General features: G+C 39.4%; 2 protein-coding genes and 1 long non-coding RNA gene across 7 annotated transcripts; 2 read left to right on the forward strand and 1 right to left on the reverse strand.

The window, feature by feature from the left end:
- Positions 1–6,122: 6,122 nt before the first annotated feature.
- Positions 6,123–38,209, reverse strand: znf330 (zinc finger protein 330). Of its 5 annotated transcripts, none has more exons than NM_001006859.1 (10): positions 25,439–25,563; positions 22,722–22,850; positions 20,424–20,443; positions 20,248–20,318; positions 18,538–18,617; positions 12,365–12,491; positions 10,105–10,209; positions 8,165–8,211; positions 7,826–7,943; positions 6,123–6,754 (listed from the first exon to the last, which is right to left on the reverse strand). In NM_001006859.1, the coding sequence occupies exons 2-10, from the start codon at positions 22,839–22,841 to the stop codon at positions 6,489–6,491; spliced, it is 954 nt and encodes a 317-aa protein (NP_001006860.1). In that variant the 5' UTR covers positions 22,842–22,850; positions 25,439–25,563; the 3' UTR covers positions 6,123–6,488. The 5 variants fall into 5 exon arrangements, with proteins under 5 accessions (NP_001006860.1, XP_012815545.1, XP_012815549.1 ...); XM_012960091.3 differs by lacking the exon at positions 25,439–25,563 and adding an exon at positions 25,564–25,692 and having other exon boundaries at positions 6,124–6,754; XM_012960095.3 differs by lacking the exon at positions 25,439–25,563 and adding an exon at positions 37,268–37,428 and having other exon boundaries at positions 6,408–6,754.
- A 302-nt stretch (positions 38,210–38,511) lies between these two features.
- Positions 38,512–118,035, forward strand: rnf150 (ring finger protein 150). The gene is given in 7 exon segments (NM_001142081.1): positions 38,512–38,982; positions 72,311–72,561; positions 89,728–89,799; positions 91,646–91,728; positions 100,664–100,760; positions 103,957–104,164; positions 112,313–118,035. Coding segments are annotated over 7 exon segments (1,284 nt in total). The 5' UTR covers positions 38,512–38,528; the 3' UTR covers positions 112,432–118,035.
- A 10,911-nt stretch (positions 118,036–128,946) lies between these two features.
- Positions 128,947–131,640, forward strand: LOC116408302. The gene is made up of 3 exons (XR_004220859.1): positions 128,947–129,233; positions 130,625–130,681; positions 130,845–131,640. It is a non-coding gene; the product is annotated as an uncharacterized LOC116408302 (long non-coding RNA).
- Positions 131,641–144,179: the final 12,539 nt, after the last annotated feature.

The following is a 144,179-nucleotide window of genomic DNA, read 5'->3' on the forward strand; positions in this document are numbered from 1 at the left end:
AGCGTCACAGCACCCCAAAGACCAACCAACACTCACAAACTCATACACAACTTGCTGCCACCACTCTCATACTTCTTACACTGGCGATGAGAGATGCCAAGCACACTGGTAGGGAAAGGGTTAATGTAAGGAACTGACACACCCACTCTCCTTACCAGCAGTCAAAAGGTTAATCAGCATACAGCATGCAGAGGGCTAAGGCACACAACACAGTTAAACACTCGGAGGTTAGGTACGTTTTAGAGCATCAAGGACAAACTTCCGCAGCGCTGTACAATAAGTGGGTTACATACATTGGACATACAGAGTAACATATAAAGCAATCAATAACCGATACAAGAGGGGAAGAGGGCCCTACCCAAAAGAGCTTACAATCTACAAGGAGAAGGTTTGAGACACAAGGTGTGGGAATGGGCATGACCAGAGTTGTGAGAGGTGTGGCACAGGGTGTTGCTAAACTAGATTAGGGTAAGCTTCTCTAAATAAATGTGTTTTTAGAGATCTCTTTAAGGCAGAGAGATTGGGAGAAAGTCTGACAGTTTGTGGGAGCGAATTCCAGAGAAGGGGGGCAGCCCTTGCAAAGTCTTGAATGCGAGCGTGTGAGGAGGGAATGAGAGAGGAGTTGAGGAGCAGGTCAGTAGAGGAGCGTAACAAGCGGGTTGGATGGTACCTAGAGATGAGTTCAGAGATGTAGGGTGGGGAAGAGTTATGGACTGCTTTAAATGTGAGGGTCATTAGTTTGAATTTTATCCTGGATGGTAGGGGAAGCCAGTGCAGGGATTGGCAGAGTGGCATGGCAGAGGAGGAGCGGTTGGAGAGGTGTATGAGCCTGGCAGCAGTATTCATTATGGACTGGAGAGGGGACAGTCTTTGGAGGGGAAGGCCAATTAATACTCAGGTTTTGGTACCTCTAGTATAAATGGTATGGGTTCTGGGACAATAAATGTTTGTGAGTTTGGGTTATGGTGTGACCTCTACTATCACCTATGATGGGTCCCAATGTGAACTCTAAGTCACCCCCACGTGGGCTTTCACTCCCCCACATGGCATGGCTCTTATCAGCCAGGGATTAGAGCTGGGCATTCCAGGTTGTGAGGCCTTTACACATGGCTGGTTCCAGACCCTAGTGACCAGAGGCCTGTTGTATATCTGTTTCTGGCACATTAGGGAAGATTTTGGGATACCTTGGCCTGCTTGATTAACCCTTACAGGCCTATATCATGACACTAAGAAAGACCTACTGGGGTTTGGGAGAATGTCTTGTGGACACATGAGATGAAGCCTTCAAAGAACATCATGCCTACAGTCCAATGATGCTTTGCTTCCTCTGGGACTGGGTGCCTTGAATTTGAGCATAGCTTTATGAAATCAGTTGATTTTGGAGCACAGTATTGAACTCATTGTCAGAAAGCTGGGTCTCCATCACAGATCATTGGTCTTCAAGCAGGACAATGACAGGATGCACACTTTAAAAAGCATGAGGGACAGTTCCAAATACCAAAAAAACAAAATACCAAATCTGCAGTTGGGAAAAAATATGTCTTCAATATGGGAGAGCTGGGGCAATTTGCAAAGGAGAGTTGCCCAATCTGTCAAATATGCATTTTGTTTTAAAGGTCCTGTAATCTGTAAAACAAGGAACTGTGCAAACCTGGTTTGTCACCTTCAAATGTATTTTGTAGTAAATCAATTTATTTGAGGTAATTTGTTATTTGCAAAGGTACCGATATTTTTGGCTACTAGTTTTAATGCCATCATTAGAGAAAAGTAAAAACGTAGTATTTAGTGAGGTTTGCTGATGGAATATTATTTTAATGTAGAAATAAAATGGTAGGATACACATATTTATTTGCTGACTACACTGTTGGCAAAGACCATTCATGCTTGAAGGTACCAGGAATCAATATTTCTTATTGCTTCCTGAATTAGGTTGGCTTTATTAACACACCTGTCGATATTAATTTATAAAACCTTAATTTTCTTTGCAGAATCTATACATTTTTATTCATTTTTATTGCATTATTGATTTTAAATTGTACAACTATAAAAGTACATATTGTTCGAAGAACTTTTGTTAAATTATGCAGTTTACCTCTACAGGCAACTGTCAAGCCTTGCAAAACTACAACTCTGTGATACCTTCCCCCAGCATGCCTCTAACCCACCCCATGGAAGCCATAGCTCACCTTAAAGGAGACATATCCTATAAAAATTAAGAATGTATCAGTGAATTATACTCCTCTAGATATAGAAGGAATGTGCTTAAAAAAGTTGTATTTCTGACTGATTTATTGAGAAATTCCACCAAAACTCCACTAGTCCCGCCCATCTGTTCCACTTCCTGCTGGCTGAATTCTCTGGATGAGCTGGGGAGCCAGCGGCCCTCCGTACACTGCACTGTAGGATAGGAACCAATCAGCAGCTAGGCTGACCTGATAGGGAACTGAAGCCTGTCTGTGCTTGTGTGAGTGCAGGGCTGTGATTGGCTCTCCCCCTCCTACTGTGCTTCTGGCAGGGACCGTTAGGACACGCCCACCCCTCATTTCAAACTCAGACAGAGAAGCGATAGGATCTATAGGGAGCTCCAATAAAGGGGCCATTGTTACAGACAGGATTAATGTTTAGCCCAAAGGGAAACCAGCACCGTATATTATTCATAATTGCCTACAAAATTAGGGTTTTCCCATTTATCCTATATGTCCCCTTTAAGGGAAATGACACACAGGGTCTCTTGCTTAGTAAATTACAGCAACTTCGAAATTGTCCCTCCGTTAACTTAAATGTAAGTGCCTGGATCCTGATGGTACACTTGAGGATGATTACTATTTGGAAATGTAACATTGTTAGTGATAATCTCCCAACCCATAGGTGCACTGTGCAGGATTTGGGATTACTAATTAAATGCGATCAATGCACCAGAGGTCACCCCTTTAGTTCAGAGGAACAGAACTTCCATTTGAAGCAGCGTAGGTGGTTTTTCACGGTGAGGGCAGTGAGGTTGGGGAATGCCCTTCCTAGTGATGTTGTAATGGCAGATTCTGTTAATGCCTTTAAAGGAGACATATCCTATAAAAATTAAGAATGTACCAGTGAATTATACTCCTCTAAATATAGAAGGATTGTGCTTGTGTTTCGGACTGATTTATTGAGAAATACCACCAAAACCCTTCTAGGCTCGCACATCTGTTCCACTTCCTGCTGGCTGGATTCTCAGGATGTGCAGGGGAGCCAGCGGCTCTCAGTACACTGCTCTGTAGGATAGGAACCAATCAGCAGCTAGGCTGACCTGATAGGGAACTGAAGTCTGTATTTCCTGTGTGACTACGGGGCTGTAATTGGCTATCCCTCTGCTGCTGTGCTTCTGGCAGGGACCGTTAGGACACACCCACCCTTCATTTGAAACAGGCCCAGCCTTCCAGACTTCATGCATCAAACCCCCCAGCAATAGAGCCGCACTCTCAGCCAATGTCCAATTGAAAAATATATTTAGGGGGGAGCACGAGACAAAATGCAAAATTTCTGCAAAAAAAAAGTGCTTTTATTTTTATGCCATACATGTATCCGGCCCCTTGATAAAGGGCACGAAAGGGGCCCGAAACATGTCGTGTATGGCATAAAAATAAAAGCACATTTTTTGCAGAAATTTTGCATTTTGTCTCGTGCTCCCCCCTATATATATTTTTTGATTAAACAGGGACAGAAAACTAATTGGATGTATAGGGAGCCTACAAAAGTAGGGTTTTTTTCATTTATCCAGTATGTCTCCTTTAATAGGGGCTTGGATGATATCTTGAACAAGTATAATATCCAAGACTATAGTGTTACTAAAATCTACTAAATATATATTTCTATAAGAAATCAGATTTGTCTTACTCTAAAAATTTGTACTGCTAGGGCTGCTTTTGTAAGTAATTGTTACTTGGAGTTCCTAAACCTGACTGCTTTTCCAACCTGCCTTTCCCTTCTCAGCCTGTCAGTTATAGCTTCTAATACTAACGGCCTACTGCTGCACAAATATGGCAGCCCCCTCATAGAGGAACATGGGGGATCAGATAGGTGATGGAAAAGCATCTGGCAAATACTTTTATGGCAAAATTATAAATAGCATGCAAAGACAATGTTTTGATAGAAGGAAAAAATGTTTCATTTCTGGTGTCAGTATCTCTTTAGGCAATATAAAAGATGTAAAAAATACAGATTTGATATTAATGTGTAGAAAGATAAAAACTCTATGTCATTGAAAAAGAGGTTTTAACTTGAACACCACCACTTTTCACATCACATTCTTTGCTTTCTCAATATGTTCCATTGACTTCAATGTCTTATGCCAGGCCTAGAACGGTGTTAAAACAGGCTTATTATAAATTATTAGTCTTGCATAAAATATACACACCTTTACAAACATGCCAGCTAGTGCTTTGTAATGGGTTATTTGATGCATTTGGAAGGACAATAGGGCTTCACGAACGCACAATTTCTTTTACACAAACTGTTATACCATTTTTCAGTGTAAAATATGTTACACCTATTAGAACTATATGCCCCTAGGTGTGACATTGCTTTTCTAGATCTTTGATAGAGCAGCTGTCTCAGCGCAACATGGAGACTCACATATCACTCTGCAGGACCCTGACATACAAATAAGACATCAGTCAGTTCTTGTGGAGTTGTTTGTGTTCTCTATTTTTCCAAATGCTGATTACGCTTCCCAAGAGATTCATTGTATAAATAGATAGAGGAAGATGAATTTCCAAACTTTCCCGCGATGACATTAGTAGTGGAGAAGCTTGTTACTGCATTAAGGTATTCCAGCAGAGCTACCTTCAGACAGATGGTTTATACCTTAATACAAGTCGCCTTCACCAACATGGGCTTTTATCAGTGGAAACATTTGTATTCGGTTGTATGTTTGACTTGGCTAGGAACTGTGCAGTTGCTCCCTTAAGACTTAATCCAGCACCATAAATATTGCTCATTCTGGGCTCAGCAGGTGTCTGATATACATGGTGGAAAGGCTTTATATCCATTTGTCTCATAACAACAGATGGCCACAGTCTGAAAGGACTTTGCTATATACAGCTGCAATTCAACTTAAGTGGAGACTCTCATTTAGCAGCTGGGGGCTTATTCTTTCCCTGAAAAATGTATGTAAGGAGAGCGCATGCAAAACACATTTACGTTAAATCTTTCAATTCATTATGGGATTGAGGAGTCAGAATAAATAAAATACAATATGTAGCACGGGTTAACCTGTGTCATATCAGTTACAGAACAAGAACATTAAAAACAGCAGGGAAAGGATAAGACATAAGATATACATCCTTATTTTATTTTGGCCTAGAAGTTCAGCCTTTCTTATGTCCTGATTGGTTAGATTTTACTTTACACCTAGTTGAGACTAGAGGAGTCATGTATTGATAATGGGGCAGGGTATCAAGTGAAAAACACAGGCCCAAACTGCATTATTCCACTTTGCACCCTGCCACAGTGCATGGGGTCCCTCTTCTGCTGGCATAACAGCATCCTTGTATTTATGAGGGGCAGTAGAAGGAAGCACATAGACATCTGAACTTTTATCTACCTATGCTTGGGGTAAGATCTACAAAGGATTACTTATGCAATGCATTGCATTGGAATTTCAGCTGAAGAAAAAGTGCCCAAAAACCACCCTCTTACACCCCCTTTTCTCTGTTAATTTTCAGGCCAAAAATGATCTAGTGTGCAGTTTCCAACTGTACACATGGGAGACATGAATGCTAAATGCACAAATAAATAAGCAGTGGTCATTTTTTTTCTGCTGCTAGCATTGGTGTCTGCACGTTTGAAAACAAAGCAGAATTAGATAAATTAATAGCCACCCTGCAACTCACAGCTCTATGTAACTGGATTCCTTCAGCTGCCACAGAATGGAGGACTGAGGCAGGATAACAACAGGCTCTATTGTGCATCAGCATTCTCTAAAGAATTTAACATTTTTTTTTCTAACCTTGTCTTCAGCCATAATCTGTAGCTGCTCCAAGCCCTTCTGACCTCTTTTTGGGCATATGTGTTAACATAATGTTAAACCACCCCTTTAATGACATTTTGCTGGCGTTAACGTTAAATTCAGAAATATGCCGTGAAACTGGTGAAATTGCTTTAATCCATGTTTTTGACAAAAAAAAAAAAAGTTGGGGCAGGGTGGTGAACATATTTGGCTTTTAAAAAGATTTGAATTTGGTGTTAACATCAGAAAATCATAAACCACCAATTTAATGCCGAATGCATATGAACATGCTCAGTTTCCCCCAAATGATATTGTTGGGTTTAATCTTCTGTCCTTCAAATAAACGACAGTTGTACGGTTAACCAAAGCATTAGAGGCAAATAAGGTGCAGTACCCCCAGTGCTTAGGGATTAGTCATGACTAAATAAAAGCATTTTAATAAAGTATCAGTTAGCTTTAAATTAGCAATGCTTTATTTTTTAACAAATATTCATATAGAGTATCAGTCTTCAGACTCCTCGTAATGGGCATAGCCACTGGCATATGTTCTGCCTAAATGCAAATGGCTGAATGGCTCTGAAACTTCAGTATCGGAGTCTTTTTCAACATCATCTTCACACTCTTCCTCTTCTACTTCTTCATCATCCTCTTCTTCATCGTAATCATCATTGTTTCCACCAGATGCAAGATTTTTCCAGTAGTTCTCATAGCCGGATGCCCCATCATCTTCCTCAGTGCCAGTCTGCCTGCCAAACTTGAGGGAACGTGCTGCAAAGGAAAGGCAAATAAGACTGGAATGATACCTAACACATGGAAAGTTTCTATAACTTGAAATGAAATATGGATATTTGTAGCAGGCATTCAAAGTAGGAGCCACATTCTACTTTGTTTTAGAAAAGATGAGGATTCAAAAGTGGTCTAATAGTAGCAGGTAAATATACAGGTATGGAAAAAAACATTTACATCCTTCTACAGAAATCATAACAAAAAAAAATACAGTTTTTAGGGCAATACATTTCTAAGCAGATTTTATTTTCAATGTCTTAAAGGACAAAGTTAGAATTTTTTATTATTTTTATAGCCTTCCACCTCTGTATTTAAAATAGAAAATACACATGACTCCATATTACTTGTCTCATTGAAGACATTATTTAAAAGTTACAGCTTTGTAGTTTTGTCTACTCTTACTTATAAACAGGACATAGCATCCCTTTTAGCCTGATAATATAGAAATGTGTATATAAAGGCTAACAAAATGCTTTGAAACTATAGTTTCATCTGTTAATACTTATATATTAAGGCCAGAGCAACAAGGTCACCAAGTGTGGGTCTATCATGTTGTGTTAAAAAACGGCAAGAAAATTCTCCACACATCGGCGTTCGGATGGGGATCTTCTCTGCTTATTCTACACAGCTTTTTACACTGTTTTTTCAGCAAATTTTGTGCCCCATAATGTTCCAGTAATGATTAGGACCTAACTACATTAACTCTATCAGGAATACCAAGTTCAGAGTTAAGATGGCATTTTTATGATTTTATGGACTAAAGGGAACTAAATGAAACTTTGAGAAGTATATAAAACTAGAAGTCTACTGCAGTACTGGCCAAAAAAAAGAGCAAAATAAATGTATATCATGAGAAGAGAAGATAGATCTCAGGTATCTGAGTAATGATACTCTAACTTACAGTAATAAACAAACTAGGATGACCAGAACGGATTCTCAAGTACCAAAATCCCTACACTTTAAAAAACATCATCTCTAAAATTGTATAGCACGTCATTTTCTGTTCCATAAGCTATACTGTATATACTGCATGACAATGAAACAAGTGCTTACTTGACATGCTAAGATTCTTGGTCTGCTGAGTCTCATGGCCACATTTAGGGCAGGGCGGCTCTTTTCCTTTTTCAGTCTTAAAAACTTTGCTTCGCGCATGATCATCACAAAAGCATGCCTGTTAAATATTATATAATGTGAGAACTTCCACAGCAAAGGGAATAAAAAGAGTCACACAGGCCTGCAGAAAGCCAGATTGATTAACTCTGCTTTCTTTCAAATGACAGAATAGCAACAACATTCAGGACTTGGGAAAGAAAACAGGAGGCAATGAAGTCTGAATGGAGAAAAAGGCAGTGACAATGGAGCAAAAGGCAGCGAAAAGAAATCACACTTTACCTTGCAACGAAGGCATGAATGCTGTCCTAGGCGATTGCAAGAAGCACCTGGAGCAAAGAGGAGATGGCATAAAATTCAGATAATTCAAAACTAACAATGCATCTACTAGAAAAGCAATCCCAATTCTCATACCGAATCACACATAGCTCTATATGGAAACGAATGCATTCTAAGTTTCTACTCTTAAAACTACATGGGAATGGAACTTTTTCTCTATGGGCAGATATTTACTACTCCAGTTCTCTCTCCATCTCACGACATATTAGCATACAGAATGCATATAATGTCAAGGTTAATTATATATATATATATATATATATATATATATACATACACACAGTGGATATTAAAAGTCTACACACCCCTGGTTCCTGTGCTGTACAAAAATGAGACAAAGATAAATCATTTCAGAACTTTTCCACCTTTAATGTGACCTATAAACTGTACCACTCAATTGAAAAACAAACTGAAATCTTTTAGGTGGAGGGAAGGCTTACTTATCTATTTTTCAAATTTGTGAATTTTAATGTTTTTTTTTAATTAAAAAAACTCAATTTCACTAAACTTGAATGTTTCCATATTTATTAAAAAATTTAGACTATATAAAACTTGATCGAATTATATTGTGAAAAATCTCAAATGCATCAAATTTGCATTCTATCTAATCTACAAACTCTCAAAAAATTCAAATAAGTTCAATGAAAAAAACCACATAGATTTTGCCTAGGGCAACTCCCATTGACATGAACTCGCAAGCTTTTAAATGCCAAAGTTTAATTCTTGAGTTTTTAGAATTTTTTGGCCTTAATATATATCGAACACTCAAGTTTTTGAAACAATAATTCAAATTCATAAGTTTTAGCACAAAACAATTTGAATTGTGACAAAAATTCACACCCAAAAAAATCCACACCCAAAGGGGCTGATTTACTAAGACACAAATTCGAATTGGAAAAATTCCGATTGGAAAATGAACATTTTGCGACTTTTTCGTATTTTTTGCGATTTTTTCGGCACCTTTACGACTTTTCGGAAATTGTCACGACTTTTTCGTTACCAATACGATTTTCGCGAAAAAACGCGAGTTTTTCGTAGCCATTACGATTCGCTCGTATCTTGACGCGACTTTTTCGTATTGAGCGCTCGTAAGCGGCGGGCGAAACTTTCAGACTTAGCATGATTTTGGAAGCCTCCCATAGGGCTCAATGGCACCCTGCAGCTCCAACCCGGCCCAAGGAAAGTCTCCCATAGGGCTCAATGGCACTCTGCAGCTCCAACCCGGCCCAAGGAAAGTCTCCCATAGGGCTCAATGGCACTCTGCAGCTCCAACCCGGCCCAAGGAAAGTCTCCCATAGGGCTCAATGGCACTCTGCAGCTCCAACCCGGCCCAAGGAAAGTCTCCCATAGGGCTCAATGGCACTCTGCAGCTCCAACCCGGCCCAAGGAAAGTCTCCCATAGGGCTCAATGGCACTCTGCAGCTCCAACCTGGCCCAAGGAAAGTCTCCCATAGAGCTCAATGGCACCCTGCAGCTCCAACCTGGCCCAGAAAAATTAACCATACTGAAGCTTGAATGAATCCGAACGCTACGAAAAAATCGCAACATTTTGCGCAACTTTCGGAATGGCTACGAAAAAGTCGCAACTTTTCGTGCAAGTTTTAACGCTACGAAAAAATCGCCAGATTTTGCGCAACATTCGGAATGGCAACGAAAAAGTCGCAATAATTTTCCGAAAAATCGCCAAATGCCGATCATTATGAAAAAAACGCAATCGGACGCATTCGGCCCGTTCGTAGGTAAGTAAATGTGCCCCTTAGTGTAAAAGCATAGCTAGGTAGATAGTCCTTCACTATATAGGTATATGTCCACTTTAATGAATGTGCGCCTTTTAATCAGAATGTCTTGTAAGGGTAGAACATAAATACTGAAAAAATGCTTACATTTAAAAGTTTCTGCCTCCAGGACTTGGCAACTGGCTTGGTGCTCAAACTGGTCATCTTCACAAAGGAAGTTATAACAAAAAGAGCAGCTGAAAATTCGGCCACCTGTAGGAAGTAAAGCATTAAATACTGAGAAGGTTTTTCCCAAAATTACATACATGCTCTAAGATACTAAGGTCTAGACTTAAAAAATGTAAAAAATAAAACATTAAGAAAAAAATGACTGTAGAACTGTGTTAATTAAATACTTAATATCAATAACACTTAAAGAGCAACTTGAGCAATATTTCATTCATTTTTTTAAGGTTTATATAAACTAACTATTCTTTATTTGTTTAGTGAGTGCTAATCATTGAATACAAACTTGCATTAATATAAACAGTATAGGTTGCAACATGAAATAACGATAAATACAAAAAGAATACTTCAGTAATTATATATTTAATTAAGCTATCTGCTAGGGGATGAGTAACTGATGTTGTTACGTACTGTACCATAAGTACGGTTACACATAGCTGATTTAGTGAACTGGGTGCTAGATATACTTTATATTGGTTTTTAGGTCTAAGAGACCATTCGTCTATGAAATAACTGTATTAAGGTGAGCTTTACAATTCAAACTGAGAAGTGGATATGAGACTGTGTCCTGTTAAAAAGGACAATGTTTGACTGTATTCTTGCAATATAAAGTCACAAACAAATCCTATTATTAAATGCACCAATTCTCTTTGGGTCAACCTTGTTGTTGTGGTCTCATCTGTAGCAGCTATGTACAGTAACCCTGAATTTAAAAATTGCATATGTGGTCTTGCTGAAAAAAAAAACCTTGGATTGTTTGCTATACCATCAAAAAAATCAAACCTGCAGCATTTTTGTGTGCTAAAACTTACAGCTTTCTGTGGAATATAGAGTATACAGTATAAAGCCAAACCAAAAACACAAACTGTCATTATATAAAAGACACTAATATTTAGACTAACTGTACTGAGATTTTCTTGGAGCTTATCAGATTGAAATGTTAACAGATTGTCAGAATACTCCTGTCAAGGCTTGGAAATTTAAATATGTGACTACTAATACTACTAATGAGAATTTCTGTATTTAGGTTTCATGGTCATTAAGCAACTCCACAGCAGTGGGGGTCAACACTGTATGGGTAATGAGCTTGGGTGCATTTCCTGTAGCCAATCAAATAATTCTTCCTATAGAATCAAATCAGTAATCAGTATATTTTCTAGTCATCTCCCACAACTGTGAAGATTACACTTAATACTTTACAACCAAATACTACTGACACAGCTCAATGATGTGTACACATTTTAAGTTAATTTTTAGTTCGTAACTGATAAAACCTCTGACTATCCTGCCCCACCTAAAGCATTTGGGATGCCAACGGCCAAATAAACCACTCACATATTTATAGGACTGCTTTATTTTGTATTCATTGTTAAAAGCCTGTATTTTTCCCCATTGTTACAAGGCTGCTTTTCCCTATTCCCAAAACTGTATTTTCCCTCTGGTATTACAAACCTATATGTTACTGCTCCCTGTTTTAGTGTGTGAAAAAAATAAGGCTTGGGATTCATAAATAAAAGATGGTAATAATAGAAATCCACAGTTTTCAAACCCCAGTCAGTGAAAGCTGCCTCTGCTTTTATCTACAAATCTTTTCTTTGAAACATCAGAAAGCTCTGAGCACATACGGCATCCTGTTTTACTCTGACCAGGTATGGATATGTATAGAAATTTCTGTCACTTGTCTCCACAATTTCACTTTCTGAAGTAAAAGTGAAACCGTACATTCCACAGACCAAACAGGAATGAAAGGGAAAAAGCTCATTATTTTGCTATTGTATATGGACAATATGTCAGTGTGCTGTGCTGCCCCCAAGTGTGATATAATGGCAGAGGAGATGAATTCCATGAGAGGTAAACTGCAGCTGTCTGACAAGGGTCACTATTCACAGTGAGGCAGACAGCTCTCGCAGGTAGGAGGTGTCACAAAGGGCATTTTCCTAGGGGCATCTTGGCGTCCAATTTGCAATTATCACAAGAGGACTGTTTTCTACGGTGTTGAAATTTAGAATAAATACCCTTTGTGTTTTGGGGGGGTTTTTTTGCAAGTTGTTTTAGCTACACAGAATTACATCAAGAATTCCTGTAGGGGGAGTCTAAATTATGTGCTTTTTTAAATCAGCAATGCACCCAGAGTTCAGTTCACGTTGCATTGATAGTGCTGTTAATCACTTTATTTACATACCATGGTCCCACACCGCACGTTCACACTCAATACAATCTGCAGAAGTAAGGGGACAGATGCAGGCGTGACTGCTCAGACATTTCTTTCCATGGCACACCCAAGCTTCACAGAAATCACAGATGGCACCCTGCAAAAGGGCAATGCGAGAGAGAGAATTAGCACCAATAAACATTCATCAGCAAAAAGAGCAGGAAATTAAGATTCCTGTACATGGTATATACTGCAGGGAGTACCCTGTTTAGCACAGAACATTTAACTTCATTGTATTGCATATTTGAGTAAGATGAACATTGCATATTTTTTGGGAAATTTTCAGAAACATTAATTTATATACTTTTCTTGTTAGATGCAAAGTAAAATGTATAGGAGCCAGACCATTCTGAATAAATATATTAGCATACCCCTTTATACCTCCTCAGCAAAAATCTAATCTTATGGTTTTGCAAGACAAATTAATAACAAAAACGTTACCTGAGATTTACACATCACCTCTTTAAGTTCAAGGAATACGCTTTTTAAATTTGCTTTCAAAACATGTGAAATGGGCTGCTTATTTATCAACACAGCCCAAGGACATTTAGAACAATGGCACACTGCCATTGCCCTTAGGGTAGTTTTCAAATAAACACTAAAGAAAACAGTGTTTTGCACATGATAAACACATTTACCTCACTTTCTACATTTTATTTTTAGTCCAACTGAAATCTAATGTATCAAGAGCGCCCTCTCCTGGGGAATATGTGCCACACAACAGAGAATGAACACTAAAAACAAATCCAATATTCGAAGTCTACATTAAAATTATTGACATCATTTACTGCACTAATCTGATGTTTTTGCTACCTGACTCCCACTTAAGAAGAGATCAGTATTGATAAGTTACTGACATGTCTGAAGCAAGTGCTTTGTACATACTAATGTAAAAATAAAAATGTAGAAAACTAAATAAGTTGTAGGTTTAGCAATGACAATTGGGTGCCGTCAGTGCTTCCCATAAACGCCCAAAACTACCAACATTTTAAGGGTATCTAGTACATGGGAAACGTTTGTCCTAGTCCATTAATCTATAGCAACTGGTCAGAAGTTTGCTTTTACTGGTCAAGAGCCAAGGATAATGAAAACAATATGCTGTTAGGGGTAGTGGACATCTTGCAGCAATGACACCCACTATACACATACCCAACTACTCTGTAGCAGCGCAGAATGTGCCATTCCATTATCCAGTTTGGCATTTGGTCCTTGCGTGGTACCTAGATCAGCAGTATAAACACCCCCCCTCCCTTTGCCTCTGCAGTGACTGTTGAAGTGAATGTAGCTGCCCATTATACATTATTTGTACACTGGTGTAGGTTTCCTCCTGGTACTCCAGTTCCCTCCCACACTCCAAAATTATACATAGTATAAAAGGGAGCAATGAACTACACAAACTAGCTAACATTTTAGTCTGACTGATCCCTAAAATGTATAAACTAATCACTGACCTGTCTGCTGCCTTCCCATATGGCATACATATAAAAAACAGAGGGACAAAGATGTCTCAACCCCTATTACTACCTAGACATTAGAATACATTTAAACCAATGCTAAAAAGATGGCAATATGTGCTAGACAAGATGTAGTATCTATAAAATCTTTTGTTATCATTCCCAGACAGGCTCATCACCAATCCACCTGCTAGAGGTTGTTTTGGAATTGAGGCACCTTACCCCACTTATTCTAAGGGGCACATTTACTAACCCACGAACGGGTCGAAATGAGTCCGATTGCGTTTTTTTCATAATGATCGGTATTTTGCGATTTTTTTCGTATTTTTTGCGATTTTTTCGGCGTCTTTACGAATTTTTCGTTACCAATACGATTTTTGCGTAAAAACGCGAGTTTTTCGTAGCCATTACGAAAGTTGCGTAAAAATCGCCCGATTTTTCCGTAGCGTTAAAACTTATGCGAAAAGTTGCGCCTTTTTCGTAGCGTTAAAACTTAAAAGGTGCGAAGTTTCGCGTAAGTTTTAACGCTACGAAAAAAGCGCAACTTTTTGCGCAAGTTTTAACGCTACGGAAAAATCGCCAGATTTTTACGCAACTTTCGTAATGGCTACGAAAAACTCGCGTTTTTACGCAAAAATCGTATTGGTAACGAAAAATTCGTAAAGACGCGGAAAAATCGCAAAAAATACGAAAAAGTCGCAAAATGTTCGTTTTCAAGTCGGAACTTTTCCAATTCGGGTTGGATTCGTGGGTTAGTAAATCAGCCCCTAAGTCTCAGCATCCAAACCCTTTAGGACAAAGTATCAAAACTCCCAAGTCAGCTTTTTGCTCGACTAGACATCCTTCCTGCTAGGCAAGGCCCTTTTCTAAACCGATAATCACCAGTCAACCAAGTCCTTACAGCTAAGAGATTGCCCATTGCAAACCAACATATGACAACAAAGGGCCCTGCTCTTTCATAAAACAAGGGCACAACAGTAAAATATTTTATCACTATAAATCACTCTTAGGAGAAAATACTCAGCGAAAAACTGTCTTTCTTGTCCTGCAGGCCTCCTTATTGTTTAACACTGGAGGTAATTTTGTTTCTAACATTGGGGGGGAGGTCCACCTTTATCTCCTCCTAAAGGGGCATGCTGCTGATGGATATGGGGTTGAAAAAGCACCCTCTTGAAAGGGACACACAAAACCCACATACTTGAATGTCTAATCAGCAATTAAAGGAGAAGGAAAGTCATTTTGGCATTTTACTGCTAATAAATTTGCCACATTAGTGCCACCTAGAACACTATATTTATTCTGCAGAAACACATTCCTAAGGGAGTGAGTTTTATGAATTCTTATGGGAGGGGGAGCAGGAGAAGGGAGAGATGAGAAAACTGCTCAGAATCTGACCCCAGGAATGAAGGATTTTTCAGAAGAAGTCAGATACCCTAAGAACATTTTTACAAAAAAGGAAACAAGAAATCCTGTGTTTCTTTTGATAGAGGACTGTAGAGCATTACTGTAGGTGCTTATGGCTGTATTTACATAGACCTTTCTGATAAAGCTTACTTAGTTATCACCTTTCCTTCTCCTTTAAATTAGAGGTTCTCAAACTCGCAGGTTAAATTGAAAGCCAGTAAGGCTAAAAAAAAGATATTAATGGGTCTACAGAGGCTTTTATGACCATAATTTTGAGCCATTTTTGAATTAAGAGGTACTTGACCAAAGGGTTAAGTTGCAATAGTTAGTCTGAAAAATGATCTAGATAAGAGTTGGGCTTGTAGCCCAGAAACCAAAGCATTCAGCAGTGTGCATCTCAATGATTGTGGTGTTGGAAGGTGCAAGGTCACAACTTGAACAGAAGTGCTGCAGTTTTGTGTAACTTAAAATCCCTCTAAAATATTGAACTGTTGGTGCGTCCCCTCGTTCATTCCTTAAAGCAGAACCCGTGGTAAACCTCTCAACACTTAGATTTATAATTTATGATGTTAATATTGGACATACAAATAATACAAATGAAACCCTATTTAATTCCTATATGCATAAAGCAGTAGATTTGTAACGAAGGTCAGTTGCAGACAGTAGGAAACAAATAAATCACTCTCCCAAAAACACAAATCAATTGCTATGTGCATATATTATTTGCCAGTGCATTTTAAATCAATAACAGAGAAGCCTAGAAAGTCATTTCCAGGAGAGGTACTCTATTTGTGTAGCAAGCCAATGATTACATCATTCTAGCATGTTCTCAGCGCCTTTCCTAAAATGTTCTGGATCAATAACTACATAATAGTATAAATTATTTCACTCGGAGAAAGCTACATTTCCTCTAACTGCAATTTTAGATCTTCACTCTGGTTTTTGTTTGTTTTTATTGAAGTTCTATTAATGTTGAATAAAAATAAAAATATAAAAACTGAGTTTGTTTTGCTGCAAGATTGTTAATAAGACACAAACAAAAAGACTTTAAAGGTTTAGAGGGATTTTATCGTAGGCTGAAAATCAGACTGTGATGCTGGTCGTCAATCGACACTTTCCTTAGCTTTATGGGATAATGGAACTATGGGAAATGTTAAAGGAGCGCTGTTATCATCCAAACTTTGTATGTTTAACCTATAATATATGACAGGTATAGGATCTATTATCTGGAATTCTGTTGAGGCCTGGGGTTTTCCAGATAAGGGATCTTTCTGTAATTTGGTCCAAAAACATTTAAACATTAAAAAAAACCAATAGGATTGTTTTGCCACCAATATGGATTAATGCAGCCTAGTTAGACTCATTATCATAGAGAAGTGGGAAATAATTTTTAAAAATTTCAATTTAATATATTTAAAAAGGAAAATGAAAAATACAGCTATAGTCGCAATTTATTAATATGGGTATGGGGCCCCTTATCCAGAAACCAGTTATACAGAAAGCTTTAAATCAGGGGAAGGCTATTTCCTACAGGCTTCATTTAAATAAATAACTATTTTTTAAAAACAATTTCCTTTTTCTCTGAAAAAATAAAACAGTACCTTGTTCTTGATCCTTTCTAAGCTGCATACATCAATAATGGTAACAAAACAACACTATTGGTTTTATTGCATTTGTAAATTATTATTTTTTTTTTTATTTAAAGGTTTATTTTTCTTTATTTGTAACAGTAAAATAAAATAAAAATATAACACTTAATAAAACAGGTTACATAAGTAAAATGGGTGTTTGGTACATTTTGTTTTCACAATTTCAGGTTGGTTGCGCGGTACTATGGTGCTGGACATGACCCTGGTTCGTTAGTGTTAATTTGGGCATGGGCCCCATTTTAGCTGGTTGGAGGCCCGCTTGACTCGCACCACATTCCCCACATTTTTTTTAAATTTCCCTTGTGCCCCTCTAGTCTCATAACTGAGTTTTATGAGGGGTAGGGCAGCGTTAATGAGCTGTTGCCAGAATGCGAGTGTGGGAACACTGTTGCGCATCCACCTCATTATGACTGCTTTTTTTGCATAGAATGTGAGGGATCTGAATCTTACCCTGACTGCATTGGTGGGGAGTATGTCCTCCACCGTGCCTAGGAGACAAGTTGTTGGATTGATCACATTGGATAGCACTAGTTCTGTTGCTATGGTGTTCATCACTGTTGTCCAGAACTGCGCAATGGGGGGACAGCTCCATATTAGGTGGAGAAAGTCCGCTTGGGGGGATTTGCACCTCGGGCAGCAGTCGTTTGGTGCTTTGCTAAATTTATGGAGTTTAGTGGGTGTGATGTACAATTGTTGCAGGACCTTATACTGGATCAGCCTGAACTCATAGCAGCTTTCTGTGGCTTCCTACCATTGTTCTGGCGTTAGGCTAGGGATTTTGTAAATTATTTTTAGCAGACTTAAATGGTGATCCAAGTTACAGAAAGATCCCTTACTTGTAAAATCTCAGGTCCTAAGCATTCCGGATAATAGATTGTACACCTGTACTATATACAGTACTATTAATGAATTAAAAAAAAAACAAACTTTAAGAAAAAAACATTCATAGCATTTTTGCTAGGAAAAATATATTGTAAATACATTCCATTTGATACAGCTTGAGGTTTTCCAATTGTGGAAGCATCACTTAATCATTAATGCATTTCAGACATAAATGCTTACAGGTGGTTACACTGTACTACTGATGTATACTGATCCTAAAGAGACTGTAGGGGTCTTAAAAAGAGAACCCAGAGGAAAGTGCAAGAAATGCACCTCATGAAGAGCTGGCAGGTGCAAGTCAGGCAGTTTCCCCAGCACTGAAAAATAAATGCAGGGAAGTTAACTGGCTACTGATTGAACCTGACCCTAGTGCAAATTTGTTGTACAAACGTGATAGGGAAAATTCACTGTACACTCCATTGGGGCAGGGGTTGATGAATAATCTTTGTATAACTGCAAGTTGTCCCTATATAAAGCATAATTATAGCAATACTCACAACTACATATGTCCATATGTTAGCTAGGAAACTGAATAGAAAGAAAAGCAATATAAAAACTAGAAGAAATAAAGCCTAAACTAACCAAAAGAAAGCATTTTTAGATGCAGAGCAGAAAAAAGGACAGTTTATAATTGAAAAACAAAAAGAAGACCAGCTGAAAATTGCTTAGAGTACCAAAACTTTATTCAAAACTTCTCCTTTGTGACAAGGTGCCATACTAAGCTATGAACTATAGTCCACAAGTAAACACTTACCACCATTGCCATACCCGTGCTGTACACTCCAGGGTGTTTAATTACACAGTCAGAAGACTTCATCATACATTTTGTTTTTCCTGATGAAATAAATTAAAGAAATACAAATTAAAATAGCAATCTACTAAAAATCTTAAAGCATAAAAAAAAAATCCTACTAAATTTCATATGAAGTGATGATTTTATAGATTATGTGCTTACTTATATGATATACAAATATGTTCCAGTTATGTGTAAAACTGCAGTCACATTTTTAAAATTCATTAGTGCTGTAAATGCAGTTTGCATTTTAATCTTGCTTTTATACATTATTATACATTATACTTTTATATATTGATTTGCAAATCCCCCCCTAATCTTAGCTTCTCAACAGCTGCCCAGGGCACACTGAGAATGTGGGCAACAAACCCAAGATAGTAAACTCCTGTTACAACCCTGTACTATTACTGGTGTACAGACCATAAACCTTTAGGTTCAGCATAAAAAAATATAAGATTTCTTGCCATAATAGTTTTTAGTTCTTTAAAAAGCCATATGAAGGTAATCCTCATCTTCTAGTACTATATGCCCTCTTCAAAAAAAATGGTTTAAATTATATTTTAACTTTGAGAAACGTCTGTATATACTATATTATTGCACTTAGAGAAAGCAGATGAAATATAAGCTATACTTAACAGACACCTATCATTAACAAACAGAGGTGGGGGTTAATAGACCATGTGCTTAATAAGAGAGTCCCCCAGCTCACTCATTATGCTTGTGAACATGGCGTATTATCATGGAGAAGAGTTGTCTGATCCTATGTAAAACACATGTGCATAATAAGTGTGCTCAGGCCCTCACTAATTATTAGGGATACAACAAACCCACTTTTTAGGATTCTGCCTAACCCCCGAACCAACCCTGATGGATTCTGCCAAATCCCGAACCGAACCCTAATTAGCATATGCTAATTAGGATCGTGGGGGGTAAACCCCCCCCCTAAATTTTAACCCTTTCTGAATGCTAATTAGCATATGCTAATCAGGATTCGGATTCGGCTCGGCCTGGACCGTGGATTCGGCCAAAACCGAGTCCATCAAAAAAAGGCTGGATTCGTCCCGAACCGAATCCGGGTTTCGGTGCACCCCTACTGATTATGCACAAGTGTGCCCTTACATGGTTGCCTGCGTCAGGAGAAACCTTCTAGTGGGGGATAGCAAAAATGTAGTATTGTTTCTCACAACAGGAGTATGAGCTATTAGCCTGTACCTCCAGTGATGAAAACAATTTTTCTATGATGAGGTGCCCTTTAAGTTATGCTTTCCAATTAAAGAATGAAACTCAAGTTAACTGGAGGTACCAATTTGTATTATTTTGTAATATTGTATTATTTCCTTAAGACAAGATAAATTCAAAAAAATACTTATATAACCAAACCAATATTGAAACTCCAAACTTTCATTTCAAAGTAATGTGTATACAAAATCTGAACTGGTTCGCTTTCTTTTATAAATAAAAAAACAAAAATTTCCCAAAACTAAACTAACCTACACTCTAACAGTTTAGTTGGTGTTATGTTATGCCTTCTGTATGTAATTCATATAGTAGCCCTATAAGTACAAAGGTACAGTAGCCATATGACATTTCATGAGAGGTACAATTATGAGACTTAATTGCCCTTTCAGTTCTTACAAAATGGGGACCTGGGGTATTATTGTTTGTACTCACCGCAATGAGCACACATTGGAAGCTTTTGCACAGAACTGCAAAAATAGCAAAAGGCTCTGTTCTTCTGCCGCCTTTGTTGAAAAAAAAAAAGTAATAATTTTAGACAAATAACAGCTGTAACAATAATTAACATGCCTGGAGAAATGCAATTGCATAATAATAGTCTTAATACTTACCGCTGACATTTGTCACATTCCTATAAAAATAAAAAGAAAGAATGAATATTTACATGACAAATTCTTGGCATTATTTATTTAAACCATGCATTATATGTTGCAGAAATGATTGCCACTGAGTAAATATAATTTTGCTTTGTGTATGTGTACTTATTAAACTATATTCTTCCTGTCAGTCAGACAATATAAAAGTTCAGTGGGCTACTGCTAAATTAATCCCGGTAGAGCAGCCTTGGCTGACTTATGACTTTTCATACCTGGTTATAACGAGGACTCTAAGGACACATAAGACATAATAGCAGCCAGGGGAGAACTAGGTTTAAAGATTGCATAGCTTTGGTATTTCTGTTTTTGAAACAAGGATTAAAAATAAATAAATAAATTAGGAGTCAATCAAATAAAATCAGATATGTACCTGCACACATACTGGATGCTCTCTATATACTTTAACTTAAATGCAAGGATGTATTGGTGCCATAATACTACATAGTAACATTGTAAGTTAGGTTGAAAAAAGACACACAGTCCTCAAGTTCAACCTTTTATGCCAATATATAACGTGCCTAACTGCTAGATGATTCATTGTAAGGCAAAAAACCCCCCATCTGAAGCCTCTCCAATTTGGCACAGAGGGGGGGGGGGGGGAAATTCCTTCCTGACTCCAAGATGGCAATAGGACCAGTCCCTGGACCAACTTGTACTATGTATCTATGTATGTAAGTATGTATGTATGTATGTATATCTTTATTTATAAAGCGCTACTTATGTACGCAGCGCTGTACTATGAACTATCTATACTATATCACCCATATACTGTTATAATCTGTTTGCTTACTTTGTTGTTGGAAGCTGCAATCCCCTTTTCTGGGTTTGTTTAATGTTATAATGGCCCCGTAAAGGAAACTAAATTTCTCTAAAAACAACAGTGAATATGTCCCATGATTGCAGATAGCTTGTCTTTGCTCAAAAACATTTGTTATCAATAACCTTTATTTCTCTGTGGACTTACATTTCTATAAAGCAAAGTACTAAAAGTAACCTACATGAGGTGGTAAAAGCTGTATTAAGCATATTATAGGTCTGTTTAATTGTGGAAACACAACTTACACTGTGAAACAATTATTAACTCAAACACCGTTAAACTTTTGCTCTGCAATATGAAATCTTTTTCCAGGTTTCTACATGAAAAACATTTCCCTCCTGTATGCAAAGTAGAAGGAATCCTAGGAAAAACACATTTGCACCTAGAATTTCCCTTTTTGCAGAATAATTCACAGGCTAAAGCTTACCCATTGTTTTTTAAAGCATGGAACTTTCAACATCCAAAATGAGATGACAATGCAAGCTCAAGCAGCTGAACCCCTTGGAAGGCTCTATTTAAACCAAAAATATATCTCTACAAAATATGGTCCTGGTGATGAAATTAGCTGGATGTTAGGATGCCTTTAGGGCTTTGACAGACGGGGAGATTAATCGACCCGCAACAAATCTCCATTGGTGTAGGCGACTAATCTCCCGAAGTTTCCTCTCAAAGCAACTTCGGCGATTTTGGCAAATCGCCATGCAGCTTATGCCATCCCACCGGCAATATACATTTTAGCTGGTGGGATGGCATTTCGGGGAGATTAGTTGCCTGCGACAAGGGAGATTTGTCATGCGGCGACTAATCTCCCCTTCTGTCACAGCCCTTAAGGTTTATTATACTTTAAAATGGTTGTTGCTTATTTGTACTTCTAACAGAGCAATGACGCTGACGCAGTTTTATGGCATCTAGAAATATTTGCTACATACAGTACATATTAAAGGAATTCTCTAAGAGCTGTTATACCTGGTGTTTTTCATTGGTAGTGGTTGGTACTGGCATTGCTAATTTTAAAAAATGTGTTCCCAACAACACCGCCACCCCCATCATATGGCTGAATGTCCATGGCCTGACAGCATGTGCTAGCTTCCAGACTGTTGATCCTTGGATAGGTTTAAATGCAACACAAGCATTACACAAATATATACTGTGGCCTGCCAGAGGTATTTGCCATATAGGCACCCCAGGACATGTGCCAGATAGTTGCTTCAAAATTCAGCAGCAGAGCTGAGGGAGTACCTGCAACTGTGGCCATAGCGAATGCACAGGACAGCAGGACAGTCTGTACATGCACTGATCCCAAGAAAAAGCCTTTGAACACTAAATGGAAAATTAGCATCTCTTTACCACCTTCTAGAAAAAGATCTTCAACACCAATATTTCACACATTCAGTTGACTTTTCCAGCTGGTATAAACGGAACATAAAATACATTACCATGGATGCATTACAAGGATGTTTAGCCAGGTCCACATTACCCCGAGCTGCTCTCAATTGCTTTTCTCTTTCCTTTCGATTTTCTGCCTTCTTGCGTGCACCAGTCTTCTTTTTAGGCATTTTTAGGCACTATCAAAAGGAGACAAGAATTAAGTAACTAAACACTGCCCTTAGTTGGTTGCCCTTCTTCTCGGCTCACATTAGAATGATGGGAGCTACAAGAAGCTGACCACTGCTTTTTTTTCTAAAGCAAAAGGGAAAGTTGTGCTCTCAACAAAATATTTTGTCATTATAAAGAGGGTGTGCAACAAAGGTGTGATCAAACACTGGAAAAAACACCTCTGTACCCACCTATATTAAAGCATATTACCCTGTTTTTCTCAAAGAGAGTGTAATTCTAAGATAGTTTACAATGTACACGTATCTATTATCTGGAATCCTTGGGACATGGGGTTATCTGCATAATGTGTCTTTCTGCAATTTGGATCACCATACCTTAAGTCTGCTTAAAAATCATTTAAAAGGAGAAGGAAAGGCTAAGTCACTTGGTGGTGCCAAAATGTTAGGCCCCTCCAAGTGACTTTAATTGCTTACCTTGTACCCCGGGCTGGTGTCCCTGTTAGGAGAGAACAGCACCAGCCCGGGGTACCTGCAGCAAGCGCTTCCTTCTTCCTGCTTCACGCTTGCGCAGTAGAGTGAAAAGCCAACCTTTAACAACAAAGTCGGCTGTTCACTCTACAGCACATGCGCCCAGGGATTTCACTGCAGAAGAGACCCAGGACTATTAATCAGATGACTTTTGCTATATTGTTTCAAAAGTCAGGGACAGACGTTCCATGAATATAAACAACCAAAGAGACACTACTTTTAATAGCACTTACAAAAAACTTTAAAACCACCAAAATGATAATATATACTTAAAAGCTAATAGTAAACTGTTATTGGGTTTACAACTCCTTTTGTGCAAAAAAAAAAAATCCTCTGAATAATCAACATAAAAAAAAAAACCACACACGCTTTTTTTTTTTTTTAAAGCTGGCCAACTGCATGAAAAAAGCCCCTTATTTGAGGTCTATATATTAAAATATCTCCTGTTGCCTTGGATGGGAATTGTGAAAATGCAAACACACAACAGTCATCAGGAAACACATGCATGTGCATGTTAGGAAAAGAATCTTTGGGTAAACACTGACACCAGTGGTTTCCTATAACACCAAACAAGCCAATCTTTCCCTGACATGCCTACCCTGAGTGGGCGATATCAGGCTAATTCAATTGTTTGGGCCAAACGATCAAATTACTTGGTCCAACTGGCAAAGGAGCCATCGGACCAAGGACCGCATCATCCCCAATCCGATGGGAAAATCAAACCTGCCCGATTAACACCTGTCTGATTTTCAGCCATATATATCGATCCAGGAGGCCCATTGGTCTAAAGGATTTGAATCGGCAGCTTGAATCTGCCCATGTATGGCCCCCTTAACTGCTTTAAGCAGTGCTGTATTTATGTGAGACACATAAAGACACATAGGCACTTTTATGCCCCTAAATGCTTTTGCACTTTTGTCTGGGGTATTTGTAAATAACCCCAATAGTGTAAAATGACTACTGGAAGGAAGGGTGGCCCTTAGAAAAATGTCATATTACAAGGAAGAAACTGTATGTTTTGTTGCTGTGTTCATTTCCATACTCAGCAGGGCAGCACAACTTTCCACTTAGGTCCATACAGATACAACAGCCCCTACTCTGCACTCATAGGGGCTAATTTATCAACAATGGGCAGTTCTGCACCTGGGTAGTAACCCATGGCAACCAATCAAATGTTTGTTTTTACTGTAGCTTGCTAAAAAAAGTTTCCATAAGTTATTGTGTGTGTTAATAAATGAGCCTCTAGCTGTAGAGGTGGGCCAAGCCGGCCACCTTGCCCCCACCGCTGCTTCCCTGCGCCATTAAGGTCCCCTCTCAGCACTAAAGCGCGCAGAGGGGGGAGCGACCAGGAAATCAGCAGTGGGGGTAAGAGATCCCGGACTAGGGGTTGACAATAGAGAAAAGAGACTGTTGCGCCCTTTTCTGCCCACCTCTAATTACAGCCCTGGTTTGCTGAATCTGAACTCAAGAAAAACCAATTGGGCATGATACTGTATTAACCCAACATTTCAGGGGTAACCCCATAACAGTCCTGCTTCTTGTGGGACACTCCGGATTTTCCTGACGCAGCCCCGGATTGCTACCTATATGTCCCACAAAGCTCTTAATTGCAGGCACCTCCTGTTTTACACAAAATCCTGATGCAACAAATCTCCCCATGAGAGACTGTGGCACTGAGATTACATATTAGCGCAGAAGCTGCCCTGTAGCTGTGACCAGCAGAAAAGGCTGAAGAGCCCTGCTTAATAATGCAGTGACATTTCTACTGTACAGCGCTATGGAACATGTCAGTGCTTTAATACCTGTTAATAAGAATAAGGGCATCTAATATATATGTGTGTGCTGCCTATTTATTGCAGCAGAGTGTCCCAATGAATTCCTGCGCTCACAATGTCTCTCTGTTATGGGACAGACCTTCCATTCCTTGTATGACTGACAGCTGTCAATCTGCTCTGCCCCCTCCCCCCATAGGTGCAAATAGAAATACTCACAGGAGAACGCCCTCTTCACCACAAATAAATGTCAAATACAACTCGACCTATAAATATGGCATCTTTAGCTATACGTACGCACACACACTGATTCAATTGCAACGATTATTCCATTAGATGAACAGGAACAAATGCACGTCCGCTTTTCTTGGGACACTTTTAAATTTTCTTAACACAGCCCGCAGCGCCGGATCGCTACTTACATGTCCCCTAAAACTGTTCGCTAGCTTCTTTCCTCCTCTCTTACAGAAAATCCCGACGCCACAAGTCTCCTCACGCGTGATTGTGGCGTCATGACTACACGTAAGCGCAGTGACGTGAATGAAGCCGCCTAGTGGGCGTAGCGACGGCGGCACTCAGTGGGGTGGGCGTACAGTCCGGTTATCCTGTGCTTACGCTTGCTAGTCATGCTAAAAGAGTAGATAGAAGGCTTAATTCGTGTTGACCTCCGCCGTAGTTTCTAATATTTTCTTAAAAGTAATTTATATTTTCTGCGTCTAGCCGCGACTTGTGTCAAGTAACTAAAACAAAAGAAATGTTTTCTTGCAGTCAGACTGTCTACTCCCAGGGTGATGCAGTGACGGTGAAAATGACAAAAAAAACATGCTTTTTACAAAAAAAAAAAAAAAAAATCTAGTGGTTGCAAGTAGTGAAGATTTTGCAAAATGGAGAAATTTTGTGAAATGCATAGTGGGGTTTTTTTCCATGGCGGCTTTTTCCTTTTTGGGTTTTCAGTGTATTATATACTGGAGTCAATGGGTGTTTTTCTGAGCTAAACATTTCTACTTGAATGATACAGTGGTCAGTCAATCATGAACTCCTAGGGGCACATTTACTAACCCACGAATTCGAATTGGAAAAATTCTGATTGGAAAACGAACATTTTGGGACTTTTTCGTATTTTTGCGATTTTTTTTTGGCGCCTTTACGACTTTTCGGAAATTGTCGCGACTTTTTCGTTACCAATACAATTTGCGAGAAAAAACGTGAGTTTTTCGTAGCCATTACAATGCGCTCGTATCTTGTCGCGACTTTTTTGTATTGAGCGCTCGTAAGCGGCGGGCGAAACTTTCAGACTTAGCATGATTTTGGAAGCCTCCCATAGGACTCAATGGCACCCTGCAGCTCAAACCTGGCCCAAGGAAAGTCTCCCATAGGGCTCAATGGCACTCTGCAGCTCCAACCTGGCCCAAGGAAAGTCTCCCATAGGGCTCAATGGCACTCTGCAGCTCCAACCCGGCCCAAGGAAAGTCTCCCATAGGACTCAATGGCACTCTGCAGCTCCAACCTGGCCCAAGGAAAGTCTCCCATAGGGCTCAATGGCACTCTGCAGCTCCAACCCGGCCCAAGGAAAGTCTCCCATAGGACTCAATGGCACTCTGCAGCTCCAACCTGGCCCAAGGAAAGTCTCCCATAGGGCTCAATGGCACTCTGCAGCTCCAACCCGGCCCAAGGAAAGTCTCCCATAGGGCTCAATGGCACTCTGCAGCTCCAACCTGGCCCAAGGAAAGTCACCATACTGAAGCTTGAATGAATCCGAATCTTTCGTACTCGGCGCGAAGGCCACGAAAAAGTCGCGACTTTTCGCGCAAGTAGTAACGCTACGAAAAAATCACCAGATTTTGCGCAACATTCAGAATGGCAACAAAAAAGTCGCGTCAATTTTCCGAAAAATCGCCAAATACCGATCATTACGAAAAAAACGCAATCGGACACATTCGGCCTGTTCGTGGGTTAGTAAATGTGCCCCCTAATGTCATGAGTCCGCCTGCAATACGTACTCTAAAAAAAGACAATGGGGCACATTCATCAAAGTATGATTGTTTCCAAATACAAAAAAAATTGTATTTTTTCTAAGTTTTCATACTGTGCGTATTTTTGGCGACATTTTCGTACTATGTGCCAATTTGTGTGACAAAATCGTATTTGTCACGAGTACAAAAGTTCCGGATTCATTAAAGCTTTGGTATCGTGACTTTCCTTGGGCCGGGTTGGAGCTGCAGAGTGCCATTGAGCCCTATGGGAGACTTTCAAAAAGTCAGAAAGGTTTTCCTGCCGTTTACAATCGTATGGATACGAAAATTTTGTGGCTTTAGTAACACCATTACAATATTATCGTGACTATTACAATTTATTCATAATTATTTTTGTGACGTTTCCGATAATCAGAAATTATATTTAATCCAAATTTTTCCCATTTTGGGATTCAAACTCGTACTTTGATGAATCTGCCCCAAAGAGTGCAGTGGACCAAAATAAGTTTTAGGATTATTTATTACTTTGGCCTCATGGTCTCAGTGTTTTAGGTGAAAACTAGGTCCAGATTTTTTACAAATTAGGGAGCAAACTGGCTAATATAGGAGAAGACAATGGAATGGAATTCGCTAAAAGCAATCTTGTGTTTTTAGGCTCTTATTTTATTCTGGCATAAGAGTATCTCAGTGTTTTGTGCAACAAGGGCTAAGTTAAAAGACAGTGGGTAAAACTGACCAGCCCACTGTTTTCGGCGAAAACAAGGTTCCGAATTTTCACAAATTAGAGACAAAAAAAGGAATGCATGCAAATATCTGTTTTCAAATTATGCAGGACATGTGCACAAAGGTTGGGCAATGGGTTCCAAAAGACACATCAGAGCTTGTAGAGAATAATCAGATATGGCAGTTCAGGCCTCTAAGAACTTGTTTGATCAATCATGGCATGAAAAATCAAAATAGTACTCCTAAAATAAAAGTAAACTTAGAGGTCCAGCTTACTAGTGTGTAGTCTGTTTGGTGTACCTCAATGATTTTGTAGTTGTATATCATGAGATTTTGTTGGATCAGAAAAAGAAGATCCTCAATCTACTGGCAAATCTGATAAAACTGGAATTTAGACCCTTGTAAGTAAATTCTGTTGCTAGGCTACACATAGTCACTCTGACGTTACGAATCCACCAGAGAAATTCCAAAAAATGGTAAAGCCAATGTATTGAGACATCTCGATAAGGATGTTAATGGCTATCATAGAGCGATTAGTAGCTTTATCTCCAAGTTCCACTATACTGCAGACATCTACAGTTTGTGCTAGACTTTCACAAAGATGGACATTAGGCAGATTTTATAAATCTAAATTCAGATGCTAAATTCAGATTCAGAATTTGGCTAACCATTTCAAATGCCAGACCAACACTCTTACGACAACAGATCTCATTATAACAAATGCCACCTTAATGGGTTAAGAAAGTTCTTCCAAACCAAAGAGTTAAAGGGGCCATGGACCCTAGATGAAAAGCCCACCACATAAATGCTCAGAGCTATTTCTTTTGCCCTACAATATATCCTAGTTACACCCTTTTCTGCCACAGCACAATTACAAATTGTCAAGACGGCAGTATCATACATTAACAGGATGAATAAATTGTAAATGTGGGCCTAGTTTCCAGATAAACACTAGGCTGGAACTCAACATTACCTTTGGTCAAAAAGGAACACCAAGAGCCCCAATAGTGTAATATGTTTTTACAAGGAGTAATGGTAGAATAAACAAATTAATACAAGCCAGTGTTACCAATAGGCAACCACTGTATAGGCAGGTGGGGAGATTATCCTGACCCCACTCAGGAATAAGAAGTCGCTCTGTAGAAGGAAGAAAAATGGGGATAACACCCCTCCACTCGGGGTGGACTCGGTATAGTGATAAGACAAAACAGAGGCGCCAAAAGGATAAAATTAGCTAAAAATACTTAAAAACCCAATGGGTAATTCAGAGGAGGTAGTAGTGAACTTACCTCCTCCAGGCAGACACCAACAAAAGTGGTAATTTTCAGTAATAGTTTATTCACAATATTGCCACTTTTGTTGGTGTCTGCCTGGAGGAGGTAAGTTCACTACTACCTCCTCTGAATTACCCATTGGGTTTTTAAGTGTTTTTAGCTAATTTTATCCTTTTGGCACCTCTGTTTTGTCTTATCACTATTACCTTTGGTCAGTTGCGCCATGGTCTTATGCCAAATAAGTCCTTTTTTGTATGCAGCATTATTCATTAGGAATACATAGGAAAACTGTAACTCAAAGGCTAACCCTTTAAGAAAGCACCCTTTTTGTACAGTCAGCAGTTTGCAATATTGTAAGAAATTTATGTTAAAATTCTCTTTAATAATAATAATTGTGACAAGCTAAAAATATTGAGATTCCTAGTTGAAAGTCATAGGACATGTTTGCATAGAAAACAATCCTGTAGAAACATTGGGGGGAAAAATTGTTTTTTAACCCATAAAAAATTCTAAATAATTACATTTACCTACTACCAATAAGATGTATATTTCTGTTTCACCGATGCACATTTTTTAAAAAACTTTGCATACATTTTTGCAAGACTTGCGGTTTGTTGTTCACCCTAAAGGTGGCGCCAAATTCTCAACTTTGCAAAGTATACTTACACTTTCTGTATCAGATTGCACATTCCAGAGGATCTGGCAGAATTGTACTATAGAACAATACTAAGTTTTCAGCATTAAAAAATTTTCTATGCATATTTGTTGTATGCCTTGAAATTACTGCGTTTTACAGTAACCTAAGCATCTGGCTTTATTATAACTGATCTATTTCATTTTGTATGAATGACAGTGCTTAAGGCAATTTGCACCTACATATTTGTTGGGAAAGCCTGTTGGAGGGTCCCATACACGGACAGAAAAGCTGCTGACTTGGTCTGAATGGGACTGATCGACAGCTTCCCATGCATGGTCACCTTTGCTCTCCTGGGCTAAAGATCTGCAGTCTCATGTTAATACTTTAGATTGTAAAGCATTGACTGTTTAATATAATACACTCAGTATACTTTTTTTTAATGGTTTCCTAGTTTTAAACAGAAAACTTAAAAAGACGGCGATTCCTGTAGTTCATCTTCAGATTCCAAGATCAGCCTTAAAGGTTGTGCAAAACAATTATGCAAGTGTAGTTGTGGAAGGATATACTAAGTAACCCTCTGTGACAATCCTATTCAGGGCTCAGTTCAGTTTATTTTTCCCTTTGACAGGTTTATCCCAATCACGTCACCCCTCTATTACCTTCAGGCCCACACACAAGACTAATTATCTTAGAAGGGCATGGCTTGTACCAGATGGAGCGACATAATGCACCCACGAGTCCCATATTTTTTTAAAATTGTAGTTGCCTGTCATTCAAAATTCCAGTAAGTTTCTCAACTAGAATCCAATTAATTTTGTGTTTTGTGTAACAGTAATTTTCTAGACCTAGCAAAAGTTAATTTGGCTGCAGTATAAATTTGGGTAATAAAGATCCTTGCATATTTATTTATCAGGATTTTACTTTCTATCAGGAGACATTCTGGTGACTTAGGCAAGTCTATTCCGGTTAATGAATATATTTTATAGACCCTGGTTCAAAATCCTTAAACCATAGGATATTGCCACCAAATATGAAAAGCCATGCCTTCTCCTCGACAACCTATAATGCATAATGGGCTATAAAAGTTATTTATTTTAAATCTATTCCATGTGGTGTGGCAATGCCCTTTAATCCAGAATTTTTGGAATCAAATAGTAGAAGAAATAAGTCAAACCTTGCCCCTCATCATTCCCCTTGATCCATTAATACTATTACTATCAAATAGGGGATAAGGCACCCTCTACTGCAGAAAATTTTTACTTAACCTTCTTGTTTATATAGGCCAAACGCTTAATAGCCATGAAATGGAAATCTAGTGTATTTTGTGAGTATTTTGTGCTTGATCCCAGCTAAGATATAATTAATCCTTATTGGAGGTAAAACAATCCCATTGAGTTTAATTAATGTTTAAATGATTTTTAGCATTGTGACGCAAATTACAGAAAGACACTTATACAGAAAACCCCAGGTCCTGAGCATTCTGGATAACAGGTTCCATACCTGCATATATAATTGTCATAAACTTGCTTTGCCAGTGTGTGTTGCTCCTATAGTCGCTAATGTTTAAGCCAGCTGAATCTCCTGTAAAAGATGTTATTAAGGCCATACACTCTGTCCACATAGATGCTGTTGCAACTTGATCTTAAAGAACTCAATTATATAATTAAAGAAGTAGGCTAGAAATGTTGTATATTATGTTTTGTGCTGCAGTATCAGCCCAAGGCAACCATAGCCCTTTAGCAGGGAAGATCTGTGCCTCGAAAGATGCCCCAGTAGCTCCCCATCTTCTCTTTTGCTGATCAGTGCACATGCTCTGTGCTGCTGTTAGTTACTGAGCTTAGGGAATGACTCACAATATAAGGCTGATTAGTAAATTATTTAATTTCACATTATATGACAGCTCTGAAAACATGGCCTCATGCCTTGTAGCATCAGCTTATAAAACAGTTAAACCTTAAAATTCTGCCAGATAATTTGTAATGACCCCTAAGCTTAGCTTCTCAACAGCTGCCAAAAGTGCGCTGAGCATGTGTCGTAGACACTTCTAATAGAATCCAAGATGGGGAGCTCCTGTCACAACTGACCTGGGTCATTATTACTATAGAAATGCTGAAACTTTAGTAGCCATATTCATTTTTTGTGTTTAGTTCTCCTTTCATTTATGAAAAGGTGGCAACTTCTGCTCCAAACACAAGATGTGGTACATGCAAATTTTGCAGTGGCCATAATTATTCTGGAATCCTAAAAATGAACTTTGTTTGCAGGAAAAATAAACCTATTTAGTGTGAGTAAACAACAACTATTTGCAATGGATTTCAGGGCTGTTGTGCTGTAAGAATCATTTATAACAGGTAAGGTGCAAAATTGCATATATTCAATTCACAAATGTACCTGTGTCTCTATATTTCCTGTGCTTGCAACTTGCTAAAGTTCAAGGTGAACATTAATGTATGCAGGGATGCCAGGGTGAGCCCTGGAATTTACACATGCCTTGCATAGCTGGCGCTTTTAGAGCTACCTTTGTGTGTTTAATACCACCAGCATTGCCACCTTAATTTGGATCTGTGTACAATATGAAAAAACACTTCATCTCTCTGCACATACCCTGGAATTCAGTGAAATAGCACTGGCACTGAGGGTAAAAGAAACCTGGCAGATTAGGTGAAAATTCTGCACTTTACACTAGCTTTGTGAATATACCCTTGTGTTTTAGTTTCTTAATGTAGGGGCATAATCAACACATATGATTTTTTGTACTTCAACTACTGCTGTAGAGTCATAAATAAAGTTGTTTTTTTGGCTCTTGGGACAGTTTCTGCAGCCAAACACATTTTTGGGATACCAGTGTAAGTGACCTATGTTTGAGTAACATAGCACAAAACACAGCAGCCTGCATTCCAGTATAAGTTTATAAAACATGTGTAAGGGAGTTATATTGTACCTAAAGTGGAGTTAGACTGCATGTGTTTATATCCATAGAAAAAAACCTTTGAGAGTAAAAATATATATATATTTATAAATATAGCACCAATTGTGCTGCATTGTAAGGACAGGGGAGACTGTGTTTGTTTAGTTTTGTAATATCCTGTTATTCTCTCAATAATCTGATTGTAGTGGCTCATAGCCTGTAATTGCTCATAATGCTAGCTTGCAACCATCAAATAAGTGAAAATGACCTCTTTTTGCGCAGCTCATTTTAATTTCTGTCAGTGGTGTTAACATTTAAGGGAATGTTTATATTTATAAAAAGAAGACACTTTGTAGTTCAACCTGCATTATTTTTATTATGTTTGTTTAGGAGATTTCAGTTCAGGCACTGCCGCCTTGGAGTGCCAGGTCCTAGATTTCATACCAACCAAAGCACTTTCTGCAAACTTTGTATATTATTATAATTATGCTTTACTTATATAGCACCAACATATTTTGCAGTGCTTTATAGGTTATAGATTATTCATATCCAGAAGACAATCTATGGTCTTCCTGTGCTTGAATGAATTTATATACATAGTAACAAGCTGAAAAAAGGCATACATATCCTGCATGTTCAACCTTTCATGTCTAAATGAAACCTAACTGCTAGTTGACCCTTCAATTTTTAGACCCCAGATCACTTTTACAAAAAACTATTTTCAGTAACCTTGTATTTTTGCATTTGCTAAAAAGCCATCCAACTCCTTCATGAAGCTACCTCATGTATCTGCTAGTACAACCAATTCACAGCTCTTAATATTCAAAAAGATTTTTTCTTACAGTAAATCAGAACCTCCTTTCTTCCTCTCTTTCTTTGTAACTGAGACTTTCCATACCCCTTACAAGCTTAGTTGCCCTTCTTTGGACTCTAATTCAATAATATTCTGGAGCACTGGAGACCAAAACTGTACTGCATATTCTAGCTGGTGCCTTACCAGCACTTTGTGGAATAATCACCCTCTCCTCCCATGAATCTATGGCCTTTTTAATACAGCTCCTGTAGCTGCATTGCTTACAGGCAAATGTATTATCTACAAGGACTCCAAGGTCCTTCTCCATTATGGATTTGCCTAACATTGTCCCATTAAGTGGTTTGCATATTTTTACTTCCCAAGTGCATGACCTTACTTTTAGCAAATTTAAATCTTATCTGCCACTTTGCTGGCCAGATTGCCAGTTTTTTAGGATTCTGCTGTAAGGATGCCATATCCTGGATGGAATTGATTGGGCTGCATCATTTAGTGTCAGATGTGCACACTGATACATTACATACAATACCTCCCCTAACTTGTTAATGGACAAGATAAATAAAAGTGGACCTAATACAGAACCCTGAGGGATCCCAGTAAAACCCTACTCAAAAGTAGATAAGTACCACTGACAACCACCCTCTGTAGACAATCATTTAGCCAGCTTCCTAACCATGTACAAGCAATATTACTAAGACCAACAGACCTTAGTTTAGCAAGCAGTCATTTGTGGGGGCATTGTAGCAAACACTTTGGCAAAATCCAAATTGATCACATCTACTGCAACCCCCCTGTTCACTTCTGACTAACCTTATGATAAAAAGTAAGCAAATTTGTCTGACATGACTTCATAAATCCATACTTATTGTTCATTATATCATTCACCAGAACACAATTCTGAATGTGATCCCTTAACAAACCTTCAGATAAGTTTTCCACCACAGATCAAACTTACTGGTCTATAATTGCAAGGCTGAGATCATAATCCCTTTTTAAATATTGTAATTACAACAGCTTCACTCCAATCCATAGGTACCATACTAGATTATAGGGAGTCTGAGAAAATCAGAAATAGAGGCCTGGCAAAAACTGAACTTTTTAAACACCCTTTAGGTGGGCATTTTGGAAGAAGATCCGATCGAATGGCGACCTCGCCAAATGAGCGAATCTTCCCATGTATGCCACCTTTAGATTGTAAGGTATGTCACCAAACGCTATTTTGTTGCTAGGGAGTGATCAGCTGTTAAAATTTTTTATTGGGATTCACTGTGGGCAGGGGCATAACAGTTGTGGTAGCATAAGCTGTGACCCCTTGGGGCCCAGTCAGATACAGACTCATTTTCAGTTTCAGTATATGTTTATAAAAAAATTTTTATTTCAGAAGTTTAGAGGGCTCTAAAAAATTTTTGCTGCAAGGCCCAGTAATTTGTAGTCAAGCAGTGACATTGCGAGTAACTTCACACAAAAGTTTGCTGACTGGCCTGTAAAAATAAGGTGCACCCCCCGCCCATTTAGTAAAGGCAAGGTTTGGATATCAGGGTAGGTTTTAAATGTCCTTTACTGTTGTTCCCATTTGCATAGTACCAGTACAGATCCAAATGCAGGTTCAACTGTGACTGCTGAAGTAAAAAAAGGTCATAAGCAGTACAAACCAGAGGAAACACACCCTAGTCCTAGACTAGACCAATTAGAATATCTGCCTAACTCCTTAAAAACATATGGAATTGCAGTGCCCTAAAAATACTCACCGTAACAGCTTCTGTATAAATTGTAATCCAACTGGTTCCTTTCATTAAAAATTAATGTCCCTTAAATGAAAAGTGTATATTAGCTACTTAATACTAACTAAGCTAAATAACACAATTTTAGCAGAAAAGATTCTGAAAAGTTTACTTTAGTCTTAATGCTCATTGCATGCTTGTCCCCAACTCTGAAACTACAATTTATAGCAGGAATTCTAAATATACACAAGATTAAAGCAAACACCTCACAATAACACAAACCAATATATCGGAACGTAATTACACTGAGGCTTGTATAGTCTGTGGTACACGTAGAAATGTAGAACAGATAAGGGTGCAGAACAAAGAAGAACATTTACTCCTAATAAAATATGTTATATGAACACTAAACCTTCAGTGTGATGTAAAACAGACAATATTATTGAAGCTTGCTCACAAAATGAAATCGAACTACTGTAACTGAAATGTTTTTCCAGGCAGCTGCAGTTACTCCGATTATTTACATTGAGGTCAGAGCACACTAGGCACATGACAAAGGCAGGTACAAATACTTGACCTTCCCCAACTAGTGGTCTAGAAATAACAGACTACAGAAACTTTACATTCCAATAGAAATATTTTTGCCACAGCTTTATTAATTACATGCTGGTAAAATTCTTTATTAAAAACATCAATATAAATAACAACCATCAGCCACTGTTATGAGAACACTACCTTTAGACATACGTGACTCTTGGGGGCTGATTTACTAACCCACGAACGGGTCGAAATGAGTCCGATTGCGTTTTTTTCGTAAAGATCGGTATTTTGCGATTTTTTCGTATGTTTTGCGATTTTTTCGGCGTCTTTACGAATTTTTCGTTACCAATACGATTTTTGCGTAAAAACGCGAGTTTTTCGTAGCCATTACGAAAGTTGCGTAAAATCTGGCGATTTTTCGTAGCGTTAAAACTTGCGCAAAAAGTTGCGCTTTTTTCGTAGCGTTAAAACTTACGCGAAACTTCGCACCTTTTAAGTTTTAACGCTACGAAAAAGGCGCAACTTTTCGCGTAAGTTTTAACGCTACGGAAAAATCGCAAGATTTTACGCAACTTTCGTAAAGGCTACGAAAAACTCGCGTTTTTACGCAAAAATCGTATTGGTAACGAAAAATTCGTAAAGACGCCGAAAAAATCGCAAAACATACGAAAAAGTCGCAAAATGTTCGTTTTCAAGTCAGAACTTTTCCAATTCGGGTCGGATTCGTGGGTTAGTAAATCAGCCCCTAGGTGTGGCTATAGGGAGTTACATGCTCAGTTTCACACCCAACTTACACAGGGCCTTAAACATGCTCTTTTCTCTGCCAAAAACATGTAAGAATATCTGCACACCCATACAATGGCCAGCACCTAACAATTGAAACCAATTACTGGAAAACAAAATGTACACTCACCCACATGAACCTACCTTTTACTCAACTTAAATGTAAGCTGAACTCTGACTGAACTACTTGTCATATTTCAACCAAGCAGTCCCTCCATACTGCTTATATGCCTCGGACATAGGGGCAGATTTGTCAGTGTAAAGTTCACCATAGTAAAATTCCACCACTCACAGTTTATTTTTAAGAGCAGTTTTGCGGGTATTTCTCTCCAATCACACTAGCCATTATATAAAAGGCTTGAAGCCACTTTCTAAATGTCCTTAGAATCAACCTGTATCTCCTCCTGCCTTCACCTTCTTCCTTATGAGCTCTTTCCGACTGGCTGCTCCCAAACCTTGCATACGGAAGGGTAGGGGGGCTGCCTTCCTCTGGATCAATTAGCAGTTAGGCATGTTTTATATAGGCATAAAAGGCTGAACTTGATGCATGTCTTTTCAACCTAAGTTACTATGTTACTTGGAGAAGACTGCTGCTGCCAGGGTTCCCATACTACAGCTAGCATGTACTATACTTGCAATGCCCCTGCTTTCTATCTAGATAACAGCTTCTTTAAACCTACCATGAAACCCCTCAAATTGTGGCCCTGCTGATTCACTACCCCCCTGCACTGGTGCCCTGTGTAATAATGGACTCACCTGCCACCTGAGATGCCACAAATGCTGCAGGCAACCCCAATCCTAATGTTCCTGCCAAAACTGCTGTATCCTGATAGTTTGCTCCCAGTGTCAGAGCTTGTTGTCCTTATCTCCTGATGCTGTATGATTCTGTGCTTTGTGAATAGCTGTGGAGGCATAAGAACAGGAGATAACCCCCCCCCCCCCCAGCCCAGATACCCATAGGTGTCACCATGCTCACCCCCCACCCCCACACACAACTAACTGCTGAGCTGGCCACTCTGTCCCCCTCTTCATCTCCCTCAGCTGAAATCCTCCATGCTGCTGGCTGCCTCCCTCTTGCCTGCACCCACGCTGCTCAGAGAAGCCACTGCTCATGTTCTCTTCAGACTCCCCCTCACCACCTCTCTGACCCCTTCTCTGCGCTGCATGTTCACGGGAAGCATTTGTGCTGCATGTGCTGCTCAGGGGGCTGCTGCTGTCAGACAGGGGCTCAGACATTCAGGGTGATGGGGTGTTCTTGTGCGAGGCAACCGGCTGCTGCTGGATCCACTCCCTGTGCTGCTGTCTTTGCTGAAATCCGAGCCTAAAGCTCCTGTGTCTCTGTCATGGGAAGAGTTTCTCTCCTATCCTGCTGCTCTTTTCACTTTCTCCACAAAATGGATGCCCTTCCTGTCACTGTGTGATTCAAATTCCCCCACTTGCTCCACCCCACCTTTACTACGTCTACTAATCCATTATATTTTAACCCCTTAGCGGCCAGGATTGTGCCTACTTGTCATGACCCCTTCCGCAGTAACTCACTGCTCCGGGTATCCTTTCTGCCCCCTCCCCAGGCAAAAAGCCAGGCAGTCTCAGGATGCCAGCTGAACCCCTCTTACCACAAACTCCTCCTGTGTAGAACTGATGTGTGAGAGCCGAGGAGGAGGGCACAGATAGGCAGGGGCCAAACAAAAGCTGCACTGCTGTGCTGTGTAACCTCCAGCAATGGCTCATCATCCTCTGCAGCCCTTCAGTAAGAGCTGTGCCTCATTCCCGCCAAGTTAATAATCCATAAATGAAATCACGAATGAAATAGAGGGGAAGCCCTTGTGAGTGTGCTAGCCTGCGTCCCCCATTCTAATAATAAAAAAGAAATTGTCTGGAGAGAGACGGAGGAGGCGGTGGGGGAGAGAGCGAATGGTGCTGCAGCCAATGAAAGGCCAGTCTCCGGCTGTGACATATGCAGCAGCAGCAGCAGCGGCAGGCAGACAAGCTGGAGAGCGAGCAGGGGGAAAGAAAGATGGCAATGTCTCTCATCCAAGCATGCCGCAGCCTTGCTCTCTCCACCTGGCTGCTGTCCTTCTGCTTCGTCCATTTGCTTTGCCTGGATTTTACCGTGGCCGAGAAGGAGGAGTGGTACACAGCCTTCGTCAACATCACCTACACCGATCCACTAAGCCACCAGTGGAGGACAGAGAAGAGTGAGTGCGGGAGGTACGGGGAGCACTCACTCAAGCAGGATGCCTGGGGCTTGGCGGTGATGCCCTCTTCCCCGCAGGACAGGCTGGCCTGTGACCCGGCCACCAAGTTCTCAGTGCCAGCCAATGCCAGCCGATGGGTAGCACTTATTCCCAAGGGGAACTGCACATACAGGGATAAAATAAAGCATGCCGCCTTGCAGAATGCTTCTGCTGTGCTCATTTATAACGTGGGCTCCAGTAATGCCAATGAAACCATCACCATGCCACATCCAGGTGAGTTCATAGGTCTTTTCATCATCAGGCACTTGGTGTGTGACACCTGGTCCATGGCATGTTTACATGCAGCATACAGATGGAGCACTCTCCCATTTCCTGTCATTGACTTGATTGGAAGGAGGCATCACACTACTTTGTGGTTATACCATATAAATGAACAAGCACCAGCAACATTTCCAAACCTGTGTGCTCCATCTGTACATGGCTTCACACTGACCCTGGGCCAGGGCACCTTTTGACTTTTGTGCTAAGTGGGAATACATTCCCTTACCTGTCAGACCTGACAAGTCAGTTGGTTGTTCCAACTTAGTTGTGTTTTAAATCGACTGAGGTACAGCCTGTAGCCCTCCAGTTGTGGTTGGACCGAAGCTTCTTGTGTCCAACAAAGCATGCTGGTAGTTGCCATTGAGCAACAGCTGGGGCCTGCAGGTTCAACCTGCCTGTTGTAATTACACTATCCATAACTGCAGCTTAGAGTATGGATGGCTATTCTGTAGCTCTCCAGCAACTGGAGGCTGAAATGCAGATTTTTGCTGGGAAATGTATTTTAATTATAATAGCAGGGCTGCTGGTTGGTCATCTCTGACAAATAGCTTGAACTGTGCCACTGGGCAGTATAAGATGTACTTCAGTGTAGATATTACTTTCTACAAACACAGGCTACTTTTGGGGTCAAAATTCCATATTCAGCAATTAGGACAGTTCCTGGAAATAGGAGCAGTTTTCATCTGTGCTTGTTACAGTGGCACGCACAGGTGCAGTGTTTTTTGGGAGTAACCAACTTACACCACAGTGGGCCTATTCTTTTAGCCTGTACTCGGGAAAACTCTCCTGTTTTAACAAGGAATGAAGGGCAATTACCCTGCCGGCTGGTAACCTTGAGGAGACTGTTATTTATTTATATGTAAATTGACATTATGCAGCACCCAGGCTAACGCAGTGCTTACTTGGCTAATGTTGTCGTTATTTTCAAGGATTACCCCACTCAAGCACAGATTGATGTGCAAGAAGGGAGCCTTATTGACTTGGTCATTGATTTATTTACTTTTAGAAAAGCAACTGTTGTAAGGTGAGTGAGCCTGCTAGCTACCTTAGGTTTTTTCATACAGTAGCTTTTCTTATGTTTAGCTACGCTAAATCTGATTTATAGTTGGGTGCTATTTCATTTTTGTTATAACTATTATTAGTTTCTCTTTTTTTGGTAATATGGCAATGGACTTGATTACGTGTAAATTTATAGAGTTTCCAAAGGATTTTTGTTTTCTAGGTCTGCAGATGCATTAATGAGCTCAATATGTAACACTTGGAAACACTAGACATCCGTATTCCACATGACTGATGATTTATGTAAGGTCTGACAGTTATTTAGGTTCTCAGCCTGTTTCATAGAAACAACTGTGTAATGGGTTAACAGTTCCAGCAACTGGACTCTCAGTAGGAGTAACCAGTCAGTGTTATTTATTTATTATTCTAAATGTATATAGCCCTAACACTTTAACTCAGCACTTTACTTAAGAATAAATATGCACTCGTGGTGAGATCAAGCATCTCAAGAGTGACGGTAGCTTTGCAATGCTGGTTATAATACTGCAGATCTTTATACCCAAAGGTCTCCATGTAATTGACAATGACAGATAAACTTTGCCAATTAAATTATCCTTAGTGGGACCCCAATGCAAGAAGCTGTAATGCTTGGATCTCATTCCAGGAGACTTTAGGTTAAATTGTGAGACTTCAGAGGAAATCTGGATGGCTGGCAACACTGAGAGTCTGCCTGGAAACTATAAACATTTGGTGCTGTGAGTAACATTGCTTCATCCAGTGAATTCCACTGCTAATTCTGCAGTTATTGTACATTGCGTTATTCTTACCCTGGATACAGTAGAATAAAGTGACATCAGGCTGGATATCTGTTGCCTACAGAAGCGGATATTTAACCCCTAGAAGCAAAATCAAAAGTGTCTCCTCTGCTATATGGGTACAGGCATGTATTGTAGGTATATAGCTTGGTTTTCTGTTTTATCTGCCACAGGAAAGGGTTATTGTTTTGTGTGTGCAAAGGAAGGTCAGTCATTGACTGAATTATCTGTGTGTGGATCAAGCACAACCCTGTGGCATTTAAAGCTGGGTTGATAAACATCTAAATGGCATCCAGTTAATAAAAAAAGATCTTATGGCTGTTACTATATTTAACACAACTGTAAATGCTCCTGCTATAATTAACAGGGAGGTTAGAATCTTGTTTAACCCATGTCCATTTTAAATTCAAAATTAAAAAAGCTACTTTCATTCATGTCTAAAGACAGTGACACAGGGTGGATTCCACAGATAGCTAGGGAAGGGTTGCTGGTTTTCAGGTCTGCCATTCACCTCCCATGTGCTCCAGTAGGAAGCATCTGCCAAAAGCTTTTCAGTCCTGGCAGCCTGACTGCCATTGCATATAGTCACATGATGAGTCTATTGAAAGGCTGCCCAAGGGGTCCCAAAACAAAAGGCCAGATTAATACATAATTGACTTGTATACATTGTAAGAATTTTGTAAATATACCATAAAAATATACCAAAATTAAATTTCCAATATACAATATATATTATTTTGAAATTGGTTTAAAGGTATTGGTAATTGTAGGTGCAAAAAACATTTGTTTATTCCCTTCTGTATTGGTTCTGATTCTTGAAACAATATAGCAGAAGTCATTTCCTCAGGTTGGTCATCAGCTTCTGCTACATTGCTTCAGAAGTCAGAATGCAGAGAATATAAACAGACAGATGCTACTTTCATTTACAGATAACATTATAACTGCTAAAATGTTTTCATTAGCGAGATAAAAAAAGATATGAAGAATTGAAAAAGCAGTGTTTGGCCCTCCCACTTTTATGGGGCCTTTTAAAAATTGTGTGCGCAACACAGAGGGTGAGTCCAAGCAAGTACTAAATTAATGTGGTTAGAGTGAACATTGCAGTTAGAGTGAAAGTGCATGTACCCGTTTAATGAAAATGGAATTTTTATGTACATAGTAACGTAATAAGTTAGGTTGAAAAAGGACGTACGTCTATCACGTTCAACCATAATGCCTATAAATAACCTGCCTAACTGCAGGTTGATCCAGAGGAAGGCAAAAAACCCATCTGAAGCCTCTCTAATTTGCTGCAGAGGGGAAAAAAATCCTTCCTGACTCCAAGATGGCAATCGGACCAGTCCCTGGATCAACTTGTACTAAGAGCTATCTCCCATAACCCTGTATTTCCTCACTTGCTAAAAAGCCATCCAGGCCCTTCTTAAAGCTATATAATGTATCAGCCAGTACGACTGATTCAGGGAGGGAATTCCACAACTTCACAGCTCTCACAGTAGTGGAACTGGAACCTCACTAGTGGAAATGGAACCTCCCTTCTAAACGGAGTGGGTGCCCTCGTGTCAGTTGTAAGGACCTACAGGTAAATAAATCATTAGAGAGGTTATTATCCCCTTATATATTTATACATAGTTATCATGTCACCTCTTAAGCGCCTCTTCTCCAGTGTAAACAGACCTAACTTGGTCTGTCTTTCCCTGTAACTGAGACTTTCCATACCCTTTACCAGCTCAGTTGCCCTTCTCTGGACCTTCTCTAATTCAATAATGTCCCGTTTGAGCACTGGAGACCAAAACAGAACAGCATAATTTAGATGGGGCCTTACCATCGCTCTGTAAAGGGAAAGAATAACCCCCTCCTCCCGTGAATCTCTGCCCCTTTTAATACAGCTCAAAACCTTGTTTGCCCTAGCAGCTGCTCCCTGGCATTGCTTGCTACAGCCAACTTTATTATCTACAACAGTGCTGTCCAACTGGCGTGGCCCGCGACCCCCCCCCCCTCTGTGTGGCCCCCCACCTGTCTGGCTGCTTTGATGGCTTACCTTTAAGTAAGCTTTAAATGGTATCAGTACTGAGATTAACTGGCCCCCTGCATGGTTCTCACCTCAGATTCAGGCTGTAATCCCCCTGTATTGTTTAAAAATGTAATCCCCTGTGTTGTTCACACCTGTTAATTCCTGCATTGTTCACCCCCTGCAGTGTTCACACCCCAGGCTCAGGCTGTAATCACCCACATTGTTCACCTGTTCACACCTCAGACATTGTATGTACTGTGTATGGCACACAGAGGCGGCATAGGACAGGCAGAGTATGGCACACAGGCAGCATAGGGCAGGCAGAGTATGGCACACACAGGCAGCTAAGGGCAGGGAGAGTATGGCACACACAGGCAGCATAGGGCAGGTAGAGTATAGCACACACAGGCAGGGTATAGCAGGCAGAGTATGGCACACACAGGCATAGGGCAGGCAGAGTATGGCACACACAGGCATAGGGCAGGCAGAGTATGGCACACACAGGCAGCATAGGGCAGGTAGAGCATGGTACACACAGACAGGGTATAGCAGGCAGAGTATGGCACACACATGCAGGGTATAGCAGGCAGAGTATGGCACACACAGGCAGCATAGAACAGGCAGAGTATGGCACACACAGGCAGCATAGGGCAGGTAGAGTATGGCACACACAGGCAGGGTAGGGCAGGCAGAGTATGGCACACACAGGCAGCATAGGGCAGGCAGAGTATGGAACACACAGGCAGCATAGGGCAAGCAGAGTGCTGCCTATGTGTGCCATACTCTGCCTGCCCTATGCTGCCTGTGGGAGATGAACCTGGCAGGGGTTTGCTCTGGGAGTTTGTTAGCAGTTGGAAACAGCCATTAAATGGTCCCTAAGGTATGTAATTATGTGCTGGGGGCTGCTGTGCTATCCACAGGGGAGGTTGAGGAGGCATATGAATTTAAGGCATATGTCTTAATATGACATAATATAATTTTTTCACATATTAATGATGGTTGATATCCCCGCAGTGAGGACCAAGCATTTGGGTTTTTGCTGCACTACCACCATTGTGATAAAATAGGTTTGGTTTGAAGTGACCAATAGACCTTAGTTTAGAAAGCAATCATTTGTGGGGAACAGTATCAAATGCTTTGGCAAAATCCAAATAGATCACACCTACTGCACCCCCACTGTCCAGCTTCTTACTTATCTGCGCATGTTGGCAGATCATTCTTCAGTTATTCAGTGTGTGGGCACCCAAGCTAAAGTTTAAGACATTTGCAATGTTGCACAGATTTCTGAATATAAATGCACTGAGTGTGGGATGTAAAAACATATCTTGTCTAATACATTAGCAATTGTAAAATCTTAAGCTATTTTCTCATAGAATGAATGCCAGTTCTTAAGAGCATTTTTTTCCTCTTAGCATTTCCACTTAATGGCAATCCATGTGAAGAGGGACCTGTTCACAAAAAAACAAAGTGGCATGTGAAGCTAAAGCTCAATGCTAATTTGTATTATTACTGTGTAAAAGGAAAACTATGCCCCCAAAAATAATACATATCCAAAAGATAGTTTATATCATATTAAGTGGCCTATTAAAAAATCTGGAATATGTATATTAGTAAATATTGCCCTTTACATTTTTTACCTTGAGCCACAGGAAGTAGTGTGGGAGTAAAACAGAACTTTGCCCATTAATTGGCTCATGTGACTTAACTTGTATGTGTACCCTTTGTTTGTTTGCACCGTGAATTGTATGATCCCAGGGGGTGGCCTTAGTATTAAAAATGTCAATATTCTATTTAGGATTACCCAATGGCACATAATAGTAATATATTTATTTGAAAATGATCTATTTAGATGAAACAGGATTTTACATATGGGCTGTTTTATTCAATATATTTTTATAGAGATCTACATTGTTTCAGAGTATAGTTTTCCTTGAAATTAACATACTGTAGTAGCACACATTTCCGTCGAGAAAACATAGGGACATAGTTAGAACATACAAACATGCTGTAGGTAATACCTAGGTTTAAACTTAACTTAAAACATTGGTTCAACAAGGCAGCAGTGATAACCACTCAGCACTCAGCCAATGTTTCTCATTAGTACAAAATTCTGTGATATACCTTCCAACATCCCAGATCTAAAAATGTAGACATATATTGACATGTAACTTGTTTGTAGTAACAATGTTCATACTCAGAACATCTCTGAGGAGATGGAGCAGGGTGTAAGCCATGTTTATCCAAGTTGTACAAGGTGTACCATGTTAGCTCATTTTCAAAATCTGCTCCATTTGTAGTCACCCCTTGAAATAATTACTGATTGGAATTTGCCTGTGCATAGTAGGAACTAGGTGAAGCGATGTTTTATAATTAAATTCAAGGACTTATGTCAAATGCTGCTTGTCTGAGCAAACCTGTTTTGCTTTGATTAGTTGTCTGACACGTTAAAGTCCCATGACAACAAGGGTTTAGCTCTTATTCTGCTGAAATCTTAATATTACCTACTGTAGAATCATGGCATTTGAAGGATAGTTCTGTGACCTTTTATCAACTGTCCTACTTTTTAGGCAAGTTTAAATCAGCATTCTAATACATTGCATTCAAGGAAAAAGGTGCCTTTTTTCTATCTACAATTAATCACAATATATAGTAACATGGGTAACATGATTGAAGTTTGCTTTTGCAGCAAGTTAGCCTTTACTAGTCTATTGCATTTGGAATAGGAAAATAAAACATCTGAATGGTTGCTAGGATTTAAGCTGGCCATACACGTTACAATTTCGATCTTTCCTGCAACAATTGATCGTTAGTACCCTCCATTGATGTTCAAGGCTGAATTGTCAGATATGGAGGTAGAAACTGTAATACTCTGATTGATTGCCTTTAGTTACTGGCTATGTGCAAATTTGCACAGTGTTGATAAATATAATCTTGTGTGTCCAATACCCCTGTTGGAGCATTTATGCTCACTGCTGGTCTAATGTCCATTACATTCATTCAATGAATGCATGAATTCTATGACTTCCAGTGAAAGAATGGATGACATTACATTTTTTTTCTTGATGGGACAATTAAATCCGTCTTTTTAGATTTCAGTCCAGTGAAGTAAAGCAGTTTTGTACTGTAGCCAATTGACATAAAAGTGATCAGCCCATTTATAAAATCAGATTAGAAGCCAAGGCAAATGCCACGAGAGAGGACAATGACCATGGCCCAACGTGCTCCACAGGTAAGGAGATTTTCCAGCAAACACAACCAAAAGCTTGCTGAGGGGAGGTTGGAATTTTGGTCCCAGTAAGATGCTTAGTCAGCTGCCAATGTGGGTCAAGACAAGAACTTAAATGTAAACAGCTTAAAAACAGTATATATTTAGCAGTAAACTAACCAGCACTAATCAGAAATGCATAGAAATTACTTAGAAATATATATTTTTCTAAAAATGTTTAGGGAAAATAGTATCCCTTTAAATTTCAGCCACAACACAAGCACATCTGCATATGTCCCCATAAATCAGGGTTACAACTTGTTTTTCCCTTTATCATTTTTATGTTTTAGCACATTTTTATTTTGACAATAAGATTTTTATGAAATCTTCACTTTGTTTTGCCAACTATAACTGATTGTTTCCTATTTGTCTAATCATAAGCAGACATTTCACAAGGAATTTCTTGACAATTTATTCCTAGTTCCTAGTGCTGCTGTCCCAAAAAAATGCTAATGGTGTCTGCACTCAGGAAAGAGTATGTGTGAATTTAATTTGAGAAGACTTCACTTGGGAGAAGCTCTGCTTGACGTCTCATAAATCATATATTTATAGAATAGTGGCTCATAGCTCCTGCCCTCCGGACTCGCTAAGAGAGTTCTTTTTCAGGGTAAACTTACTGCAGCACAGGGGTTTCTGTCTAACGCCCTTATACGCTAATTCAAATATCTGTCAGCTTTGATAATTTCTCGAAGACACATCTGAGAACCATTAATAGAGCATCTGTGGATCTGCTCCTCTCCAGATGTCTGCAGAGTGCTCAGTCCTTTAATGCCCCAAATAACTTCAGATACCTTCTTTTTATGATGTTTAGGGCTCATTCACACACAGGTTTTTTTTGTATTTGGGAAACTTGGTGAACACATGTCATGCTACTATCTAGACTCTTCTGGACTTTAAAATTCTTCATTGCAAAGGACCGATGGTTTAGCGTGTTACTGATTGCCTTTCCTATGCTTTTTTACATGCTTCATGTGACACAACTCTGATCACCCTAATAAACATTGCCTGTTTCCCTTAGACACTTGTGAGGGCAACACCTGGGGAATATTCAACCAGAACACTGCGAGTCAAGTCTGCCTATAAGTATTCCACTTCTCGAGTCACATACACTTTCACCATTCTGGGAATAACCCTTTCCTTTTTACATAGTTACATTGGGTGAAAATAGACGAAAGTCTATCTATATGCTCACATATATAAACTATATGTACCAGTATCTATAGATTTTAGTATCACAATAGTCTTATGCTTGTTCAAAAAAACATCCAAGCCACTCTTAAAAGCATTAAGAGAATCTGCCATGGTTACTTTTTCCAAACTAAGGTTCCACAACAGCTGCTAGGTACCTGCAGAACAATACACCAACTCCCCTGTGCACCAAGCGCAGTGCAAAACTATAACAACTCTGCCTATTCCATTTGGCCATCGATGAGGGCAGCACCCCAGGAATATTATGCCAGACCAACCTGCATCTGGTAATGTCCAACTTCCCAATCAAGGTTTCGCACTGAGCAGTTGCTGGATAGCACTAGAAGAATAACTAGATATGTTGTAACATTGTGATTGGCTAAAAGGTGGTCTAAAGATTTCCATGTATAGAGTTGATGGCACAACAGACAGATGTGCAACATTTTTCATCAGGTTATTATGAGTATGGAATCTGTCATATTATATAACGTAAGAGATAAGGCAATGTGCATTCCTTCATGCAAGCAATCACTCATCAAACCTCTGCTACCAGTGAATGTTACTAGGAATGCATCAAATCCAGGCTTTGGTTCAGGATTCGGCCAAATCCACCCTCCTGGCTGAACTGAATCCAAATCCTTAAAATTGTGTGACTTATTGTCACATAAACATGGAAGTTAAAAATGTTTCTCTTTGACCCTTACTTACTTTGCATATGCAAATTAGGATTTGGCTCGGTATTTAGCCAAATCTTTCGGGGTTTGACCGAATCCGAAAATAGTGGATTTGGTTCATCCCTAAATGTTACCCACTGTTCTTTCATATGTAAACTACTTTATGTTTCAGTATTATAACCACTTTAACTGTAGATTAATAATCAGGGCTGTGGAGTCGGTAGATAAATTCTCTGACTCCGACTCCTCAGTTTCTGATACTTCCAACTCCGACTCCACGACTCCGACTCCTCTGTTTTTAATATGCTAATGTATTTGATACATTCATTGAAGGAAAGGAAGGAGACATACATGTCATTTAACCACAGAACTACTGGCTCTGCACTGGGCTTTATTCTTATAGCAGAGAAGTAATTAATTATGACTGTTTGTGAATTAGGACATTTAAACTTGCTTTATTTATTTTTTTTATTCCCATTTAAATTTAGTAGGAGTCGGTTCATTTTTTGCCGACTCCGACTCCAGGTACCCAAAATTGCCTCCGACTCCACAGCCCTGTTAATAATGCACATGAAAAGGTCAAGCCCAGGACTGGCAAAGCAGGAGGAAACAGCCGGATTGTCTGTGCTCATTTTTCAGAGACTTCCGCTGACAGAAAAAGAATGCTGTAGTATTTCCCTTTCCATTGCCAACACTTACATGATCCGGAAAGGTGCTCTGGCTGAGATCATCTCTACCTAGGCTGTAACTTCTAGCATCTGTCAGTGTATGATAGCTGCATTCTCACAGACTCAGGGTTTGGCTAAGCATCACTACCTAGCTAAAGTATGTATGTATGTATATATAATATAAGATATTTTAGGATGTGTCAAGCCTGTAGCACTCCACCTGTACTAAAACAGCTATACATGAGTGATACAGGATTAATGCTAATACTGATAAGGACCTTGGGAGTTCTAGCTAGGCACCTAGTGCACACAAATGATAATAGAACACATCTACTGTAACTTCTAAACTGAAATTGGCCCTTCCTACATTGTAATTTTGCTTTAAATGTAAGTTGATTGGCAACAGGGGCATAGTTTTCGGTCCGACAAGTATTTGTCAGGGGGAGGCATTCCTCCACAAATTTAAAGATTCAGTGAATACTCTATCACATTGGCCCTAAGATCACAGTTTTCTATATATATAATATTTTTTTAATTGTATGTAAATATACTCATTATAAGTGATGTCTTCTTGTGTGAGTGTTCTAGTAAGAAAGCTGTACAAATAAAAGGTCTCTAGGGGGAAGACTTTAGATTCTTTGATTGTGTGGTTCATGCGTAGCCACACAACCATATAATGTTAAAATACAAATATAAGACTCTATTACAAGCAAATCATTTTAATTTTTAAAAATAATTTCCTTTTTCTCTGTAATAATAAAACAGTACCTTGTATTTAATGGTAAAATATAATTCATCATTATTGAAGGCAAATCAATCCTATTGGGTTTATTTAATGTTTAAACGATTTTTTAGTTAACTTAAGGTTTGGAGATCCGAATTATGGAACGTACCCATATACAGAAAATCCCAGGTCCCGACCATTCTGGATAACAATTCTCATACCTGTAATAAATTAATAGCTTGTAGTTGAAGGTAACTAAGCTGCATTAATCCATATTCCAAAATAATGTTTATTTAATGTTGAAATTATTTTTATCAGACTTAAAGGAGAAGGAAAGGCAAAGTCACTTGGGGGTGCCAAAATGTTAGGCACCCCCAAGTGACTTTAATCGCCTACCTTTTACCCCGGGCTGGTGCCCCTGCTCTGAGAGAACAGCACCAGCCCGGGGTAGCTGCAGCGCTTCCCCCTTCTGGCTTGGGTCCCACGCATGCGCAGTAGAGTGAAAAACCGAACTCTAACAGAAAAGTCGGCTTTTCACTCTACTGCGCATGCGCCTGTCTTTAGTCGTTCTAAAACGAAGCCGTAAGGAGGAAGCGCTGCGCTACAGGTACTTCGGGCTGGTGCTGTTTTCTCCTAACGGGCACCAGCCCGGGGTATGAGGTAAGCGATTAAAGTCACTTGGGGGTGCCTAACATTTTGGCACCCCCAAGTGACTTTGCCTTTCCTTGCCCTTTAAGGGATGGTGATCCAAATTACGAAAAGATCCAGTTTCTGGAAAACCCCGGTTCCCAAGCATTTCAGGTAATAGATCTGGGTATAGACTACAGGTATTGGCCCCATTATCCGGAAACCCATTATCCAGAAAGTTCTGAATTACGGAAAGGCCATCTCTCATAGACTCCATTTTAATCAAATAATTCACATTTTTAAAAATGGTTTCCTTTTTCTCTGTAATATTAAAACAGTACCTTCTACTTGATCCCAACAAAGATCTAATTAATCCTTATTGGAGGAAAAACAATTCTATTGGGGTTAATTAATGTTTAAATCATTTTTTTGTAGACTTAAGGTAGGATATCCGAATTACAGAAACCCCTTATCCGGAAAACCCCAGGTCCCAAGCATTTTGGATAATGGGTCCCATACCTGTGCTAACTGAATATGTGTTTAATACTTATGGAACAAACATGTATCAGCAAGTTGTTGGTAATTTAGGGGTCATTGACCTTTGTGGCAAACATAGGCTCATTAATGAAGTGCTGAATAGCACTTTTCTATGGTGAAGCTCTGCTCTGACAGCATCTATTATTAGGAGTCTAGTTTCCAACCTGTATATCTTGTGAAGGACAAAATACACTGATTAGCATAGGAGATTTCTGGCACCAATGATATATTCACAGTCCCTTGCTATCACCTGCCCAGGCAGCCTATATTTGTCTAGCAGTTGTAGCTGCTTTAATAATATCTTTGGGGATTTGTTGTATTAATGGAATCTTTTACATTTTTTGCATGCTCTGCCATTGTTCAGGAAATATTTGGCCACAATCCCAGCAAGTGCAGTATTATAACATAAAATAATTTCAGCTTCTTTATATTACAAAGAGTACTTTTGTTTACAGAAACTACATCAGATTCATGTAATACCTGGCTTACTAGCCCCATGTAAGGGTCTTCCAAACTGTGGGGCTACCCCCCCCAAAGGGGCTTGGAGCATTGGCATGGGAGCTGGGCCCAAAACCCATGTAGAATTGGAGAGAATGTGTATTTGTTCTACTAAATCAGTTGTCCCTAACCTTTTGTCCCAGTGAGGGTTGCTTAATAAGTGTTTATCTGTGGACTCTTTACTTCTTGTGTTGGTTATTGGTTGTTTTGTATGTTTCCTTGTACGTTTAGGGGCATGTTTATTATGCTGTTTAAAAAACATTGAGAAAATTCGCCACACATCACCAGGCTTTGCTGTGTAAAAAACGGCATAATTTTTTTTACACATTTTTTCTTCCACCAGAACTTACGTAAAATAAAGGTGTAAAATGTGGCGTTTAGACAGCTATCTTCTCTGTTTATTTTATGCAGCTTTTTTTTCTGCTCAAAGGCTCCATAGATTTCACTATATGACATCATAATTTTAATTGAATCCGGCCCTCTTTGTAATAAGTTGGACAGCACTGAGCTAAGGGAACTAAAAGTCAGAGGCTTGAACTAAAAGTCTGGCAACTACAGCTCTAAGCTTGACCACACACACACAACAAATCGTGGCATGCAAAGAATATTTTAGGGCTGCTTTTTTCAGTTGCTGCTATTTAAAGGAACAGTTCAGTGTAAAATGAAACTAGGTAAAATAGATAGACTGCACAAAATAAAAACTGTTTTCAATATAGTTAGTTAGGCAAAAATGTAATCTTTAAAGGCTGGAGAGAAAGGGTGTCTCATATAATAGCCGGGGGGGGGGGGCATATGGGACATAACTGTTCAGTTAGTTTGCTTTTGAATCTTACCTGTGTGCTCACAAACTAACTGAACAGTTATATCTCATGTGCCCGCCCCACCCAAAGTCACATAGTGGAAAAATTGGTTGCAGAATAGGCAAAATGTATTGCATCTTTTTAAATTGGCTGCAAATTGCAATTGTCATTTTGGGTGTTACTCTGGCATCATAGATTTTCTTACATGGCCTCTGACGTGTGTGTTCTAAGGGCTAGGGAAAGCATGAAATGTGTCAGACTGAGTTTAAATTACAATTACTTAAATAACTTTTGGTTTTACAAGCCTGGTCTTGGTAATTACTTCTTTGAGTGCCTGCCACTCATAATTTTGGGACTGGGCCCCAGGGTTACCATCCGAGCTGGGGCCAGGGCTGCAATTACAAATTTACAGACAATGTACTTGCCAGTAAATTTGTTATTCCTAATGTTCTGCCTCTGGCCCACCCCAGTTCCACCCCCTAGTCTCCCTCCATCCCATCCATTACCTCTTTCACCCTGCAGCTCCTTTCAGTTTTCCCAGCAGCTTAGCTGCTCCGCCCCCCCCCAGATCATAGCTCTGCCCCCTCTTCATCATAGCCCGCCTTTTTTTGGTCCTGCCCCCACCTCCACGTCATCAGCCGGTAAGGGGACAAGGAGAGGGTGGCAACTCTACATGGCCCTTACCGTGCTTGGTGTAAAGTAGACAATTTCATTGTTCCCATAGCACTGTGCACTACATCTTACACTTTGCCCACAATATAAAGGCACAATGTTATAGGTGCATACAATATTACTGCCTAATGTTAGCATTTATCTTAAAGGGGACATATAGGATAAATGGGAAAACCCCTAATTTTGTAGGCAATTATGAATAGTATACTGTGCTGGTTTCACTTTGTGCTAAAAATTAATCCTATCTGTAAAAATGGCCCCTTTATTGGAGCTCCCTATAGATCCTATCACTTCGCTGTCCGAGTTTGAAATGGAGAGTGGGCGTGTCTTAACGGTCCCTGCCAGACGCATGGTAGGAGGAGGAGAGCCAATCACAGCCCTGCACTCACACAAGCAAAGACAGGCTTCAGTTCCCTATTAGGTGAGCCTAGCTGCTGATTGGTTCCTATCTTATAGTGCAGTGTATGGAGGGCCGGCGGCTCCCCAGCTCATCCAGAGAATTCAGCCAGCAGGAAGTGCAACAGATGGGCGGGACTAGTGGAGTTTTGGTGGAATTTCTCAATAAATCAGTCTGAAATACAACTTTTTTAAGCACATTCCTTCTATATCTAGAGGAGTATAATTCACTGGTACATTCTTAATTTTTATAGGGTATGTCTCCTTTAACACAAATTTGCGCTCTGTGTTGCACCCAATCCCTTTGTTGTGCAAACAAAAGACAGGGAGTATTTATTAACATTGAAGACAAACATCACTAGTGATATTGTCTATAGCAGGGGCCCCCAGCATTTTGTACACATGAGCCACATTCAAATGTAAAAAGAGATGAAGAGCTACACAAGCATGCAAAAGGTTCATGGGGAGGGCAAAATATGGGCTGTGATTGGCTATAGGTAGCCCCTAAATAGAATGATGCACTGTTTGGCACTACACATGGTTTTGATGCAAATAAAGCTTGCCTTTAAGCCAGGAATTTTCAGCAGGTGCTTATTCAAAAATAAACACCTGCTTTGAGGCCACTGGGAGCAACATCCAAGGGGTTGGTGAGCAACATGGGGCTCGCAAGCCACTGGTTGGAGACCACTGGCCTATAGCAACCAAGCAGATCTGTGCTTTGGATTTCTAACTTGTAGGTGACCATTCAAATGTAATTGCTGATTGGTTGCTAAGGGAAACATCAGCAGTGATGTTTATCTGCAGTGTTAATAAATACACCCCTAGGTGTGCATCTCTGTGTGCAGGCACATGCCATGTAATGGATCAGAGGTTGGCCTGAAAAACGAGAAAGCAGGCGTTTTTCAGGCCAACCTCCAATTCACTCCACTGTACACAGAGCAGTTTAGGGATGCTGACCCCCTTCTCTGCAGGGCTGACAGAAGCGGATACTGTATATGCACCACGTGACCTTACCCTTACAGTTCTTTGTGGCACTTGAGTTCTGAAATCTCAATGAATGAATAATATTAGTTGTGCAGCCTATAAAGTCAGTGCATACATCTGGCACTAGCAAGTTAAAAGAATATTTACTCCGTTAATTTTCTTTCTACGCTGACAGCTTTCACTTATAGTCTTCTAAGAAAGAATCACTTCATTGTTCTTGTCTGATCAGTATTTATCCAGACATATACTTTCCTTTCTACAAGGCTTCCTTTTATACCTTCAACCTTGCTGTTTACTTGTCTTCCCAAGGGTGTATGGTATTTTGGAAGTTGCGGCAGTGGCATGGTTAGGTTACCCTCTTCCAGTTCAGATCTGGATGTTTGCTGTAGCCTCTTTTTACAAAAGTCCATTTTCTGAGTGTGTATTTTTTTACCGTTGCCTTCCTTTTACACATATTTGTGGTACCTAAGAATCTAGCTCACAACACTCTCTTTTATGGATATTTTCGATTGAGATCATAGTATCACAATGCAAACACAACTGCCTGACTTTTTCGGTAAAACACGATGACTGCAAGTTTAGAAAACCCCTCCTTAGGGGAATGTGCAGAGCAGGGATCTTGCAGCTATTACCAAACTATCTGGCAGATTAATCAGCGTTCAAATTTGACTTTTTACTGCAATTTTTTATTTTTATTTTGCAGCAAAAAACCTTGAATTTGAGTGTGCAAAACTCCAATTTTCAAGTTACATTAAGTGCCAACAACTTTAAGAAATAAAAATCCCACCAACTTAAAACTGGAAAGTTCATGTAGAAGTCAATGGCAGTTGTATTAACTAAATTCAAGCTAATTTTCAGTTTGAATTTTTTTATTTCACTTTGTTCAAGTCATTTTCACTTTTTTTTTAATCAAGTTTTAATAAATAAATACACATTTAGGATTCAAGTTTTTTTTTAATTTAAAAACTAGATTTTGGGATTAATCGGTCTCCGTGACTTCAATGATTCATGAAGGAGCTGATAATGTTGCTACATTTACAATGGTGTTTATGGGAAACCAGGTAATTATGCTGATTAGCTATTTGCGGATTGGTGGCAATGGGTTAATGTACAGGTGAAGAATGCTTAGTTTGCATGAATTCGACACAGAGTATCAAAAGTCTTAAAGGAGAATGCAATTCAAAATTAAAAAAGCATACTGCCCAATAGTCCTCCTGTTGTTTAGTAGAAACGCCACACTTTTGGCTCACCTAATCAAATATTTACTCAGTCACACTTACTTCACATTTTCTAGAACAGGCAGCCATCTCTAAAAAGGTATTCCCCTTTCCTTTCCCTCCTTGCTTCATACTGCACATGTGTTTCATTCCCTCCCCCCCTCCCCTCTGCCAGATCCGCTTCTGATTGGCTGGTGGGTATGTGTAACTCAGAACAGGAGACAGGATCAAGTTACACACATGCTCAGAGAATAGGAAGGCTGCCGCTGGCACCTACAGGAAGGGAAGAGAGATTTCAGTGATGTCAGTGTAGTCTTCACACTGCTGTAGGCTGCCAGCACCATATCTCAGAGAAGCAAGCAGGGATCTGGGAATTTAGATATGCAGTAAGTACTTAAAAAGAATGCCTTTAGACTTACTTTTAATTTATATTAACCTTTCATTGTCTTTTAAGTGGAAAATGCATAGTGACCTTTGTATGATAAGGTACAGTATGTTTATGTATGTGAGTGATTATCCTTACCTGTATTGTGGGTCAAATCAACTGTTTGCTTGGCTTTTGGAACAAAGATCAAATTGCATAAGAAGTGCATACAGACCTTTCAGAAAAGAACAACATCCTTGGTGCAGCACAGTTCTCACTCACAGTTTTCCAGACTATCCAATGGAAGTTTGTGTGAACCCCGAAAAAGATGTCTATCAGGAAGGCCAACACATTGTCCACTAAAAGGACTAGTTTGTGGCCAACTTACTTGTGACCCAGTGTGTCATAAAAGTAATGAAAAGTTTTGTTGCATCTTTTTCTGCAACCATTTTTTATTATTGAAAATAAAAACTTGAAAAATGGATAAATTGGCCTCCCAGAATTGGTGCAAATCCGAATCCTGGATTATGTGGCAGAATTCAGCCAGCTTTTTATGAGCATAACTTTGGAACTAAAAACTGTATTTTTAAGTTTATGCATAGATACTAAATTACCAGTTAAACGGGACCAGGGAATGTGCATTGATCAAACCATTCTCTTTTGTATTTTTGTAGCTAACTTGGCCAGATCCGTGGCACTTCCATTGTACTTACATATTTTACTTGGAGTGCTTCCTCAACCCACCATTTTTGAAAATTCAGAAAGATCCAAATCCTGGATGCAGCAAACCACATTTTTTCAGATCATGTTGTTTTATTGGATTTATTTAAATCTTAAAATATGTGAATTAAGGTTTGGATTTCATTTGGTACTTGAACATCATTATCAAATAGTCCAAGCAAGCAGTATTGTTTAAGAGCAAATGTCAAGAGATTATTTTCAGTTTGGGGTGATAATAAAGAGTGCTGCAAAAGTACAGGGTATCCCAAAATTCTCATTTAAGTAAAACAAGATAGGGGTCATTTTGACCAACTGTGGAAATGTTCATGAGTGTGTGCACACACAAGAACATGAGTCCACCTTGAAAGTTGATTTTAGCAAAAAAAACCTTACCTGACCAGAATGACCAGTTAATATGGCGTAGCTTAATTTTATGCCCATAGTAAGTGAAAGGTTTGCCGGTCACAAGAATACCAGGTAATTACCATGAATGTGCCAATACTATTACATGACAATGTTATCAGCATGTGTCCTTTTTTACTCTGCTACACAGAATGTCTTCTGTGGCCTCATGTACAATAAAAGATGCCCTTAGGAGCCCTTAGTCCATAGTTGTGTTGACACATAATATAACAGTTGTGGTCTCATCAAGAAACACATCATCAAGTCAGTAATACAACTTTTTATATAGTTGTGTACAGTACTATGTTTTCTTACAGTGTTGCTTGTTATTTACCTGTTAGTATAGGTACCCAGCATTGGGGTGTAACATCCCATCACTTTAAAGAATTATTTTAATGGTACAGGTATAGGATCCCTTTACCTGGAAACCCATTATCCAGAAAGTTCCGAATTACGGAAAGGCTATCTCCCATAGACTCCATTATAAGCAAATAAATCTAATTTTTAAAAATTATTTCCTTTTTTTCTGTAATAATAATAACAGTACCTTGTACTTGATATCCTAAAATATAATTAACCCTTATTGGGGGCAGAACAATCCTATTGGGTTTATTCAATATTTCAATTATTTTTTAGCAGAGTTATGGTATGGAGATCCAAATTACAGAAAGATCTCTTATCCGGAAAACCCCAGGTCCTGAACATTCTGGAAAACGGGTCCCATACCTTTACAAGATAACTATAAGATAATATTTTTTTAAGAGAACTTTTTTTGAATGTCGAAATGTACCATGTTTCCCTGTACTGCAGACAAGCCTAAAATAGAACATTCTCAATGGGAATCTGAGACTTGGAACTCAAGAATGCTGGACACCAGTTTGCTAATTCAGTCAGTATTCTATTGGCAATCAGATAAAGCCACATAAAACCTCCAGACAAGTTCCAATTTCATTGAGTGCACTAAAGGTTGTGCCAAAATGTCAAAGGGGGTAGAAGATTTAGATAGTTTTATATGATTTTGTATGTATGGTCTTAACAAATACAGCATGCATTTACTCATCAACCCACTTGCTTTATTGGAATACGTAGAAGGGAGCTGACTTTATCTATAGCCTTAAATTAACAACAGTTACAAACTTAACATTGATTAGCTTGGACTCTGTGTCATAATATTGGTATATTGGGGTTTTCTGGATAAGGGCTTTTTCAGTCATTTGGATATTCATACTCTGTCTACTAATAAATAATTTAAGCATCAGTTAAACACCAATAGGATTATTCTGCCTTCAATTAGGATTTTGCTCGCATCATACACAACAGGGGTGTCAAACTCAATCACATAAACGGGCCGAAATCTAGAACACAGGCTTAGTCAGGGGCCAAATTTTTTATTAAGATATTTAGTAGTAGAAGGATAAATCCTTCCCCATCCTGAAACACCATATCACACACCATCCTTGTGCATTAATCATGTTCTGAAAATAACTTGCACAAAGCAAACTGTAAGCAAAACTGTTAAATAACAAGCTGTGAGAGCCGTGAGACAGCACCACTAGGTGCAAACTTGTGGCGTGGGGTAGCGCCACTTTCTGTGGTCTGCCCTGCACGGTGCGTGGTGCGTATTAAGTCCATTCCGCATCATGCACCCTGCAGGGCAGAATGAAAGTGGCCGCTCTGAGCACAACTGGAGCTGGAGCAGCACAGTCAGGCAATTGGTGCTGCACGGTCAGGCACAGTCACCAGGGGCCACATAAAACAGCCAGCTGGGCCTTGTGTTTGACACATGTGATGTACAAGGTACTGTTTTATTATTACAGAAAAAAAGAATTTTAAAAATTGACTTTATTTGCTTAAAAAGAACTTTATGGGAGATGACCTTCCTGTAATTCAGATCTTTCTGGATAATGGGTTTCTGGATAACAAATCCCATACCTGTAGTTATAAATTAGTTGATAACCTTCCAAAATAAGTATGTACAATTCTGCCTTGTAGTAGAAGTGTTTCTCCATTTGAGTTTCCAATTTGAAAACAACAGCCATTTTTTCTTGATAAGAGAATTGTTTTCTTAGTTATAAAAAGTTTACTAAAAATGTTTTACATTCTTTCTTTACATTTTGATTTCATATAATGAACACCTATAAAAAAACTTTGGCTCAAAAAAAATATTTTTATTGCCTTTTCGCAAATGTAAAGAAACCGAAGAGAACAAAAAACAGAAGCACATTTTTTCCCCCAGTGCAGAAAAGTGAAACCAACTGACAATATTCCCCCTTAAGGTTTAAAACTAGGGTGAACAAGTCTGTTTTAGCCTCTTATGGCTGTATTATTTAGTTTCAGAGTGCTTCATGTAATTAACTAGACTGCTGAACTTGTGTATTCTAGACTGTCTTTTCTATTGCAAGTATCTAGCAGTTTAAGAACAATTATCTTAAGGGCTTTTACACACACAAGCATTTCTTCAAGTGTTGCTTTGCAGTGTCTCTTCATGCTATCCACTACAATAGAATGTATGGGTTAAGGCAGCCCATTGTTTGCTATGTATTTGTTGTGTTGAGAACTGCCAAACATTGGTGGAACACAAGAAAGAGACATCGCAAGGAACTCGTAAAGAAATGTTAGTGTGTAAGAGCCCTAAAATGTATTTTGGACATGTATGGGAATTTTTCGGTAATGGGATCAGGAATACCACCATACATATCTAACTATTAAACTGATATTTATAGATCACTGAAAAATACAGTTTTTCATAACATTAAAGCTGAACAAATCTTTACCTATTTACTTGCCTCCATCAGTTGTGTGAAATCAGCGGGATGTCACAAACAGGGCTGCATACACTATAAAGTTTGTAAGCAAAATCATGCAGTATCACAATGACTTTTTGTTATATAGGTCTAGGAACAGGGTTTATTTTCAGTACAGTCATAAATAGGTGGCCGAACTGGGTCCTCATCTCAAAATCTATACCACTATTTTGTTTTATAGAAACCAGTTATTTTTTGTAATATAGAAATCTATGAAAAAAAGATAATTTGTGTTCGGGCCCTATTGCTCTTCTTCCACCACTCTTTTTTTTTATTTGGTTGCACATCTAAAGTCACTATTCTTTTATTCAATTTATAGACCGTATACTTTAATGTCAAACCTATGGAGTTTAAGGATATCCTTTTTTAGTTCATTTTTGTTTCTAAAAGAGTTCTGTATACTTTGTCCTTCAGTTTTGGTCTCTAAGTCCCAAAATAATATGAGTGAAGAAACAGGCTTTGTAAAATTAAGCTCTCCTTGCAGGGGATTTCTGGGACATGAAGCTTTGCTAGATATAGAATGCTGATGTTGTCTTTGCAGAACAAACAGAAACAAATACACAGGGGGCCAACTCCCATGGTTGCCAAATCTGTAAAGTAGTGGTCTCCAAGCAAGACAATTTTTCCGAGGACCAGGGGTGAGGGTAGTGGGTATAATACAGCTCATCATAATACAAAATCAGCAACTAGATACGCCCAGCCCCCCTGCTCTTGTTACTCCCACCTAAGTTTTGACATCCCCTGACACTTAATATGGAGCTTTAAGTACTTTGGTCCTTTTTATCGATCAGTGGAAAGCTTCCTGGGCTTCGCATAGTAGTTGTCATGGAGTTGTGATCAAAGGTAATTGAGACCAGAGGCGGCCCAGTTTAGCACAGCCCACGACCCGGGACCGGTCCCCGGCCCGGTGGTTGAGGACCCCCTGCTGTAAAGGAAACAACAATATTGAAATCAGATCGGAAATCTGTCATGCTATTTTGTTAAGGTGCCATAAATTCAAGTTTGTTTCACATATACCTTGGTTGCTGTGAACTAAGTACAGGAACCAAATGGTTCCTCAACAAGAAACCTTTAATCACTTAGGTTTAGAGATGGAGCAGTTTGTGTATGAGCACCATAGCTAACATATCCAGCATTAATTCCAGTGGAAAGAGGTGTGATGTGAAATGACTTGGTGAGCCATATAAACCAAATGTCTAAATTTACTTTGATTCATTTCTATAGTTTCTCTTCTGCTCTTTCACTTTCTCCCCCTTATTTCACTTCATTTACTCTTTTCTCATTCTACTAGTTGCCTACTGCAGTATTGTTTCCTTTTATTCTTGCCCATGTCTTTTACACTGGACAACTTGCCAGGGTGTGATGTGTTGATATATCATTGACATATCATGACATATATATGACACATTGGGCCCGATTCACTAAAGTCCGAAATAAGGAGTGCTATTTATAGCATGCGTTAAAAATCTTATCACTTCTTATTTTTCGCTCGATTCACTAAAAGGACACTTGTCATAATTAAGAAGCGATGTTCTTGGCGTTATTTATCTTACAATGACATATTTTAATGAAAAAACTATGCGATAAGCGTTATAGGGGCCGATTCACTAAAGGTCAATAATGCTTATCGCATAGTTTTTTTCATTAAAAAGCATGCGATAATTAAGTACTGATTCATCAAAGTCATTTCGCATGTGTTAATCCGCATATCGCATGCACAAAAAAAACGCATTGCGTTAATTAGCGAATAGAAATAGTACTAACGCATGATTCACAAACACATATGAAGCGTTAAACGTGCAAAATATCGTGTTAATCTGTGTGAATATTAACCCTACTTGAGGCAGGCGGTACTTAAAGAAAATTGCGGTTCGTGAGCTATTGGCAACACAACATGGAGTTTGCAGTCGTATTTTTTCAAGTATATGTTGGCCCTAGAGTGATGCATCCTCCAGTTTTCAGGGAAATGGTGGTTTTCAGAAAGTAATGGTTACGTGCGTAATATATTGCGCTCTGCGTAATATATTGCGCTCTGCATAAAATATCGCGCGCTGCGTAATATCTTGTTCGCTGCGTAATATATTGCTTGAAAATATGTCATCGTAAGATAAATAACGCCAAGAACATCGCTTCTTAATTATGACAAGTGTCCTTTTAGTGAATCGAGTGAAAAATAAGTGATAAGATTTTTAACGCATGCTATAAATAGCACTCCTTATTTCGAACTTTAGTGAATCAGGCCCATTATGTCATATGTGTTGATATGTCATTGTCATATGTGTCGATATGTACAGGTATGGGATCCGATATCCGAAAACCCATTATCCAGAAAGTTCCAATTTATGGGAAGGCCACCTCCCATAGACTCCATTATAAGCAAATTATTTGAATTTTTAAAAATGATTCCCTCTTTCTCTGTAAAAATAAAACAGAACCTTGTACTTGATCCCAAGTAACATATAATGAATCCTTTTTGAAGGCAAACCAATTCTATTGGGTTTAATTAATGTGTAAATGATTTATTAGTAGACTTAGGTATAGAGATCCAAATTATGGGAAGACTGCTTATCAGGAAAAACCCAGGATAACAGGTCCCATACCTGTATAAATTTCTTTTAAAGCATTGGAATGTATTGATTTGTTTTAAGCGGGCCATGTGATTTAACAGTTGATCCTAGGTGGCTTTAACAGTCTATTTATATTTACATTCTAACTTTAGAGCAGAGATTCTTTTGGAATTGCTTGGAGTTTATTATAGGCACAGAATGAAGCACTAGAACATGTTTCCAACCACGTTGTAAGCATTGCTAAATGGTTTATATATGCATACACGTGTAAACCAGAAGATGCAGCGTGCAAAGTGCAAATTTCAGATGCAAATAACCATGTTTTTTTATATAGATTTCTAGTGCGGTTGCAGCTACATGGAAAGTCGTGGCAAGCGCTGAAGTGTATGTTGTGTCAAAATGCACGCAATTGCCAACAAGGTTTTTTGCAAATTAGTTGCAAATTAGTTCAGTTGAACAGAAATGATTGGCACAGCCCTCTGTTAGAAATTTTGAAAGGTAAAATTCGCTGTAGCTGTAGTGTTCCTTTAGCGTCAAAAGGCTTCAATTCATCACAGTATTCACCAGTTGGTCATTATTTTTTATAGTTTTTGCCTTCCTCTTCTGACTCTTTCCAGTTTTAAAATGGGGTTAACTGACCACAGCAGCCAATAAACTATTGCTCTGTGAGGCTACAATTTCATTGTTATTACTTTTTATAACTTATCTTTCTATTTAGGCCTTCCTCTGTTCACATTCTTGCCTCTATTTTAAACCACTGCCATGTTCCTAGGTTAAATTGGACCCTAGCAACCAGATAGCTACTGCAATTCCAAACTGGAGAGCTGCTGAACAAAAAGCTATATCATTCAAAAACGGCAAATAATAAAAATTGAAGACCAGCTGTAATATATCTCAAAATAGCACTATCTACATCGTTCTAAAAGTTGATTTAAAGCTTAAAACCCTTTTAAAGGTATAGCTGCCTTGCCACTCTGTAGGCCTGAACCTCACTGCATATATGCAGAGAGAGGATGGTAAGTTAGGTGCAACAAAAGTAAGGACTGTGTCTAAATTCCAGAGGGGAGCAATTTGTCCTGAAGGGTACACATAGGGGCACATTTACTAACCCACGAACGGGCCGAATGCGTCCGATTGCGTTTTTTTCGTAATGATCGGTATTTTGCGTTTTTTTCGGAAAATTGTCGCGACTTTTTCGTTACCAATACGATTTGCGCGAAAAAACGCGAGTTTTTCGTAGCCATCCCGAAAGTTGCGCAAAATCTGGCGATTTTTTTCGTAGCGTTAAAACTTGCGCGAAAAGTCACGATTTTTTCGTAGAGTTAAAACTTGCGTGAAACGTCGCGCCTTTTAAGTTTTAACGCTACGAAAAAGGCGCCAGATTTTGCGCAACTTTCGGAATGGCTACAAAAAACTCGCGTTTTTTCGCGCAAATCGTATTGGTAACGAAAAACTCGCGATAATTTCTGAAAAGTCGTAAAGGCGCCAAAAAAAATCGCAAAAAATACGAAAAAGTCGCAAAATGTTCATTTTCCAATTGGAATTTTTCCAATTCGGTTGGAATTCGTGTCTTAGTAAATCAGCCCCATAGGATTGAGATCCAACAGGCATAATTTCTCAGAAGTCTCTTGGGCTTTAAGGACTATTAACCAAAAAAAATACAATATATTCCTTGGTATAAGTTTTTGTCTATGATAGTTAGACAGGTAAACTTACTCACAGAGATATTCAGTTGTATTTTAGTGAAGAGAATGCAGTCAGATGCTCTAAAGCAAAAATCCTTAATGGTATCTACATCAATAGAGAATGGGGTGTTCAGCTCCTCCATCATTGTTGCTTGATGAGGACAATCAAAAATGGGTATTCAAAAATAGAAACCTAGTAGTGAACGGGTTGTTTCAATCTTATAACTCATCTCATAAGTGTGAAGCTAGAAGGATGGGTGCTGCCTACTGGAAACCAAGTCTTCATGTAAATAGAGGGATGTAAGGTGCACTTCTAAAGTGGCCAAGGTTTGGGTGGCCATATGGGACAAAGATAACTTTTTTGTGATATCTTCAAATGAGTAAATCTGTGTAAAGTACACACCATAAACAGCTGTTTTACCTGGGTGCCCGACTGAGAAACAACATAAGCAATGCAGAAGAACGACATTCACAGGATTTGCAAACCGAATCTTCCAAGACCGACTCAACAAATACTATGAGTGCCGTTCTTCTGCATTGTTTGACAATTGGGGACTTATTAGGCCCTAAGTGTACATGGAACAGCAGCTGGTATATAGGATATTCGGTATTCTCCTAAGTAATCATTGGGTTAATTTGGGGGATTCACAGGTGTTACTGATTTGGGTGGGTCTGTAGGTAATCAATGTTGCAGGTGTGTGAGTTTGTAGGCTTTTAGGTGATAGGCTGTGGAGAGCTAGGCAGGTCATGTGGCACTGTGGTGAGGGGTATAAAAGGGGGAGAGGGAACAGGTTACTTACCTTTCTTCATAGGAAACGGCTCAAGGCGTTCCTTTCTCCAAAATATTATGGAGAAAAAGATGTATTTGTGTCGCAGCAAAGAGGCGTTTTTGTTATCAAAAGGAATGTGATTATTAAATGAAATTTTATGCACTATAATTGATTTCAATAAGTTAGGCGGCTTGTGAAGGTGAACAAGCTGGCTAGGTTCCTGGTGGTTGTGCATTTAATACTTAATAAAAAGCTGCTGCCTTTCTCCACTTCATCATAGTGTCATGTGTGTTTCTTTTTGTTTATGTAATAAAAATCCAGCTTGCGCGTTCCATGTTGTTTCTCAGTCGGGGCACCCAGGTAAAACAACTGTTTATGGTGTATACTTTACGCTGATTTACTCATTTAAAGATATCACAAAAAAATCATCTTTGCCCCATATGGCCACCCAAACCTTGGCCACTTTAGAAGAATTTTTATAGAAATAGTAATGCATTATAGAATGTATACATACATATGGTTATAAGGTATACTTTAGACAAAAAGCAATGGAATTGTCTGACTGAGTATAAGTATTAGTTAGTGGCTAATTTATGTCAAGGATTAACAGTAAGGCACTGAGACTATTATGTTCATCTTCACCTAATGATTGCCAAATGGGCTTATTTTTTCACATTGACCAAATGACATCTCCTGAGGACTGTTGCACAGCCTTCTAGGTAATATAACAGTTTTGTCATATATCACTTTACTAAACATTCAGTATACTATGCATAATCTATTCCAGCTATATCAACATCCCATCTGCTCCGAACAGGCCAGTAACTTGCTTCACTTTTGACTGTGTTAATTTACACTAAATATCCAATTCTACTGTGGCCTTCTTGGCTCTTACTTATAGATTGACTGTTATTAAAACAGGTCATTTGCTTATTAGAACCAGATTTAATCGGTGTAATGGGAAGATAATGGTAAAAAATGGTGTCAATGCTTCTGTTTGTTTTGTCTATGGTAAATTGATTTCTTAGAGTAGTAGAATATTTGTACATTTTAACATGATCAGTGTAAAAAATGTTCACCAATGATAACTACAGTATATAACAACATCTGTTTTGGCTTAGATAACTTTACACAAAAAGAGCCACTTGCTTGGTAAGGTTGTCAAAAGTGCATATTTTTGTCGTTTGCTAAATCAGGCTGATTTGATTGTTTGGCCCTAGGGCCAAATGACTGACCATACAATTGGCCTATAAAGTCAGTGGGGGTAATTTATAAACACTGGGCAAATTTGCACCTGGGCAGTAACCCATAGTAACCAATCGGTGATTACATTTTCCAGCCAGATGCAGGTAGAACAATGAAAACAAACTTCTGATTGGTTGCCATGGGTTTTTGCCCAGGTGCAAGTTTGCACAGTGTTTATAAATGACCCCAGTGTGTGGGGCCCCATCTATAGGACTAAGAAGCTAAATTATAAATGCACATAATTAGGAGACATGCTCATTATGCACATATGCGGCAAACCACATGGCCACCCCACCAGTAGTTCCCTCCCAGAGCGTGCAGCCTAGCAATGGAGGGGCCTGTATTTTTTTTAAAAAACACAAATGTTTTCCCCAGTTGGAATGCAGGCACTTTTAGCCCACACCTCTGGTAGGGGAAACAATTAGAGGGTGATAGGTGCACTTTAAATGTACATTAAATCTTCAAATAGCTGTTTGGAATTTCAAGTACAAATAGGCCCACCAGCCCACTAATTAGTGACTGTCTATGGCATCTTACAGCAGCCCCTCTGGCCAGAATTCACAGATTGCCAGTCTGGGCCTGCAAGGGTCTCCTCTGAGGCTCAGGGCCTATGGAATATTGTACTCTTTTCATATCATAACACTAGTCCTCATTAGGATCTTCTGCATGGGGACTTCCTAAAGGAGATGTTAAAAAAGGAGTAAAGCAGCAAGATTTAGTCCTGTCACTGCAAAAGATCAGTAAAGCTCAAGCATGTACTGCAAATAGTGCCACTGCAGCGCTCTAATAAGCAGCTTAGGTATTACAAACACTCTGAGCAGCCTTTCAGATAAATGTCCAGTAGTCACTGTGTCATGGCCTTATTTAGAGTAGGGCAGAAAGGGCAGAAACCCCAACACTTTAGTGCTCCCTTGGGAAGGTAGAATGCAGATAATGGTATAAGTGCTTTATATTGGGTAAAATTTTATATTTCTATGTAATTTAATAAATTACAGCATATATTGGGACTCTTCGGTTCAAAGTCATTTTACTTGGAAAACACTAGTCATCAAGGCTTAATGCTTTCCCATCCTTGCGCTTGTGGCACTTATGTAACCTTAACTCCAGGGGCAGCGTGGCAGCATCTATAGCTAGAGTGTTCTCTGCTGGAGCGCTCCTGTGATTTGGGTAGTCCATTAGGCATCTGGTGTGCCATTAAGGCTCACGTGTAATGTGCTTAAGTAACAGGCCCATCTGGAAGATACTATCTTATCTGAGAGAATCTTATCTCAAGTTTAATGGGAATTGATAGTAGGAAACACTCTTTTTTCTCACAGGAGTACCAAATTTTATTTGAAAATATTAGCACTGTGAAGCATATTCTCATATACTGCATAAAATTATCATGGAATAGGAATCACCGATTCACATATGCCCCCCATTCTGCTCATCCTACCTTGTACATCATTCTGATCCTTTTCTATTTGTTGATGATGCATATAAACAAAGGCAGCAGTGATCCATATCCTTTTTTTTGTGGCAAGGACACAAAGGCCTGGGCCTAGGGGGGCATAAATTTAGGGGCAGCATACCGCCCAGGCGCACGTAAGCATGACAAAAAGTTCTTTGGGGATACCAAATAAGAGCTGTGATTGGCTATTTGGTAGCCCCATGTGGACTGCTAGCCTGCAGGAGGCCCTGCTTGGAGTAAAACTGTGTCTCTGCACTTCTAAAACTTGCCTCTAAGCCAGAAATTTAAAAATGGGCACCTACTTTAAGGCCAATGGGAGCAACTTCAAATGGGGTGGAGAGCATCATGTTGCTCAGGAGCCACTGGTTGGGGATCACTGATCTAAGGCATTGACTCTCAAGCATTTTCATAAAGGATATATTTCACAACCCAAAATATGGATTAGAGTTTTATCCCCAGAATGCAGTGTTTTTACTAAAATTGCAGCATATTTTCACTTTATTTTTAAAAACTGGCCAACAATATGCAAGCTAAGTAGTAAGATTGTTGCAAAACCTGCACCTGTTTGTAAATATGCAAACTGACCTCAACATTTTTGGCATTACATGGGAGGGCCATGTTTGGAAACTTTCACACCTCTAAATGTACAAATATATACTGTACTACTCAGGTAATGCAACAAAATAGCAAGTGTTAGTGCACATTGGTGGCCTTTACAGGTTTCTTAGTGCTTCTTTGTGTTATCCTTGCTCTTCATCTGCAATTCTTCTTCAGAAGTTAAAGTCACATTGGCACTAAGTACAAGAAATCATAGGTACAAACTTTAAAGGGGTTGTTCACCTTTAAATTAACTTTTAGTATGATGTAGAGATTGATATTCTGAAACAATTTGCAATTGGTCTTCATTTTTTATGATGCACCTTTTATGAATTATTTTGCTTTTTGTTCAACAATTCTCCAGTTTGGAATTTTAGCAGCTATCTGGTTGCTACGGTCCAAATTACCCTAGAAAGTTAAGTTACAATACAATAGTAGCCTCACAGAACAATAGTTTTTTATTGGCCATAAACATGTTTAGATACTTCTGGAAGCTTAACATGAAGGCCAAATTGAGTGGGATTTTATTTATATATTGTTGGAACTACTGCTGCTGAATGGATATAACACCATTTTTTTTGTCTCCTGGTTATGTGGGCACTCACCTAAGGTTCAACCTGCAGGCGTTGTTTGAACTGAAAAAGTCTTTAATCTCTTTGTATGAACTTTGTTTTATATCAATCCAGCTGCTAAATGTGAAAAAGTGGATAACTTTCCCAAAGAATGGAAAATTCTAATCAGTACTGATATAGGTACATAGTATGAGGTCAATCAGTGTGTGACCTTCTTTAGCTGTTCAAAATAAAGGCCAGTTTTCAGGAATTCCATCTGTTTGGCCCATATCCCAATTCTTTTCCAGTTTGGCTGTTCAAGTTTGACAATTTGTGTGATTACTCTTGAGTGCAAATGCAGCCCAAATGCTTGTTTGTGTTTATCACACACAGGTCAGAATGACCCCACTGTATGACCCAGTCATACAGCTTTATTGTTTGATTCACCGATCAGATGACCATTAGTCTCTGAGATCATGCAAAATAAAATGAAAAAAATCAGCAAGAAAAGTTGCATTTCATATGGCATAGTTAATACTCATGTTATTATATCTGTTCAGAGATGAAAGTGCCTATAAGTAATCATTATAAAAGCATTGGTGTCACTGGGCAGGGTGCTTAGGAGCAGAGAGGATATCGCCAGTCAGTGACTAAGTGCTTGTGATGTGCTACAGTAGACAGTTTAATGAGCCTGTGTTTGCCTACAGCTCTTCTCATCAGCTGCAGCCATGGCCAGGGACTGAAAGGTCCTACTCTGCAAGTTGCTAGTAAACATCCATGTCAAGATAAATATTAGCAGAGTGCTAGTGGGTAATACTTTTATTAGTAGCCCTGTCCATTGCTACTTTTAATAGTGACAAAGACACAAAAAAAATCTTCCTTTTTCCTCCACTTTTAATTCTATTATTATTCTTTTGTGTACTAACACATTCCACAGCATTTTACAAAGATTATATATCGGTTACATTGGTCCCTGCCACAATGGATCTTACAATCTAAAGGTGCCCATACATGGTCAGATTTAAGCTGCTAATTCAGGCTCTTAAGACCAAACGGGCAGGTCCTTGCCCCAACAGCCTGCATTTCTGGCATTGAGATCTGTCATTGGCAGGTAGCAGGTAGATCACTGCTGTGTGTATCAGTGTATAGAATTATCTGTGCTAGTGTTTGTGAGCATGTGAGAAGTACAGAGGGAATACAACATTGTGGTCAAATTGTACATGAAATGCATTCCATCATCCTGTAGGAAGACAAAGATATTTGTTAAATAGCAGGAGTAAAGTGTTTCCTATGCTGTTTATCTGTAGCAGAAATATTAGAATAAGGTTTATTAGAATTCTTTAGATATAACTGTACAGTACCTCCTGCTATGGCTCCCAGTAGTTGGGCCCTGTTTGCCAGATGTGTGCTGTACTCGTCCTAGTGAATGCTGCCCCCGCAGAGCTTATTAAACCATTTAAAGGATGCCACGCAGACTCCGTTTGTTCACAAGCAAACAAATGAGAGGTTTTATAATGACTGAGGTAAATACCCCAGTAAATCCAAATATTATCAGCATCAGTAGCAATATCCTGTAAAGTACAGAAATTAGTATTATAAATTACATTTATGGTTTGTATTATATAATTTTTTAAACTTTTGTGTATCTTTTTGTATTTTTATTTTCATTCACCATCAAATGTTTCTCTAATAATGTAGTTTATTTCTAACTTGTCAATGTGCCGATTCTCACACAGTGATGTGTTTGCTACCAGGTGAGAAGGAAAGATTGGAGGAGTGGACTGGACTTGAAGGAATTGCAAAAGGAAACATGAAAGGGGACAAATTGTGGGATTCGGCTTTGCAGCCCAAAACACTGGTTTAGAATATGTGCAACTTATTTTTAATGACTAATACCTATTGTAGCAGTATTTTTTATTTTATTAATAAAAAAAATTAGCCGCTCTAAACAGCATAAAGATCCAATTGTGAGCCCTGATCCATAGGTTAAGAATCATTGTTTTACCACTTACAGCTGTAAAAATCTCCTGGTACTTTCTCCTTTTTGATTTTAAGCTCTTATAATCAGAAACATCTTTACCTCCTTTATTGGTCAGTATGTTTGAAATATAAATCTTTATACTGTGCAGCTCAGTGCATATTTTTGACAATTTATAAGTAAATATGGCATAATAATGATACTGTATATTCTGTATATTTGCTTGTGTAAAAAGGTCTGGCAGTGTTTGTTACTTTAAGGAGCACTAATATTTAGCTAAAGAAGTAGGATAGAAATGTACTTTATGTTTTGGGCTCCTGTACCAAGGCAACCCCAGCCCTTTAGCAGGGAAGATCTGTGCCTCCAAAGATGCCCCCAGTAGCTCTCCATCTTTTTCTCTGCCGATTTTACTTTATGTTGTTTGCTGCTGTCAGCTACCTAAGCTTAGGGAGCAACTCACAATGTATATAGAATATAAATGGCACGCTATAAGGCTGATTGGTAATTAATACCGGTATTTCCTACATGGCAGCTCTGAAACCAGTACAATTAGCATCAGAATTTAGCATCCCTATATCATCAACTTATATGACGGTAAAAACGAAGTAAACTTTATCAGAAAGGTCTATGTACCATATATACTCGAGTATAAGCCGATCCGAATATAAGCCGAGGTACCTAATTTTACCTAAGAAAACTGGAAAAACTTATTGACTTGAGTATAAGCCTAGGCATCCATTTCTTTTAACACACCTGCACACTAGCTTGTGTCCGAGTAGTAAAGGCAGCGCCGGATTACTTGTCCAACCGGCCAACCATCTAAATGTTATAATTTAGATGGTTTGCATGTAGCAGTACAGTGATATCCCGGCTCCTGCAATGGCTGCTGTCTGTACCACAAGCACAATCACACACAAAACCAAAACAGTCTATGTCAGTAAATGTTTATGGGTGACGTGTTTACATGTTAAATGTTACTCAAGCACTTCCTCTTGTAGTTCCCGGAGAACAGCCTGGGAATTTTGGTGCTTTTAAGTAACAGAGATTAATATAGCTGTTGTGCCATATTATCCCGCTCGCACAATTTCCCCCCCCCGTGCAAAGGCAGCCCTATTACCTCTCTACGCGCGTCCAGAGCATTCCTGTTGTATTATCTCCCCCCCCCCCCCGCGGGTACCGGACATTTGGCGTGCGCCCGATGGCTGTAGAGAGGTAATACGGGCTGCCTTTGCAGGGGGGGGGGGGTGCGAGCAGGGTGATACAACAGGAATGCTCTGGGCGGTAATATGGGCTCCCTTTCGTACTGCCCTCAAGTATAAGCCGCGGGTTCCTTTTTAAGCACATTTTGTGTATATACGGTAATTACACCGTAATACGGTGGTCAACACATGGCAGGGATTAGTAAGTGTGCTAGGGACCATCTAGGCAATATATAACACTGTCCATTTTATAAAAAATATGAATTTAAGTAAAAATAATTGTAGTTATGACTTTGTTTTATAGCATCTGCAATGAATATACGCTGTGGTCTTTCTCCAACAGCTCTTTGTGGTCTGGTTACAGATGACTGGGGTTCTTCTACAACACTGGCGCTTGCCTTTTCCATGGGTGTGATTATATTTGGTATTAGTTTAGAAGAGCACAATGTATATTCAAAACATTCCTGTGCATCCTTCTTAACTTTCAATAAAATGATGAAATTCTTACAAGATTTATTAATAAAGGAGAACTTTTCATTCAAATTTAAGAAGTTTGAAGGATTTCTGTTTGAGAATATTTGTGCTGTGGGTTGGAAGTGTCCTTTTTAGATTGTTGCTTCGTTACTAATGACCTCCCATTATGAAAATGCTATAAGGCACAGCATTTGATCAGTCGATATACCTGTTCAATATACCTGTTTCAATGAACAAGCTAATTATTGTCAACAGAGTCCGCGTATGGCAAAAAGAGTTTCAAAGCTTAGTTAAAATTCTCTCTCTCTCTCTCTCTCTCTCTCTCTATTTATATATGTATGTATGTAAATGTATATAAATATCTATATTGTCTTACCACTGTTTTTACCTTTTTGGCAGGTATTGAAGATATTGTAGCAATAATGATTCCAGAGCCTAAAGGAAGAGAAATAGCCACCTTACTGGAAAGGAACATTAATGTGACAATATACATCACAATTGGAACACGGAACTTGCAAAAATATGTCAGTCGGACATCAGTGGTGTTTGTTTCAATATCCTTCATTGTCCTGATGATCATTTCTCTCGCTTGGCTTGTGTTCTACTACATCCAGAGATTTAGATATGCCAATGCACGAGACAGGAACCAGGTCAGTAGCACTCTGTACAAGCTATTGGAATAGCTTGTATTTTTTATCCACAATTTAAATATTTTTGCACTTAAAAAGACATTAATATTCAATATTAATTAATTTGATCAAAATGTTTATATTTACATTTTTTAATAAATAAGCAAACATTCCAGTTTGGTAAAATTTCAGGTTTATTTGAACTGCAAAAAATTTCTTACATTCACAAATTTAAAAAGTAATAAATAAACCTTTACGTTATAGGAAAAAGTGAAATACTAGTGTGCATTTCAGGTAGTGTAATCAAATTGTTTGTTAGTGTGGTTATAGGAGAAGAAAAGGTAAAAGCTAAGTAAGCTTTATTAGAACGGTGAAACTGAAACGTGACCAGAGTCTGTGCAGTTCTCTTCTCTCTCCCCTCTCCTGCCCCCCCCTTCCCACAAGAATGCTAAGAACTCCTTCCCCCCTCCCTTAGGATTGTGTGATCTGAGCTATAACGGCTAGACTGCAGGCAGGAAGCTACTTAAAATGGCAGCTGCTATCTTAAGCAAACGGAGAAAGCTTCTAAAGCTGTTTACTCAGGTACGTTAATGGTTTCTGCAGAATAAATATATTGTTCTAGGTGGCACTAATGTGGCAAATCTGTTGGTGGTAAAATGCCAAATGACGTTCCTTCTCCTTTAAATCAAAAGACATGTGATTTACTATGAGTACTGACAGCCTGTAATGGGTGTATAACCAGGCACCACCACTTCAGAATATATATACTTTATTCCCCTAGCTACCTGGGACCCCACTGTATGTTTTTAAAACGTGTTTGTTATGTCAGATCCTTTGCCACTCCCAGCACACATCCACCATACAATAAGAGCAGGCTTAAACCATTTTCAGTGTTCTCTTTTGACCAGTATGTTTGAGCAGACATTATACTGTGATGTCACTGCTTCCTGGGAACTTTATAGCAAAGTATCCCTGTTCACTGGGAACATTATAAGATTGTAGTACAGGTATAGAACCTGTTATAAAGAGTGCGCAGGACCTGGGGTCAGGGCTGCCATCAGGGGGGTACATGGGGGACAGTTGTCCCGGGCCCAGTCGATATCGATGCTTTAAAGGGGGCCCAGCCGTGATACAGTTTTTTTTTAGCTTGGGCCCCCTTTAAAGAAGTATGGTCCTTGTCATTGGTGGGCAGCGGGAAATTTGATTGGTTGCGCCCTGTGTGTCCGTACGCAGATGGTGTGGGGAGCCAAGCACAGATCCAGAGGACGCAGCCGGAGGAAGTTGCTGGGGGGGGGCTGGAGGAAGCTGCAGGGGAGCTGGATGAAGTTGCTGGGGGGGGGGGAGCTGGAGGAAGCCACAGGGGAACCGAAGGAAGTTGCTGGGGGGGGGGCTGGAGAAAGCCGCAGCGGAGCCGGATAAAGTCGGGGGGGGGGGGGGCTGGAGAAAGCCGCAAGGGAGCCGGAGGAAGTCGCTGGGGGGGCTGGAGGAAGACACAGGGGAGCCGGAGGAAGTTGCTGGGGGAGGGTCTGGAGGAAGCCACAGGGGAGCCGGAGGAAGTTGCTGGGGGGGGGGCTGGAGCCGGAGGATGCTGGTGGGAGCCACAGATGGATGCTGGGGGAGCTGTGCAGTTACAGGGGGGAGCCGGGGCTCATATCAAGAGGGGTGAGCTGCAGGAAGTCGCTGGGGGGGAGCTGAAGGATGCTGGTGGGAGCAGGGGGGAGCCGGAGGATGCTTGGGGGGGTGGGAGCTGGATGCTTGGGGTGGGAACTGGAGCATAGTGGGAAGGACACTGGGGGAGAGCTGGAGGATGCTGAGGGGGAGGAGCTGGAGGACGCGGGAGGGGGGGTAACTGGAGGATGTGGGGGGGGTAACTGGAGGATGCTGGGGGGGGGCTGGAGGAAGCCGCAGGGGATCCAGAGGAAGTCGGGGGGATGCTGGCTACCAATGTTTTAGGGGGGCCCTGGCTACCTGGCGTGGCCTTTGTACTGATGGGAGGGACCATTGGGGGGCAGGGCGTGGGAGGAGGGGGAGCAGAGGGAGGGGCTCCGTGATTTCTGATGGCGGCCCTGCCTGGGGTTTTCCAGATAAGAGGTCTTTACATAATTTGGATCACCATACTTGTCTACTAAAAAATCTTTTAAACATTTAATAAACCCAATAAGATTGTTTTGGCTCCAATAAGAATGAACTACATCTTAGTTGGGATTAAGTACAGGGTACTGTCTTATTATTACAAAGAACAAGTTAATTGTTTCTAAAAATCGTAAAAAAGGAGAAGAAAAGGCTAGTAAAGAGTTAATCTCAAGCTGCAGGCATACCTTCAGTTGTCTCAATAGTGCCCTTAAGTCTCCCCATATTTCTCCTGTTTAGATGATCAGAAGCCAAACAGGAAGAAAAAATGCTGAGCTGTGTAAAGAAAGTTCCCATAATGCCTCGCTCCTGCACAGACACCCAGACCAAGTGAACATGCTCAGTCAGTAAAACTATGAGTCAGCTTCCTTCTGATTGTCTCAGATCCACATTCCTAAGGGGGGGAGTGAGTTCTTAGCATTCTTGAGGGAGGGGGGAGCAGGAAAGAGCAGAGAACAGAAAGCTGCATGTCTCTGGCACAGGAATTACAGACACAACTAATCTTTTGACAGAGAAGTCAGTGCAGTGTCTCTGTGAGTGCTTATGGCTGTATTTACATAGACCTTTCTGATAAAGCTTACTTAGTTTTTACCTTTCTTTCTCCTTTAAAATGGATTTGCAGAAGAATGCCAGATGGCCTTTCTGTAATTCAGAGTTTTCTAAATGAATGGATTCTATACCTGTATTGTGTCTTATTATACAATAGTATCGCTGCTCCCTAAGAACATTATAACTTGGTATCACCGTTCTCTTGGATACAGCACCAAACACAGGTGGATTTGATGCAACCCTATAGATAATATTAATTTAAAGACATTCTTCTCACACTAATGTGAGCCACACTAACATACCCAATTAAAGGGACAAGTATTCATTTATTTGAGTCTTATGTACAGCAGATAAATAAAAAAGTGTTTATACATTCATCCTTTGGAGGTCCCTCCTAGGTACTGCAACTTTCTATGCCTCATTTTTTATCGTACTAGTACTTAACTTACTCTGTCCCAGAAAGTTCAAAACCATTCCAGGGGACGCTGAGAGTTTTATTTTAGGTTGTCTATAGGTTACGTTATTCTGTCCCAGGAAGTTAAAAAACATTCCAGAAGATGCCACGAGTTTTATTTTAGGCTGTCTATAGGTTACGTTACTCTGTCCCAGAAAGTTCAAAAACATTCCAGAGCAATGAAGCTCTATAGACACATCAACAAAAAACAGTCCTTACACACGGCAGGTGCTCAATAGGTTTATTCATTTGAGGTTCCACTCCCCGAATTAGTTTAGGAAATTTTCCCCTTGCTAGCTGCAGTTATTTGATCAGTGCGAGCAAAGTCCCTCGGCAGGAAACTAGTACACGCAAAGAGTCCTTTGACTCAGGACAACCACAATTGCGGTAAAGAAAATTCTTCTACATTGATATCAATTTTCATGTGACATCAGGTTAATTGCTGGAACTCTTGTTTGTGTATTCAGGTTTCCTGCCTCTGGGATTTGTGCTTGCACTGACTGAATGACGGCAGCTGGGCAGTGAACAATTGCTGAGCCTCCCAGCCAATAATCTAATAAAGCCTGTTGTGTGCTTCATCAGTGTTCCACATCAGCAGATGTGCTTCTGTACTGTGTTTCTAAATAGGGCAGTCACTATAGTAAAGCATTCTTAGTATATAGGCTATTCCTGTTTGGCTGGTTAGGTCTGCTTTAAAGGGGGATTCTTCGTGTTGTTTTAATATTTATATTTAATTAAAAAATTAGTCCTGCAAGGAGAAAGACTGCTCCTTAATTGCCAAGCTCACTGATCCTACTCTAGTAAGATAGATGGATAAGCAATGCAAATCTAGGCTACAATTCTGAAGCCAAGTTTTAGAATACTTCAGTCTGCAACATTCTATAAATGCATATAAAAGTGAAAAAGCACAGCCTTCGTTGTGATCTAATTGTGATATAAGACAGTGCTGTCCAACTTCTGTAGTAGCAAGGGACAGATTTTTTCTGGCCTACACGGTGGAGGACCGCTATCGAAAGCCAGTTTTGACCACTCACCTTTTTAAACCACACCCACTTCAAACCACACTCATGCCCACATTAATGGTGGTAGCGCAGCAAAAACCCAAATGGTTGGTGCTCACTGCAGGGATGTCACCCATCATTCATATGTGAAACAATTATATTATGTGATATTAAGACATACCCATAAATCCATATGCCTCCTCCTACCCTCTGGATATCACAGCAACCCCCAGCATATAATTACACACTTTAGGGACCATTTCATGACTATTTCCAACTGCTAACAAACTCCCAGAACAAACCCCCTGCTAGGTTCACCTCCCACAGGCAGCATAGGGCAGGCAGTGTATGGCACACACAGGCAGCATAGGACTGGCAGAGTATGGCACACACAGGCAGCGTAGTCAGGCAGAGTATTGCACACACATTACTCTGCCTGCCCTATGCTGCCTGTGTGTGCCATACTCTGCCTGCCCTATGCTTCTGTGTGTGCCATATTCTACCTGCCCTATGCTACCTCTGTGTGCCATACTCTGCCTGCCCTATGCCGCCTCTGTGTGCCATACTCTACCTGCCCTATGCTACCTCTGTGTGCCATACTCTGCCTGCCCTATGCCGCCTGTGTGAGCCATACTCTACCTGCCCTATGCTGCCTGTGTGTGTCATACTCTGCCTGCCCTTTGCTGCTGTGTGTGCCATACTTTGCCTGCCCTATTCTGCTGTGTGTGCCATACACTACCTGCCCTATGCTGCCTGTGTGTGCCATACTATGCCTGCCCTATGCTACTGTGTGCCATACTCTGCCTGCCCTATGCTGCCTGTGTGTGCCATACTCTGACTGCCCTATACTGCTGTATGTGCCATACACACAAGCAGCATAGGGCAGGCAGTACATACAATGACACAACGCTGGCTCTGCTCCTACAGTCTGTCTGTGGTGTGAACAATGTGGGTGCTTACAGTCTGAGCCTGAGGTGTGAACAATGCAGGCACTAAACAGTGTGAACAACACAGGGGCGTAAAGGTATGAACAGTACAGGGGATTACATGTTTAAACAATAAGGGGGATTACAGGCCGAATCTGAGGTGTGAACAATGCAGGGGGCCAGTTAATCTTAGTACTGATACCATTTAAATCTTACACAAAGGTAAGCAGTCGCAGCAGCCAGACAGGTGGGTGGCCACACGGGGGGGGGGGGGGGGTGCGGGCCGCCAGTTGGACAGCACTAATATAAGACAATAGATGTTTTAAGAGGAGGAGAAAAGATAGGCAAACTTTTAGAACTTTTAGTTGCTCAGACACTGTTTGGCATCATTGTGTATTACTTTCAGTTACTTTGCACACTGGCTGTGTCCCTCTGGGAGACAATAGAGTCCATACTCGAGGTTGCCGCCAGAAGCCATGCTGCACTGATGAAGTGGGTAACTTACAAGACCTCTTTAGTTAGACTAAAAAACCATTATGTAAAACTTTCCGCTACTTCATTTGATTGATTAATTTACAGACTCCCTTTTGGAAAGGGACAGCTGCTGAAGAATGTGGGAGAGCAGTTCCTGCCACGTGGAGATGTACTGCTGTACACTGAGCATCACACAAGGGAGGAGGGCTTGAGTAAACTAGAGGATGTAGAAAAGATTTCCTTGGAAAAATAGCTGACATTTTGCATTTAAATACCACTTTAGCTGTTGTTTATTCCCTGCTATTAACTGTTTAAAGAACTAAATTGACAGACTTTCTGGGCAGATGTAAAAAATGTAAATGGTAACCTGATATAGGGGCAGCAATACTCTGAGCATGAAAAGTGTTATAAAGAAATATGCATGGGATACAATACTGTATGCACAGAGCCTGCTTTTTTTTTAAATAGGGATATGATGAAATATCAATGAGAGTGGGTGTTTTGCTGTACCAATGTCTGCTAAGAAAGCTTGATGTATGATATTTAAAGGAACAGTAACACCAAAAAATGAAAGAGCTTTAAAGTAATAAAAATATAATGCACTGTTGCCCTGCACTGGTAAAACTGGTGTGTTTGCTACAGTAACACTACTATAATTTATATAATAAGCTGCTGTGTAGCCCCGGGGGCAGCCATTCAAGCTGGAAAAAAGGAGAAAAGGCACAGGTTACATAGCTGATAACAGATAAGCTCTGTAGAATACAATAGTGTTTTATCTGTTATCTGCTATGTGCCTGTGCCTTTTCTCCTTTGAATGGCTGCCTCCATGGCTACACAGCAGCTTATTTATATAAATTATAGTAGACTTTCTGAAGTAAACACACAACTTTTACCAGTGCAGGGCAGCAGCACATTATATTTTAGTTACTTTTATACACTTTCATTTTTTGGTGTTACTGTTCCTTTAAACAAGATATTTAAAATAATAATCCCATTCCCACCAAGCACGTAATAAAATATACAACAGCAGTTCAATAAATTGGCAATAAATCTCAAAGGCAGCACCAAGTTGGCTTTCTGTACCTTGCTCCTTGGTTTATTCTACAGAGCAATATATAAACACGATTTAACATTTAGATTTTCATAGTCATTTCTGCTGATATTTTGTACTGTGTTTTTATCCCAACAACTTCATTTATCTCATTTCAGATGTATATTTTCATACCTGTTTTATGGGCGTGCATGTCTTTATATGTTATTTTAAAATTCACTGTCTTATAAATCAGTAGCTTTTGTATGACAAAGCTTCACTATATTTATGCTAGTCTTGTTTGTTTAGTTGGTTAGTATGGGTTAAAGGGGCCATCAGTGCGATCCGACAAATCCCTCAAATTATCGTAAGGTTAGTGGGCACGGAATGATCGCACATCTAGCTATTTTTCATACAACATCAGTCAGAAAATCGATCGGGCACATTTGAAAATATTCGTCATTAGCAATAAAATTTGCCCATTGTCCAATTGTTTGCAAGACCAACCAGGTAGTTTTCCTAGCTTCAACTAGACGATATTACTTAAAGGAGAAGGAAAGGCTAATAAAGAGTTAGTCTCAAGCTGCAGGCATACCTTCAGTTCTCTCAATTGTCCCCCTAAGTCTCCCCATATTTCTCCCGTTCAGATGATCAGAAGCCTCATAGGAAAAAAAAACACTGAGCTGTGTAAAGAAAGTTCCCATAATGCCTCACTCCTGCACAAAGACCAAGACCGGTGTACATGCTCAGTTTGTAAGGCTATGAGGAAGCTTCCTGCTGATTGGCTAAGATCACACATTCCTAAGGGGGGGTTGAGGGAGTTCTTAGCATGAGGAGGGAGCATGAGAGAGGAGAGAGCTGTGTGTCTCTGGCACAGGAAAACAAAGAGACAACAAATCCTGTTTCTTTTGACAGAGGACTGCAGCGATTCTGTGAGTGCTTATGGCTGTATTTACATAGGCATTTCTGATAAAGCTTACTAAGTTTTGACCTTTCCTTCTCCTTTAAAATGGTCATTTTCATTGATGGACAAATCTTACTTTTTAACAATCGTTTCAGGATAAGCTTGGTTGAACAAAAAGATCTTTTAAAAATATTAACATGTATGGCCAGCTATACAAACAAGGCCGGTTTTAAAGCCGGCGAGCCCCTAGCCTGTTCACAAACCCCCCCACCAACGCTTGCAACGCTGCTTGCCCCCCCCACCTGCTTGCACCTTACCTACTCCCCACTGCTGATGCTGCTACTACTAGGGATTGGGCAGGCAGGAGATTTAAACAGCTGTCAGAATCTTTCGCCCAGACACCAATACAGATGCAGATGACTTTGTGACCTGCTCACAAATCCAGGCCTGCCAGTTAAAACATTAACCCTTAGGAAATACAATTTATAAATTTAGCATGTTATTTTAAGTAGCAAGTGTTGAGAGGCACATGCAAGAGCTTTAGTATGAGAGTGTTCCAATGTCAGAGGGGAAAATGTGACATCCAAGTTTGCATGTTTGGTCAAACATGCAAACAGGCAAATGGCTATATTGACTACTTGCTCTTGGGAGGTAATTTTACCAAACTGGCAACTCTACCCTTAGTTCACTTGCTCTCTGTCTTAATAAAGTGCAGCATGTTTCTAACCAAACAGGTTCTGTACACATACAGTGGTGTGAAAAACTATTTGCCCCCTTCCTGATTTCTTATTCTTTTGCATGTTTGTCACACTTAAATGTTTCTGCTCATCAAAAACCGTTAACTATTAGTCAAAGATAACATAATTGAACACAAAATGCAGTTTTTAAATGAAGGTTTACGTTATTAAGGGAGAAAAAAAACTCCAAATCTACATGGCCCTGTGTGAAAAAGTGATTGCCCCCCTTGTTAAAAAATAACTTAACTGTGGTTTATCAATTTCAATTTTCAATTTCAATATCAATTTCTGTAGTCACCCCCAGGCCTGATTACTGCCACACCTGTTTCAATCAAGAAATCACTTAAATAGGAGCTACCTGACACAGAGAAGTAGACCAAAAGCACCTCAAAAGCTAGACATCATGCCAAGATCCAAAGAAATTCAGGAACAAATGAGAACAAAAGTAATTGAGATCTATCAGTCTGGTAAAGGTTATAAAGCCATTTCTAAAGCTTTGGGACTCCAGCGAACCACAGTGAGAGCCATTATCCACAAATGGCAAAAACATGGAACAGTGGTGAACCTTCCCAGGAGTGGCCGGCCGACCAAAATTACCCCAAGAGCGCAGAGACAACTCATCCGAGAGGCCACAAAAGACCCCAGGACAACATCTAAAGAACTGCAGGCCTCACTTGCCTCAATTAAGGTCAGTGTTCACGACTCCACCATAAGAGAGAGACTGGGCAAAAACGGCCTGCATGGCAGATTTCCAAGGCGCAAACCACTTTTAAGCAAAAAGAACATTATGGCTCGTCTCAATTTTGCTAAAAAACATCTCAATGATTGCCAAGACTTTTGGGAAAATATCTTGTGGACCGACGAGACAAAAGTTTAACTTTTTGGAAGGTGCGTGTCCCGTTACATCTGGCGTAAAAGTAACACAGCATTTCAGAAAAAGAACATCATACCAACAGTAAAATATGGTGGCAGTAGTGTGATGGTCTGGGGTTGTTTTGCTGCTTCAGGACCTGGAAGGCTTGCTGTGATAGATGGAACCATGAATTCTACTGTCTACCAAAAAATCCTGAAGGAGAATGTCCTGCCATCTGTTCGTCAACTCAAGCTGAAGCGATCTTGGGTGCTGCAGCAGGACAATGACCCAAAACAAACCAGCAAATCAACCTCTGAATGGCTGAAGAAAAACAAAATGAAGACTTTGGAGTGGCCTAGTCAAAGTCCTGACCTGAATCCTATTGAGATGTTGTGGCATGACCTTAAAAAGGCGGTTCATGCTAGAAAACCCTCAAATAAAGCTGAATTACAACAATTATGCAAAGATGAGTGGGCCAAAATTCCTCCAGAGCGCTGTAAAAGACTCGTTGCAAGTTATCGCAAACGCTTGATTGCAGTTATTGCTGCTAAGGGTGGCCCAACCAGTTATTAGGTTCAGGGGGCAATTACTTTTTCACACAGGGCCATGTAGGTTTGGATTTTTTTTCTCCCTAAATAATAAAAACCCTCATTTAAAAACTGCATTTTGTGTTTACTTGTGTTATCTTTGACTAATAGTTAAATGTGTTTGATGATCAGAAATATTTTGTGTGACAAACATGCAAAAGAATAAGAAATCAGGAAGGGGGCAAATAGTTTTTCACACCACTGTATGTAAGGCTCCAATAATGATGGTCAGTTTGATCTAGCGAAGTCCAAACAGGTCACTTGGATATGAGTGCATTATGTAACGTGTTCATTCAAAACATTTAAAGATGGTGCTTGATGGTGTTTAGAATAAAGCGGCATGGCAGGTGCCTTGGAGTGAATGAGTTATAACACAGATTTAAATATAGTAACCATTGTCCTAAGTTTTTTTTTTCTTGCTGACCACTTTTCCCTATCCCTGTATTTCTCCCATATATAACCCTCCAGTGCTTCTGCTAAATTTCCCTGCAATCCCCATGTGGTTTCTCATTTTGTATTTTGACCTATTAGAAAAGTATGTGAGCTCTCTCTCTCTGTCTAATTAAATACCTGTGCCCATTGTCTAGTCAAGGAAGTAAGAACTAAGCAGTATCTGATGCATTTTATAAACTTGCTGCCAAAATGTGCTGTTATATTGCAGCTTATTAAACTGTAATGTATTTTATTTTGAAGAGGCAGTATTTGGAACACATTAGCGAAGGTTAATTATTCTAAGATTACATGAATGAATACACAAATTATGGAACCAGTTAATGGTGCAAGGCACTCATTTCTTGGTCAAGGCACAAACAAGCTGTCACTGAAGAATTTCTTGTAAAATGCACCACAGGCCCAAACATGTGATGCCCTGACCTCTATAATCCAGTAAAGCAAGACATTATACCTTTGCTCCATTATTGGAGGTGGATTATCTCTTTAATTGTTTTCTTTTGCTTTTCCATATTTTCTTAATGCAGACTATCAGTGACTATGAAAAACTTTCTGTCTGTGCTCCATGTTAGAAATAGGCAATAGATAGATTCAAGCTGTGCTGTTCAACTGGTGGCCTGCAGCCCCCCATGTATGGCCCCCCACCTGTCTGGCTGCAGTGACTGCTTATCTATGTGTAAGCTTTACATGTTATCAGGTCTGAGATTAACCTCTCTGCATTGTTACACTTCAGATTCAGGCTGTAAACCCCTGCATTATTCACACCTCAGATTCAGGCAGTAAGCCCCTGCATTGTTCACATCTATAACACACATTGTTCATATATTGTTCGTTGTTAACACATGAAAGCCATGAAGTCCCTCCATTGTTCACATCTTTAAGGCCCTATATTGGGGCAGGCATTCTATCCTACTTACAGAAGGAGCTAAGGGTAGAAAGAAGAGGCACATGCCTGACTTGCTTTTCACTTCTTAATTGTTGCTATGGGTTACTGCATCTGGGCAAACTTAGTGCCTTTTATTACATATGGGTGATAGAATCTATTATTATACCCAGAAGTGTGGCATCTGCGTGTAGCATGACCAAGGTTCAAAGGGGAAATGCAGAGAAAACTCAAAATCTCAGCAAAAACCTTTTCACATATAACTGCTAGAAATATTCTGTAATTTAACATTGTAGAAAATAAAAAACATTGAAAAGAAAAGATTCACAAAGATTGGGATTTAACAGTACAAAACGTTTCATTGACAACAGTAGAATCTAGTAGTCCTTTTTCAAGACTGAATTCTTCTTTGGCTCTAACATGTAGATCAGAGCTACTTCAATTAGAATTTAGATGTAGCTCTCCTACAGATTTTTCTCGGGAATGCCTGATGTTTATGTTTTCAATTGGATTTGCATGAATATACAGGTCCTTTTCAAAAAATTAGCATATTGTGATAAAGTTCATTATTTTCTGTAATGTACTGATAAACATTAGACTTTCATATATTTTAGATTCATTACACACAACTGAAGTAGTTCAAGCCTTTTATTGTTTTAATATTGATGATTGTGGCATACAGCTCATGAAAACCCAAAATTCCTATCTCAAAAAATTAGCATATCATGAAAAGGTTCTCTAAACGAGCTATTAACCTAATCATCTGAATCAACTAATTAACTCTAAACACCTGCAAAAGATTCCTGAGGCTTTTAAAAACTCTCAGCCTGGTTCATTACTCAAAACCGCAATCATGGGTAAGACTGCCGACCTGACTGCTGTCCAGAAGGCTATCATTGACACCCTCAAGCAAGAGGGTAAGACACAGAAAGAAATTTCTGAACGAATAGGCTGTTCCCAGAGTGCTGTATCAAGGCACCTCAGTGGGAAGTCTGTGGGAAGGAAAAAGTGTGGCAGGAAATGCTGCACAACGAGAAGAGGTGACCGGGCCCTGAGGAAGATTGTGGAGAAGGACCGATTCCAGACCTTGTACAGGCGTGTGCAGGAAATGGGCTACAGGTGCCGCATTCCCCAGGTCAAGCCACTTTTGAACCAGAAACAGAGGCAGAAGCGCCTGACCTGGGCTACAGAGAAGCAGCACTGGACTGTTGCTCAGTGGTCCAAATTACTTTTTTCGGATGAAAGCAAATTTTGCATGTCATTCGGAAATCAAGGTGCCAGAGTCTGGAGGAAGACTGGGGAGAGGGAAATGCCAAAATGCCTGAAGTCCAGTGTCAAGTACCCAGAGTCAATGACGGTCTGGGGTGCCATGTCAGCTGCTGGTGTTGGTCCACTGTGTTTTATCAAGGGCAGGGTCAATGCAGCTAGCTATCAGGAGATTTTGGAGCACTTCAAACTTCCATCTGCTGGAAAGCTTTATGGAGATGAAGATTTCATTTTTCAGCACGACCTGGCACCTGCTCACAGTGCCAAAACCACTGGTAAATGGTTTACTGACCCTGGTATTACTGTGCTCAATTGGCCTGCCAACTCTCCTGACCTGAACCCCATAGAGAATCTGTGGGATATTGTGAAGAGAAAGTTGAGACACAAGACCCAACAGTCTGGATGAGCTTAAGGCCGCTATTGAAGCATCCTGGGCCTCCATAACACCTCAGCAGTGCCACAGGCTGATTGCCTCCATGCCACGCCGCATTGAAGCAGTCATTTCTGCAAAAGGATTCCCGACCAAGTATTGAGTGCATAACTGAACATAATTATTTGAAGGTTGATTTTTTTTGTATTAAAAACACTTTTCTTTTATTGGTCGGATGAAATATGCTAATTTTTTGAGATAGGAATTTTGGGTTTTCATGAGCTGTATGCCACAATCATCAATATTAAAACAATAAAAGGCTTGAACTACTTCAGTTGTGTGTAATGAATCTAAAATATATGAAAGTCTAATGTTTATCAGTACATTACAGAAAATAATGAACTTTATCACAATATGCTAATTTTTTGAGAAGGACCTGTATACACATTACTTAAATATTACATTTTGATTTTCTTGATTTTGGCTTTTTTGGAGAGGAAGTTATCTTTCTTTAAACAGCAAAGAAGGTGTCTCAGCATTTTGTTTTTTAAACGTACAGGTGGAATTTCAGTTACTGCAATGCATTTCATAAGCATATGCTATTGCATAAACCCCACAGTCAGAATTATTAGTCTGAGGATCAACTTTTAGAAATTTCAGATTTTTTACAGGATCTTTAAGCACATCCTTATAGCATTCTTTGATCTGCTTTAGAGCTGGCTGGGTGAGATCAGAAATAGAAGCACTGTCTGCAATCTCTACACCTTTCTGAAGCAGGACACAACGCAGTGCAGCCCTCTATATCAAAGTGAAGTTGCACAGACCTGCCATGCACAGGCTCAAAGGAATAGATTGACTCTAAAATGGATTGCAGGCCTTTTGTTTTAAACTGTTTCTTTAGTGAGATTTGTGCCATGTCGGTGATCTTGTTATTCATCTTCTTTTGTTAAAAGGGTTGTTCACCTTTGAGTTAATTTCGATTTATAACTTCCCCATTGCCATTGCCCTTATACAATCACATTTACAAAAAACTTAAAATGTGTAACGTGTGCTGAAAATGTGATTAAAACTACATATTTTTTTTAATTAAGAAAAAAATGGGGTGGTGTTCCCTTTAGATTTGTTGAAGGGGGCAGCCCCTTAGTGAAGCACCTAACACCTTCTCCTATTCACACAGGTTGTAGCACATTATAGCACATGCATTATGCAGAAGGCTGCAGTGCTATACATAATGAATCCTTTTAATAAGCGCTATACTGGTCAACCCTCTTCCTCGTGCTACGGCTTCCTGTTGCTCTCGCCATTATCCAGCCTTCCACCCCCCTCCAGATTCTACAGTATGTCCTCTCATTCACACTCCTACAGATACTGTAGCTGCTCAGCATCCTCACCCTCTTCTGATCTGCACCGCTTTTTGTGCCATGTTTGGCTTCAAACTGCTAGCAGCCTTTAGTGGAGATTCTTCTCATCATTGCTCTTCATTTCTGCTTCAAGTACATTTATACTTAAAACAGGCATTCGCTATCAAGGTAGAGACCCAGCCTTGAAACAAAGCAAGTCTGTTTGGCGCTACAGGGAAATTTGTATTTAGATGTAATAAAAGCTTCATAAGATTTTATAAGCACTGTGCAGGATTTTGTTAAACATAGTACAGTATTGTGAGCACTGAAACAGTTGATACTGTATGTGTTCACTGGAGCTTACACAAGCCTTGAAAAAACTGGCTTTTAATGAAATCCTGAAAGTGTTCATAAACATTCAGCAAGATTTCAGGACCCAGTAACTATACAAGAGCAAGATTCAAAATAGGCCCTGGCATTTCAACTATACAGAGGCAATGGCATCAATGGCATCTTACAGCAGCCCCTTTGGCATTTGCCAGAACCCACAGATTGCCAGTTCTGGCCTGTTACAAGAGTCAGTGCAAACTACACATCGCTTTTACAGAAAGTACAATATAATGAAAGATAATACAGCGTTACCCATGCCATTATCAGAGATTTCTTTGATTTAATTAAAGATAAAGGTCACCTCAATAACTGGTTACTTTTCAGTAAAACCTTATCAAGCTGTTTAATATAATATTTCATAACATTGCCTAATTACCCTCATTCAAGGAGGTGCAGGCAAAGAGAATAGCTTTTAATTGCATAGAAATAACATGATCTTTGCATTTTAAAAAAAAAAAACCTTTCTAAATACCCACTTGATATATTTGTAAACTCAGCATTGACATGACTGGTATATGATTACTTTCAATCAAGGGGATTCTGGGAGTTTGAGTCTGACAATAGCTGGAGGGCCCATAGGTTAAATATCCTCTCAGCAAAACTATTGCTGTCTCAAGAACTACACTTACATGGCAATGTTTATGTAGTGTTTGTTCTGATCTACTGTATGAAAGTAATGCTAGCTCTCAGAGGGCTGCAATTATTTGACATCCCCCACGTATGAGCTTTTATTATATTCTGCTTTTATCGCAAAGGTAGGAAACCTAAGGTGGTATAATATAAAGCATATAGTGCCTTCAGCTTCCAGAAAATACTGCTACAATTACAAACCATGCATTTCATATATGATTCATAACATATATTAAACCAAATTCATTCTTGCAGAGAGATTCTTGCTAATGAATAAGCTGTAAAGCAGAACTTGGATATGCTGCCATGAGTATAAGGTACATCTCACTAAGGGGTAAATTTATCAAAATGTGGGTATCGAGCTTAATACATAAAAACTCATCCACGTTCTATTCATTCATAGGATTATTAGAAGTATATTTCTCCTTGTGGATTGTAATTCTCCTTGTAGATTGTAAGCTCTTTTGGGCAGGGCCCTCTTCACCTCTTGTATCGGTTATTGATTGCTTTATATGTTACTCTGTATGTCCAATGTATGTAACCCACTTATTGTACAGCGCTGCGGAATATGTTGGCGCTTTATAAATAAATGTTAATGTAATGTAATGTAATGTTAATAAATGGGTAAAAGTTAGAGTTCATCAATGGATAAATACACTGCTTAAAATTCTATAGGAATAAATAGAATGTGGGTGAGTTTTTATGTATTAAGCTCTAAACTCACATTTTGATGAATCTGCAAAATGCACAAAGATAATTAACTATTATAATCAACTATTTAAGCCATACCAAGACTGGTGATACTGTGCAAAAGAAATTGTGTCTTGAATAATACCAATCCCAAGGGCCAGAAAAAACAACTGATAAGTCTTACTGCACCAAGAGCTGCAGGTGCTTTCACCATTCTGGGCTTGGTTGCTCAAGTTGATTGGAGTACTGTTCACATGTTTACTGCAAGCAATTCCAGCAATTTATTGACCCCCCCCGGGCCAAGCCTAGACTGATAGAGGGAAGCACTGCTCCAGAACTGGAGTACAATAGAGATCAGAAGCCCACTACCTAATGCTTTACTGGGCTAGGGAGATGAAAAATGGATGGTATAAGTCACTGATCCCCAACCAGTGGCTCACGAGCAACACGTTGCTCACCAATCCTTTTGATGTTTCTTTCAGTGGCCTCAAAGCAGGTGCTCATTTCCTAATTTCTGACTTGGAGGCATAAAGCTCATGTGTACTGTGAAACCTCCTGTTGCCTGCCAGTCTTCATGGGACTATTAAATAACCAACCCCAGCCCTTATTGGGCACCCCCTTAAAAATTTTTTCATGCTAGTGTTGCTCCCCAACTTTTTTATATTTAAATATGGCTCACAGGTACAAAAGGTTGGGGACCCTTTGTATTAGGAAATGAAAAGCTGGGCATGGCTTGAAATGTTAGCTTACATGACCTCCAGAGCACACAGCTTTACTAGTTGAGTATTTCCCACAGTGCAGGGTAACTGCTGTTTAAACCCATGCTTGTTATTGGGACTGTCTATGATTGGTCTGCATGTAGAGCACTATTAATAAACCTGTTGTGATTTCTTACAATAAGTGCTGAGAAATGGCAGCCCAAGAACAGAACGTTCCCAGACTTGACTTCTAACACCTTAAAGTGCTGGCTTTTGCTGAAATATAGTTGTTGATGAGAAAAAAAGAACTGCTGGTTTCTGTGCCTGCTTGTAATAATTCTAAGAATGCTCATCCTAAGCTGTCATTGTACATTGTATGCCAAGGATATAGTTTTCTTTTGCTGTAGAGTTAAATATGATCTTGCTTCTGCTCTTTTTCCTATTCGTGGAACCATTTATTTTATCCTTTATATTTATGAATAATACTAAATCACAGCCAAGTTGTCTTGTTAAAGGTCACCTTTAATCCCATTAATTATCCCTTTAATCATATTTTTTCCCCCCAGGCTATTTGAGCTTGCACTCTGGTTGGGGGACATAATAGTTTTTCTTGAAAAAAATATTCCCTGCCAGCGCAAGGCTACGCACACCAAGAAAAACTATTGTTTCCCACCACCGGAGAGCTGGCTCTATTAGCCCACACCTCTGGTGGGGGAAACAATATGGTGATAGGTGCACTTTAAGTCTTAGAATTTAATATCTTTCAGCAAATTGTCTGGAAATGGCTGCAAAACTGAACATACTTCCTGTTTGTTTGCTTTTCAGAGGCGACTTGGAGATGCTGCTAAAAAAGCCATCAGCAAATTGCAAGTCAGAACCATCAAGAAAGGTGACAAGGTAAAAATACAAAATACGGCTCTTTCACCTTTACACATATTATAGATAGACCTGTTGCCTTTGGAAACTAAGGGTAATGTCCCACGGAGGGATTAGTTGCCCATGATTGATTTCTGCTACCGTGGGCGAGTAATGTCTCCAATATTTTGGAAAACCGAAATGATGCTTAGGCTTTTCCACTGGCGATTTCCTTTGTTGCTTGTGGAAAGGCAATTTGAAGAGATTAATCGTCCGTGGTAGCAGAGATCTGTCATGGGCAACTAACTCGCTCTGTGGGACATTAGCCTAAAGGTAGGACTTCAGCAGAAGTCAGATGTATTTACTAATTTACCAGTGTCAGCTGGATGCAATTCATCTGCCAGCTTTATGATGAAATATTGCATGTTGCTGATTGTTACCAAACCAGTGCTTTCAACTGTGAGGGGTTTATTTGTGGACTGTAGCCTTTCAACTTTAGCCTGATATTTCCTACTGTATTGTTTGAGTGGGATGCTTAATGCATTTGCAGTGCCAATAACTAATTTTGCTTTGTGTTAGTATCATTTTCCTTTACTGAAGTGTAAAACTAATCAGCAGTGCTGGGGCAAGAGGTACTTAGAACTTAGAGTAGACACCCCTCTCTTTTCTCTTCTGCCTACCCCTAGTTCTTAGAACTGGTTACTTTCCAGTATCTCCCTGCACTTTTCTCTGTATATGAGCCTATATTTACTTATTTCCTAATCCCCATTGCTACACAGGTTTCCCAATACAGACAGCTGTGATAGAGTTAGAAGAGCAGTGATGTGAGGTATTTTGTCTATTACTTCACTTACAACTAAACTTTTCCACTTCCATCTTATTAGGCCACAAAACCTCCCACTACAGATCATAGGCCTCATTTTCCAATAAGGGGCAAGGTGCAAAGGGTACCAAATTAGTGCCAAGCGTTTTGCACTTTGCTTTAGTGGAATTTGCACCTGTGAAACAGAGGTGTATTTTTGGATTATAGAGGCGTACCATTATCTGTATGCAGCGATGCTTGTGGTTGGCTGTGCAGAGGTTTTTATTTAGCTTTTTACTTTTATGTATCTGGTTGCTATAGCAACCAGGCAGTGGTTTAAATGACAAACAGGATTAATAGGATAGGGCCTAAATATAAATAACTAATACAAAGTAACAATAACAATAAAATTGTAGTCTCACGGAGTAATAGTTCTATGGATGACTGGGTCACTGACTGCCATTTAAAAACTACAGTACAAGGTGGCCCAAAAGCTGAGTTGCACTTTGAATAACAGCTGTTTGTACGAAACTGTTACCTGTAAGTATGCTGAGGTTCAAGGGTATTCTGTACTGCCCGTATATATAGTAGCAGCTGCCCATTGAACTATCCCAATGTATTATTCAACTTCATGGTTATGACTTTTTCTGTGAAAGCAATTAAAAATATTTACATGTTTTCCAGGCAATTGTTGTTTTGAAAGTGACACATATGTTGGGTGAGGTCTGGGAGCTTATTTTTTAGGCTTTTATGGTGGCCATCCACAGGCAGATTTCAGCTGCTGATTCTGGTCCTTCAGAGAGGTCCCCTTATCTGCCTGTGTATGAGCACCAATGATGGGCCTACCCGACTGATATCTTACCTAAAATAGATTGGGCTGGTTTGACTTTTCCATTGGATAAGCTCATTGATGTGGTCCTCGGTCTGACGGCATTTTGGGCATAGTAGGCATATTGGTAGAAGATCCACTTGTTTGGTGACCTTGCCAAACTAGTGGATTGCAATGTGTATGGCCTCCTTTACTGGCTAATGGCTTACTTCGCAGACATTAGCACAACCCTAATATGATTGTCTTCTTGTTTACAGGAGACAGAGCCAGAGTTTGATAATTGCGCTGTTTGCATTGAAGGTTACAAGCCTAATGATGTTGTCCGAATCTTACCATGCCGGTGAGTTGATCTAAAGTTGGCACAACTTATGGGACCATATGTGAGCATGAAAAAATTCCAAACACTACAATGTACAGTACTTACTGATACAATGAGCTCATTGTAAATGGATTTAAATGGCTGCAGACTTTCTTTTTAATATTTACTAACTGATTTGGCTCCAAGCGTATTATTGATGGATAACAGCTCGTCTTATGAGAGCACCATTCATAGCAGTGTAGCAAAATAAGCTGGGTTTTATAAGAATTCCTGTTTAATCAAAATATTCTTTCCACTTAATATAGTATAGCTTCATATTTTATATACAGACGTGGAACACACACACAAGGGTTTGTTCAGGAACTGTTTATTATAATGAGACAAATAAAACAAACAGAGGTGTCGTGATGTTTCATTTATCATTATCAGAAGCATTGTTGGGATTATGTAAGAAATGTTAAATTATGGTATCAATCATGAGATGGCTGTGCTCCATCAACAAGGATTAGAACCCCACCCTTTCAAAAAGCCAGTTAACATTAGCTTTACCCTCTGTGAGCTTTAATCCTGTGGACATTTTTATTTTATACACACTGGTTACATGTAAGCTTTCTGCCAATCTGCCCAGGCATAAATGAAGGGAAAAATGTCCCCAGCAGCACTGATATTGTTGGAATGGACTTGTGATGTCTAGGAAACCCTACGCCATAATATGTCCCTTTAACTAAATATGTGTCAGCTGTAATTTAGAGATAGATATAGTAAGCTGTTTGCCTTTTGCTTTGACCCGACTGCAATTATGCTGGAAAACTGAGGGGTTTTTTTACGGGATTGGATGTTTGCACGCAGCACTGCATTTGTAAATGAGCTTTTATATGTTTATAAACTTGTTATGAGCTAACTAGTTCCTGAACCATTAATGTATCTCACAGTGGGGGCTTTGTGGCAGATAATACAAATCTGACAAACTCTAGATATGATTTTGATGTGAATTTCACTAGCCACATGTTTGCTAAATATGCTTGCCTCGCCTACAATTAAATCAGATAACAGTAAAGGTGGCTTACATTGTCCTACACCTGTCTCAGCTTCCTGACTTGCCTGTTACTAGGGTGGAAAGGGAATAGAATGCCATCAGAGGGCCAAGATGAAACAAAATCCAGTTAGAGGTAACAGTGAGAGGAGCCAGAAGCTGAGGCATACACTGGCAATCTAAGCACAAGAGGCTGGAACAACACAATGTAATACGTCTACTGTTTTGAGCTTTTTAGTCAAAGTTTCTCATAATGAAAAGGAGTACAAGACAGCACACTTCATCATGCTGTATGCGTAAGTGCATTAATTTTTCCTATTTACTTTAACTGTAAGGGAAAGTGCATTATTATTTATTATAAGCCCAAAATAAAATATGATAGCCCCTTCCCCCCATTTGCTGTGACCATGCCATATTAAATTGCCACAAGATGTGGGTTTATTTTGTGTAATCAAAAACTACATTACTGGTCCCTGAGACATTATTGTATTCCTCTTCATCACTGCTCAATGGGAATATTATAACATTGTGTCACTGCTCCTTGGAAACATTAATGCCATGCTGCTCCCACATGTATTACAATTCCCTGAGAACATTGTAACATTGCATCACTGCTGCCTGGGAATATAAAAAAAAACAAATAATAAATTTTACCAATAAATGTAAATTACAAACCCAATTCATGTGTTGTTAAAAACGCCTTTCTTTTTTCTACAGCTATCCAAGTTCATTGGCTAAGATTCTGCCTTTTTTGGCAGGATTTGGATCCAGCCAAATGTGCCTGGCCAAACTGAATCCTTAGAATCACATACATTTTGGCACATGTGCCCAGGATCACTTATGGTTGTGGGAAAATGATAACATTGGTAGAAAAATTATAACATTTTATCAGTGCATCCTGGTAATGTTGCATATGTGCTCTGTTCTCTCTTCACTGCTTTGGAGCAGCAAGTACATCATGTCTCTTTCCAAGTATGGGGTAAATTGAATGCTATGTTTAAAGGGACTTTAGTCATATACATTCTGTGCACAGACACTGGCAAATAACATCCAGTCTGAACATTAGTGCTTGCTTGAGCATTTGTGTAAAATGAATAATTCTACTGCATTACATGCAGTCCATATACTTGCTTACAGCCTCATACAAGTTGAATGTATATATATATATATATATATATATATATATATATATATATATATATATATATATATATATATAGTTTGAGCTGAATAATCAGCTAAATAGACACATGCATAAATACTTTACAAAATCAGAGGATTTGTTAAATTTATATGAGTGTGACCAGCATCTGGAGATTTTCAGAGCCAGACATAATATGAGAATTTGCTAAGTAATACTGTAATAATGTAGCCATTCCGTTCTCTGCCACTTTGGAATCTTACCATTTAGTTTCACATTGCACATTTTATACTTTAACCATGTCTGAAAATGCCAAATATCGCACTCTGTAAAGATTGCTGGAATGGCTAGGAATGATACTATCTGCAGCAATAAATAGGTGCTAAGCGAATAAAATGTTGTTGGTGTTGTGGAAGTGCAGTAGGTATTGAGGTGCAGAGATTCCAAAGAGAATCTCTGCACTAAAATAAAATTTTTCTATGTGTCTTCCCTTGGGTGTTGGGCAGTGACCAGACTCCAGAATCCACCCAGCAACCATTAGCCTAATACAGAGCTCAAACAATAATTACACCCCACCATTTTTCATCCCTATAACAAAATATATTTCCCATTTGCACAAACAGATGCTCAGTATTATGTCTTACTTAGCAGAAGGACATTATATTACATAATTTGCATATTAGTATAACCAAGTGGCAAAACAGAACAGGGTTTGGCTACAGGAATGATAAAGTTTTGCTACACCCAACATTTGTGGTCTTCTGGGTAAGTCAAAACTTTGTTTTTTTTTAAAGCAGTGCTGACAAAGCAATGGAAGATTTCTGTCTAATACAGTGCAATACCAGGACCCAATGGTTTCTGTAGGGCTGATTAAGTAAGCTTGGCACATGAAAGTCCAAAAACGGATGCAAAGCATTTTACAAACTCACAAACCAGGGACTGTAGTCCATATACTGACTCGCCATTGGCACAAATGGTGCCATAACTATTAGCACTCCATCATATTGGCCACCAAATAACTGTCGGTACACACTGGGCTAACACATAAATGGCCACTACCAGCAAGACAACAGGCTCAGTTAAAAAAAAAGTATACTCAGGCAAAGTCTTAATGGAAAATAGCCCATATCAGGGCCTTTAATAGCAACTGGTGGATACTCAACAAGCCCCTCCCCTAAAGTGCAAGTGACATCTGAACATGATATTATTGGAGTTCCACAGCCAGACCATCACCATTTCAACCAGAGTATTTTAATCACTCCCTGTTTAAATCAACATTCAGCAGACACATGTTTTGTCCCACCACCTGGGACTGTCCTGCTCAGAAAACATCAGGCAGCTTTGGAAAACAAAGCGACACGTATGCTCTCCCACTGCCGATTCACTTTATTGCTGGTGAGAAGCCATTTCAGGGAGATAATTGCAAGTGCTAGCCAAGATTTAACTGCGGGTGACTAATCTCCCCATGTGCCCTTCCCTTAGATACAGGAACGTTTTATTCTCTAGAAGATTTTTAAATCTGACCATCTGCAGTTAAATAGTTAATTGTCCCAGGGACTAGAAAACAGTTTTGAATGTGTTGTCTTGCTTAGTAAGCACAGTGAAAATACATTGCTAATAATAATAGTCATTGCATGGCAGGCCTAATGTCCTTAATCCCCTTTTTGATATGACCCACGCCTTCTTAGTGTATAAAGTCTAAGGAGCTCTTTACACATCCATTACAAGTTATGTTATCTTAACAAAAACCAGACTTTTTTATTTAATGATAAAAGTAAAAGAATGAGGGCAGAATGAGAGGGAGGAAATGGGAATGCTTTCATGCTAATGCTCATAACCAAACTCTTAAGAAATGCTAACAATGTTATTGCCTAGTGACGAGCAGACCAATAAAGGTTATTGCGGGATGCAGACAAACTCGTAATTCCCTTCCTAGGCAGTCCCACATAGTTTGCAAATTAAAAACAGAAATGGTAATGTAATGGAACGTTTACTGTAACCTCCTCCATACACATTTACAGCTTGGCTGGGAGACATGGCAAAACACAGGAAGTTCTTACAAAAACTTGGAATGCGAGATTTCAATAGACGTGCGCTTTTCCCGTTAATACAATGCCGGGTTTCACTCAGAAAATGTATTTTGAATAAAAACACAACAGAACAGTATATATTTTCTGAAAGCTGGAAACTGTGCATGAAGATAATCTTAAATTCTGCTGGATCTAAGAAAAGGGAATATAAAGAGCAAATGTATTCGTTTGGTGTTAGGATGAATAAATACCAAAGCATGTCATACAAGGTGAGGTCATTTGCTCCCTATCTTTTAAAAATGTGTGTTTCATTTGGAACACTACTGGGCGGATGGCGGATCGTACAAACTAAAATGCAACTTTTTCAGTTGATTATGCACATTAGAATTCAATCATTATATACTTTCAAAGCCAGCCAGTGAATTGCTTTGCAAAATCATGGAATCATGGAAAGTTTGGGCTCAACTAACTCATTGACTGGCTAAACTACACACATGCTAGCTTTCCAATCTCATGGAAGAAGAAATTAGTGAATACACTGAAAAATATCCAAAATCTTAGGATCTTGCCCCACTTACCTCAGTTATAGGGTTATGTAATAGGCTCTAATTTATCCCAGGAGCAGTAACCTATAGCAGCCAATCAGCAGGTAGCATTTGCTGGTCACCTGTTTAAAAACAAATGTCTTATTGATTGCTATGGGTTACTGTTCCTGGGCAAACTTAGTGCCTTTTATTATATATGGGGGTTATTGTATTCGTTTATCCTGGTTATTCAGCCTGGAATTACATTCTCAATAAACATAACTGATATAATATTTCCTCAGTTTATTAGATGATGTCAGTGTGTCCTAGAATGACAGAGCAGCAGTTTCCATTGTATGCCCCAGAGTTCATGCTGGCAGTTTTCCACTGGAACCTCTTGGTAATACTTTGAAAATGTGAAGATCTGGATAATAAGAGAGAAGATTGCTAGGCCTTATAGTGCACACCATTAATACATGTGTGGCTGTGGTGTCATATTGTTATATCTTTGTCTTTTTCCTTTCAGAAAAAAAAAATCAGTATTTACATTAAATGTATTATTATTATTAGCTAAATGTTTTTCTTATGGGAAAACAAGAGAAAACATTTTCTGTACCGAGGGAGGCTCTCATGGCTTGCTATTAAATATTTCTCCCAGCAGGAAGATTTTTTGGCACGTTTTCAAATTAATATTTTGACATGATGTTTGTAAATTTGCAACAAATGTGCAGTATATTATAATGGCTTAAACAAACTGAGAACAGGAAAAAAGAATAATGCTTTCATATATAGCAGGAAAACACACATCACAAGAAAGTAATCATGACTTGAGAGAAAAAAAACATAAAACAAAATTCTTCTTGAAATCGACTTTATTAGAAAACTATTTAAACTAGGAGAAAGAAAGACACCATTTATACTCAAACTCCTGTGGGAAAAATATTGCAGTGAATGTTAGTAAATCTGCCCTATATTGTGATCACCTGCTTCCACAAGTATACACTAAACAGAGATTATTAGGTAGTAAAGCTAATTAGAGAATGAGAGTGAAGCAAGAATCCGAGGGGGGTGGGGCAAATGGATACACCTCTTTTATTAAACACAGTTCATATGCTCATCGTCTTGAAATATTTAGAAGCATGGAGCTTGGGACTTATTTTATACAGTATAAACACAGCTCAGTACACACGTGGGATATTTTTATAAGCCCTGAGTAAATTCCTACATCTTCCTCCATCTAGAGCACACCAGACTGATAGAGAGGTTCTGTACATGCTTCCATTAATTCCTGCTTTCTGTTGTTTTTCCCAGCCTAGCAGAGTTTGTGAATGGATTTAAATGCCTTAATAGCTTCCACATCATTGCATTTCTGACATGGGCCTGAGGTCTTTAATTACATTAATAATTTTAGAATACCAGATTAAGCTAAAGGCTTAAGACTAATGTTATTACATTGAGATCTGCTACCCATTCCATGTTTTCATTTTAATCATGCCAAACCATTAACTATTTTTTGCTTTTTTTTAATGCAGTCGTGCAACATTTTAGCATGATTGCAAGTGACGTGTGTGTGTGTATATATACATATATATACACCCTGACAACGGTTCCAGGTGGATTGAAACGCGTCAGTGTTGATGGCAAAATGATGAAATAACAAATATTTTGTTCTTAGGTCAAATGCTAAGCGCTTTGTGTTTTTTCTCTCTCTATATATGTGTGTGTGTGCAGGGGCGATTCTGGACATATCGCCGCCTGAGGCGGCTCCTGTATGCCGCCGCTCCCCAGCGCTTACCTTCTGAGCGCAGGAGCGGGTCCGGGGGCGGTGAGATCGCTAGTGCAGAGAGCGCAATTGCGCTCTCTGCACTAGAAGAGCCGAATTTCCAGTTTAAAAAACGGAAATTCGGCTCTTAAAGTTACCAGGAGCGGCTTTTTGCCGCCCCTGGTAACTGGGGCGCTTCTGCCGCCTGAGGCGAGTTTCTCAACTCGTCTCATGGCAGAAGCGCCCCTGTGTGTGTGTAATGTGTGTATATATATAGATATATATATGAGAGAGAGAGTGAGAGAGACTCTTCAGATAGCACTAGAAAGGCGCTATGAATAATACCCGACAAGGTGCATTGGTGGATTACTTTTTGTGTGGTGGTATAGTTGAAATTGACCAAACTATCCGACCAAATTTAGCCATATATGGCTAGCATGATGCATGTGCACACAGAAGCGGGATGGTGGCGGTAAATCTGCAATGGGAAAAACAGAGAGGCCTCAACAAGTTTTATACAGTAAAGCTGGCAATACACGTTACAATTACTATCGCTTGTATAGATCACTCGCACCTTCCTCTAACGGTCAGGGCTGAATCATCAGATATGGAGGTAGAAACAATAGGAATTCTACCCCAATCTAAGGATTCAGCCCTAAACGCAGCTTTGCTCAAGGGCCTTCAATGGCGCATGATCAAAATCCTTTGTCCCGCTTGATCGACAAGAAATCCAAGGTTTTTGTTGATACCAAATATCATACGAAACCTCATTTTATATGATAATATCAGTGCGTGTATGGCCAGCCTTATACTTTAAAGTGACTTCATTTTATATCCTAGACATGCACTGTGTCCAGCATACGATCAGACATACAAGCACTAGTACTCCCTGTTAATTGGCCCAAGAAACTCAAATCCCTAGGGCATTAACTTAAAAAAAGGTTTTTGCATCAAAAAAACCCTGTTACTAATGTTGGTGCACATTTTTCTGTCATGCATGTATCAAGACACTTGCTATGGTATAGGTCCAAGGCAGAAATGCCACTATGTATGCTCTGGCACTAGTGTGTGTGTGTGTGTGAGGAGGGGATGTTATAATTGTAATGAAAGGACCAGCAGGAGGACCAAAATGTTGAACAATAGTTTCCATTTGAATTTGACCTAAGATTGTAGTTGCATTGAATTCTTCAGATACCTATTTGTAGACCTATTTCTCTAGCTATTCCCCTGCACCTTCCAGGACCAATTTTCTCCAATCTGTTTGCAACAAAGAAGGATTGTAAATTTTCCTGCATAAGTTTTGTCAGATCCTACCGTGGCTACAAGCCCTGCCATGTTGCTATTATGTTATACTCTGATTCTGTCATTGACTTGGTATTTGTTTTAGACATTGATTGGATATCTTGTGGTGTAAATCTGGATATGTGACTAGTCCATGTTGCTAGCTTTGTTCTTTAATTCCCTGTCGGTTCCATGCTTACAGAGTAGATTACACTTGAAGCAACCCAGTTAGAATTAAATATGGGAGTGGAATAGTTAGAGGTCATCTTTCCAACTATGGTAGATTATTAGCAGACAAAAAGCAGTCCCCCTTGTACAAGAGTTTAAATTTAGAATGTTCAATTTAAATGCCAACTCATCCACCTAGGGCTGTAATATAAACTTATGCTACAGGGCTGATTATTAAATTCTACTGCTAATTGGACTGGTTTCAGCGCTGCCATAAAGTAGTTATCCATATTAATTACTAATCATCCTTACATTGTCACATTTATATTCTCTATATACAGTATATTGTGTGTCAGTCCCTAAGCTCAGTAACTGACAGCAGCACAGAGCATGTGCAGTGAATGAGCTGAAAAGAAGATGGGGAGCTACTGGGGCATCTGCAAAGGCTCAGGTCCTAACTACTAAAGGGCTGTGGTTGCCTTGGGCTGGAACAGAAGACCAAAAAAATGTATTTCTTTAGTTAAGCTTTATTTCTCGTTTCAGTGAAAAAAACATGACCCTTCTTATATATTTATATAAATAGGTCTCTGTGTGTGGTTACTCACTTTGAAAAAGGCTGTGGAAGCAGCCGAAACGTTAGTTGGACATTTTAAATAAACAAGCTGTATTCTTCCTACTAAAGGTGCCCATACACCTTCAGATCCAATCGCTGGGTGATGTCGCCAAGCGTGCGGATCTTCTCCCGATATCCCCCACCTACGGATGGGCGATATCGGGAGAATCCAGGCTAATTTGATCGTTTGGCCCTGGGGCCAAATGATCGGATTATAACAACGGATATACAACGGGACTACATTTTTTAACCTGCCCGATCGAGATCTGGCCGACTACCATCGGTAGTGCCCATACACGGCTGATTAGCTGCCGAATCGGAAAATAGACCAAGAGTAGAAGATACTGAGTTTTTCTAATGATTCTTTAATTACATTTCATACATGTTGTTTTTCCTCTCTGCAGACACCTTTTTCATAAGTCTTGTGTGGATCCCTGGCTTTTAGATCATCGCACGTGTCCGATGTGCAAAATGAATATCCTCAAAGCTCTAGGGATTCCGGTAAGTTTGTAGCTAATCACTATTAATATCCTGTAAGATGATTTTTCCTTTAACTTTGTATGAAGTCGCTGAGCCCTGATTTTACATGGAGAGGTTCTTTATGAATAGCAGTCTGTCTCAAAACCTTGTATGAAGCCCCTGAGCCCTGATTTTACTTGGAGAGGCCCTTAATGAATAGGGTTGAAAAGAATAACGCCAATGGGTATATAAGTAGAGTAAACACAATGTTTAAATTCATCAGCAGAACATTTAATACACCCTGAATGGCATGTATAGCCTTTAGAACTGATACTTCTTTGTACTTTATAGTGTGCTGAATATAGTAAATGAAAGGGATTTATCAGTGTGAAACCACGCAATTGACATTTACCAAGTGCTCCTTTATCCTCTGTTTTGGATGTGTCTGTAGTTGATTCGAGTGACATAACCTTTTCCCAAAATATTAGTTATAAAACTACAATTGACGTGTACAGGGCACAAGTGATGAATCACATGCCAGAGCCATGGGGGGAAATGCTCTTTAGCATAAGGAAAAAATTTTGCTTTCTTACATCACAGCCAGGCAGGGAATGACCTGTGATTTCACCCTAGTGCAACTCATTATAGGCTGGTTATGTCACTCTGTTTTGCTAAAGCTTGGATCAGGCAGGTCACTGGGAATTCATCTGGCAGAGGATGCCCCAGTAGTGGAAAAATTGCATTGCAGTGTGCTGCACATCTAATCTCTCCCTACCATGCAATGTGAGCTGGGCACTATGCCATCTTTTTATGTGGATAAGCTGGATACACAACAAGGCCGACTCTGCCAAAGAAAAGAAAGGCTGATTGTACCATTCACCATTTCTTCTTGCATCCATCACCTAATTGAGTCATTTATCTTGTTACACATAAAATACATATACCAAGCGAATCACAGCACTGCATTGCAAAATTAGACTACAGTTCTCAACAAATTCATTTGTTTTGTTAATTATAGATTAAAGTGCTAATAATATATGTGCTGTTTTTAATGGAGCACTATTAGTGCACTGTAACATTTTTGTGCCATTCCTATTCTCCTTGGTTGGTGGGGAAGTACAGGTATAGGACCTGTTATCCAGAATGCTTGGGACCTGGGATTTTCCAGATAAGGGATCTTTCCGTAATTTGGATCCCCATAACTTAAGTCTGCTAAAAATCAATTAAATATTAAATAAACCCAATAGACTTGTTTTGCCTCCAATAAGGATTAATTGTATCTCAGTTAGGATCAAGTAAAAGGTACTGTTGTATTATTACAGAGAAAAAGGAAATCATTTTTAAAAATTAGAATTATTTGCTTATAATGGAGTCTATGGGAGATGGCCTCTCCGTAATTCGGAACTTTCTGGATAATGGGTTTCTGGATAAGGGATGTATTTTTTTTTGTCCTTTTATCACTTCCTGGTACTTATAATGTTTATTCTCCACCCAGAAAACAGAGCTTCTTAAGTAAAAGCAAGTCCTGCAAACCAATACACATTGCAGGGGGTGGGGGCTATTTATGTACACTAAGACAAACATAACTGGCTTAAAGGACAAGGAAAGGTTAATATAAATTAAAAGTAAGTCTAAAGGCATTCTTTTTAAGTACTTACTGCATATCTAAATTCCCAGATCCCTGCTTGCTTCTCTGAGATATGGTGCTGGAAGCCTACAGCAGTGTGAAGACTACAGTGACATCACTGAAATCTCTCTCCCCTTCCTGTAGGCTGCCAGCGGCAGCCTTCCTATTCTCTGAGCATGTGTGTAACTTGATCCTGTCTCCTGTTCTGAGCTACACATGCCCACCAGCCAATCAGAAGCGGATCTGGCAGAGGGGAGGGGGGGAGGGAATGAAACACATGTGCAGTATGAAGCAAGGAGTGAAAGGAAGGGAGAATACCTTTTTAGAGATGGCTGCCTGTTCTAGAAAATGTGAAGTAAGTGTGACTGAGTAAATATTTGATTAGGTGAGCCAAAAGTGTGGCGTTTTTACTAAACTATAGGGGGACTATTGGGCAGTATGCTTTCTAAATTTTGACTTGCATTCTCCTGACATAACTGGTGATGTTGCCCATAGTAACCAATCAGCAATTGGATTTGAATGGTCACCTACAAGTTAGAAAACAAAGACAAAGACCTGATTGGTTGCTATAGGCAACATCACAATTGATGTTTGTCGTCAGTGTTAAAGAACAAGAAAGCTGGACCCCAAGTCAAGTCTGCAGTATGTAATCATGTCCCCCAAGCTAGATCGCTAAAGTAACATATGTTTAAATACTTCCCTTTTCTTCTGCTGTGCCCTCCAATAGTATCTTCTATTAATGCTCTGTTGTGGCCACCATGTTCCTTCCCCTTACAACACTAAGATGGCTGTGCTGAACGATATGAACAATGTGCTGCACATATGACAAAATTCCAATCTGCACACATTTCTTCTGTGTTGATCATAGCAACCTAGTTAGGGTGTTGTCATTGGTTTGCGCTTACTGAAGGCAGGGCTTTGCAGGGGTCTAGGGGTCTTCTCCCAGAGTACAAAACGTGCTCACAAGTATTATTTATGTGTATGCCCCACCTGGTGATTTTACGTTCTGTGCATGCTGAAAGGTAATTTGTGGGAATTTTTCTACTTAAATCAGAGGTTTTTACTACAATGTGGCTATTGAACTGAAAAAGAGATTGACAGAGTGGTGAATGAATATGACAGCACTGGATGTATGACATTCAATGGAGCTTAACTCTTTAATAGCCTTTCCTTGTCCTTTAATAAGTATACCCCAAAGCCACAAGCCAGTTCATAGGCTAAGACACAATCCAGATGTCAATATTGATCTTTCTAGGAGATCCTTATAGGTTGTGGATGTTGTTATATCATTACAGCTGCTGAATGGCTTTTCAAAGTCTGGTCACAATTGGATTGGCTCGGACAGAACATCTTGCGTTATGTGTTTACTTGTTTCCGTGTTATTTATTCTCTTTTTCTGTATACCTGCAATCTCTTGATAACAGACAAATGTCTCCACAGATCTTGTTGCCTGAATAAAATCACTATTGCAAAAAAAACAAAAAAGGCTATTCACGCAATAAAAGTCACTTTGCCTCAGTTTATGAAGCAGTGGCCAATCTGCAACTGTTTTAAAAATGAATACTTTGTATAATAAATGTAATGTAAAGCATATTATGGTCTTCTCAACAGCCAAATGCAGACTGCCTAGATGATATTCCTCCTGACTTTGAAGGTTCTGTTGGGCCTCCCACCAATCAGATCACAGGAGCCAGCGATGTCACTGTGAATGAGAGTTCAGTGGGAATAGACCCCTCGGTCCGCACTGTAGGAGTGCTACAAGTCATCCAAGATGCAGAATCTCTACCGCAGGTTGGGGAAGTTAGCTATACAGCAAGCAGTAAGTTTTCTCTTAGTTTTTTCAAAAATAGATACAAAAATAAAATTAATTTTAAGATTCATTTGTGATGGTTCACAGTTTGTCATTATGTAATTTAGCCACAAAACTGTAAAATATCTTCTGCCTAGTAACACAAGATGAATTGAGCAACCCCTTGAACTGTATGGTGTGGTTGTCCTGTTTGGGATTATCTCGGGTTTTCCACACTAAGGGCTGCCTCTCAATGCTATTTTATTACTTAGGGGCAGATATATCAAAATGTGAGTTTAGAGCTTAATACATAAAAACCCACCCACGTTCTATTCATTCGTATGGGATTTGACACATATTTTAAAAAATATCATTACATTGTGGGAATAGGCTGTAGAACTGAATAGTGTATGAATCACTAAGCAAGGGAAGGGGGACAAAAGTGTAATTACCGTAAGGCATAAAAAAATCCCTTTGTCTGGAAAACTCTAAAAGGTTAGACATAGAACTACATATAGCATGGTATGGAAGGAAGTCAGAAAGAGTCATACATGCAAAAGATGAGAATATCGTTTTTCTCTGTCTGTATATTTCAATCTCCAAGTTTTGGCATTTGGATACAAAAAAATGATTTAGCAGGCAACCAAGAAATTGAGCAAAATAACATTAATATCCAGCCATGTGACATACAAGGGTTTCCAATAAGATCAGCAGGACGTAAATGGAAACTTTTATATACAAATATCAGAGTTGCTGAAATCTTTGTCTAGAAATCATAATACAGGTATGGGACCCATTACCCAGAAACCCATTATTCAGAAAGTGATCTGTAGTCATGCTCCCTACATTTTATGCCCCTTAGTGCTTGTGCACCGAGCACGTCTGCTCAGAAAGTGGCTGCACTCTGTGTCTAGTGCCAGATAATAAGACACAGAATGGGGGTTACCTGCCACATTACGCGGTTTTTGTTTAACATTTCTGTTTGCCTTCTTAAATTAATTACAAAAAGAAATTGTGGAAATCATCCTTGGGTCACTGGATATGCCTTGCTGTGAGGAGTGGAAATCCAATATTGGGATTTTATTTTGATGTTCCAATAGAAAACAACTGTGAAAACAAAAATTTAATATAAATTTCATCTCATAAAATTAAGAGAATATCCCTCTGTCAGCTGTGTGTCTTTCTACATGTAGGAGTAGGTTTAGCGCACATACAACTAGGCCAAAGGAGCACAGACCAATAAAGTATTAGAGCAACTGTCCATCAAAGAAGGCCACTCTGATATAAAGATCAAAAGTGCCCTTTAGGGTGAAAACACATGGAGCTACTTAGTAGCAGCTACTTGTCACGACTACTAAACATCAAAAAACACTTTGCCATAGACAACACTGAGAATTGCCTCTGCTAAAACACACATAGAGACAATTATCAGTAAATGATCAGCATCGTTTATTTTTGTTGCCGTGACTAGTAGCTACGTGTGTCTTCACCCTTGAGAAATTGGAAGTTGGAGCGGTGGGGTACATAGATAGCGCTCTGCACCAAAACAAAAGGAGTTTGTATGTTGTATATAAATATGTAATATTCCAAATGAGGTGTATTTTTATGGTAAAAAATGTTTGTGTTGTGAACAAGGAAAAGTGGTATTCACAGGTGGAAAGTTACAATTTGCCCCCCTTCCCCAGTGAATACAGTTTCTTACTTTATTGTAATTCAACTAATACTTCCCAACCATACCCTGGGCTTGTCCTGGCCTGTGCTCTGCACATTACCTGTATCATAAAACTGAAAATGACTGAAAGGCAGAACTGTACCTAGTAGGAAAGTATACCAGGTTTGTGAATTATCCTCAGCCAGATATTGGTCAGGCAACCCTGAGTCAGCAATTATATGCCTAAGTATGACCACCCTACTGTTTTGGAACTTACAGCTCTTTAGCACTGATTGACAGCTTGCAGCAGACTCCTAGCTCAGTATATTTGTACTGGACTGGCAAACATGGAACATCTGCATGATTAATGTGTATTCATTCTAATAAATATGTAAGACATCGCAGACACTCAGGAATTCTGCACTATTTGGTTTATTATTCCTAAGATCACTGGGTTCATTTATTTAGACGATTCTCGGGTACAGAATCTGTACTGTGTGGGTTGGGGAGGAGAGGCTTGATGTGCTGAAATGAAAATGCTTGCTTTTGCAAATGACACATTTTTTCTGTTTGCATTATAGAAAACTTTTGAATTCTTGAAAATCAATTTTCACACATTTGGGGGAAACAAATCTCTAAATGATGTATGAGGTTATTCATGCCCAAACTGGAACAATCTGTGGCATATTTGCATGCTGTAAACAGAGATTTCATCTATGTATCAATGCTTTACCCAGCACTGCTTACAGTGGCCCTTTCATTCTGTGCCCACTTTCATGTCTGCGTTCTGTACTGTTCTGTAGCCACGACTATATACATACACCAGCTTACACACATTTACTCCTATACAGCAACGTGGTTTTTGTGTTTTCTTTTAACTTTTTAAATTGTTAGCCAAAATTCCAACCCTTATATTAATATTATGACCAACCTAATCATTATTATTATCCTTTATTTATGCAGTGCCGACATATTCCGCAGCACTCTAGTGAAGTATTCTCACACACACTATAGCCAGCTTTATCAGGAGTCCATTAATCCTTGTGTATGTTTTTCAAGTGTGGACGGAAACCAGAGCATGCAGAGGAAACACAGGCAAGCACAGGGAGACTGTACAAAATGTGCAGTTTGTCTCAGTAACACATTATAGAAGTTGAGATGAGCTAGAAAGAAATAATTGTATACACTCCACTAAATATTCCAATTTTTTAAGCTACTTAAAAAAACAGTTGGCAGTTGAATCTCCTATAATATACTGTATTTTATGCTTGGGCGTCCATATGTCTCTTCCTTGTATTATTTGTAACATTTGCATTTGGCCACTGCCTGATCCCATGACCCTTACAGCTCTTGAAACAGAAGAGGAGTTTGTCCTGTGTTAACATCCTCTCCTTATCTGTAACGGAGGAAAATGTGAGCAAAAGCGCATGGGAATACGCGTTACTCATCTAATTACAGTGCTTTGTGCAGAGACAGCCGTGGAAGCACAATCCGTTTCCTGATTAAATGTGAGGGACCCAGATGTGAAAGAATGCCTGCTGTTTCATTTCTTTATTTTATTTTGCAGCTATTAGTAAACCATCATTCTGCTTAGTTTATACAGTCCTTATTCAGGCTTGCAAATGTTTATGGTACAAGGCAAACTTAGATAAAGAGACTGCTGTTTAATCTCAAAGGGAGTTACTGAAATACATTTTGTATATCTAATCTACTGTGAGGCCCTGCCAGTGAGCTCTTACATTCTACTAATCTCATTTATAAGAGTCACAGTTTGATATGCCAAATTGTGTACCTTACCTAAGACAGATATGTGATACTTCAGACTGAAAGAATCATTGTGTTTTGCTGACTTCCCTATCAGCAATGTAGACAGAGGTACGACAATAAGCAATGCAGGCCCAAGTGGCAGCATGGAGGCTCAGCAGTCTAAAGGGCTCTGTGGTGCCTTCACTAATGCAAAATGTTGATGCCTATAATTTTAGCAACTAAATTGTTCTCCCCCATAAATAGCCTAAAAAGGGAAAATGTAAATTTTTGTTTAAGACATGCTCATACTTAAAAGCAAAACACCACTGTGTCACCCCAAGAGGCCAGTTTTCTGGGGGTCACATCTTTTTCTTTAAAACAGTGGAATATTGGTGGTATAAAACTCACCTGGGAGTATGCACTGCATACTTGTATATAGAGAAATGCAGGCAGCAACCAACTTTCTATACCTTCTAAGTGAGTTGGGCCGGCAAGATTGGGCAAAGTATGCCCAAACGTTTTCGTGATTTATTATTCAACTAAACTAAACTAGGCAATTGCAGATGCAAAAATACATCATTTAAAACCTGTTGAGATCATATGAAGTCAGTTCCCTTTTACCATGGAAGATCTTTCTTTGCTTCATGATTTTTAAGGTTTTCAGGGTTTTCTGATGCTGGCTTTTGTGCAACAATATAAAGAAGTTTGGGCTTATCATTTGACAAGTTGAAAATGTTGCAAAAATCCAATGTTTCAATTACTCCATGGTCATCTTCCTTGGGGAAAACAAACTCTGATGAAGATTTTTCAGGGGAAAATCACCACAGAGTGATCGAAATGTTGGATTTTCTTCAATAAACCTTTTTGCACATAATCCCGATGAGTGTGATACTCTGTCCTGCTATATATTTATATATATATATATTTTGATGTACATAGCAGACCCATACCCATATTTAAGGGTACACTACCCACTTGTTTGGAGAGCTACAGACAGCACTTGGATTATAAGTAAAGCGCATGAGCCTGATTGTTATATAGAGTTGAAATACAGTGGAAATGTAAATCAGATATTTCTTAATTAGACATACATTGGTGTGGTAGCACCTGGTATACTGTGGCATGTTTCCCTTGAAATCTATTTCACCCATTCTTCTGTTACATCTTTTTCTTACAGTCCCTGTGAGGTTTCTTGTGAGCTACACTATGGCTTTACTGAAAAATCTGGAAAACTCATTAGATGTGACGTTTTTCCTCCAACAGGGCAGAGATGAGTTGCTTTTGCCACAAATGTCAGCCGCACCCAGTTTTCTTGGCAAGGTCTTCATTCTGCATTTCATAAAAGAATGAAGCTATATGAAATATTTTAAAATGTTCCATTAAAAAAAAAGTTTAAAGCTTGAAGTCATTATACATTTTTATTGTTCTTGTGTAAGTCTTAATATCTATTTGATGCTTCGATTCAAACCACATAAAAATCGGACGTGTCAAACAATAAAAACACTTTATATGGCATGTCTTATTTTTAAGTGACACCATAAAAAAATAAATATTCAAAATATTTCTTAAAAGTAACTCACCTAACAGGCAACAAATGAAAAAAAAAAAAACCCAACAACCTTCATTATGGATCATGGCATTATGTCTGCTCATCAGTAGCAGATATAGGAACGGCACTTCCCATCACTCAGGCACTTAGCCAATAGTGGTACTTACAGATGTTTTCTGTGTGTGTGCCACTTGCGAATGCAGTATCATCTGCACTTTCAGAGGTGCTCCTGTTCCCCAGACACAAGGTTGAGCGTCACTATACAGTACATCAATAGCAGACGTCACCTTTAACTTTTAGTCCAGGCAATTAGCCAGTTTTTATAAACCACTGGCTGACTTGTGAAGACCATTAATATTTTGGGGGGATGACCTGTCACCCCCCAGAAGTGTTAATTGTGTTCAGTCTGGGGCTTTGTAACTTTGGCACCACTAAATCCCAAGTAGGAGTGCAGATGATACCACATTCACAGGTGCAGGTTTTATGCCCTCCCAACACACATTCCTGTTCTTTCTCCATGCCATCTTCTTATTGTACTGCTTTATTTTCTTCTCCAGTACCCTAAACCTTTTTGGTTTTAAAGCAAATATTTACATTACATGGGTGCACAAGTACCTTTTAGGGCAGTGACACATGGAGAGATTAGTCGCCGCACGGCAAATCTCCTTTGTCGCGGGCGTGATTTAAATTTTCACCGGTGGGATGGCATTGCTGGGAGATTAGTCGCCCGCTACAACAGAGATTTGTCGCAGCACAACTAATCTCCCCGTGTACCCCTGCCCTTAATTATTGGGCACATCACAGATTTTGAGGTTGCCTTTACAGCCCTACAGTATTCACAAACCCAAAACATTTCTAACAGAAAGAGCACTGAAGAATAAGGACCATGCCTGAGGCAACAATTTCCACATAACAGGAAAGGAAAATATAAAAGCCCTGATATTGAGTGACATCCTTGGGTTTCTTATGCAGGCTGATGGATTAGAAATTAGATTTGGAAAAGCAATGGAATTTACATGGGACAGCTACCTTTGGCAGTAATTCAACGTAACATCTGTCCGTGAGTAGATATACTGTAAATGTGACGGATCACGCAGCCTTATGATCTGGCACCATTCACGCTTTCTGGAACAGGGTTTCGCCTCATTCATCGGGAGCATGATTGCTGTATTTTCCAGTTGACTCCTACTCAGACATCTGTCTTTGATCAGCAGAAGCCAGATTCCAGTTTGTCACAGCTCCCACTTCTGATTTCTGTTTCACATGTGTTTAAAATTTTGTTACATTTCCTTTTTTTTTTTTTTTTACTTCTATTGTATGTGCTAAGAGAGCTTGTGCTTCATTAGTAAATGACTGATGTGTCTGCTTTGACTGGCAAGGACAAACCAAGCTGTAAGTAAAAACTAACAGCCTTATTAGGCAGAAAAGATAAATACTGCAGGTGTTCCACCCTATGGCACTCCTTACTGCCCATTACCAGAACCAATGGGAGGAGAAACCAGCAAACTATAGTGAAAGTATGGGTGTATGGTTAGTACCTTGACAGAAAGCACAGGCTGGGAATCGGGAGGTAGCTACAAAGAAGGGCAGAGTGGCAGACTTGTATTCAATAATACAGCATGAGATGTGTTAACTCAAGAGATTTTGCATTGGAATATGATTTATGGTTTCACACCATTCCCTAACCAACATATTAGTACAAGTTATTCTGCCTCTGCTGGTGTCCTGCTTTCTGCACAATCTTTCCCTGTCAGCTTTCTGTGTTCCACAGCTTGGCACTGTTTGTTACAGACAAAGATGCTGACGAACAACTTTTGTATATATATGGATTTCTAAGAATAACTTCTAGTAATTACATCTCTCTAGGATCAGGTCAGACTGGTAAGCCTTAAGCATATGGCTTTGGGCTCTTTGTCAACTGTCTATTGAGAAACCATCACACATTCCAAAATAATGCACTAGGGGCATATGAAAAGAAATACAGAATATATCATTTAGGCTGCACCGCTAGCAAAAGCTCCGTAGAGGAGGTAGGTGGTGAAATATTTGAGGGCTTCATTCATAGTGCTGGATGGCATAAAAGTGTTTAGTATTAGAGTTAATAGTGGGCTTTTGTTCTAAATTTTCTCTGTGATTTTTAGGCAGAATTTTGTCACAGCTACTTTTATTTCATCTGAGGTCTGTAGTAGGGGAAGATCTGATGCTTCTATTTTGGTTGTATGAAAATTTTAACCATATTTAACTGCATTTGTTCCAGCCATTGCGTTAACCTCCTAGACTAATATAACATCCTAATGTTCAGTCCCAACCTGAAGTTAGGGTGAGAGTTGGATATTCCTTGGACATGATGTTACAAGTGTTACAGAGAGAGAGAGAGTTCTGTTTCTAAATCAGAAATTAATAGATTGTAAATGATACATAACCTTCTAAATCTTATATCTGTCATCTTCCCTTTGATCTGTAAATTACATTGTTTTGCTTATTTCTTACTTGTATCTGGATTCACATTAGCAGGAATGCACTCTTTCTGTTGCTTTCAAAAGATTTTCCTTCCTAATCTGCTTCTTGCTAACTTGAAAGTTTAAAGGAGAACTAAAACATAACAAAACAAAATTAGACTTAAGTTTCTGTACCAGCACAAGGTGCCAAAGCCATTAGGCAGTGCAGATTTGTTCCACGGAAGATGCCCCCAGTAGCTCCCCATCTTTTCTGCTGATTCATTTCACATGCTCTGTGCTGCTGTCACTTACTGAGCTTAGGGACCCACTCACTATATAAAGTAAATATACAGTACAATAAGACATCCACAATACAAGGCAATTTTCTAAAAAAAACACCTTAAATTTATTTGTATTTTCCTTCCTCTGGCTTACACAGTCTCAGTCAGCCCTGTCTACGTAGTCCAAGAAATCTATGCAGCGCTGGCCATCCTGTCTTTTCAGTGAAGTGGAACCTAGGATAGGTTCCTAGAATAGGAATCTAGAATGCATGGCATCCAAGCCTGATGTCACACTCCCAGTCTTGCCAAAGATACTTAGACTTTGTATCATATCATCATCATGCTTTTCATAAAGTCTGGTTGGCTAGCCCACAGCGGAGGTCTACATCATACTAAAGGGTCAGTTTAATAAGAAAGTATTGCAGTCAATTATGGGGATGTGTTCTCCTATTATTGTGGCAGAAAGAATGTGCATCAGCTGAACAATATTGATTATGTCTCTTCTTTTCTAAGGTGAACAAGAGCCAGCTGTCAGCAGTGACTCAGACATCTCCTTGATCATGGCAGTAGATGTAGGACTTTCAGATGTGGATCTTTCTACTGACCAAGACTGTGACGAGGCAAAATCATGAGCTGGAGCATTGTTGCTGTCTGTAGGAAAGTAATAGGAGAAGAGGACAAAAGACCAGCTCTCCTGGAGTTTGGACAAATCCAAAAATTATAAACCAATCACCACCACCATAAATCTCCAGCACACTCCATCCTGGTCTGATCATGAAAAGCAATAGCGCCCAATGCCTGCTATGTGCTGCACAGTTTCTTTCTGTTGGGCTCCCGGTTGTGTTGAACAGGGAGCAGAGAGCTCCTTGGTTCCTCACCTGTGCAAGGCTTCCAGATGCAGGCTTTCCTGGTGTGGATGGTAGAACAAATGGAACGCAAATGAAATCTATGATGCTGTTTAAAAAAAAAAAAGAAAGCATAAAATTATATTTTTTTTGTTTATCCAGTTTTAATCAGTATATTCAGTCCCCAGTATATGGGCGCATCATTCTATGATCCATTTTATTTCAAGTTCCCGGCTTTTCATTGTTTGGCAAGTAAACAAGGAGAGGTCATAAGTCAATACTGTGCCCTAATCTGAAGACAGCTATGGTTACTGCTTGGGCAGCCTTCCCAGATGCACTCAAGATGAAATGTCTTTTAGCAACACTGCCTAGCTTCATGTGACCTGCCATTCTCCACTGACTGCATAAACAATGTTTGCTATTTCATTACATAGCAGTGTAAGGCCAACATGGTCACGTTGGCAGGATCAGCCCTGATTTTAGACTTCAGGAGAATCATATATGTATAAAATATCTTCCCACCTTTAAAACTGTCAGTGGATGCCCATAATTAGGAGCAATTAAGAAAGATGCATAAAAACCTAAATTTCTGCCCAATCCCCTCAATCACTTGCACCCCAGTTGAAAAGGGAAAGCTGGTGTTCTTACTATACAGTAGAAAGGATTCATATATTATGCACGGTTTTCTTCCAAACTATGTGCATATGGACTGTTGCCAGATAACACCATTTCAGTATGACCATCATTTACCAACCATGGCCTGTTGTGTAGAAGTGAATAGGACAAAATAAGAATTGACTCCTGTGTGAGGGTATACATTAGATGAACAAATGACAGGTCATGTGAACCTTTGGTGAAACCTGTTGACATTGTGAACACCAAGCCCACATCCAGATCTGCCCAAAGCCTTCCTATTTTGCTTTAAACCCCATCCATTTTATGTCTTGAAATCTAGGACTGGCCTGGGAGCACCAGGACTTTTGTTAGGTACAGATTAATTTAACTGCTGATTTGAAGTATGCTGTAGTGGTGCAGAGTGCAAAAAACACAGTGCACCACGTTTCCAAGCATGCTATAGCAATTGCACCTGCTGATATCATGGGCAAATCTTGTTTGAATGGTGTGCATCTGAGAGCAAGGTTAGGCCACCACAAATGGGGCAGCACATTGTTGTAATATGGGTGCTCACTTGCACACCACTAACTAGCATTCCATTCCATAGGTGCAAGGTGCAGCAGGAGCCTTGTTTTTAATTTCACCTCAAAGCAGGTATAAAGTACAAGAGTCATATGCCTAATGCGCCTTGCACTAAGAGCATAGTTAGGCACAAGTGTTTTAACTATCACCGGTTTGCAATCAGTGCGCCTACCCTGGGGTGTTTTTCCAAGGTAAGAACCTTTCCTCAAGCAGCACCTTTGCCTCACCTGGTAACTTTAAGAAAAGTTAACAGAAAGTCAGCTCTTCTAGTGCAGAAAATGCCATTGCACTCCCTTCACTAGAGATGTGCCCAGCATTGGGGATGCTCCAGAAATGTCCCTGTTTTATAGAAAATAAGTCCTTTGGTGTCAGTACCCCACTGCAGCCACTTCCTCTGTCTCCCGTTATTAAACAATGCAGATTGGCTATAGGCAGCATGCACATGGTTAAAGCCCTCATTTCCCTACAATTAATACCAGATGAACATCAGGGGGCACAGGGGAATGACAGGAGTTGCAGTGAGGGTTAACAAATATTTTTATAGAAACAGTGGGCTATAAGTGAGTAAAAGGATTTGCTTTTATTTTAGACTTCTCTGTGTTATTTTACCTTCCTGGCAGATTCTCCTGGTTCTCTGTTGCGAGGCTACTGTGAAACCTATGAAAGTGTTTCTGATCAGCCACTCATGAACAAAACATGTTTGTTTTAAGCATTTTATAATATGGCAACTCTTACTCTTACACACACACACAAGTAATGTTTATTAGACCTGGTTTCCTATTAGGCTCCTTAGCATTGGCAAAGAATATTATTTGTAGGTTTGATGCAAACATTACCTCTCCTGCACAGAAAGCCAGCGGCCCCCATTAGAGCAGTGATGTGTTGCTTTCTGTGCGTTTGTAAGCATGTAGTGACGAAGGCTACAGGAATGTTGGTGGGAAGAAGCAATTGCATTAATGTCATTCACAGGAACTGGCTGGTATGTTAAAGGCATATGCACTTGTTTATAAGGGTGAATTGCGTGATACTTGCTTGTTTGTCCCAGATTCCCAACCGGTACATGAAAACCTATCCAAACACATTTTTTGACCTTTAATATAATTTTAAAAACAAAATGTATGCAGTTAGCTCCAAAGTAGTTTCACTGTTTTTCCATTCATTTCACTATGTATATTTGTCTTTAATGCATGTATGTTATGCAACATACTGTACGTAAACAGACATTTCTAACCTGGAAAACTCTGACTACTTGTGAACTACAATTCTAAGCGCTTCCTTATAGCAAGGGTATTCTGGGAGTTGTAATTTAACAACTGGTAGATAAACATTTGGACATCCCTGATTTTAAACCTCATTGCCTATCTCCAAATCCAGAAACCCTTATAGATATGTGTGTTAACATGCTGAGGATTGTGCATAGCATCTGTGTGGGGAGGTTTTTTTGACAGTAGGTCAGAAGGAGGCTTGGTGCTTCCATTGCACACACATCGTTCCATCCCTTCCTTACCTTTGTTTTAGCTGCACCATTCTAAGAGACATGGGCTCAGCAGTGCATTTAGATCTAACTCACTGGAGGAGAGAAGAGCCCTAGTGATACAATTACCATCATATACTGAGCAGCCACAGAAAGCTATAATGTGCTGTGTATTCGGTATCTAAGGAACAGTGCATTAACCATTAGAATATTACTGAAAGCGTGGGCTTGTTTATAAAGGCACTATATTTTCTTGTTCCATACATTATTGGTATATTAGCTTTTTTAAGAATGGTTAAATATACGCCAGACCTAACAAATATCTGTTAGGTTACTAGGTCAGTTACTCAAAAAAGCCAGCCAGCCAGCCCACCCCTGCACAAAGGACAAGTGATGTGTGCAAAATTGTGGGTCATGGATCACCCTTGACCAGTCGTGTGCCCTCTGTTCCCTGGGTTTCCCCATGATTGTTGGGTCTGCCCCTGTATAATTATGCCAATGAAGTCAGCTTTAGTTATTCTTTCACACCTTGAACCAGTGCAGCAACAATATTTTGGATATACAACAGATATAAGTGCACTGGAATGTATAAGGTGTCTTTCAGGCATGGTGTGTTCCCAACCAGTGAATTACACAGGTAGAGTGAGTTTTACATGATCATAAAGGAACCAAACCCATGGGTCTTATTCCTTGTCCATTGGATACCTAAGCAAAAAAACTCCTTAACGTGACTGATGATTGACATTTAAAAGGGGGATATATATTATAGTGTGTAAGCCAACATCACCTTGCCCATAGCAACCAATGAAATCTTTGCTTTTGATTTCTAACTTGTAGGTGACTGTTTAAATCTAATTGCTGATTGGTTACTATGGGCTTACACACTATAATAAATATGCCCCTTACTGTGAAACACACAGAGAGGGCTACTGCTTATTGGTCAAAGGCAACACTGGGTAAGTCAGAGAAACATATTTATCAAAGGTGGAAGTAAAAAGCTTTGTAATACTCTGAATTCAATTTCATTCATAATATAGGGCTAGATTCAGTTCAGTGAGAGAAAGTGATCTTATGGTTTAACATGTGAAAACTCATGGATGAGATTAAGTTTTTCCAATAGAATGTGACAACATTTTTTTACGTGACAAATTGCGACAATAGATTTTCTGAATTGAATTGCTTTGCATTTCACATTGAATCTCATTCATGAGTTTTCACATAAACCTTTTTCTCACTGAATTGAATCTAGCCCCTTGTGTGAGAATTTCACTTGTTTTTTACCAGTTTCCCTGCTCCCAACTGTGTCTGACTAGGGAAGAATACTGCATGCTGGGAGCAGGAAGAGGTAACCTTCCCAACCTTGCTGGGCAATAACATGGGCAACTTTATTTAGCAAAATGCATGGGAGCTAGTGATACAACATGCTCCTTTGCAAATACATTAAGATGTTGTCAAGCTCATTTTGACATTTGACATTAATGGTCAGCTGTGGCCTTACTCATACACTTTGTTTGTGTGTATCTGATAGTGTTGTTTAACGGTGCTGTGAAGCAATGCTGCTAGGGTCCTTCTCACATGTAACTGACACAATGCATAGATTGCTGCTATAAATACCAACGATATCCTCTCTAGTTTCTCATTCTGGAAGATGCCACAGATACCAGTGTATCACGCTTCATAGGATACAGTGCTCAGATATGCACTTAAGCACATTGCTGTTTATAGGGCTATGGTACAATGGAGTAGCACCGGAAACTTAACACCACCCCTGGAGAAATCAATGGTGGGTGGCAGGTGATGTGCTTCCCCAGCAGCTGGAATCCACCAGCAGAGAAAAATGCCCTTGTGCTATTAGACTTAAATGATTCCTATAACAGGCCATTGCTTATTGTCCTTCTCATAAACAATACCAATATCACTACAAGGAAGGTCTTGTTTTAGACTCTACTGTTATTTTTATTTCAGAATGCCTGGGATCCAAATAGTCTACATGAGATGAATTTCATGCTGTAACAGGGAAGGTCTCATTGTAACAGGTCTTTCCCACTCTTTGACTCATAAAGGTTTTGTGTTGGGCTCAGTATTCAGCCAAACATTTGGGGAACATTTGGTATTTGGCTGAATCCTAACAATCAGTTTGGTGCATCCATCATAGTTGTCTTAAATGCCTTCTGTTTCCAACCCAATGTTATATTTCATGCCTCTAGATAGTGTTGTACTATACCCTCAACTGTCCTTGTTAGGGAATGGTGGGAGTTGTAGCTTAACAATAGCTGATGGCATACAAGTTAGCTGTTATTTCTGTTTTATCTTCTTAAGGGCTTTATGGACATTTACAGCATGTGTTGCCTTTCTGTAAGTCGGGTATTTAGGTCCTTGTTTAGTCTTGTATAGCATTGGTATTGTTTCAGCTGAATGTGTCATGAAAGGGCATGCAGAAATACTTACATAGATCTATGTGTGATGCTTTCTTTATGAAAGGAGCTGCCATGTAGCATGCAGGGCATAGGAAACATTTGCCTCTGTTATTGCTTTACCCCTATCCGAGGATGTGGAGAAAGATGCTTCTCTCTGGTGAAAAATATCACTTACGTACTGTATGAGAAAGCCTTTCTATGCATGTATGTATGTACAGTATACACATGCCAGTGTTGTACCATTCTCTATTATTTCCATATGTTTCATTTATGTTTCATATTAAAAATTATTTTTTTAAATCATTATTTTGTTTTTTAGTAGTAAAAGAAAATGACATCTGTTCTTATATGAAGTAGGGAAAACATATGTCACATTATCTGTTTGGAACTACCCACAAGTGATGTGACCCAGAACTCCCCAGGGCATACCTCCTACTCGGAAGGGGAACAACAGAGCTTAATTAAATGAGAATTGGCCCTGTAATATAGAGGGTGTAGCAGGTGGAGGGGCTGTAAGTCTGACACCCCCAGTACGTGAGTAGCATATCCAACTGGCTCCTATTATTTATCTCTGGTTTCTTGTGTCATTCTCTGGAAATATTGCATTAAATGAAAAGATGAGCCGTTTGGTTAGGAAAGAAATGTTTCAGCAAATTTTTAAATTCTAAAGGCAAAGAATTATGGTCATAAAACTTAGGATTGTTTTTCACTGTGTCGGGCTGCTCTGCCAGCCAGTGTGCATGATTCTGTATATATGATGAGTCTGCACAGGGTTATAGAGCAATACATTTGTCTGGGGCATGTTCTGCCGTACCATTCTGCTATTGTCAGGAAAGGCAGCTGCACAGAATCATGACACTTTTACACTCCTGGGTTTTCCCTTAGCGGTCTAATCCTGGGAAGCTGCATCATATTCGTGCTAACCAAAGAAAGCCAGAAATGGTGAACAATCAAGACGAAAAGGGGATGAAAGAAAAATGCAGAGAATGTAATTTTACTTTTCCCTTTCCTCTTGATAAAGTCCTAAGAATTTCTCTATCCACACACTTTCCATCATATACAACACATCTTTTGTTATAGCATTACATGGAAGGGCCCAAATATGTTTTTGTGAGTTGCTTTACCACTTTAGGCCAGTGCAAGAAACAATTTCTCATTTGAGATACAAATGACAAATACCTATGAGAAATGTTTTCATAACCAAGAATGTTTTATTATAAATCTGTGTGTCCTTTCCAAAATCCAATATAAATTATGTGCGGTTAATCTATGAGTAAATATCAATTCATAGAATACTCATCAGATAGTTGTATAATGCCAAAGATTTTTGTTAGGGTAAAAAAAAAAAAGTAACCATACATGTTTTAGTAATTCTGGCAATGGCAAGTTATCTTCCAGTTGTACTTCAAGGTGAAAATAAATATATAGCACCGACCACATTTCACAAAGCAAAAGGCCTTGAACTTGTTGTAGTGCAACCAGCTTAGTTCATTGGCCAGAGCTCAGAATCACATGGCACAAAAGCCAGTGCTCAGATTTCAGTGCAACGATGCATAGCCTGAGAACTCTGAGAACTCTGTTGCCTTCCAGCTGGTTACTAACTTGATTTGGCTATGGCAGATTGCAGGCCTGCCCGTACAATGTTTTAGCTTACAAAGATATTTAATTTTATTATAGAAGCAGCTTGCTCGGGGTGACTAGGGTTGCCACCTGGCCGGTAAAAATGCTTAATGCAAATTGGGAAAATAGCTAAAAATATAGGAAGGCCATTTTTGTTTTCCAGAAAAGGTGGCAACCCTAGGGGTGAGATCTGGCTATAAGAATTGATATAGCTTGGGACAAAGGAAATGCTAAATTCCAAAGATTTAATCTAGTCACTCGAACATTTAAAATGTCACCAGAGCTGATTGCTTGTTGCAGTTGGACTGACCTATCCCGCCATTACCTTAAACTTTATCATGAAAAATCCAGGATGGAAAATGCTTTGATAAATGAGTGAAATGTTAACAAAATTCCAGAAAGTCAGGAAAAGTTTTATAATACCATTTTGACCTTTAATAAATCTCCCCTTTATTTATATTAAATGTTTGATCAACCCACACTGCATCCTATAAGTCCACTGAATGGGTTAACTTTTAGTATGATGTAGAAAGTAATGTTCTGAGACAATTTGCACTTGGTCTTCATCTTAAATTATTTGTCATTTTTTAGTTATTATATTTTCAGTTCAGGAGCTCTCCACTTTAGAGATTCAGCAGTTATTTGGTTGCTAGGGTCCAAGCTACCGTAGCAACCAGTCTCTTGATGAGAGACTGGTATATGATTAGGAGAGGGCCTGAATAGAAACGAAAGTTACAAAAAGTAACAATAAACGTTTATAAAACTGTAGGCTCACAGAGCAATCGTTTTTTTGGCTGCTGGGGTCAGTGACCCCCATTTAAAAACTGCAGAGTTGAAAGAAAAAGACAAATAATTCAAAAACTATGACAAATACAAAATGAAGACCAATTGAAAAGTTGCTTAAAATAGACCACTCTATAACATATTAAATGTTCTCTTCAAGGTGAACCACCCCTTTAATAGCCTACAACCTGTTCAGTAGGCAATACAATCCATTTTTATTTGTGGTGCATTTTTAAATCTGCCTGCTTCAGTTGCTGGTTTGTCCCATGTAACTGCATTCCTGTGGCATTCTGCTTATAGACAACAAAAGGAGATAGCAGAGGCTGCAGTATTTGCAAGGGAAGGAAGGGCCAACTCCCAAATTACTAGCGCCATGATAACAGCATTGCTCATGTCCCATGACACAGGCCTCTAACAAATTGGGAGAGTTCTTTAACAGGTAAATATGTGACACTCAGGGCCATGTTTATTATATAGTGTGTAAGCCAATATCACCGGTGATGTTGCACATAACAACCAATCAGCAATTACATTTTTATGGTCACCTAGAAGTTAAAAAACAAAAGCAAAGATCTGATTGGTTCATCACTGGTGCTGTTGGCTTACACACTATAATAAATATGCCCCTTGGTGTCACTCGCCACTGAAACAGCTCCCTCTGTATATCCCTTTACCCTGCAAAGCCCTGAGGGTGACAAGGGGCAGTTTCCCTAGAGCAGTAAATTCACTTTTCTACCATTTCGGCTAAATCTGTCAGAGTTTTTCCAATTTATATAATGGTAAAGTGATGCTCTCTGTGCATACAGTCAGCCGGACACAATTTTACTGAAAAGCCTTTTTAGATACAGTGTCTGTGTGTAGTTATTTAGCAGTAGGCCAAAGACACAATAGTGTACTTACAGTGGTTGTGTAAATGTTTCCCCTCTCCATGCACCCTGTTCCTAGACCTATAGTGATAAGTAGCATAACATGTACATTTCTAATGAAAAGAAAAGGCAAGATTCTGTTTGATGAGAAAAACATCTCATCATTTATTTCCTGTTTCCTATATAGACAGCAACTGTGTTTTCACAAGTACAGGTATGGGACCCCTTATCCAGAAACCTATCTTCCTTGTGCTTGAGGTTAACCAGGCTGCATCAATCCATATTCATGGCAAAACAATCTCATTGGGTTTATTTAATGTTTAAATGCTATTTAGATGTAGACTTAAGGTATGGTGATCCAAATTATGGAAGATTCCATTATCTAGAAAACCCCAGGTCCCAAGTATTCCATATAATAGACCTATACTTGTATACAATTGTATTGATTATAAACTGCCAGAATATCTGACAGGCAGATTCATGGGTATTGTGTCAATGTATACATTTGTTTTGTGTTCTGGAAAGTGGCAGCCATGTTTCCAAGAGTGTGTTCACAAACTGGTTCTTTGAAAAACCCTGAGCAGCAGGATAACATGAGTCTATTTTTCCTAAACTGGACTTGGGGGAACTCAGCTTTTTTAGCATAACCATTGCCCTCACAGTGAGAACTACAATTATCTAAAAGCCCATATATGCTGACAGTTAATTCGCTTGTCTGTGTAGGTAGGGATAAATCAGGGTTGCTGTCAATGTTCCCAAGCAGTCCCCACTATCAGCAGAGGCATCTGCCATAGATCACACATTCCCCATTTAGATGACTGGGAAGCAGCTTTCAGGCTAACTAAAACTTTGATCACTGCATTTCTCCCTAAGGGCACTGCAAGGATCCAAACACCCATGTGCAAAGGGTCGAAGGGCTTTATATATTTACCATTGCTGAAATCCAACTGTATTATATTGCTTTTACAGAATCATTTGATTGTCAATGCACCATCATCATCACATCAAAGTATACTTGATAATTTCTAATAGAACATAAGTACGTCAATATAACACTGATTTAGTAAATGATGGAGTCTGTTCATTTTGGAAGTCTTTTTTGGAGACTTCTGCTAAACAATCAATACATTCCAATAGCTGCATTAAATACGTAGCTTGTATGAGCTCCTGCTCATATCTTTATGTGCTTTGTCATCAGTCTCTATGTTATACTGCAACTCAGAGAAAATACTGTGAGAGGATAGAGATTGAGTTGCGCTGGTTGAATACATATGAGATATAAGTTGGTTGAGTAGATATGAATGAGTTAACTGAGTATATATGAATGAGTTAGTGGAGTAGACATGAGATGTGTGTTGGTTGAGTAGATATGAATGAGCTGGTTGACAAGATATGAATGAGTATGTTAAGTAGAAATGAATGAGTTGGTTGAGTAGATATGACTTGCTTAGTAGATATGAATGGGTTGGTTGAGTAGATATGGATGAGTCAGTTGAGTATATATGAGATATGACTTGGTTGAGTAGATATAAATGAGCTGGTTGAGTAGATATGAGTTGGTTAGTAGATATGAATGAATTGGTTGAGTAGATATGAGTTGGTTAGTAGATATGAATGAGTTGGTTGAGTAGATATGAGTTGGTTAGTAGATATGAATGAGTTGGTTGAGTAGATATGAGTTGATTACATCGATATGTATGAGTTGATTGAGTAGATATGTATGAGTTGGTTAGTAGATATAAAGAGTTGGTTGAGTAGATATGTATGAGTTGATTGAGTAGATATGTATGAGTAGATTGAGTAGATACTGGTGAGTGATTACACTGCATGGGATTATGATTTTGGCAAAGCACATGTAAAATGTTCAGTGTGCAATCAGAGAGCTCCTTTGCATGACATCTCATATAACTGAACTCGACAGAATATTACCAGCAAGTGACAGTACAATGTGATAACATCATTTTTAAGTCTTTGTATATCTCTGCAATACAACGGACTTGATTTCTTTTGTGCAGCTTTTTTGTACTATAAATGTGTCATTTTTCACAAGTTCCAAACTCTACTGCCTTGTGCTTTCTCTTCTCTTACTCATCGTGTAAACAAAGATGGATGTTTTTTAGGGTAAACTATAATATTGTATTTCATATACTCCTTTAGGATTTCTTTATATGACTCTGACATAACTAGCTGTCAAGCTATATCTCTTGTGCTAGCAAGAAGGACCTATAACCCAGATCACATACCATTGGCCATCCAGGTTCTCATGCATTTAAAACAGAGATGCCAAACCTGCACTACAACTCTCACCACACCCAGCCACAAAATATGGTAGTGCTAATGGTAGGACATTCCTGACTAAGAACATTCTGCATGCCAATAAGAAGACTCTTATCTATTATCCAGTGTGTTCCATTCTGGTTTCTGCTCTTATAAGAAACACTGCTTTGGTTTGTGACATAAAAATTCTTCCCATTCTTTATATGTGCAACTGTTATAATGTCATTCTCCTGTTTTATACATGATATTATCCCACCACACCCTTCCCCCAATGCACTTTATATCTCTTAAAAACTGAGAGGATGAGAAATACATTTATATTGTTTTTAAAGGGATTACTCTGAACTGAGGCACACTCATTTCCTTTTATATTGTACTGTGCCCCACAAGCATAGATAGGCTCAATATGGGAAAGCAAAACAGTTTTTCCGGCTGGTATCTAGAAGCATTAGTCAGTGATACATCACGGCTACAGTATTTTTGTTATATAGAGAATTCTAATGTAAATATGTGCAACTGTGTTACTATGTACTAGTACAATAATGCAACCATAAAGGATTGTGAAGATGAGTAAATTTTATTGCAAGTTTTTTTTTTTTTTTAATAAAAAAATGGAAATTAATCTTTGCAGGTGTTTTTTATTTTGTAACAGAAAGCTCTGTGCCCAGCTTGGTGCCATGTTGATCTTTTGGGGCGTGGGTTTGTGGGATATGCAGTGCTAGTAGGCTGGTTTATCAATGTTCCAATTAGAATTTTTTCCATGATTCACATTTTTATGTGCTAAAACACCCAATAGTTGAATTATGGATAAAAAACTTGAATGTTCGATATTTATTCAAGGGGACCTGTCACCCTAAGAAATAATTCCAAATTGTTTTCTATTGTTTTTGTCAAACACAATGAACTTCACACCCAGTAAGCAGGCAGCTGCCATTTTGTGGACACTGTTATTAAGGCAAGCTTCGTATCACCCCAAAATCTTGTGTATGTGCCAAAATGGGGGACCAAATGCTCAGGCCCATGCACTGGCTACACAATTAGATGGTTTGATTTTTAAATGCCTTTATTATGGATATGGATGTGTTAATAAGAAAAAGGAATTTGGGTTTCATGTTTAATTTCAAAAGGACTTTTATTATACAGCTTTTTATGTCTCAGTGACAGGTCCACTTTAAAGGACAAGGAAAGGCTAAGTTACTTGTTAGGCACCCCCAAGTGACTTAAATCGCTTACCTTGTACCCCAGGCTGGTGCCCCTGTTAGGAGAAAACAGCACCAGCCCGGGGTAGCAGTGAGCGAGCAATTCCTTCTTCCGTGTTGGCGCGCTGCGCATGCGCATTAGAGTAAAAAAACAAACTTTAACAAGAAAGTCGGCTTTTCCCTCTGAAGACCTGGGTAATTGACCTGGGTATACAAACAAGCCAGCTAAAGTATCAAACCCCTTAGCTAGAAATGGGCACTGGAGCTGATTCAACCACATATATTGTTTATGCTGAAATACCTCCAGGCAGCAATGCCCAAGAGCTAAGCCCATTGCTGGAAATGAGGTGGGCTGCTGATTAGTTACCCCTTGTGTAGCAATATTGAAGCAATGTCTAAATTTCAGTGCTGGGCTGTTGGCGGAACTCGCAGTCTCCATGTCCATTGTGCTGATAACAGTTTTCCCATGTAATCCAATCTTTGACCTTCATTTTAACCAATTATATTTTCACGCTTCTCTCTCTGTCAGCATCTCTTTTCTCCTGCATTTGGTTAATGGATAGTAATATGAGTAAGCGGAGAGAAGTTTCCCTGGAACGCAGCCATGCTTCCCAGTTGCTATGTATACTGTACACACAACACAGCTGCCACTGATCTTATAGATCTTTTGGGAATGTACATTCCCAGGTTCCTACAAAGGGTAATCCCAAGCCACTGTGACTGCCATCAATATTGGCGCATAAACAACTGAAAACTATTGCTAATTTATTATAAGCAGAATGGGAATAATTGGCAGCCTAAATTATTGCAGCACATGGAGCCAGGCCCTCTTAGGAATAAGATATTTTTATTTATGTACATAATATAAAACCTAAGCTACAATAGTTCATTTATTTCTCTGCAGTACATACATACAATAGAGAGTAGAATGAGTTTTCATTCATTACAGCCAAATTGCATAGGATTTTGCAGTATCTTTTGGAAAAAATCTGTCCCTATAAATGCATAGGGTTAGTTTTATCTTCTCAACATGAAACCTATTTTGTTTTAGAGGAAATACAAAGAAGGCTACTAGTACCTTTCCCAGGAAAATGGTTTTACATTTTAGAGGCATTTCCTACTGCTAAGAGAAAAAAATATTCCAGCAGGAATCCAGTTATGCGCACATATGTTTAAACTATTATGTATGTATCAGCAACGGCTTTCAGATATTTCAGTTCATATTCATATTTCTAATGCCTTATTAAATGGGTAAAAGTATCAGATGGCCAGCGCCCACAAGGCTTTTATTCTACTGCAACATGGTCCAGTGGTAGCCACAGCATTCAAATCAGGCACAATGGCACATTTTGGATCTAACTGGTACTTTTCCCAACCTGGTAGGCAGTGCAGCCGAGTGTAAGGGCAGCTGCTCAGCTAGAATCACAGTGTTTCCCTTCCCTTAAAGGAGAAAATGTTAGGCACCCCAATAATTATAATTGCTGATACCCAGGGCCAGTGCTTCTGTTTGCTATAAGCTGAAAGCTTAGCTCATTGTGGCTATCTTCTTCGGCTTCTTACATCTTTTCTATGTTCCATTCTGAACAGACACATGAACATTAGAGCAAATAGCTGAACACAGACACAAAAAGTTGTTTTTTTACTTTTTTACCTTTTCCTCTTTTTCCTTAGGCTGCTTTCACTGGAACCAGGGTCCCTAGCCTAAACCATGGAAAACAGCCTTAGACCACCAAACTATGAAAGCATTATCCATTCAGGCAGGTAATGTTCCTCTGGCATCTAACAGATCCAGACCCAAACCCCTTTCTGTCAGATGGCGAAATGCCATTTATCACTCCTGAAGGCGCCATTCCACTGCTACAATAGTGCTGACCTTTCCTACACTCCAACAGTCACTACAAATAGTGTTTGTGCTGACATTGCTGACAGGTTGGAATTCAATAGTGAGTGTTCTATCTGAGGGCATCTCATTTTAGATTTATATATATATTTACAGTATACATAAAGCAAAAAGCAACAAAACATTGAAATCAATCAGCTTGGAGTCACTCAGCTAACAGTTTAATAATATTTTCTTCCCCATGCAGTCTATCAGTTGCTGGAGACAGACTTGAGACCAAACAATCGCCAGTGCAGGATTCCACTGAGCTAATGTCTCCTACATGCTGACACCAGCTGTATCCCCACCATAACGAGAGTTACATACTTTATGTACAACAGCTTCACATCATAAATCATGCTTCCTTGTGCCTTAGCGCCCCAGCACTCACTGTAATGGGCACTGCTTGTAGGCACGTAAAAATAGCACCCTGAAAAAGTGTTCAAACACGTGGGATTATGTGATTGACTTAATTATGTTAAGCTTTAAATAACCAGAAGACCAGGACTAATACTTGCTTACTTAGAAAATCATGTTGTAAACACACGTGTTAGTCGTTACAATCAAGCACATGCATTCAGGTAAGTTGAGATGGCAGAAATGTTAAACATGAGGTCCTTATACCATATACAGCCAGTTGGAGTTATAGTGCAAGGTTTAACAACACATAGTAACATACTTTGTAGTAATTTAGGCTGAAAAAAGTCAAACTTCTATCGAGTTCAACCTTTTTGTGTAATGTGAAACATTCCTAATTGCTATTTGATCCAGGAGAAGGCCCCTAGATGGCAATTAGACCAGTCCCTGGAGTTAGTTTTCTGTCATCTGCACACACTGGTACATTACTTCCAATACCTCCCCTAAGTCTTTAAAGAACAAGTTAAACTAGAAAGGGAAGTTTGAGAACAAACTTCATGTTGTTTTGAAAAATGTGAAGTCATTGCATGAAATTTGATTGGCTGTTGTTTGCTCCACCCAGTTTTTCTAACTTTGGACCACAGTTATATAGTTAAAACCACTGTGCAAAGTTTGCGGACCCTGGTTTTAATAGAGTCTGAATGGCAGCAATTTAAGTTCCTCTGCTGAAAGTCAATGAGTGACATCTGATTGGCGGTTGGTGACCCCGCCCACTTTTTCTAACCTGGAACTGCAGTTACCCAGTGACTAACTTACTCAGGAGTAAAAATTGTGACTGACTGACAGCATTCTACATTTTACCATTGAAAGTAAAAAGGGGAAATGTGATTGGTTGTTGGTGGCTCCGTCCACTTTTTCTAAATTTGAACTGCAAATACCCAGTGACTAACTTTGCAAAGCACTAGAATTAATAATTAAATAATGGCATCAGTTTAAATATAACCAATGAAATTTAAAGGGTGGAAACTGATTGGATGATGGTGGCTCCGCCTACATTTCTAACCTTTAACCTTAGTCCCTGAATGACCTACTGTCAAAAGTTTGGGCACACTGGCATTAAACGTGTGAGAATGACAGCACTTCATATTTTCCCATTAAAATTAGGGATGCACCTAATCCCAGATTTGGGTCGAATACAGCTTTTTTTTTTTTTTTGATGGATTCGGTTTTGGCTGAATCCATGGTCCCGGCCGAACCTAATCCAAATCCTAATTAGTATAAATTAGCTAAACCAAATTCAATAGGTGAAATCTGATTGGCTGTTGGTGGTTCTGCCCACTTTTTCAAACCTAAAACTGCAGTCCCCTAGTGACCCACTGTGAAAGGTTTTGGGAGCCTTGTGTTAATACTGTGAGAATGGCAGCAGGTTGAATTTCCCATTGAGTCAATAGGTAAAATCTGATTGGCTGTTGGTTGCTCCGTCCACTTTTTCTAACCTTGAACTGCCTAATTCTGCAAAGTTTGGGGACTCTGGTGTTATTACTGTGAGAATGGCAGCAGGTTAAATTTCCCCATTGAAAGTCAATAGGTAAAATCTGGCTGTTGGTTGCTCCGCCCACTTTTTCTAACCTTGAACTGCCTAATTCTGCAAAGTTTGGGGACCTTGGTGTTATTACTGTGAGAATGGCAACATGTAACACATAGTAACATAGTAAGTTAGGTTGAAAAAAGACATAAACCATAATGCCTATATATAACCTGCCTAACTGCATGCTGAATTCCCTCCATTGAAAGTCAAAAGGTGAAATCTGATTGGCTGTTCATAGTTCCGCCTACTTTTGGGCATCCAACAAATATCATATTTTTAGCCTGACCCCATGACTATGTGATTCAAGTTTGGGGAGTGTAGCCTCAAAGCTGTAAGATTGGCAGCAGTTTGAATTTCCACATTAAAGTCAATGGGTGAAATTTGATTGGCTGTTGTTGACTCTTGTCACAAATGTTGCTGTTTCTTTTGGAGTGACCCCATTATTATGTTATCCAAGTTTGGGGGGTGTAGCTTCAAAGCTGCAAGGGTGGCAGCAGCTTGAAAATCTTTCCTGTCAAAGTCAATGGAAAAATTGGGGTGTTCAAAGCGGCGCCACAAAAAGATGGGGGGGCAGGATCGCTTAAAAAAGCACAAGCAGCCTGCTCCACTATAGGGCGAAGAAGTGTGGGGAGTTTGGGTGTTGTACCCCTAAAACTGTAGGAGGAGTAGTGTTTAGAAAATGAGGGGGCGAACAGAATGTGTTACCCTGAGATAGCATGAAGCTAAACCTTCCCACACTCCAATAGAGAGGCTGAGGAATTTTCTGGATAATTAGGGCATGAGGAGAAACTGAAATACTCAATTTCAGAGCAAAACCATGCCTGGTGAAAAATTTCGCTAATCACTAGTAATGTTTCTTTTTGTCCCTATAGAAAGAATCAACAATCAACATGTGGCGTTTAATCTGTGTGTGTTTCCCTGGTTTATGCAGGGTAAGGCCTTGTTTTTTCACTGTAATATCTGGCATGAAATCCTCTAATAAAAAACTCTATTACTTGATAATAAATGTTATCCTGTTTAGGACCCTTGAAAGTGGGCATTGACAGTTGGTAATACTGAACAAGATACAGATAGATTGCTAGCAGTTCAGACTAACTCTACCTGAATATATCTGTGTATTGTGCTACAATCTCTAGTTCTGTTATAGAACAATACTTACATATATGGTTTATCATTCAGCTTTAGTATAGGGGATATAGGGCTTACTCTATGACATTTTTAGTTTTGCAACAAATCTATACAAATTTGACTAAATATGGAATCATCCACTGCAGCTTACTGAGTCAAATCTGAATCCTTGACTATTTCAATTTTCTATAAATCCCAATAACAACTCCTAAATGTAAGGGTTTTGGATTACGTTTAGCCAAGCGCTCAGGATTCCACCAAACCCTAATACTGATTTCTAATACATTTCTGGGCATAGTTTATTCTGTTCATAATATATTAATTATTAATATATTAGATTGAAATTTGAATGTACACATGATCCTGTATGCCTTGCTATATAATTCAGTATAACTGGAATGCAAATATTAAGATGAGATATATTAGGCTGTGTGATATATATGTGTATATATAATATATCAAGTTAAAATAAGTTGATAGAATAGCTACATTTATTCCTCTTAACCAGAAGCAGGAAATGGAACCAGCAGTAGAAATCTGCCAGGTAAGCATAAAATAGGGGAATAGCATCAAATACAATCACTTTATATTTTATGCAAGATTAGATTTTTGCGCCTTTACACAGAATTACATAACCTGCAACTTCTCTCTCTTCCCCTTTTGCCAGGGAATTCCTGGTGATGTTGAAATGTGAAAGTTAAAAAAATAAGAGCAAAATAAAAATATTTTAATGGCATATGAGACCAAGATTCACATGGGGATGGTAATTTGTTAGGTACACTCCCCCCCCCCCCCCCCCCCACGGACTAACTCTAGGGTTATGTTCTGCAGAGTTTGCCAGTTTATTTCTCCTTTGTTAGTGCTGTTCACTCCTTTTGAAAATATTGTCCTTTGGGTGCACACACACCTTCATTTACCACAGGAGATCACTTGCAACAAAAAATAAAATGGCAATTACAAACTCCGCAGGACATACCTAGCCCCCCCCCCCCCCCCGTTATACATGATTTTTTCAGGGTATTTTTAAAATTGATACAAAAAAATCATTCTGCCAGTTGGTCATACACTTTACAGTACTGTCCTTCTCTCTTGCATTTCTGTGGCTGCCAATAAACAATGTCATATCCATATTTCTGTTTGATTTACCATAATGAAGTTAATCATCACAGACCTTCTTTCTCTGCTTTTGTTACAGGGATGGCATCGTATTGAATGCCAAGAAGTGGCCATAAAAATAATAACGAACAGACAGGTAATGAGTCTTTGTAATATTACTATGATTATTTAAAACATTTTTGCAAAAGCATTTTGTTACACCTATGTTATCTGAGCTAAGTGCTCAGTTAATATAACAAATTGCCGAATTATTATGCACACACATGCTCCATCACTGAGAATGAACAATATTTCCTCAGAAGCAAACCACTGAATCGGGAACAAGATACTGAAGTTGATGACATCGACATGCACCATCTGCAGATAACCAGCTGGTGGAGACTAAGAAACCACCGAACTGGCTAAAGGAATGCTTCTGTGGCAGGATACGAACAGATCCCAGCAATATGGAACTAGGGTCGTCATTGGGGGTGGGACGGGGGCACAACTTTAGGGTCCCTAGCTGTTATATGTCTGCTGGGCCCCATTAGAAATGTTGGTTCCAATGACAGCCCTCCATGGAACACCCATGAATAAATCCAGGGGTGGATTTTCATTAAGGCTTGGGGAGGCTAAACCTAGTTTGGTCTTTGTCCATGTTGAGTATGATATTACTCAGTACTTAACCATTACAGTCTCTGGGCCCATAAGTTGGTAGCTCTTATGTAAGCCCATGTATGGGACACATTTCAGCCTGGTAATGCTGGAGTGCATTCTTAGACATAAATCCACCCGTGGGCCCAGTAATAGATGAATTACAACTGTTGCCAATGGTGCATCAAATGGGACTGAAACAGCTGTTTCTCCACTAGTGGAAAATTATTGGTGAATAAACTGTTCAGGTGACATTAGACTTCCCAAAATAAAAAATCACCCTCCGTCTATGAACAAATTCATCCTTTTCTCTGATGATTCAAATGTTTTCCTCTTGATGAACAACAGTCTATAAAGACTCAGAGACAAAGGAAAGAAATACAGAATTCAAAAGAGAACTTGAAGCTGTATGTGAGTACATCTGATGCTTAATCAGGTATCGAAATGTCATCTTTTAATAAATCCAGCATTTATTTTTGTCATTTTTTATTCTTCTTTATTTTGATAAACATGTTATTTTGTTAAATAGATTTTTAAAATGTAAATAAAGAATTTAAAAAATAATACAAGGAAACATGTATTCAGTGCATATATAATTACTTTATCTATGTATTCTGACATATTTATACAACACATGTTCTAGCACTGAGCTAACCATTGGCAGACCCAAGGCCACCATAATTTACATTTTGCCTTCTCATTCTCACATGAGCTAAAGGATATGTATATTTAAAATGCAGCAAGGGACAAGCCCTTTAAACATTGCAGCTATGAAAACTTCCACCACCTATAGGAAAGCTTGAAACTTCCACCACCTGTAGGAAAAGGGAAGAGTTAGTTCCAGTCATTTCTAAAATACAGGCAGGGTCGGACTGGGGGGTAAAGGGCCCAGGGGCCCTGCAGGTGCCCCCGCCGGCCGTGTCCCCTAATTCCCTCCTCGCCCCCCCCCTCGCAGGGCCCCTCACTCGACGTCCTCCCCCGAACGCGCTTAATTTAACGCGTCGGGGCAGGAGCGGTCGGGCAGGGGGAGCGCAGGTAAGTGTCGGGTCTGGGCCGCCGGGGCCCACCGGGATTTTTCCCGGTGTCCCAGCGGCCCAGTCCGACCCTGAATACAGGATTGGCACTCTTATCTCTAAGCAGTAGATGGGGGCCCAGCCTGATACCACTGAAACATTTTAACAGGCTACCTTCTAAACACTATTATATAGAAAGAAATATGAGTTAAAGGGCACCTAGATACTTAGGTACTTGTACCCATACTGTTACATCTAGTGTATAATATAGAAAAGACCACTAATAGGGCATTGCAGCTTGTGATATTGTTTGTGACCAATATGGTAGTGAGGTCCAGTCAATGTATGTGTAGAATATACACTTTATGGTATCCAAACACATTTGTGTTTCTTGGCTTGGGCTAGGTCCCTGGTTCTATTTAAGTAAAATGTGAGGCTATAGCACACAATGACATCTGGGGAAACTTAGCTGCTTCCTACTTTGTGACAACAGTTTGGGGAAGGTTCTTTCCTGTAACAGCACAATAATGCCCCTGCGCACAAGGTCCAAGTCCAAGCAGGCACAAATGCATGCCACGTGTATCTGTATGGCTCATGTTGAATCTAAATTTATACTGCATCTATGAATGACAAAGGTTTTATGATCATCATGAAAATTACTATTTGCAATCTTCTAAATCAAATCCTAATAAATGCACAGTTTATAACTTAAAGTGATAGCAGCTCTGTCTGAGGCATAGGGGCACATTTACTAACCCACGAACGGGCCGAATGCGTCCGATTGCGTTTTTTTCGTAATGATCGGTATTTTGGGATTTTTTCGTATTTTTTGAGATTTTTTCGGCGTCTTTACGATTTTTGCGAAAAAACGCGAGTTTTTCGTAGCCATTCCGAAAGTTGCGCAAAGTCGCGATTTGTTCGTAGCGTTAAAACTTGTGCGAAAAGTCGCGCCTTTTTCGTAGCGTTAAAACTTAAAAGGCGCGACTTTTCGCGCAAGTTTTAACGCTACGAAAAAATCGCGACTTTGCGCAACTTTCGGAATGGCTACGAAAAACTCGCGTTTTTTCGCAAAAATCGTAAAGACGCCGAAAAAATCGCAAAAAAAAAATACGAAAAAGTCGCAAAATGTTCGTTTCCAATCGGAATTTTTCCAATTCGGATTCGAATTCGTGTCTTAGTAAATCAGCCCCTTAGTCTAGAAATGTCAGAGCTATGAACCAAAATGAAGCAGGTATGAGTGCACTGCTAGAACTATTAAGGCCACAGTCACACGTGGCATACTGTCTGTTTCTCTCCATCTTCATTTTGTAGACTGGCAAAAATTAGCAGATCTGCCACCTCATTAGCTCTGCCAATGCATTTATAGTGCAAACTGCTCAGTAGCTCTGATGTGCACCCATAGCAGTCTGCTTTAGGTTTGTGCATCTGGGCAGTGCCGAATATCTTATCCAGGCAGCCCGAGGCCGCCCCCATTCACCATTCGACATTTAAACTCCTATACGGAGCAGTGGGGAGAGGTAAAAAAAAAGACAAAAGTCCATCAAGTTCAACCCCCAGTGCATAATGGTTTGGACCATTAAATCTAAGAGTACAATTCATCAATATAGGAAATTAAGGGTGATTTATAGAGAGCAAAGTATGTCTAATGTTTTTACTTTCTCACTCTTCCAATAACATTATTCCATGAATAGCATTTTTCAGCATTGGTGATTGGGTGAACACATCATTGCAGATAAAATATCAGATGAATCATGATGAATTTGATGGATTAAAAATTACTATATTTACAGCTTGTTAAATACTGGTACTGTATTGGCCTGACACATAACAAAGTAAGGATGTAGCGCCATCTAATGTACAGACAGAAAAAAGCATCTGCTGTGGGCATTTGATGATACATACAGTAGTGCCACAAATTGGCTGACAGAAGTCTGTGGGACAGTTCTAGTACTCACGAGACTATACCCTCACCAGTTATTCTAGTACTTTTCAACATTTTCTTATTTTTAAATTTTATAAAATCATTTCCCTTTTGTAGATTAGCTCATTGCTGCTGTGGGGCAGGATACTGACCAGTTGTTGATTCTGCAGGCAATAGAAATTGGAAGTTACTATACTTTTTGATTAAAATAAGAATCAGAGTAGCGTTACATCAATTTTATCAAGATTCAACCATGGGGGCCATTGTTTAGGGTTTTTGGAAGCTATAGTATTTCACCCCACTAGGTTATTGGTATCTCCTATGCAACTATGCGAATACAAAGAAATGACCATTAAAGGAAATGAATACTTAACCAACAGATAGTTTATATTATGTTAAGTGACCTATTAAAAAATCTTACCAAACTGGAATATATATATCAGTAAATATTGCCCTTTTACATCCTTTCTTTGGTCGACCATTTAGAGATTTGCTGTTTTATCTACGTTGAATACAAAAGAGTTAATAAAAATAAATGTTTAAGCTCAATGCCCTACCATAATGTGGGCTGAATGGCTTTTGTTTTGTTTTGTGTATATTTTTTATAGACAACAATATGACAAGTATGGCGAGTTATGTTCAACTATGTTTCCATAATATACGTCTCCTATAATCTAATAGTGGAAGTAATACTCCAACATTGCAGCTGCATAAGTTTCCATGTAGGAATAAAAGTACAGTGAATGGGTTTTATTGGTAGGAATACATACAATATTTATATGAGGCACAGATTTCAACACAGCCCTGTACACTAAAATTCTTGTAAGGTTAAGTTAGCCATACATAATGAGATCCGATCATTAACCAAAGGTTTTCTGCTGGGTTCCTGGCACTGAAGTCCCAGGCCGTCTGGAGGGACTGATTCAGCAGCTTTTATTGACTATGTATGGCCAGCTTTAGACCCTCGGCATTTTATGATGATGTCTGCACAGCCACTATCAGGGGGTGCTCCAGTCAGGAGCTTCATGGCAGAGAGCTGGCCCAAGTGAAAGTGCAATTAAAGGGTTGAGAAGGGTGTGGGGGTATAGGAGGGTTTAGGTAGATTGTAGGTGGGATTTGGCTTAGTAAATCATTATGATGTTCACAAGGGGCATTAATTTTCAGGTTAGGTTTGCACCAGACAGACAGGTAGGGGTCACTGGATCATATTATATAAAAGCGTAAGGAAAATACAATGTGGTGGCCACACATACAGAAAAGGCTTCTGATTCTTTAAATTCAAACCCTATTTACGAATACTGTCAGTTTATCTTACAATGATGCTGAAGTTCACATTAGGTTCAGACTATGAGTTTTCCCTGGCCACAGAAATATCATTTATAAAGTTTATGTTTCCATAGGGTTTGTAGGTGTTCAAAGTTATAAAAAGAAGTAGTAAATAGTAGTAATAATAAAAAAGTATACTATGGGCCAGATTTAAAGAGTAAAATTAGAGCTAGCAACAGTGAAATTCCTCTACTCACTATTCACTTTTAAGGGAATTTAAGAGGTGTATTCTCACTTTTACCCATTGATAATTCAGTCTTTAAAAATCCCATTGAAATAAACAGAGAGTGGGGCAATTTCACTGTGCAATCTCTAATTTCACTCCTTGATATGTGCCCCCATCATACATTAGGTCAGAAAAAGGAGACAAACTCTGGCATAGGACTGCTCCCACAGGCCTCTTTCCGTGTATTCCCACAACGCGTTGCATTATTTTTAATGTGGTAGTATTTGGGGTATCAGACAATGTTCCCTCTAGGCGGTGTGTTCATACGCATGTACACACATTTTAACAAGAAATTGTGGTGCACACAAGTGTGTTGGTCATAGCTGGGAAGGAATTAGACAGAACAAGTCAGGTTTCCAGGGTTAAATGTCTACACTGGGCTGCAGGGCATCAAACACGTATATTCACTGTAGCCATAGGGGTAACAGACAGGTCAGATATGAGAAAACACAAAAAATGAACAAAATCACAAAATGATTCCGAGCAAGTCGTGCAGCAGTCGTACTGAACTTTTAGAAATGCTTATAGATTCTCCAATAAAAATGATATTTTGAATGCATTTAAACGCGTGGCAGGGGTAAATACACACCTACTAATTTATAAAGCTTATGTTACCCTGAAAAATACAGGAAAAAAATGAAATGGGTATTTTATTTTTTGTTTTTTTAAAGTTAAAATAGTGGCAGAGAGTTACATCAGTGTTTGTAATTGCAATTAAAGCAGTATTTATTTCTCCTTTTCTGCATTGCTGCCTTTGACTCCTGGAATATCCTGCTGTTCTCTAGGCAAGACTCCAGTTCCCATAATGCTTTGCTTCTCTGAAGGTCAAAACCAGCCGGGCACATAATAGATAATAATAGTATCTAATACTACTTTAAGTAACAACTGCATTTACAAATAACTCCAGATCCAAAATGGTGCACATTGGAAAATTGCATAGCAGTTATTTAAAGCTTCTCCTCATATTAAAATGAACTTGCAAGCAGGAAAATTGTATGGTACTGAAAAGAATAAGAATTAGATATGCAAAGCCACAAGGTGGCAGTGTTATACTGGCACAATGCACACAAGTCTATGTAATGTTGCTGAACCATAGTCTAACATACCTGTAGGTAGAGCATTAGACATTGTGCAGGATTGAGGGGCAATAGGGCAGGTAATCTGCATCCCTAATTCTGAAAAAGCTCCCATTTAACAAGTGGATGCTAATAGAGTGTAATGATGCATACCTCCCAACATCTGAACAGCTGAAAGAGGCACACCATTAACCACAGCACAATGTTTTTGACATGCCTACTTTGTAGCTAAAACCCCAAAAATCCACACCCAGTTAACAAGACGCATCCCTTTTTCACAATTGGAATGACATGCAATTTGGTCCCCTCCTTTCATGCCATATTGTGGTCCCCAAGCATTTCATGACATTGTGGTTCCCAAGCATCTTATGACAGACATATTGGTGACCCCCAAATATTTTTTTACTACACACTTTGGCCCCTAAGCATTTCATGACATATATGGTGGTGAGCACAAAGTATTTCATAACAGTTAGAGTAGTGCTCCCTGTACTTTTGTCCCCAGGTGGATGTAGGGTTGCCAGGGGTGCAGCTGTAATGAGACTAGTTGAGAAACTCACCTCAGGTGGCAGCGCCCCTAAAGTTACAAGGGGTGGGAAAAAGCAGCAACTTTTGGGTTTCACTGTTCCAACTATTAACAACTGGAACGGAGCTGGATCTTCGGCACCAACAATGCTGATAGAAGCTGGTTAATGGCTTTTTTTTGGTGGCCCATGATTCTTGCAGCAAAATCTTTGGTTTCGCAAAAAATTTGCCGATGGTGAAAGTGGAATTTTGCTGCGATTCCATGCCTGGCAAAAAAATTCTCTTATCACTAGAGATGGAGATCTGAGTGATGGTTTGTAGGAAATTAATTTCTTGCCAAAGCCCAGCCAGCAGCTCATAGTTACCATAAATATGTAGCTAGAAGTGCTGACAGAGAATCCAAAAACATAAAAAGCTTCATTTGAAAAATCAAACACAAGTACAAAAAGCTAATTTAGATGCACAATTGAGCATGCGTTGATGCTACTCACAAAAGGTACTTACTTGTGCCTATACATGCTCCCAGCAACTTGGGGATACTCCTGGGGAGTGAGCCTCTGATCAGTGCGGTGCAAAATCCTGCATGGACTTAGGGAAACCTAGAACTATCACCAGCCTGGACATGGAGGAAATTTTGTGTCCTTGCAGGTGGATCAGGCACAAGTCACAGTTATTGTAGGATTATAGGAAATGCTGCATTGTGGGTAAAATATATTTATTACTGAAACGTAAATGCAGAATTTGTAGTATGATTCTTCAAACGAAGAGCATTCATTTTTGTAAATACAGGTATGGGATTTATTATCTAGAATGTTTGTGGCTTGTTTTCTGGATAAGGAATATTTCCATAGTTAGGAGCACCATTCCTTAGGGCTGTTTCAGAGCATTAGGAAACTAAATAGGATTGTTTTGCCAGCAATATGGATATGTGTTAACAATGCCATTCATTTGGGGGCAAAAATAACAGCATGCAGTATGTCCTTAAAAGAGAAGGAAAGATAAAAACTAAGTAAACTTTATCAGAAAGGTCTATGTAAATACAGCCATAAGCACTCACAGAAACGCTGCACGGAGTCTTTTATCAAAAGAAACACCCGGATTTATTGTCTCTTTTTTTGTAAACATGTTGTTTGGGGGTTTGACTTCCTCTCTCGGAAAAATCCTTCATTCCAGTGGCCAGAGTCTGCAAAGCTCTCTCCTGCCCCCCCTTCCCACAAGAATGCTAAGAACTCCCTCCCCCCCCCCTTAGGAATGTGTGATCTAAACTATAATGGCTAGACTGCAAACAGGAAGCTATTTAAAATGGCAGCTGCTTTCTTAAGCAAACAGAGAAAGCTTCTATGGCTCTTTACTCAAGTATGGCAATGCTTTCTGCAGAATAAATATATTGTTCTAGGTGGCACTAATTGGCAGTAAAATGCCAAAATGACTTTCCTTCTCCTTTAATGGGAATAGCACATAACATTATCTATTAAAGAAAAAAATCCTACATTGCACATCAAATATTTCCACATTCTTTAGTTAATTGGACTGTGACCTATTTTAGTTGCCCTTTTCTCCATAGCCATAGTTATGAAACAGTGACATGGCTGCTCAAAAGCAGGGTCAGTACCTATGGTTGGCCAGTCCTTGTCTCATAGGCAGTAAGAGTGATATTTAGGTATTTTTATGCAAATGTGTTGTATTACTATTGTATTGGCCATTTCTAAAACTATAGTGTCAATATTTGGAAATACTGTTATTTAAAATGATTCCACAAATCGGTGGGGGCTTTCACATAAGAATCCTGGAACCTACAGATTGTCTTTTTTTTGTTTTGTTTTGGTTGTTAATGTCTTGTTTGGAGTCATCAATAGTAACCTACAGATTAACAATAAAACACTGGCTATACCACAGATCTTGCTTTCTGTAAGACAAAAGTCTTGCAGTTTTTGCTATAACCCAGAGATCTGATTGGTTGCTAGGGAGTTGCTAGTCCTAGTGCTAGCACCAGGCCAAGTAGTATTAGTGCCCAAAACAAATCTTTACATAATTTGGATCTCCATACCTTTAGTCAACTAAAAAATAATTTAAACATTAAATAAACCCAATAGGATTGTTCAGCCTCATATAAGAATTAACTAAATCTTAGGACAGGGGTGGGCAAACTACGGCCCGCAGGCCACATCCGGCCCCTTGGCCTTTTTAATCCGGCCCGCCGACGACGCCAAGTCTCATCACGCGAGACTTGGTGTCATCAGCGGGCCGGAATTAAAGAGATGAAGGGGGCGTAACGCTGGCCTGGCCCTGCCCGCCCTGGCCCGGTCCGGCCCGGGGGTGAGTAAATGTGGCCCGTGAGCCAAAAAGTTTGCCCACCCCTGTCTTAGGATAAAGTGCAAGGTACTGTTTTATTATTACAGAGGGAAAGGAAATCATGTTTAAAATTTTAAATTATTTGATTATAATGGAGTCTATGGGAGAGGGCCTTCCTGTGATTCGGAGCTTTCTTTATAATGGGTTTCTGGATAACGGATCCTCTACCCATGCTATGCAGCCTGTCTGCTCACTATCCCCTCCACCCCTCTGGGTAGACACACACTACTTCTGCATGATCCCCAGGCTCTCACTTTCTCACTCCCCATGATCCCCACTATTGCTCCCATGCCTACCTACCCATAGTTCTGGCCCTGCTTGGTGCAAACTACTTTTTTTTTTAACTACATCGCCCCTGGCATACAGCTGGGCTTCCTAGTGCTTTATTTCATTACTTGCTTATATATAATTCATCGGATATTACGACTTCCAGGTCTCCATCTTCTCTTTTTGTTGGTATGAATTATTTTGTTTACCAGGTTTCATTAGATACAAAAATATACATTTTTGTTGTGCCATTTTCTTAAAGGTGATACAAAATCCTTTTGAGCACCTGTTATTTGTTTAATGAAATACATTTCTCAGTTCTTTGCAAAAGAACCAGCAGTAGCTCAGATTTCATATAATCTTACAAGTCTGTGACAGTCAGCAAGAACATAACTTTTAAAGAACAACATTGGTGACAGTTGAGAGCTATGTATGGTATTGTTGCTTTTTACCAAGGGCATTTTGTCTATGTGCCAGGCTACTAGATGTTGCATTACCATTCACCTTGTTTGGTGATGCTGGGATTTATAAATTAAAAACTTTGGGAAGCCTACAAGTTGCTTATTTCATATTACAGAATAAGTATAAATCAGTATACAAATTAGCAAAGAATGCAATAATATGAGGACTTTTACCAAGGATATTTGATTTTCCACAGTGGATGCACAGTGGCAGGGGTAGTTATTCTTGGGAGCCATTAGGTCTGCTGATTGGCCTTCATGGTCATATAACAGCTAATTGATATACACCTATTATGGAACAAGGTACAATCTATAGCACAAATACTGTTCCCTTATGATATGCCCATATTCAAAGATGATTCTTCAAACTGAATTTTGATCTCTAACCATTTTATAAGATAGGTAGTTTAGCACTGTAAATAAAATAGCTTAGGTTATGCTTGCATTTCAGCTGAACAAAGCAGCAATTGGATGCCAACTTTTATACCAGCACTGTTGCAAATATACAAAGCTCCCCGCCCTTCCACCTTTTGGTTCTATTTCTACAGCTAGGAATGCAGACTAGGCAACCGTGTTGTACAGTGACTGTCATTTCTTTCATTAAGGAACAGTTGCCTTGGTTCACAATATTAATTATTATTATTATTAACATTTATTTATAAAGCGCCAACATATTCCGCAGTGCTGTACAATAAGTGGGTTTCATACATTGGACATACAGAGTAACATATAAAACAATCAATAACCGATACAAGAGGTGAAGAGGGCCCTGCCCAAAAGAGCTTACAATCTACAAGGAGAAAGGGTTGAGACACAAGGTGTGGGAATCATATAATGATGAGTATACTTACTGTTCACTAATGGTTGGATAGCAGCCACGCTACAAACACACCTGGCACACCTGTAGGCACAAGGAGGGTTACTGTGTGTGCAGTGCTGTGCATGTTATTGGCATATTTAGAATATGCATGTTCCATCTAGAAATGCATCTCCCCTTGAACACTGGTACAATCCCAAACCAATATCCATATAGATGGAACCTGCTTTGTTCTAGGAGCACTTATCTCCCAAGGAAAGTACACAGCACTCATGTAATGGGTGTGATAATGACCTGTCTAAATGGACGTACATAGCCTTGCTCCATCTTAAAGATTCTTTTGTATGAACTTCTATTCCATGCAAAATGCTGAATTTATGTCACTTCTACTGCCTGGCTTCTGTTCCAATTTTCTAAGTTCTCAGAATGCCTGAAATGCTCCCAAGCTACTAATTCTTAAAATAGAGTGGGCAAATGTTAGCGGAATCAGCCAAGACCTGATTAGTAAGAATCCTTATGTGCTCGGCAGCCAACAACACTGGGGACTTGTGTTCTCCTCCTAATAACACTGTATGTGTCAGGATGCCATGTCCATATTTACTCACTTTAAATCCAGCCATTTAGCCTTACATTTCAGTATTGCAAAATCAATCCAAAAATATAACTTTATAACTTAGGCTTGCTTGTTAGAGTAGCACAAAGGAACTTGTCTGAAAAAATTAGATCTATTTTTATATCTATTATACCAATTTTTATAACATTGCTATAATATACAGCAGGCTTGTGTTGAAGCAGATGTTTCCATGCCAGTGTATATGCACAAGGGGCAAAATACGGACTGGCTGGCATCCATCTGTCAGTGCACAAGCAGTGGGATTTCAGCGCAAAAATGCATATTTTCATACTATACTAAACTTAACCACTTCAACTTAGTTTCCTATAGACTTGCTACCTAGTTATTGTATACAGGCTTAGCCTTAGAAATACAGGTTGTTTATGCTTGATGCAGGGGCGGGCCAAGCCGACCGGGCGCCCTAGGCAACCCGGTCGGCAAACTCCACCCGCCCCTCCGAACGGCGCATGCGCGCCAAAGCACAGGAGGCGGTGCAGGGGGGGCGGGGCGATTAGATCGGTCATTGCCTCCGCCGCTAATGACAAGCGGCGGAGGCAATGACAAAGTAGCACTAGGGGTAGGCAGGAGAGGCTCCTGTCTGGCGCCCCTCAATCGTTGCGGCCTAGGCAGCTGCCTCTTCTGCCTACCCCTAGTTCCGGCCCTGGCTTGATGACTTTGCCTCCCCTAAAAATATTTCTGTGGACGCCCATAAAAGTAACATGATCCTATGCATATTGTTCATGGAGCCCCCTTTCCCACACCACTCCAAAACACATAATCTTGCACAGTGAGGTGCTCAAGATACTCTCAGAAGAAACAGTTGACATTTAACACTGTCAGTAACCCACTCTGGTCAGTTTTACACATTGTTCTTATTGTAGCTTATCCACCTAGTGCAGGGGTGGGCAAACTTTTTGACACTGACATTGACATTGAAAATTTGACAGACGGGCCGTGCCGGGCCAGCATTATGCCGTTTCCGCTTGTCAGTCCCCAGACTGTCGGCGGGCCAGATTAAAAGGATCAACGGCCCGTAATTTGCACAGCCCTGACCTAACCTAGTGAGTTCTGGCAATAAACTAGGTGGAAAATAAATAGGCATGGAATACTTTATATCAAATATTTTTTATTGCCTTTCACAGCTCCTGCACTGATCAAATACCAATGCAAGGAGGGCAGTGCAGGGGTCAATGGCCTTGATCCTCTCACTGACATGATGCCTCACTGGGCTCTTGAGGGATGGAGCTGTGTCCCCAAATCAAATGCAGCGTTCAGTGTCAGATTACAGCAACAAAAGCCTGGGATGTTGTGGGTTACCTTGTGCCACTGGGAATTCTTTAAGGGGGGAGAATTCACAGAAGTGGAGATAGAGGATTGTGAATTTGGTGGCACATCCAACAATTCTATCTCCACTTTTATTTTGTCTCAATATCACCACTTGTGTTAATACATTTACTTGACACAAAGTGTGCCCAGTTGGAAATTTTTAAAGATTAAATGGTATAAATAGTAACCACAGGCATGCTTTTATTACCCTGCTGCCTACATGAGACCATAAATACGAAACCAAAAAGGGCATGCATTCAGGCACCGACAAGATATATGTAAAGCGAGAGCTTTATTTCAGCACACACTGAACAACAGTTTGTGGTTAGCCCATGGGTGACCAGTCGATGGGGAAGAAATAAAAACAACATACAAATAAAAAGGGAGTTTTCTGTTTTTAACAGAAGTAAAAAGGTTCAATCTCCTCAAACCGTAACCAGAAGAATGACTAAACAGGAAGCACAATGTATATGAGTTGATTTTATAGATATGAACCACAACCTCATTTGTCTACAATATTTAGATGCACCAATTAATTATTATTAGTTGTGGAACTCCATCTCTGTTCTGGCCCATCAATATCTAATAAAATAATGACATGAGATATCCATGTAGTTAATGACAGGTCTAGTCATTAGCGAAAATACAAAAAAGCCAAATATTTTTTTTAGCAGCCATGTTTTGTATGATAGATGTTCATAGATTTACTTCTGTTATTCTAGTATTCCAGTGTTAGGGGATTTTCCTTGTAATGAGATCATTTCCATTTAATACTTTAACTTTAGTACTTAAAATAGCAGTTTTTCTTTATAGGATAATCCAATGTCACATACTACTAAAATATAGAGACTTGCAATGTTTAGGGGTATAGTTTCCCATTAAGTAAAGGAGCAGGTAGTTCACCTACATTGGTTTTTTTTTACATTTTGTAGGAAATGGGCTTCACAAACCAAAGCTTTCCACTGGGGCCCTCAAATGTCTTTTTCCAGAGAAAGCAATGTTGTCACTGCATGCATAATATTCTTTGTCAGTAACTTTTACTGAATCTTTATAACAAAATGTTTTTATAAGGATATAT

This window comes from Xenopus tropicalis, chromosome 1 (assembly GCF_000004195.4).
Source record: "Xenopus tropicalis strain Nigerian chromosome 1, UCB_Xtro_10.0, whole genome shotgun sequence".
Classification (NCBI taxonomy): Eukaryota; Metazoa; Chordata; class Amphibia; order Anura; family Pipidae; genus Xenopus; species Xenopus tropicalis.

What these genes read in the sequence shown, in the direction of transcription:
- znf330 (NM_001006859.1), bottom strand. Translation starts at nt 22,841, where the DNA reads ATGCCTAAAAAGAAGACTGGTGCACGCAAGAAGGCAGAAAATCGAAAG. An exon ending in ATCCTTGTAATGCATCCATG is followed by an intron (nt 20,444 to 22,721) that starts GTAATGTATTTT and finishes TTATTTTTATAG; the next exon opens with GAATGTGACAAATGTCAGCG. An exon ending in CAAGAATCTTAGCATGTCAA is followed by an intron (nt 6,755 to 7,825) that starts GTAAGCACTTGT and finishes TTTCCTTTGCAG; the next exon opens with CACGTTCCCTCAAGTTTGGC.